This window comes from Phyllopteryx taeniolatus, chromosome 11, assembly GCF_024500385.1.
Source record: "Phyllopteryx taeniolatus isolate TA_2022b chromosome 11, UOR_Ptae_1.2, whole genome shotgun sequence".
Taxonomy (NCBI): Eukaryota; Metazoa; Chordata; class Actinopteri; order Syngnathiformes; family Syngnathidae; genus Phyllopteryx; species Phyllopteryx taeniolatus.
In genome coordinates this window covers 26,166,550-26,310,728 of record NC_084512.1, presented here as the reverse complement: position 1 = coordinate 26,310,728, position 144,179 = coordinate 26,166,550, and the positions used below count along the sequence as shown (strand labels likewise).

The following is a 144,179-nucleotide window of genomic DNA, read 5'->3' as shown; positions in this document are numbered from 1 at the left end:
AATGTGAGACGATGGGATACAATTTGAAAGAATGCGATACAACTCGATTCCCTCAAATTACCACGCGATGCGATTAATTCCAATTTCGATATGATTCAGGGAGAGACAATCCACGATAATTACGATACGGTGTGATATGACTACTATGCAAGACAATACAATCGCAATACGATACGATATTTTGCAAGACGATACGTTTCGCTCCAATTACGATATGGTACGATGCGATACTATGCGATACCTGACAATTCATTCCAACTACATTGCGATTTGTTACAAAACGATTACGATTCGATATATGACACAATTCACTCCAATTACGATCCGATGTGATGCGAAACGATTTGCTACAGTTACAATACGGCATGATACGATGCGATATATTATACGATTCACTCCAATTACGATATGACGTGATGTGACACGACCAGCGAGCTAGCTGAACAGACCATTTTTAGACTTTCGACACACCACAATTTGATCGCTTTGTTAAAAAGAAATATATTGCAAAATCAATGATATCATTTTCATTTTCCACTAACACAAAACAGTACATTCCCAGCCATTTTTGAAATTCCCGTCATTTGAGAGTCCAGGAGATGCCTTTTTTCTTTGTCTTTTTTTTTTTTTTTTTTTTTATTCTGGAGTAAACTGTACCCGCTAACAACTTTTCCCCTCCCTTTGCGCCCCAGTCCAGCGTCTCCAGACATCATTAAAAGGCGAGGCAGTAGCTGCGGGCTTCCCGTGAAACCCTCCTGCAAACTGTACACTTTATCCATAATTCAGCCCCCCTCTCCCGCCTGAATTATTCACGCAAATAGCGGGGCAAATAATGGAGTTCACAGAATCTTACTTACGCATCAAACTATTTAAATGTTGATTTGAATTTTTGTGGTGCTCTGATGCGGTCGCAGCGAGTGAGTGTGGGGGGAGGGGGGCTAAGTAAGTCAGTAAGCAGCATGTATGGGCACTTTTCGCCGGTATCACATTAGGGAGGTAAATGAATACATTTAAATTATATTTACACTCATGTACCAGTTAACAGAGATTCCTAATGCAATTAATTGACTTGCCAATCAGAAGCTGTCTAAAATTTTCACACAGTTACGTCCTGTCCAGTTTTTCTTGTAGGTTTTTTTTAAGGGGGGAATTATACAAAAATACAATCAGTAAAAGAAAACAAAGAAATAATAATAACAATAATCAAATGAAAGCATGAAAACCACCTTTTTATGTTTGGATCCCTTTTCTGAAATAATAATAAAAATAAAAATCTACAAATTAAATTTTGAAATGAAAACAAATCAGACAAATATAGGAATGAAAATCAGTAAAATAAATCATTTATATAAAACAGAAATAAAATCAACAAATAAAATTAATAGTATGTATATCTATTGTGAAATTCTTAAAATTATCAAAAATATCTGCAAATACAATAAAATAAAGAAATATCATGAATAAAATATAATTAAAAGCAAATAAAAGTAAAATATTAAAGATACATAGAAATAAAGTGAATGAAATAGATAATACAATCCTATATTTCTTTAATTATCAAATTAAATTACTAAATTAAATAAAAATGAATGAAATATAAAAAAATAAATTGATAAAAATGATAAAAAGATATGATGAATACATAATAATTACATTAAATTATTAAAACTGTGTGCCCTGCGTCTGACTGGCGACCGGTTCAGGGTGTAGTCCGCCTTTCGCCCAAAGTCAGCTGGGATAGGATCCGGCGCCCCGCGACCCTAACCAGGATAAGCGGTGTTGAAAATGGATGGATGGATATTAAAACTGGAATATCAATATAATATTAAAATAAAATTGATTAAAAACAATCAAATCAATAATACAATTAATGTTTTTAATTCTGAAATTAATGTAGAAATTAAACAAAGTACAATACAACAAATAAAAGGAGCTATTTATTTTTATTCTTTATTTTTATTGATTTTGCCTCGATTCAACCTTTGCGGATTACCTTGACCTGGATGAGCGAGAATCTACGCACACATAAAGAAAAAAACATATTTCATCAAGCTAATTCTTTTGTTTTGTTTTTTACATTGTTACAGCATGTTCAAAATGATTTCGGCAGGTATGCTATTGGGCTAACGACTTGTGGGTTGCACACTGCAACTCCGTGCGGGCACAACACCAAAATGATTTAAAAAAAAACAACAACAAAAAACAAATGCGAGTGGCACCCTTTAGGGTGGCGGTTAGTGGCACATTTAACCACTTCCTGCATGCTCACGCGAGGCCTCCCCTCACGTTTAAGAGCTACGGGAGGCTAAATGTAGCCGTGGCCCGAACTTGATAGCAAAACACTGAATTAACACACGTTGCTTACTTACCATATCGTGAATCATTTACTCCCCTCGGAGTGCGGGAAGGCCGTGCAAGTTTGATGGCGGGAAAAAGAATCAGAATTCCCGTGATGGCGGCGCACGGGTGGCTTATGCATAAGTCAAGCGTGCGCGCTACATGCTAGCACTATAACCTTGCTGGGGGGATTTGGATGCCGGGGTATGAGAGCGCATCACTCCGTTTTTCATACGCCGTTCGATGCCAGGACGCACGGGAGATCTGTGGCGAAGTACAAATACTTTGCTATTGTACTCGAGCAGATTTTTCAGGTAGCTATACTTGAGTATTTACTTGAGTGATCAAATTAATTGAAATGCCATGAATCCAATTCAGGCGTCGTTCACAAATTGCACTTTTCATCGATTTTTTTGTGGGGCAACCTATCTCCCATTATTCGTGAAAACCCTCCTTTAGTCACTTTTTTTTAATTGATCCCCTGTTTATTCACAGTTTTTAATGAATCATTTGTTTTCATGACAAGGGTTTTAGCTATACGCGGTCGGGCTCAGTCGCTATCCCCCATGAATGCTGGGCGTCCACTGTAATAGAGAATGTAAAGAAAACTGTAAACTGGCCTTATAAAGTCTAATTAAGCCGAAAGGCACACAAACACACACACACACACATTCTAAACACATACAGTACACAGTAATAACATGAAAAATGTACAACAACAAAACCAATATTTTCACATAGATGACAAGTATCAGTGTGAGCGTCTGGGCGTGAGTTGTGGCTTCCAGCAGCTCCTTGCGAGTGTTCTCATTTTGCATTTGTGTGTTTGACTGCATCGGCGGCTCCCCTTGCCAACATGCGAACGCTTAAGAACATAAGAATAATTACTGGTGAATGCGTTGTCTTAAAAGCATGTATTGTACAGTATATAACTGACAGTAAACATTCATTCTTACATTCCTACATTTCAGAGTCTGTACTTTTAAAGTAGTTGAATCAGTACTTCTACTTTTGTGAGTTTTTTTTTTTTTTTTTTTTTTTAGTCAAATATTTGTATATCTTTTTAAGTACAGAGTGGGAGTACTTTTGCCTCCTCTGGTCATACTCCTGCTTATTCCTTGTATTGCGCCATGCTCACGGCTTATGACTCTTCTTCTTGCAACACACACACACACACACACACACACACACACACGGACATACAGTGTGTGGGGTACACACGCGACGGAAAGTGTCTGGGTATCACGCGAATCCAACACTTTAGCTTCACGGCTAATCCCGGCTCAAATGGACAAATTCTGGAGTGAAACACTTTCTGCTTGGGCGCCACACTCATTAAAACACCAGTGGACTCGTTACAGCGCTCTGACAGCTTCAAAATGGACGCTACACTAAAGGGGGTTGAAATATTATCGTTTCGGATGTTCGGTTAGATGACAACAGCCGGAAAATGCAAACATTTAAATGTCCGTCTCAAAATTGTTTACATGATATGGTAAAAGTGTTCACCATCTTAAAAAGGGAAAACATGCTGAGGCTCGATACACTGCCAACATTGCAATAATGTCTGTCATATCGTACATATAAAACTTCTCCAGATTCACGTCACTCCAATTACAATACAATGCGATGCAATGTAATACGATACGATATGATATGGTTCACAGTCCATGAAATATTATACACTGTGATGTGATGCGACACTATGCGATACATGACAAGTCACTCCAATTACAATGTGAATCTACTCACTCCAAACGAAGTACGATGTGATATAACGGCATCCAATACATTGCAACGTGATTTGATACGATGAGATGTGATGCAATTTCCGACGATTCACTCTACTTACAATATGATTCGGTATGATGCGCTATGATCCGATACGTTGCGAAGCTATATGATGCGATATGATTCACTCCAACTACATCGGATATGATGCAACGTGATACGATGCATTGCGATACACAGTATTACAATACGATTCACTCCAATTCCGATATGATCTGAAGCGATGTGATATGATGTGACGCGAGCCGATTCAATTCACCCCAGTTACATAGGCTAGGATGCGGTACAATGTGATTCAATGCAATAAGTAGTCACTCCAATTACGATATGATGCGATTCATTACGATGTGAATCACTCCAATTGTAATACCATATGCAATGAAATGCGATTACGGTACAAAGTGACTTGTGAGGTGGAAAAAATCTTTAATAAATGAAACCTTTGGACACAAACAATTGGCACATTTGGAAGTAATAAAACAGAGGGTCTTTAATAATTAGATATTGAAGAAAATTAGATCTGCATGTATACTCCGAGGCTAATGAGGATTCCTCACCACTCGAGTTGTTTGGATTGGACGGGAAAGGATGTTGTGGTGGTCACGGGAGCAATGAGGAGGCGGAAGGAGCTCAAGATGGAGAGCAAGGAGGCGACAAGCAATTTGACACATCGGGACAGAATTCCAGCGGCGTCTGCCACCATCAACACGTTTATCCTCCTTGACTTGTCGCGGCAGGAGACGGGCCTCGTCCTCTGTCTGTCGGATCAAGGAAGACTCATACGGAGGATAAAGAAGCTGGAAGAAAACATCTAACTTCACCAGAGTTGACATGAATGGGCTCTTTTCTGCTACTGCGGAATTTTTTTTAAATCGCGTGTATTGCCACATTTGGCAGTTTCTAGGTATTTTTAGACAAGATAAACAAAGAAAAGATACATTTGTTGGTTTTTTTTGTTGATGAAATGTATATGTATATACAGTAAGCATATATAGGTCGTTGGGATTTTTACCATCTCAATTGCAATTTGTATGGAAAAGTACAATATACTGTATAAGTACAACTCCCGTTCCAACAACAAGCATGTATCTCCCTTTTTTTTTTTAGTTTGTTAAAAATCTGAAAAAAAAGAAGTTGTTTTTCAATTCATAAAAAGAAAAATCTTTGGAGATACATGTTGTTTCATTGGATAGCTGAATATTAGAAATGACAAGGGTTTTTATAATCTTTGGCTGACAAAAACATCTAAATCAATTTGGAGATATGTTTTTTTTCCCCCCCCCATCCCGTTTACATTTGTATTGTCATTGTACAATAAAAAAGCTCCAACTTCCATGAAGCAAAAAAAAAAAAAAAAGAAATATTTTTTGTTTTGTAAAAATGTGATCTATAATAGTCGGAGTAGGAGTAGTACATGTATATGGGCGAGTTCATACAAATGCATGCACAATTATACATTATTGAGTTTTCATCAGAGAGCAAATATATAGCCCCACGCAATATTGATATATTGTCAAATATAGGGCCAAAAAAGGGGATGTGGACCGAGTGTGTGTGTGTATGGGTGTATGGCGGGGGGGGGAGGGGGAGCATTTTATTGTTTAATGCTAGCGTAGCAGCGGTGCGGGGGTATCCCGTCGTGAACCCGCATTCTGCAGTGTTCCCAAATGCTTAGTGAGAGTCATACTTCATACACTACATGGATATTGTTCATGAAATACTTAGTGCGACGCCATTTTCATTTTCCACCGTAAAAACTGAAGGAATGTGAGTTTAATGACGGGAACTCAAGAGTGTCAGCCAAGCGTTATATGGACAAAGCCATCCAAAAAAAAAGGAACAAAATGGAGCACATTCATGTGGTGGGCTGAAGGTCTTGGAACAACAGCTGCAAGAAACAGCACACATTGTGTCATAAAAATATGGGGAAGAAGTGGGAAACATGCTTTAACGTTACTTTAATATTACAAACTACAGAGAAATCATGGAAAACTGGACAATTTGTTCCATTTGCAGCTCGTAATCTACCCCAAATGTCCTTACTGATGCAATACCAAGTAAAACAAGAATCTGGTATCGCCGATACTGAAACTGAATCGATGCCGTTGCGCCACACTGTGTGTTATTTAAATTAGCTCCTGGAGCCTATTTTCTATAATATGTATTATTATAGTAAAAAGAGATTCCGGTATCGGGAAGGCTGATATCAAAGTATGGGTATTTCTGTATCAATGCTCCTAATACTGTAATACACCTTTGCATTTGCCAACATGTGAGTTGTTATTCACACAAAAGCTCATAATCTACCATATATTTCCTTATGGATATGATATCACTGATACCAACATTGGTACCTACAGGCCAGAGGTTGGAGGCCAATTCGCTAACTTCCAGTGGTCCTCCTCCTCTTTTGGAAAAACATTGTCGTGAGTCTAACCTTTCACATATTGATTATCTGGTTAGTAAAAAAAAAAAAAAAAAAAAGAGCTAGCGGCATTAGGCCCTAATGATGAGCAATTTTAGGATCCGCGGGGACCCCAGCTGGTTGCGGCTCCAGACATATTGGCCTGTGATGAGCTAAAGTGAGTCCATTTGCACACAAACACATATGCATAATGGACAAATAATGGAATCTTCTAATCATTTGTTTGGCCCACGGAGGGAAATGACATGAACCCTGTGGCCTAACACTATTAGAATTTCAACTATGAAGCCCCCCTCCCCCCTTGTGCCCCCTCTTCATTTTTTTTTTTCCCCGTCTGGAGATGGATTATTGAGATTTGCCGCCGTGGCTTTTTGCTCTCTCGTCAGCTCGTCGCGACATTCCCTCAGTGTGACACGTGTCCGCCAATCACTTTGACGGACAGCTGACACAGAGAGCACAAAGGACGCCAGTTCGGGCTTGAGTGGCACCTCCGTGCGAGGAGAACTCGCCGACGTCATCTAACGCACTTCAGCCACGGACAAATATTGTGACCGCGGTATTTACAACCCAGGAAATAATATGGCAAAATGAAAAACAAACACCATTTGATCATATTTTGTGCATTTGACATTATTTTGTCTTGTAATATTTTAGAATGTTCCACCAGAGCATTAAACTGCTTCAATATTTCTTCTTCTTTCAGATTTGTACATTTTATGTTATTTTATAAAAAAAATATTTTTGTTACTGTAACAATTACATTATTATTATTATTATTATTATGTTTGTACACATTATAAACATGTTTGTTGAGTTTTTCGGGAAAAGTCAGAACAAATTCATAACACTCCCGTTTTGTTTCAGTGTGAAAAGAGGATTTGAGCATTTTGAGTTATGAGTGTGGTCACAGAACAAATTCCAGTTGCATCTCAAGGCACCACTGCACTCGACTGATACCTGTAGGTGGAGTCAGTTACATTTAAAACACAACGTGCATAATGGACTATTTATAGCATGATCAAACAAGTGCTGCACTCGCGCTTTTAAAGAATATTTATTTGCCGAAAGCAGTCATAAGTCAACACACTTGTGACGATGACGCGGCTGGATTTTGGCTTTGGAGTTTTGGGTAATCTCAGTGTTGTGGATGAGGCCCGCTGGGAGCCAATGAAAGTTGTAACAGGATCCCTCTGTGAGGGTGCTACCCGCCCTTCCTCCTCCTCCCCCTCCTCCTCCTCCTTCTGGGTGGGAGATTAACACCAGTGTTATATTTGACTCTGTTTGCCAGAAGTGCACCTCGCTGTCACACTCTCTAACAAGCCTCAAGGACACACACGCGCACGCACACACACACACACACACCTCATTACTTGTGTTTGTACGGCTCGTGGCAACGATTTCATTTTTGGTCAAGTAATCGAAAATATGAATTGTTGGCATAGTGAAATAAGGTAAAAATATGTGCTATTTTCATCTGATATTTTTGGCCAAATATACTTTTTCCTTTAAAAAAATATTTGTGCCATAATGTTTTCTTTGTTTCCAGTATATATATTTTACATTTTATGTTTTGCTGCTTGATTTTTTTGTATTTTTAAAATAATATTGTTGGGACCCCCCCCAAAAAATATGTGTCTGTTTTAAACATAAATTTAATTTTTTCCATATGTATTTTTTCCCCCTGATATTTTTGGATTTTTGTCCAAATTTTTATTTTGTTCGTAATATTTGTTTTGAGATTTTCTCCTTATATTTTTGTATTTTTGTCATATTTTCTGTTTTGTGTATTTTAGTAATACTTGTGTATTTTTCTACTCAATAGTTGTATTTGTTTTTCAATATTTTCTTATGTTTGGATTGTTTGCATATATTTTCCCTGATATTTTTGGGTTATGGTTAGGCTTTTTTTTTTTTTTTAAAGAAACATTGTTCGTAATTTTTATGTTTTCCTAGAATGTTGCTCATACAGTATTTTTCTATTTTGTTTATTTTTCTAATATTTGTGGATTTTTTTCCGAATTTTACTTTACTTTTTAAAATGTATTATGTTAATTGTTTTCTAATATTTTAAAATATATTGTCATCTATTTCAAAAAAAAAAAATCCTCCTATTTTCTTTCATATATGTTTTGTATTTTTCTCATTCAATTCTGTTGTCTTTTTCTAAAATCTATACAATTTGCCACCAAATACTTTTCCCCACCAAATATTTTATTTGATTATTTTTCATATTGCATAATTTTCCCCTGGTATTTTTGCACTTTCTTGTCTGCTATCCTCAGCGATGGGGAAACATGAGTTCTGAGTAGAAACACAGTTTGGCAAAAGAGGAATGAGAATGTCTGTGTGTGCGTGTGCGTGCGCGCGAGAGGGCGTGTGTGTTCCAGGTACTTTGCCGCAGTAGCTAGAGAGAAGCCAAAGCCGGCCGGCCTTGGCGCTAGGAAAGCGCCTGCGATATGTACACGCACACGGCGGCGAGTCAGGAGTCAAGCGTCTGGACGTGTTTCTCAGCTCATTAAAGCAAATCCCGATGACGGGAGTGCAGAATTTCAATTGGAAGTCCGGCTTTGATGCCGCTGTGGTCGCGACTGTTTGGCTTCCAGCGGGTACAACACCATTTGTCCCACATTCGGTGGCCTCTACTCTACAGTACGTTTACATAGTTGAAGCGTGACATTGTAGACGTGTTAATCCGCCAAAAGCCCTTTCCGCCCGCCCCTCGTCCCGGCCCAGGTTTGTCTGCTCCTTCAAGCGCCGCAGTCCCAACAGAAAGTGGAGGACACAAGTATTGGAGCACTTTGGGGAAACACTGCGGGGAATTCAAAACTGTCACTGAGCACTTGACCTGGTATGATACATTTCTAATTGTGGCGCTGAGAACAACAGCGGGCTAACGCCTTTTTTGGGTCATGACTAAGTTAAGTGCAAAAATGACGAGAAAAGGTGTATCCTTCAGATGAATAGTGCTCTAAATCCAATTCCAATGTTGACATTTAGGGAGCAGCTCCTTTTTTTTTTTTTTTTTTTTTTTAGCTTGGGGGGGCGGGGCCAGTGAATATACATGTTTGTATAAGTGAATATTATTTATGAGCTCCGTCAGAAATGTCACAGGACTGGTGTCGCAAAAGATATATTTCAAACCCAAACTGTGACTGCTTTTTTTTTTCTAACACACCTCATCTTTCATGAAATATTGACAGATTTGATGGATGTTTGTTGCACGCAACGTTTTGTGGCAACCATTGGGCGCAGCCATACGACCTGAAATCACTCTCCCGCAAAATGAAGCGAATGGAGTTCGCCCACTCGAGTTCCCAGTGTGTTTTTTCGCAGTCTGATTTCTTTTTTTGATCAAATGCTAGCTTTTTCTATTTCGAAATGTTTTATTTTATTTTTTTTTTACTTTTTTGTTGGTCTCTCGAATATTTTCGTATTTTCCGTATTTATAATTATCAAATGATTTCTATTCTTTTGTCAATTTGTTGTACAGTTTTCAATGGTTTTCATAATATTTTAGTTTCCCCCGCCCCCCTAATGTTGATATATTCAATACTTTAGAGATGTTTTTTTCCGAATCGAATAGGTTCATGGCTCCAGTTCAAGTTGATGGTCTCTTATTGATGACAGCACCTCGTCAATCCTGTGCTGGTCGCTAAACTGAGCTTGCATGAAGTTCAATGAGCGCCATCATTTTTTTCTTCGTCAAATTCCAGTCAGTACAAACTTAGACATTTGATATTTCTATATACAGTAGGCCAACTGTATTTTTGCACGTGCCGCTGCCTATGTCCAAATTGTGTGTGCTTTACCTCGGTTGCACTCTTTTGCAGCGGAAACATCAATAAAACATCAATCAAAGTTTATCTTGTAGATTTTGGATCAGGGGGAAAAAAAAAACACTGAAGACTCCTTCAGCGGCACGAAAGACGACAGCGGTCGATGTAAAAATCATCTGGTTTTCGCTCATATTTGTATCGCTTATGATGCGTCCCTTTGACTTCTGCGAAACGTCTTTGTTCGCCGCCTCCTCTCTCGCCCACTCGCGTCGCCTCTGAACTCGTTCTCCTTTTGCTGAAACCAGGCGTCGTCCAATGCACTCGCAACAGGGATTTACCTCCTGGATCCCACGAATCAAGCAGAGGATGGATGCCCATTGTGCCCCAATCAAAGCACTTCCTCTTGGGGTAATCCCTCCATCTGAGCAGGAAGAAAGGCCCGGTGAAGGGAAGACGGGGGATCAATTCTATGATGTGATTTATGGTCCCTTTCTGTCTTTGTTCATCTATGTATTCCAGTGTCCTGGTCTCGTGAGCTTCCCTTTTAGCGTCTTCGCCGGGTGATTGACGTGTCACAAAAGAGACGTAAATTAGCCGCGTTCGTCAGGTTAGCTCGACGTGAGCGTACGCCGTTACGGGTTGCGCAGATAAGCCGCAGATTTTGTCGCATCGCTTTCGCCTTTTGCCGACGTTTGACAGGCATTGTGTCGAGGCTTTTTTGCCGATTATCGTCAAGTTAACGTCGCTTGTGTTTGTCAACAGCGATCTCCAGATGGGAACTGGAATGCCAACGCTCTCATTGCTTGATAGCCAGGAACAAAACATCCACTTGCGTCTGTCTTTCAGCTGTCAGATTGAAAGTTAAGCCGACAATATGAGTCTTTTTTTTTTTTTTTTACCTCAACTTGGATCTTTTTCCATAGCGCGTTTTGTCGTACACGTGGGTCAAGGTATCGATATGGCAATGTGTCAATTGTCTTGCAAAATACTAGCATCTAACATTGAGATTTGTACTCAATATGTTCAAATGCATCAATGCGTCCAATACGTGGGTTTAAAGATGAGAGTAAATCCTTATAAGAGCTTTTCTTTGCATAAGCGCAAATACACTGGAAACACGACGTACTGTAGTCTGGTCCAAACTAAAACAAAGACAAATAGAAAAGTGTCATTCTTATACAGAAAATGAAGCAAAAAAATGAACATTTCCCCCCTACAAAAGCAAACATTTAATGTTACACTGAAAAAAAAAAACGAGTTGTGTTGGTACACCAATGAATCCAGGCCAGAAAAATTGTCCGACTGATCTCGGAGGGAATAACAAATATATTTTTCTTTATGTTTTGTATCACAGTATTGATAGTACGGTGACTACGTCATTTATCGCACAACACCTGTGTCGCGATACTAGTGATGCTGTACGACTGGCATGGACATAATGTAATCATATCACAGTATCGATAGTATGGTGATAATCGATTATCGCACAATCCCTGCATCGTGATACTGTCGATACGGTGCAACTGTAACAGACAATCTTGTCATAACACAGTATCGATAATATGGCGAATGTGTCGGTTATCACGCGACCGCCATATCGTGATAGTGGCAATACCATGCTTCTGTCCTGGACAAAATCTCGTGCTATCGCTGTGTCATGGTGAAGACGTGGTTTTAGGCTGTTTTTGTTTGCAATACAACAGCCGACTCCAAGTGCTAAGTCCACGAGCTAAATGCACCGAACACAAAGTGGCTCACCTTGGTATACATTGAAGGGTTTCACATTTCATACCCCACTCCCTGCATCCATGCATTATCTATAATCGTCGTAAGAGCTATTGATTGTTTGACGGTAACGTTCCTCAAGTTCACCTTGGGAGATCTCTGCTCGTTGAAACAACAAACTTGACTTCACTATCATCATCGTCGTGGAAATGCTCATAAGTGTCAAACTTTTTTTTCCCCTAACAAGACGGAAACTTTGTCCGACGTGACCGTGGCCGGCGCTTTAGTCGTAAAACCCAATTTTCCAGACAGACTGCGGCGCTCTTAATAAGTTGTGCTGTGTCTGGGCCAGCGCAGATGTTGCTGTTGTGTCTCTTGGATCTCTGAGTGGCTTTTGTGTTTTGTCTTTGCGGCAGCTGCTGCTTCTGGAGCGCTTAGCTCACGTCCGTTCAAGTGCCCGAGGGCCGCTGGACCTGTTGGCTAAAAGCCATGCCCCCAGGAAAGGCACGCTGGCCATTCACAGTGTCAAAATGCTATGCGGTTTTAACTGAAATGCTAACGTCTTGGCCTTAGCCAGCAAAGCTACTTACAGCCGGCGAGTGTCATGCTCTTGGTTGCTTTTTGATTCCCTGAAAAAAAATGAGCTGTCACTACTAGTAGTATGTACGTGTACATACTGTATGTAAATAATAGTATGCTGTTGTTACTTCGTTTACTAAATGCTACCGATAATCTGCTATGGCGAGTCATTAGCCCACTAAGCTAACAAAGTTAATTAGGCTTTGAAATGACTGCAACAGTATGTTTTCAAATGAAATGAAAACAATTTCTTTTTTTAAAAGGTCATTTTGGTGAGACAATTGTTTTGGGCGCTTATGCTTCAAGGTTAAAGGTTTCCAAAACCCCTTACTAAACCAGACAAATGTGTATGTATAGGCTAAGCTAATGTGGCTAGCTACATTTTTGCTTTTGAATGTTTGTTACGGTTAATATGTATTTTTTGTATAAAATTATTTTAAACTAACAGGGCTCGGTACAATGTCTTTTGTTTAACACAAGATGTCACCACAATCACTATATCAGATGTTTAGGCTTTTTTTTTTTTTTTACCTATATCCTATTTGTGTAAAGTATATATATGTATTTTTAACTTTTGTCACACCAGCCATAAAGAAAACCAAATTTGAGCAAGTTCGGCTTCAAACCATTATGTCATCAACCCGTAGTAACGCTCGTTAGCGCAGCATCAACAGGACGTCCGCCAAACTGTTTCTGGGTTTGGCTATGTGACTTTCCGAATATAGTGGATTGTCATCCTAAATATGTATATGTTTATATAACAAAAATAGTAACCTTATGCTAAGCTAACAAAGCCAGATAACGTTTATATCAACCTATTGCTATTTGCTTTAGTATGACTATCAAAGTAACTATGTATGTATTTTTGCAACTGAAGTGCTAACGTTATGCTACTTTTTACAGAAATTGGATCATAATATCCCAAATTTGACATCTCCGCAGTCTACTATTATCACACGGCATCTTGTGTTGGTGTTTCTGTTTTGAAATCTTTGATGTGGCGTTCTCGTCAGCATCTAATATCTCTTTTCCCCACAGATCCATTGATGTCGTGTAACCCAAACTCCTGGTAGTCTGCCTGCATCAATCGCCGACGGAACATGCAACCTTTACCGGACTTGTGAGCTCCTCGAGCGCAGGAAGTCAAAATAGACGAGTGGATTAAGTGGGAGGCGGCGTCCCCCGGAGACTCATTAGAAAAGGGGGGGGGGGGGGCGGGATATCAGAGGACCGATCCCAGCTGGACGGACTTCCCTGCACATGGGACCTCGTCGCCGACGTCCGCCGGGTCGAGTACCAAGCACCCAAAGGCCAGAACGACGCACCAAAAACACGTGTTAGCGCAAACACCGCAAGTTTATTACAGCAGTGGTCGGTTTTCCACTTGAAACTGTAAAAAACACGGCACATTGAACACAGCACACTCACAGAACAACAACAATGGAGGAGATGGAGGATCTCCTGGGTTTACCTTTGGCATGTCGTTGTTGTGAATTGAGGGCAGCGAGAAAATGGCACACTCCAACAAAGTGGAGACTGTGGAACACAACACGGAAGTGTTTATGCCTCAAATGCGACAATGTTGTGGCGATTTCATATTCCAGAAGAGAATGTGGGCAGCATGAAAAAGGAGTGCTGAAACAAACTGGAGACTGTGGAGTATAATTCAGCATCATAACCTAACTTTAGCATGTGTATTTACTTTTGTCATTTCTCGCTGTGTATCCTCAAATGTTTAAAAAGGAAAACGGATACTTTGAGTTTTCCCTCCTTCAAACGTCCAAAACAATTTCATCTGTTTTCAGGTTACATTTTTCACAAAAACTATTGACAAAAATATTATATGACAAAATATTGCTTTTTTGTTTCTGTCAAAACGGCCAAAATAAAAACACTTCTATGTTTTTAGGTTTCCACAAGCACAATCTAGTAAAAAGAGTGATTTTGTTTCTTTGCATTTTTACTGAAATGTAGTTTTACTATTCCAGTACTAAGCAAAAAAACAAAAAAAAAAGTGTATTTTGTGACCATTTTTTGGGGTCATTTGTAGCTAAATACAGTGTTGGGTGGATATTTGCTGCCTGTCTTCCTGAAGTTCTTGTTAATTCCTTTGGCCCCCACTCCCGCACCATGTCCTTGTGCCCGCACCCCCCAAACCGCCCCCTCTCCCGTGGGTAATCCTAAACAGGGGCATGAGAGGGTGTGAAATTAAATACATTACAGCATTGCAGATTAAAGTCCTCCGTAGGCAGTTGCTCATCCACATCAAACTCTTTTGCTCCTTAAAGGGGCGAACATTTGAGCCGGGCTTGAAAGGGAGGAAGAGGCCGGAACGCACGCGGCGGGCGAGGCGGGGGCGAGGCGGGGGCGTGGCGGTCACGTCACCTTCGGGCGCCGTAGGAAAATAACCAGCGTGTCGGACTGAACGTTTACAGTGGTTTGCAAAGCAGACGACGGTACGGTACCACTTTTCGCAAGTCGTAAAACTTAATGCGCCACAATTACTCACGTCGTCCGTCACGGCAGCACAATGAGGGCCACACGTGGATGACATTCAGATACGTGAAAAACCCCAATTTTTTGTTCCACTTTCCCTTTAAAGGTCTTCTTAAGATTAAATTACTCCACAGTCTCCACTTTGCTGCGGTAGCCCATTTTTAGCTGCCTTCAGTCCTGGATATAAAATGATGGCCTCCTTGTAACATTTGACTACAATAAACACACACTATCATTAGCGTACCCTGTTGCTGCGCCTAAATGTATTTGTTATACTCCACAGTCTCCACTTTGCTGCAGCTGCCAGTTTTTTCTCTCTCAGATAATAAATGGCTTGATCAACATTAACGTAAAGACATGGCTAGAAAATACAACAATAAACCCTGTTGCTGTGCAGAATTACACGCCACAGTATCCACTTTGACGTAGCGGCCTGTTTTTTTGTTTGTTTGTTTTTTTGCCCTGAGTCGACCGTATAATATATAATTATCACATTATTTTAACATTTGACGAATAGACTACTAGAAATGACAAAATTAAGTACAACTTAATGTTGTGTTCCCTGTTGGTGCGCCTTATTCCACAGTGTCCTCTTTGCTGCAGCTGCCCGGTTTCTTGCCCTTAGTGTCTTTTCAAATAAATATGGTCTTTTATGATCATTTTGAAACCTTACAAAAAGATGTTTAAATTGCGCATTTGACCAGAGTTGCGCGTTTGCATATTTTCTTTTCACAGTGACAGCGCCAACTACTGGCCTGGCATGCAAACTTTACAGCGTGTGAACCAACAGGGATGTGATTATTGTTGTCATTCTGTGAAACTTTAACAAAAGGAAACGGAAGAAACTTTACTGTTGTCCCTTGGAGGAGAGAGGAATGGATGAAATATGCGTGTATTCGGACGAAAGGGTCCTCGGGGGGGAGCGAGGCAGGGAAAAAAAAGTGTTTATAAGAGAAGAAAAGAGGAAGAATGCCACTTAACAGTTTGGAATGCTTGTATTCAAATGGGAGGTTGCAGCTGGAAAATCCTATTGTGCGGCTCGGGGAGCGACGGATACAGTCTATGAGATGAGCATCTATGCGGCCCAGACGCGTACACTCGGTCTCGCGGGGTGCGGGGGAAGCGGTAATAATTCCCCGGTGACGAGAGCGCACACTGGCTCCTTTATATCGGCCCCCCAACAACCCGCCTAATATCCAATTTAAGGGCTCAGGCCCCCGGCCAGCGCGGCCTTCCAGAACGCCAGCGTGAGATGGAATTAGGGCCAAGTTCTCTTTCTCTTGCCAAAAGTTTGAGGCTTACAGAAATATGAAACCGTTTTCCTCCTTCTCAGTCCCTTCACCCACTTTTGCCTTCAAAATCTCCAATGAATAAGTAACTCTTAATGAGATTAAAAGACCTTTTTTTCCCCCTTTTTTTTTTTTTTTTTGCTCTAAACAACCTCAAATGTTTGTGTTAGAGATTTGTAAAAGTGGAGAGGGACTAGGGGGAATTTAAGGTAGGGGGCAGTGAGGAGAGTCCATCATGCTTTGATGACTGGAGATATATTATGCTCCCCCCCCCGCCCAAAAAAAAAAAAGTAAAAGTTAGCAAGTGTATACATGCTTAAGAGGCGTGATATCCCCCCTCTGCTGATCTCCTTATCCTCTCCTTAGCCGCCCTAAGCAGCACACACACACTGTGTGTTGCCTCCAGCTGTATTTACTCATGACAAGCGCTTCGGTCAATGCGAAACTACTGTATGCTGATTTATTCTGTGACCACTCGAGGATTGTGCTGCTTTTTTTTTTTTCCCCCACACTTTGATCAACTCTCTGTCACATGCACACACACACACACGCGCGCAAACATAAACGCTGCACTCTTATTATACCAACTGGATGCTGCAGCGGTAGTATACTCCGCAGTCTCCACTTGGGTGTCGCAGCCAGGTTTCTTACTGCTCTCAGTCTGTATAGAGTATAAAATGTTTGCGTCATTGTAACATTTGAGGATACACACGCAGAAATTACTCGCACTAACATTAGCTTTGCCGTAGCGTTGGACACAGAACTATTGTACTCCGCAGTCTCCACTTTGCCGCAGCGCTCCGTTTTCTTGCTACCGTCGGTCTCCTAAATATTTGTGTCTCTGTAACTTTTGAGGGTACATGGCTAGTAATTACACATACTAGCCTTAGTTTTATTGTAGCTTTGGATGCACTCCACAGTCTCCTCTTTGCTGCAGTTGCCCGGCTTCTCGCCAAACACAGTCTCTTCTCGAATATATTATTTCCATTAGTTGTTATTACTCTCGTGTACATCAGGCCTCCCCTCCCTTGACAGCCTTGAGGGAAAGTTGACTTGTATTTGTAGGCTGTACAAATAAGATGGCCGTGAAGGGAGGGGGGGGGGCGTCAAAGTGTTGCAAAAGACGGGTGGCGGAGATGAGCAAAAAGGTCCCGAAGAAGAAGAAGAAGGAGAAGAGCGAGCGAGGGCCAGCGCGGTGCCACGGAAGGTTGCTGCTAATTCTTCCATATCTAAGCCTCTTTGCACAAACTCCCTTTGTCTTCCAAGTCGCAGTCATTAGAGCCTAATCCTATCAAGCAGGGGCTAATCTGAGGCCACGGGGTTCAGCCCCCCTCAGATCCGCCGGCCGGCCCCTGACACGCAAACGCACGCACACACATACAGATGCAAACAAGCCAGCAGACACTCCGATAACAGTTTGCCTTAAACAGCTGCAACACTTTGTCATCCACGGCATGGTGTGACCAACATGAAAAGCAAAGATGGGTGGAAAAGATGGACATTTTCTCAACTTTCCAGAGGAATTACATTTTTTTTTTCCATAAATCGGGGCATGTCAAGGCTCGCCAAAAAATGGATTGATTCATTGTAATAATAACAATAAACACAGTGATTCCTGACGATGATGTAATAAGATAAGTCGGTCGTGTCCCTCCCAAAAGTTTTGAAGACGTGTGAACCTCCGGCCATGTGTGTGCGTTTGTGTGTTGGGGATTTGATTGCAGCGCATCAATTCCCCGCACATTCCGGCACAGCCCGTTCTCCCTGGCCCATCATCATCACTCTCGTCTTTATTTCAGCGCAGACGACGGGCTCGAGATTAGTTATTGATCAGCCCACGTATAAATTATGCTCAAGTGAAAGCCAACAACACAGAGACTATGGATCGGCTATTGACCCGCTCCGATTTATCATCCCGTTTCCGCCGCGCCGCCGACGCCTCGCCGGCGGTGGGGCTGAAAGGATGCCAAAATAATGAGAGGAGAGCGACGTTTACGACCAACCCCGCGCATTCAGTTTCACCTTTCAGACATCAGAAAGTGCGAAAAACATACCGCATTGAACGCGTCATCCGGATTGAGAAACGCTAGCAAACGACGACAATACTGTAGAGCGGACCCGGGCCCTTCTTGTGTTTACGTCTACGTGACATTAGGGAGACCCCTTTTATCCGAGAGGAGACTGAGGGCAGCTGCTGCAAAGTGGAGACTGTGGAGCATAACACTTCAGTGTCCAGTGCTCAGCGACAGGGTGAGCGTACACGTGTGTTTAATTCATGTACTGTCTGGCTAATGTTCTAATGAAGCATATTTACATCATCCTGAATATGTTTTATGGCGCATATTTAATGTCTAATGTAGCGAGGGAAGAGGCGGAGTTTTCCAACGCTTCTCAGACAGTTCCCAAGTGTCCAAGAGCGTTCACAGATTTCTTCTCAAACAATTTTCTCCACTTTTAAATTGGTTAATAATGTGTAAGGATGACTGTCGGTGTGAGGACAGATTTGAGCAAAAAAATATGAACTTGACCAAATGTGGACAATACGAGCTTCGCACCAGGCAGTGACAATATGTATATCATATTGAACGTTCCACAGATCTCATGCACCAAATGTATGTCATATTTATATCTTTGCAGTACTTAATGTCGATACATATTTACCTCATTTTTAATCATGAGCCAGCACAAGTAACCAGCGTATATTCAGTTAAAAATATGTTATGTTTAATTTTAAGCCAGTAATTACATTTTTTTAGCTCATTGTTGCATTAAAACTGACCCAAATAATCCTTAGACGAGTGTGAATAATTAGTGACCGGACCCGATTTGTGACTAAATTTAAGCGTGGGGGGGGGGGGGCTGGACTACCTATTAAACATTCCCAAAAATATTTTTGACAAATAAATTTGACCTATACACAAAAAGTCGGATCTTCTATTATTGAAAGGTCAAATAGAACTAACTTTGCTACGGCTTGAAGGAAGTTGTCGAATACAAAAACATGGCTCATTTTGTTGAAAAACTAAACAATTGTTGACTTTCACGGGTTTTTTCCTGGCAAAAAAAAAAAATTGAAAGCAACAATAGTTAACAGCTGGGAGGAAAATACAGATCTATTGTGAAGATGTTCCAGGTGTTCTCATTGACAACTTGTGATTTTCTTTTCCTCAAGCAGACGCCCGGTGTTTGGCGTCTCAAGGCCGAAAAGAAGGCGGCGTAATTAAAGCCACGCAGGTGCGCCGCCATAACAAAGGACGTCGAGATGGAGGCTGTCACACGTTAGCCACGTTCGTCATAATTAACGGGAAGAAAAAGAAAAGTACAATCCCGGGATTCGTTGACAGTTGGCGTGACGTTTGTGAGCCGCCTCGACTCGGCTGTTCTGAGCCGCGTTCGCCTCCTCGATCCCTCACGCTTGGGAAGATTCCTCATTGGGATCGCGTCAGGAAGACGTCGCGTTACCTCCGACCTCTCGGGGAACTTGGCCACAGAGAGTCACAATATTAGGCACGCCTGCACAGTCTCAGCGGATTTGTCGCCGAAAAAAAACAATGGCGAAAAGTTTCGAAAACATGCTCAAATGGTCAAATAATAATCATAGTCAATCATAATAATCCAGTATGAAAATTTCAGGTGTGTATTTTAAAGTGAGAAAACAATTCCAAATCTGCACTAATATTTATTAGATTGTTTCAATCATAATGATACAAATAATTACATTTGTACAAGAAAGCAAGATACATTTTTGAACAATATTACAATTGAAAAGTGAAAAAGAATTCCCAGATCTGTTTCACTATTGATTTTTTATAATAACAACAATAACTGTAATAGTCCTCATAATTAATAATTCAGTCCAAGTAATCAAGAGGGATTTGGAAAAATTATCTCACAGAAAAAAACTGTATCTGCACCAATATTTAATGGCTCTCTTAATAATAATAATAATAATAATAATAATTTAAATTGAAAATGTTAGTTGAAAATAACCTTTCATCTGCACAGTATTTAATAGATGTCTAAATAATAATCATAATTATAATCATAATGTTTATTTTTTAAGTGAAAACAACCTTTATCTTCAGAAATATTTATTGGATTTCATAATAATAATAATGCATTATTTGTTCATTATTATTATTATTATTATTTTATTGCTTGTTAATTTTTTCATACATTTGTACATAAATAGTTTAGGCTTATTTTTATTTTTTATTAACAAACATATTAATGTGAACATCTTCATCTTTCATGTAGCTAAATAAAGCAAAAATATTAGGCACAATGCGCACTTAAGAAAAAGTCAAAACAAAGCCAGTTTATAGCCAGTAAATAAATACTGTTTAATCCTAGCAATCGTACAATCATTTTTTTTTTTTGGAAAAGCAGTTTCAACCAGACCGCCATTACATGTTTAGCCCCCGGGGGCCCGCACACCGCAGTTTGGGAAGCGTCGTTCTCTCGCAACCAGAAAAAAACAGCAGAGAGTTAAGCCATGAAAAAAGCAAAGCTGTGACATAGTACAGCTGTAAAAAGCTGATGAATACGCTGCTATATTTTTACATTTTCATATTAGCTAAACAGTCTTCCAAAAATAAGAATAATCTGGCATTCGCTTTAAAGAGCCGTCTGCTGCCGAGTCAAACAGAGGGGCTTTAAATATGAAATTATTACTCGGCTTTGGAAAATTACAAATCTTTCCCTTGACTGAAAATAGTGACTTGCTCAGCAATAAAACCTGAAGTTTTGTTGTTGTTAAAAGTTTAATATTAGGAGTATTATTAGTGGGAATTGCATCCAAACACGTAATACGATCGTCGAGTTGCTTGGCTAACGTTGCCAGCGGTATCACGATACAGCAATTGATGAATTGTGGAGTAACAATATCCGATTTCTTTCAACAATATCAATGGTATCGCGCAGTAAAATTTGATTTATTGCAAGGAAAGCATCTGTATATTATACATTACAACATCTACTGTATATGACTAAAGAAATCTTTTCGTGTTTGTTTAATTTTGAACGCGAACAATGCAAGACGATTCAGTCGAATTACAATACGGTTCACGGCAATTGCGATGAAATACTCATTGCCTAATGTTTAAGCACACCTACGCAAAAAACGTTTGAATACATAGTAAAACATGTTTTCGCATCGCACAGGCTGACGATATTTTTTTGCAATCTATGCATAAATAACACGATATTTTGCCAATGATACAGTCTTTGCACGATCATTTATGTATTAGGAGTAAATCATTTACGATATGTTACGACATCCATGCAACTAATCCAATTTGATTGCAACAGGGTACGATTCACTCCAATTGTGACGTGATACGATTTCTTATATACTGTGATACAACACATACCATTAATTCCAATTACGATACGACACATTACAAATCATTCCAATTCTGATGTGCTATGATGCGATCCAATACAATACCACAACGTCCGCGCCAATTTGGATACGATTCACTCCAATTACTACGCGATACGATGCAATAACGCATCGCGCGTTCCAGGTTCACGCAAGATTCACCCCAATTTGAATGCCATTCTGTACGATGCGATACGATTAAGTTGACTCCGATTACGATGCGATACGAGGCGTTCCGATTCACTCCGATTATGATGTGATGCAATACGCTCTGATTCACTCCAATTACGGAAACCTTTATGTGTATGTTTAATGCTAAAGCAGACCTAAGCAGTACCTAATAATAACTACACAATGTTTTTCAGTGGTCGTGTAGCTGCTATAATAATAATATGGATATTTGAAATTTGTGTTATCGATACTGTACCACAACAGAAAAACAGTACGACACAATGCGATATCGCTGTTCGGTTCCACCCGTTGTCTTGAATTGCGATACGATAGCATTGCCATATTTTGTGTATCATTGTATTATTATTATTGATATTTTGATGAAACTCACAAACAGCAAATATTTATAATACATGAAATCATTATTAAGCATTATTTTGTTCCGTGCTAATTTTGTGCTGTAATATTGTCACGATATGTTGCCAGTGAGGTCAAAGTCGTGGTGACGTGTGCATACGAGCAATATTTGACGCTCAATACGACATACTGCAAAATACTTGACTCCCAAACAAAGATCTTTTATTTTCTGAAGATGTCCTAACTGAACTCAAGCCATTGGCGGTTTTTTTGTTGGTGTTTTTTTTTTTTTTTTTTTTTTTTGCGTTTCAGAGTCCACCAGGCTTTCGCCACTCACACCCGCCACCGTGGAAAAAAAAAAGAATCTTCGCACCTCCCTCCTCTTCCTCCCCCTTCTTAACTCCCCCTCTCTCCTCATGCCCTTCCCCGCTCTCCTTTCTCACTTCTCTCCATCCGTCCCTCCGTCTCTCCTCCTCCGAGGTGCTGATCAATTCGCAGCCTCCCTGCGAGGTGAGACCACCCCTCACCCGTGCACCCCGTCTGTCCTCACCCTCAACACTTTTTGGGGAGGGGGCGGGGCAAGAGATGGTCTTCAGCGTGTGAGGCCATTAGCACACCTGAAACAAAAACTGCAGTGGCAAATGTTCAGCGGGAGGAGGTTAATTCAGCAGTCTGCTATGACCCGATTGGTCTTTGCCGCAATGTGAGAATGGATTTTATGACGGTGGGACCCCTCATACATCTTGGAGTGGTGCAGATCCGTCCTTGAGGCTGCCAATGAGACCGTACCAGTACATTCAACGTAGGTTTTCAGGTACTCACGATGCAATACGATTTATTCCACGTACGATACGATACTGTACAATGCAATGCGATACATTCAATCCAATTAGAACGCGATGCGATTCACTACAATTACCATCAGATACAGTACAAGGCAATATGGTCCCGTTCACTCCAATTACGATACAATTAACTCCGATTACGATATGACACGATGTGTTGCAATACGCTCTGATTCACTCCAATTATGCTGCGACGTCACGATTTGAAACTGTACGGTGCAATTTGCAGAAATTACAATACGTTACAAATAATTGAATCTAACTACGATACGATTCACTCCGATTACGATGTTCTGATTCACGCCAATCACATTACAATACGAATCACTCCAATTATCATGTGATAGGTTGCGACATGATACGATTCACCCCAAAATAGACACGATGCGATGCGAGTCGCTCCGATTCGATCCGATTTGTTACGACGTGCTGTAATACGATGTGATGTGACACCCTACGATTCATTCCAAAGATGATGCGATACGTTACGTAACGATGCCCTCGATACCACGTGGCGCGTGACATCGCGATTCACCCCAATCAAAATTCAACGAGACAATTCAGTCCAATGACGATACCGCACGCAAATTCCCTTGCGATACGTTTCACATCATTCGACACAAGGACGGTAAGATAGCGCACTGTATCGCCACATTTAGGACTGCACAAACAGTTTGCTTTTATTGTTGCCTGATCACTTTTATAACACCTCACGTATTTAACACTGAGGTAGGGAAAAAAAGTTAACACCGTGCCTACTTAAGTGAGTTACTTCCTCGTGTATACATCTAAAGTGTGTGAGCGTGTGGTGGCGCAAAGCAAATAGATGTGTGACGCACTGATGTCTTTATCTGCAACGACGCCACACCTCGCAGCGTCTTTGACGCCTCTCGTCTGCACTTCACAATTCACTTGGAATTCCAGGAATAAACGCGCGTTAACACATCTGCGCGGCAAACAGTGTGAATGCCGCACAAGATACTTCTTGTTTTGTTTTGTTTTTCGTGCCGAGTCAGCAAGTTGACTTCCTGACGCACACGCTTGACATTTGCAATGAAAAGAAAAAACACACACAAGTGGCTCTGTTAAGACTTTTTTTTTTTTTTTTTAAATTGTATTATAGATTAGAGCACAAACAAGTTTATTACACTAACCAGACACTTTATTAGGGACACCTGCTAATGTCTTATGACATCCAATAAAATCATTTATAAAAATGATAATGCCCAGTTTTGATCTTTGTTAGTACAGTAACACAAATACACACAAACACGTGTATAGAGATGCAATTGGTAGACATAACAGTATTTATTCCACTGTGCCTTATTTGCACTTATGAATTTAGTCTTGGCTTAGCATAGTTATGAAATGATTCATTTCTGCTTCTGTTGTTGCCATTGTTGATCCTAGAAACTTGGAGTTGTCAACTCATTTTGTAATATCTGCACCATACAATGACAATAGAAGATGTCGCTTCTCTCCTCGGCTTTATTAAAATGCGCTGTATATAAATGTAATGTATTATTATTTATTATTATTATTATTCTTTTATTGTTGTGGTTGAAGTTTGCTGTGCATGTACAACTTCAGTGTATCCCAAAGAGAGAGAGAGAGAGAGCTGTTCCTAATATTTTGGCCCTAAATAAGGTCTTAAGAGAAACTGAAAAGGATTTCATAAAGTGTATTTGAATTCATTAGAAATATATTGAAAGTGTAAAAAACTGCGGCGTGTAATGCTGACAACTGTTCTTAATAATTTGGCCCTAAATGAGTGTAGGTAGCTACAATATTACGACAAAGCACTGTCGTGTTACACTTATTTTACACTTAACATTGTTTTTATTAATCAAGTGTCACTTATTCCTTTTTTTCCCCTAAAAAAGATCATTGTACACATCTACTTTATCATACTTTTATCTCGATTATGCATTTATCGGTGCCCTATCTACCTGTTTAATATGTACAGCTTAATAGACTTTGCGGGGGTACCTAATATTGTGGCTGTGCAGATCGATATGTGATCACATGGCGGTCGGAAATCCTGTTTGCCATGTGGTTGCCATTCCCAGAATGTGCGCTAGGAGGCGCACGCGATTAAGTATTCATGTGTGTGAGAAGCGAAAGGAGACTGACGCGCAACGCTCCCAAAAGAAGCCAACATTCAAATGCGACTGACAACCAATAATCACATAATTATCAACACTTTAGGGCTGGCGAGCTCACAGTCGTCAAAACCAAAAGCATTATTTGCATTATGACCTTACAACTCCAAATTCACAGTGTCGAAATGCACCGTGCAAATATTGATCAATGTAAGTGCATTCAAAACCAAAAGCGACGTTGCAAAATGATACAACTTCACGTTGCACTGGAAAAACAAAATAGCAGTTACTGTGATTTGATTTTCATTCAACCTCTCAACAGAAAATGCTGATCGGAGAGGTAAATGTGTACATACAAATATTTTGTTTTTCTCCAGCTTCATTTTATTGACAATTTAGATCAAGTGTGACAACTTGTCAACACGTTTGACCTCACTTTGACTCCTGCAGGCGACCGCTTGCTCCTGGGATGTACAAAATGCATGCACGCGAAAATCAATTTAAAAAAAAATCATTTTAATTCAATGTTTAACGTAAAAACATAAACACACACAAAAAAAAAAAAAAAAAAAAAAAAAAACAATCACACCTTAAACGCAACATACTGAATCTTCTTTTTTTAATTATTATTATTGTTTATTCGTCAGTCAGCTTGATTTTCTTGCAGCCGTTGCTGTCCCGTGCTTGGCGTTTATAGACGCTAATTGAAGCCACCTAATGACTTTACAATGCCTTTGGCGTGACTTTACTGCATGGCCAGCTGCTCATAGGACACCTTTTTTTTTCTCTCTGTGTGTGTGTCCATCTACAGCCACATTAGTCAGTCACTCTTGTTACTATGCTTAAAAAAATAAAAGAAAAAATACAAATAAATATGGCTCATACTCACTAATTGTTTCAAACTAGTCGATGAACGCTGTGGCGTGCGAGTAAAAATCCCTGCCCCCTGCTCGGGAAGAGAAAAAAAAAACGGATTGAAAAAGCAGACAAACAAGAAGAAGAAGAAGAGGAGGAGGAAGAAGAGGAGGAAGAAGAGGGAGCCCTCTCGCACTTCTTCCCCGCGCCTCGTCGCCCGCAGCCCGGCCTGCTCACCGCCGGAATCCCCGCTGAATGTGACGGAGGACTTCCATGCAGCCACCAAAAAGCAGCAGCAGCAGCCCGCCCCCAACTTAATATTAGCATAATTACCATCATCATCAAGAAATACATGGAAGAAGTATTAGGATGACGTCATGCAGTGCACTAGTTTAAAGGCCATATCTTCTACAAAAATGACATGTATTGCACTTTACCTGCACATTTACCCCTTTATTTTGTACAGCATTGCTAATAAATGCACGAGAACTGTTAAACATGATGACGTCACTAGTTATGAAGCCATATCTCTATACAGAAACCACACGCATATACTGGGAATTTGATGACATCACTGTTTTAAAGTGCTATCCATCCATTTGTGCATTATGAATGGCATTTACTGTTCTACTTCAACTGCATATTTACTCCTTTTTATATCCTGGGAAATGTGACGACACGACTTGTCAAAGTCTGATCAAACTATATCAAGAAATCACCTTTATTGCATTTGAAGACAATATGAATGCACATAGGAGGCAATGTGATGACGTCACTAGTTGGTCTTATCGACCAAAATTCAGAAATCATATTTCTGTAAACGCTACAGAAATGCACAGGCTAGATTAAAATGATGACGTCACCAGTTGTCAAAGTACTTTACATATATAGATCACATTTTATATAATATTTGACTTGACTGTGCTTTGAAATCTTCGGATTCCCATCATTAGTTGAAGCCTCATCGCCATCCAGAAATCCCATGGATATTGCATTTAACACTTAACATGCATGCATGCATGTGCTGTACGAGGACATGTGATGACGTCACTTTTCAAGCCCCTCATCGAGTATCATAACATGCGGTTATGCGTCTTGTCTATGAGAATGAAGAAAATGCACATCGCAACTACTTACTGTTACATAAAAGTATTCCTGACGCATTTAAAGACTCGAAATTAAAACCGTGACAAAGATAATTCAAGTAACAAAGTATTGCGCTCATTCATGATGGCATATAATTGGGGGGGTTTTAAAAGTAACCCGCACGGGCCAATTGTCTTATTTTGTACTTTTTTTTGTTTTTCTTGAAACAAAAAGTGACCATAAACAAGCGCCACAAAGTTGAAATAAATTTCAAGTGTGGCCTGATGATGATGATGTGTTTGCTTTTGCACTTTTCCACCAATGTGGCCTCGGAGCAATCAATCAATCATTCCGCGGATCGATCGACTAAGGCAGCCAATCAGAGCGCCTCCCTCCAACAGCCCCCGCGTGAGGCCCGCCGCCATTGGGCAGACCGGACTGACCCATTCGGCTCAGCAGCAGGGGTGGACACGAGGGGGCCAGTCGGCAAACTACTCGCCAATTGTGATTTAACAGCAAACGAAGCCAACAAAACGCCATCGTCTCCTCTCTAAACTAATTCTTCTTTGTTACACGTCGCTCAAGCTGACACGCAAAACACGAAAGAAAACTTGGGCGCACGAGGAGCGAGCGGGCCCCCGAAACCGGCCGGACGGGACCGGCGAGGTGGCGAGAATGTCACGCACGCATCCGTTATACAACGCATGAATCGCCGCGATGCGGCCATGTTACGCGTGACTTGGCAGCGCCGAGTGACGGCGATGAATTCGGCGTACTTTACGACCACATACCTGGCGAGGTTCCGGTGGTTCGGGACCTAAATGAGCTCACGGCGGAGCACTAAAATGGCGAGGTTTTTTCAATGGACTCTGGTTTTCACCCCCCCTTGGGTTTCCGCGTCACTTACTGCGGTCCGACGCGACCTGTTTATGGCCAACGCTACTTCCGGGTTCGAGCACCCGCACGCACACACGCGCGCGTTCATCTCCATCCAAACACGACTCCACGCGGCTCCTTTAAGAAAAGCCCCGAGCCGGAATGATGAGCCCTCCTCCTCCTCCTCCCCCTCCCCCCCCTTCTCCTCCTCCTCCTCCTCCTCCTCCTTCTCCTCTTGAGCTCCTCCACACGTCTTTGCATAAGTGAATCAAGCCGCGGGAGAGCGGGCAGCCAGCAGCCGCCGAAGCCAGGGAGAGACGCTTCATTCCCGGCCGTGAGTGGGAGCGCCGAGCCGGTGTTCGACCCAGCGGACCGAAGCCTGCGGGAGGAACGCCGCCACCGCCGACGCCGCCGACGAGCAAGCAACGCCGGACACGCGGGAGCCGGAAAGAACGAGCCATGAGAACCACCGGGTGTCTTTTAAGGCTTTGAATTTATTTTTTTATTTTTCTAGGGTTGGGGGGTGGGGGGGGTGGGGGGGGACTCGGAGCGAGAAGGAGACCCGAGGATCGACTCTCCTCGGCCGGGTTCAACTTGGCCGGCACCGCGGTGACGGGCCGGAGGGGAAAACATCCCCAAAACAAAACAAAACAAAAACCCAAAGGATTTTTTTGTTGTTGCTGTTTTTTTTTTTTGTATTTTTTTTTTTTTTTTTTTTTTTTTTGCTTTTTAACATTTTTTTGTTGTTGAATGTAACCACCTCCCCACTCTATTTTTGTTTGGATTTGCTAATTTGCCGTGCAAGGCTGGCTTCCGAGCGGATTTAAGTGCGGGACTCGAATCACGAACTGCGGGCGGCGAGGAGGCTCATGGCGCAAAGGGTACGTACGAAAACACGCGTGCACATCGGAGAGGGGGGGGGGGAACCAAAACAACAACAACAAAAAAGTTACTTTTGCTGTCTTTTTGTTTGGCACCCACATTACGCACGGACGAGCTGGTTTTGCATTGCCCCCCCCCCCATTACCCCCGCCCCCACCTCCCCCACGCACACATCTACGCACACTTCTTTCGTGGACGTGTTTTTGCAGATGACTTGTGACAGCACTGCGTGGATTCTCTGGGTGACAAATCTCAAACATTTGTCTCGTGACTTTGGATCTCCACGCACCCCCACCCTCCAACACAAACACACACACACACACACACACACACACACCCTTCTTTAATAAAATGCCCTCACAAAAATAATAGTAATCATAAATAAATTCGTAGCGAGGCGACGACAAAATGATTTGATTTGTGATTTGATTGATACATTCTGTCCCAAAATCTGCCACGCTTTCGCTTGGAGTTTGCTGTTGTTGTTTTCCCAAATAACTCCATCAACACTGGAACACTTTTTTTTTTATTTTTTTAATAAATTTCTTGAACAAAGCAGCACTTTGTTAAAGGCAAACAGTGACATTGCCTTGCTAAAAAAGGCATTTTAGTGTTTTGATGGCACAGTTTTAAGCCTTTAAGATGAGGAAAAACTGTCCGGAATCTCACTTTATTACTGGCTGAACGATTGTGATAATTCCTCGAATCCCTTCTTTGAAGTTGCTGCATTAGAGTATTAAAAAAGTCGGAATTTAGAAATGAACCAGTCCAGTTTTGAATTGAATTACTTGACGCGTTAAGAACTTTCCCATTTGCTGCAATCGTTGGATTAATTTGCACGCTCGCTCCTGTTTTAAACGGAGCTTGAATAATGGTCGTATGAGTGCAATTGTTGTGTGTGTTTCGGTGCAGTACGACGACTTGCCCCACTACGGGATGGACGGGGTGGGCATCCCGACCACCATGTACGGAGACCCGCACGGCGCGCGCTCCATGCAGGCCGTGCACCTCAACCACGGGCCCCAGCTGCACTCGCACCAGTACCCGCACACGGCGCACACCAACACCATGCCCCCCAGCATGGGCTCGTCGGTCAACGACGCGCTCAAGAGGGACAAGGACGCCATATACGGGTACGAGCACCGGAGGCATTGGAGTGCGCGGTGGGGGTGGGGGGGTGGGGGGGGGCGGCGGGCTGGCGGGGGCGACCTCCGGGACTTCCAGCGGGGTGCTCGGCTCGCCTCGCCCGGGGACAGTGAGCGCTTGTCGGGCACGACTGTCTCCGCGGGTCGCTGAGGCCGAGCGGACCTCCGCGGACTTTCTTTTTTTTTTTTTTTTTTTTTTGTCTTTTCCTAACAGTTTATCATATTAGTTTGTTGTAATATCCCGCTTGTATGTGTTGTTATAAAAGTACATTGTACTGTAAAATGCGGGAGTGGTCTAATAATTGCACACTTTCAACCGAGCGGCAATAATTACAACCAATTGCTAATTTCATTAATTGTCGCTCACGAACATTTAAGTATGCATCACATTTTAGACAGGCGCTGCCTGTTAATAAAACATTTTTTTGTGGCTTTTTAGCATTTACATAATATATATATATATATATATATTTTTCTTCACATGAAATGATCGATGCGTGTGTGGCTCAGGCTGTTTGCATTGCTCAACGCCACCCTATGTATTCTATATAATAAACACACTGTACGTGCGCACAACGTGCGCAATTGTATTACACTTTCCAGCCTCTCCGCATGCATGCATGCGTCCACGCGGGGAAGCTCCCCACGGGCGGGTCGCTGCGCGCACACACACACACACACACACACACACACACACACAAAAATAATAAAAAAAATCCCCAAATCCAGCCTGCAGTGGTGTTGACCCCGTCGCTGACATTTGCTATTGTGCGGCCTGTATATAACTGCGCGTGCGCGTGCGTGTGTGTTGCCATGCAGGCACCCCCTGTTCCCGCTGCTTGCACTGATTTTCGAGAAATGTGAATTAGCCACGTGCACCCCCAGAGAGCCCGGCGTGGCGGGAGGGGACGTGTGCTCGTCGGAGTCCTTCAACGAGGACATCGCCGTCTTTGCCAAACAGGTCAGCGAGCAGCAAAACACAAATAGAGCTTGAGCAAGAAAGTGAACTGCATTTGAATTCACATTTTCTTGGGGTGCACTGACGTGATTTGGACAAAATGATCACATGACTGATTCCTTTTTTTTTTTTTTTTTTAGATTCGTGCAGAAAAACCTTTATTTTCGTCAAATCCAGAACTGGATAATCTGGTAAGTAAATATATGTGTGTGTTATGCACTTGATCTGAATAATATTGGTGGAAAGTGCTGGGAACTGCGCATGACGTCACTTTACGCGAATACACGCAAATGACTTAAATGGCTTGGTTTAAAAAAAAAAAAAAAATATATATATATTTGTTGTTATTTTGCAATTTCTGCAGATGATTCAAGCCATTCAAGTGTTACGGTTTCATCTGCTGGAGCTGGAAAAGGTAAAAAAAAAAAAAAAATCTCTTTTTTTTTCCATCATTTGCATAATTGTATTTTTTGCTCGTCTTTTATAATTAGCGTCCAAATCAATCACGGTACGGTTTTTGTTGTTGTTGTTTGTTTTAAGATTTTGTGCCTTCGTCCTTGGTGTGCATGTGTTGCCGGACCGGTCCCGACCCATTTCTGTTAAGTCTGCACACATTGCACAATATTTAAAAGAGAGCGAAAAAAACGTCGACAAGTGCACGAAATCCGAGCGTGACGAAATCTGGCTGTGGCGTTTTTCAAAATGTTGTTGTTATTATTATTATTATTGTTATTATTGTTATTTTTAACGCGTGTTGAGTGCGTCGTGGCCCGTGTGAGCCCTCGTGTCACTGCCAATTTTCGGGTATATCTCCATCCTAAGGGGGAGCAAGTGGGGATGAGGGGGGGGGGGGGGGGGGGGGGGGGGCGATACCATCGTCATGCACGGCCCTGGCCACCTCATTAGGTACACCTGCACCCAGGCACAAATATTATGCGTTCATTATGTTTTGTGGCTGGTGACAGCTGTCCCTAATATTTAGCAATGAGAGAAGGGGTCCAAATATCAGGGACACCTCTGAACCAGAACGTCTTTGTACAGTTTACGCGCTGCAAAGTTGGATTTATTAATTTTTTTTTAGCCCGCAGAAGACAGTGCAAGCATAATAGTCTCACTTGTAACAATTATTATTATTATTATTATTATTATTATTATGAAGTGTTAGAAAAAGTTACTTGGATATAATCTACTCTTCTTGTCGTGCTTTTTTTTTTTTTTTAATATAAATCTTTTGGTTTGCTACATGACAGAGGGTCAATATATTAGAAACACCCCTGAAAGTGCACACTTTGTAAATTATTATTATTTTAGCTCTTAATATGCAACGTAGGTTTACCTGTTGTTTTGAACAATGAATGGTAGTATTTGTATGAATTTTTAAAAAATGTGGCTGGAATATAATCTGCTGCCCTTGTTGTGCTGGAACGTGCTTTTATGATTAATTTCCCATGGCTAGTTTGACGCTGTATGTGGTTCTGGAACGCCGTTCCTAATAATTTGGTTTTATGAAATTTGATTCATTTGTAGCTCTTAAAAGACAGCCATATATCCATCCTATTTTTACCACTGATTGGTATTACTATTTCGAATTTTTCTAAAACTGTTGTTGGAATATAATCGTTTCTCCTTTTTTTTTTTTTCCCTGTGTTTGATGAGTTTTTATCAGGTAATTTCTCGCATCTCGGTATATGTTGTGTGGAGCAGAAGGGATGTCCCTAATATTTCGGTCAGCGACACTGAGGGCGAGAGAGGGTCACAATATCAGAAACCCCTTTGAAACGTAACATTTTTGTACAGTTTGTCAGGCTTCATTATTTGTAGTTCATGAGATGCAGTGCAGGTGTGCCTAATATTTTGACCAGGGGTTGGCATTCTTCTTCTTCTTCTTCTTCTTTTTCTTCTGTAGACAAAAACAATGTTGCTGGATTAGAATACACTCTCCTTGTGGTGTTACATTTGTTAGTTTTTGGGAGTAATTTTGTGGCTGTTTTTGTGGTTGTTTTGTTGCGCGAGGTCTGTTTCTAATAATTTGGTTGACACAATTTTTCGAAGTTTGTTTGATTTTTTTTTTTGGTTCTTTTTCTAGCTCATGAATTACAGTGCAGCTGCATCTAATAGTCTGACTAGTGATTGGTATTGTTTTTTTATGATTTTTTTAAAATATTTTTTAAATTGATGCTTGAATATAATCTGTCTCCTTTGTGATTTAGATTAACAATGACAGAATTTCTTTTCTTGCTTGTTTTTTATATTATTTTTTAATTTTTGCTTGTGAAATACAGTGCAGGTGTGCCCAATTTAAAATAAAAAAAAATATATATATTTTTTTAGATTGTTTCTTGACTATCATCTCGTCTGCTGGTTGTGTTGGGTTAATTATTATGAGTCATTTCTTGCCTCTTGTTTGATGGTTTGAGGACTGTTCGTAATATTTTGGTTAGCTGACTTTGTGACTATTGCAAGATTTTTTTTTTGGGGGGGGCTCATGAGATGCAGTGCAAGTGCGCGTCATCCTTTGACCAGTGCTTGGCATTATTTGGATGATTTTGACAAAAATGATGCTGGAATATCATCAGATCTTCATTCCTGCAAGTCCTTTACTGTGCACATCTCGCCGTTTGTTTGTTTCTCGCGCCCACGCAGGTGCACGAGCTGTGCGACAACTTCTGCCACCGCTACATCAGCTGCCTGAAGGGCAAGATGCCCATCGACCTGGTCATAGACGACCGCGAGGGCGGCTCCAAGTCGGACAGCGAGGAGATCACCCGCTCTTCTGTGGCCCTCGACCAGGTACACACACACACACACATTAACACGCAACCCCCCCCCCCCCCGCCCTAACTCCCCCTCCCTCCAATCATCCCTTCCATCGGAATGAGACATTTTCTGCATAAATGCTCTCATGGGCTCGTTAAGACTTGACCCTCTTTCCTGCGCATTTTCATTCACGGGGTCCGTTTTGCAGGCTCCGCCCCTCGCCCCTCGCCCCTCGCCCCGGTAGCGGGGCGCGAGGCCGAAGCGCTCCCCGGTGGAGCTTGCGCTCGGTCCCTCCGCTTTTTTTTCTTTCTTTCCCCGGTCCTCTTCCTCCTCCACTGTGTGCACGCTTCATTAGGCGTCTTGTCGGTGCTTCTCCTCAGACATGAGTGCACATTGCTTATCGAGAGACCACCGCCCCCCCACCACCGCTCTCCCACTACATCACAGCCCTCTTTATTTGGATTGTCAAGCAATAAGAGGCAAAATAGAGAAAAGGTACATCAAGCCGAGGTGGTAAAACCACTGGCACGCTGTACTTAAGTAGATGATAGCTTTATGATAATTGCAAAAGTACACCTTGTATAATCAGCTTTCCCCTTGAATTGAAATGCAATAAATCCTTTCCAGTCCCTCCAAATGGCGCCAACATTTTTTTGGGGTGCTTTTAAGACAGACAAATAGTACTGTATTGTATATAAATGAAAACATAAAGTAATACTGTACGCACTGTAGTATTTGTGAGCTGGACGTGTGTGGTTTAAGGGGCGTGGCCTAGTGAGTGACATCAGTTAGTCCGCGTGTGAGCGTCTGGGCGCGAGTTGTGGCCTACAGCAGCTCCTTGGGAGTGTTTTGGTTTTGTATTCCTTAATTGCGCCGTTTCATCTTACGCTGAACACACTACACAGCGGAAGGAGTAAAAAATGGCGGCGTCAAAGTAAAAAGTCGTCGGGAAAATAAATACTCAAAGCACGGCGCCTGAAACATCTACTTAGGTAGAGTAGTGACGTATTTGTACTTCATGTCCCCGCCATTGAGAATACAGTCAAGTGGGTGTTTCCTCTTTTTGCGGACTGGGCCTCCGTTACGTTGCCACCGCGGGGGGCGCCCGTGTGCGTGTTGCGTATATTCGCTCACGATCCGTTCGCCGGGTTTGAAATATCGCAGGATAGCGGTAAAATTCCGCATTTGCGCACGGGGCGACGGTGCAATGAAATTAAAGGCGCGTGCGACATAAAAAAGTCACCAGGCTAAATAATTTAAATCCGTGCGGCGTCCATATGGGTGAGTGGCTGGGAGAGAAGGCTTCAGGGAAGGAGGGGGGAGCAAAAGAGGGAGGGAGGGAGGAGGGCTCGTCTTGTGTGCGTGTGTGTGTGTGTGTGTGTGTGTGTGTGAGATTATGGAAATGAAGATCAGACGGCAAAGATAACACAGCGCCTTTTAATCCAGAACGAGAATGAAATAACACACTCTTAAGTGTCTCTTTGAGGGGCTTCGTGTATCCTCTCGAGGATTCCTTTTTTGTCCAAAGTGGTCCTTTTTTTTCTTTCTCTCCCCTCTATAGATGGAGCAGGTCAGCGCAGGCTGTGTTAACCCTCCTGTTGTTTTCTAGCGGGTCAAATTGACCCGTTGTAAAAGTACTATTTGTGTATGAAACTTCAACATGTACAATGCAACTTTTAAAAAGCCCATTTCACATATTTTCAACAATGTTTACTGAGAACCATCCCCTTTCTGACACTTTTGGATCATCAAACAGGCCCCGGGTCATATTGACCCAGGGATGTTTGTGCTGTTCCTGAGAAACAAACTTTACAGGAGAGTGAAAAACTCCTCGTTTTTTAAGGTACATCAAGACAACTATGTTGTCAACCCTCTTATGAAATTTGTTTCTTTAATGCCTCAAAAAATGTTCATGGGTCAATATGACCCACTGTGTCTAAATGGGACATATCTGCCTCCTTTTTAGCCCATTGTGCCACTGTGTCACTCAATATATTTAATAGCGCAGGCTAATTACAAAATGCAGCAGAATATGTTTTAATTAAAAATATATATTAACATTAAACATTAGCATGGGTCAATTTGACCCGTAATATAACAGAGGGGTCAAAGAGGACAATTGCGTTGTGCTCCAGGGGTTCACTGATGCAGTTCTTGAACACTCCTGCTATGTTTGTTTCTTTGGTTCAAATGTTCACGGGTCAAATTGACCCAACCCTAAAAAATGTATGCCCCTCTTCAGTCCTTTGTGTCAAAATAATAGGATCAATATATATACTATGAAAATTCAAAAATATTCCTCACGTAATGTAGAATATTAACAAGGGTCAATTTGACCCGTAACACAACCGTAATGAAATATCGCAAGATAGCGATGAAATTCCGCCTTTATGAAGACCGTTGTGTTGCGCTTCCGTTTTTTTGTTTCTTAGTACAATGTTAATTGGTCAAATTGACCCACTATATGTTTAGCCGTCAATAATGCCTGCCCTTTGGTTCAATATAATAGGAACAGGCTAACAGTTGAAATAGCATGTAAATAAAATAAAAAATATATGGAATATTTTATACTGTAAAATATTAGCAAGGGTCACATTTGACCCGTAACATAACAGAAGCAGGCGTGACATATGAATCATCTAAAGAATAAATGCACAATACACATGCATACTTGCAAAGTTAAGTTAGTTTTATTTATTTTTTTTACATTTTGTGGTCTATTTTTGTGTGACATCTTATCCGCACTGGTGACATCCTTAACGAATTGGCCTTGAATGTGTGTGCACGTTATCTCGCCCCCCCCCCCCCCGCCTCACGCACACACACAAACGCGCGCACACACACACACACATATATGTATTTTTAATATATGCCCCCGGGCATAAAGTTGAAGAGCAAGAGCGGCCTGCAAATTTGCACAAAAGCTGCAATGTTAACAAGAACGCACATTTATTCATAAAGCAATTTATTCCGGCACGAGGCGTGTAGCAGAGAAAAGAAAATGTCAGGGAGAGAGAGAGAGAGAGGAAAAAAGACTGAATGTATTCAACTGGACTTTTTTCAAATGTATTTTTTTATTTATTTTTTTTAAACAAGACTTGACAGTGTTTTGGAATTATGTGTCCGCCGTGCATGTGTCACGCCGCTAATATTCCGAATATTTAAGCCGTGTTGTTCTTAGCCTGCCCGAGCAGGCCGTCGTGCAGAGGTGAAAAAGTCAGACGAGGCTGGTGAATGCGACCCAGCCAGTTTAGTGTGTGCGTGCGTGCATGCGTGTGTGTGTGTGTGTTGTGGCCGACCTGATAAATGCAGCACCCCCTCAGGTGCTGCGTTGAGTGGAGCGACTGGTTAGCACCGGTTGGACCGAGTTAACCGTTTCCCCGCTGCTGTTCCTTCAGCTCCCCGGCGAGACTCCCGACACGTTCCCGTCCGCTCGCACGCTGGCGCCCGTCGCTGGCGATTCCTCTCTTGCAGCTTGAAAGTGATTCACTTGTAATGTTGGAGCATTGAAAAAGTGATTCTATTTTAATTTCATCTGCTTTAATATTAGATCAGTTTAGACGGGAAAGTGTGGTTGACGCAACTTCTTTTAAATTTAGTCTTCCAAAGCTACTATAAAAACATAATTTGTTTATGGCATTACATCTAACAAAAGCAATAATAATAATTTTTTTTTAATTGACTGCAGTTGTAGGAAGCCGGGGAAAGTTCAATTTTGTGTGTAGAAGTGCTTTAATAGGGCTTGGAATTCTTTTTTTTTTTTTGTATGATGACAAATTGGCTACATTTAAAATTGTTGGGAAGTGAGAAGTTCAACTTTGGAAATTGCTTTAAAAGTGTGTCAAATCATATATAGTTTATTTTTATGAATTTATACATGGAAATGATGCTTTTTCCTTTTAAATACATCTCCCAGTGCTACTAAAAAACATAGTTTTGCTTGTTTGCTTGATGAAAAACCATCATTCTAAAGTTGTGGTCATGTATAATTGACTACAGCTGTAAGGATCTGGGAAAAAAAGTTTAAATTTGCTTTTAAAAGTGATTTCAAAGTGTTTACATAATTTTTTTTATATATATATAAATTGGTCTTGGTCAAAATTGATGTGTCGCGCTCGAAATGATCAATACGTTCTTTGTCAAAGCATAAAATGTGTGTATCTCTTTAAATATTTCCTCCTGTTACATTAACTATCAAAATATACAAAAATAATGCACGTGTTAATATAAACATGTAATTAAGGTGCTGTTAAAAGTTGATAATTGACTTTAAAAGTACTTGAAAATTGTAAGAATGTCTCAATTTCGTATTTACTTTAAACTGTCATCCTTATCTCGTCAAAAAACATGTTTTAAATACTGTTAAGTCATCATTTGAATCCATACTGCAGATTCAACATTCACCTTAAAAGTGTATGAACCCTGACCTGACCTTAATTGCACATTCAGGGGCGTAGGGAGGGGTGGTCGATGGGGCTAACGAAGTGGGAGTGGGAGGCTAATACCGCTAAGGACTCTCTGCGTGTCTGGAGAGCCTCTCCACGACATCAAGTGGGGCTGCAAATAACTGAAACTTTCCTTGAAAAAGATTCAATTTTTATGACTTTTTTCATTTTTCCTTGTGACTTGTTGAAGTCGATACTTCACTGAAGAGCCAGGAGGTATTTTGATTACTGTCTAGTTTTTTTTTTTTTTTTTTTTGTGTGTGTGTTTGTTTTTGGAGAATTTAATCCGATTTAGCCCCACTTTTACGATGTGTTTTGAGTCCCAAGCGGGCCGTCCTGTTAGTTGTTAGCTTAGCGCACGGACTCGGCAAGACGTGCTGGCGTTAGCTTAGTGCAGGGATTCCCAAATTGTGGTGCGCGCCCCCCCTAGAGAGTTGGCATGGTTCTTTGGCCTGTAATTAGCAACAATAGACTGGGGATCCCTGAACTGCCAGATTTCTTTTGGGTACAAACTTAAAAAGGTTTACTGTTGTTGTTGTTTTTTGAGGGGGCTGAGGACTTTAATCCCATGTTATGATTCCCGGGAAAGCTGTACTCGAGTTAGCGTTCCAATTTGTTCTGCGAGAGCCCTCCAGGGCATGCGTTAGAAAAGTGTAATGTAGACATTTACATTTGGGTGCAGCAAGTGATCAATAAAGCGACGTCGTGTTATTATTATTATTATTATTATTGCGTATGGCACAGTAGCGATACGCCAGCATTTGTGCGCCAACTCTCTGGGCATGTTGAAGGAGGTGCGCTTGGGCAAAGGGTCGCGTCACATTCCCTCTTGATGGCGGGCACGGGTGAGCGTGTTTTTTTAAGCTATTTTATTTGGTATTTATTTTTCAGGGAGGCCAATTCAAAAGGGGTGCATTTGGGGAAAGGCTGTTTTTGTTTTTTTTCACCAATTGAAAGAGTTAAATATGATCTTTTTCTGAATAAAATTCAAATTTAAATTTAACTCTAGAAATGAAAAAATGTATACGATTTATCTAATAGTTTTGAATGAAAATAGTTTTAATTATATAAAAAAATAATATTTTTCAAAGATGTGATTTATTTTTCTAGACAGTTTTATTTATTTATTTATTGCGGTAATTAATAAACATCATTCAAAATTGTTAAAAAACTAGACATGCCTTGGATATGGTGTTCTTGATCAAATTTTAATCTGTAGAATCTAAAAATGTTATCACTTTTGGGAGTAGTGACAAAAGTAATATTAAAAAAAACAACAACTTTTAAACCAATTTGTGTTGTGTATACATATATATGTATATATATATATATTATAAGGTTGGATTAATATTTTTCAAGTACTTTCTTTTTTATGCTATTTATTTTGGTAATGAATTTGTTGTTTTAGTTTCGTCAGTCTTTATTGATATGCGTAGGGGTGGGGGAGATACATGGTGTGCAACTTTGGGGGTGCGTCCGGGAAAGGGCCCCTTTAGCACTCTCGGGCTATCTTTCGGCAACAATCGGCTATGCAGTTATGCAATGCGTCTTTCCAGGTCAGCAGTGTTGGTTTAGGTAACACTGCTGGTCAAAGGGTGACCCTGCCTCCCCCCCCTCCCCCCGAGTCGGGAGTGGAGGCGGGGGTGCGTCATCCGCCATTTTCCTAATCGGGTCGACCCTGGTATCGCTAATCTATTAGCTTGCACCCGCCGGCGTCACATGCGGGCTTCTTTTTGTGCGCCTCAAATGGCTCCTCTCAAAGCAAACTTCTGAGTCGCGGCGGAGTTGGGGGGGTGGGGGTTTGTCGGTAATGGCGGCTTTTGTGGCGGCATAAAGGGGTGGTTTGACCCCCTCCTATCCTCGCCCTCCCCCCGCCTTTCGGGGCGGAGGATTCAACAAGTGGCACAAAAGAGAGGCGACCATGTGACTTGTGTGCCCCTTAGCCTGCTGGAATAGCAAGTAGGCTCATTCAAAGGAGGGGGTCCTCATAGTCAACCAACCCCCCCCCCCCCCCCTCCCCCCCCCCCCCAAGCCTAAAAAAAATGTCAGTCCATTTTGTACCCCCAAAGTTATGACGGCTGACGCACAGCCATGTTTAAAGTCGGAGCAAACAATAACGTGGCTTGTGTGTACTTAGCTAAAGGAAAGACCCCCAGCCCCACCATCCCTGCACCCCACACCCCCCTTTTTAACTCCCCGCTGGCTGCCCACAATGGCCGCCGTGGCCAACGTGCTCGGCTAGGCTAAGCTAATGAGGAAACTGGGCAGCACAACAACATGTCATTCACAAATTAGGCCTTTCCATGAAGGAAGGCGGGGGGGGGGGGGGGGGGGGGATGGGTGTGAGGGGGGGGGGGGGCTCCCTAAGTGTAAACAAGCAAAAAGAGAAACTCATTAACAGAATTCGCACGCCACGTTTGCTTTGTCTTTGGCTTTTTTTTTTTCTTTCCCCGCAATACTTTCTCCAAAAGGAGCCGAAGAACATGCACAGGCAGTAATGCAATTTGTGTTTTTCCATTGTAATATGAATAATGTGACAAGACTCGCCTCCCAGGCAGATGCGCGCGTCTTAATCACACGCGCTCAAAGCGGAGTTTTACACTTGTATGAATCGATACTGAAAATAAACTTGAGAAAAGTGCTTTTGATGGCCACAGAGCAGCACGGTGCGCTAGCGGATGTCACGTCTGCTTCCTTCCACGTTCCAAAAATCGTGCCTCTCCTCCATTCCGCTCCTCTCACAGGCACAATGAATACATAGCGTCAATGACGCGAAAGTGCATGTTTTTGGAATGTGGGAGGGAAAGAACACGCAAACTCTCTGCAGGAAGGCCCGAGCCCAAATTCAAACCCAGAACCTCTCGATTCGGAGGCGGCCGCGCTAGCCGCGAGGTCACCGTGTACTTCCTTTCGGCGTGGAGGGAAAATAACTGCAGCAGCAAAGCATTCTGGGGGATGGAGTTGTGTGTGTGTCGTCTTCGATTCAAGTGTGCCGCTGTGGAAGAGTTAATGTGTGTGTGTGTAAGGCGCTGGTGGGGATTATGTATATTTACGCCTGCAGCTCTTAAGTATGCACATATGATTATTCCTGCAACCTGGCCAACTGTAAATAAGCGGAACGTCTCCAGAAAAAAAAAAAAAAAAAAAGATTTCAGCACCTCAACCTTAGCCGTTATTATTATTACTGCAAATCAATCGGCGAGGCGACGTTCCTTCTTGCATGAGCGCCTGCTTGCTTGCATGAGGAATCCCCCACCTCCTGCATGCGCGCGCGCACACACACACACACACACACACACACACACACAATGAGAGCGCACTGGATCGGAATGCCGAATCACAATTTCCAGCAAGAGGAATCTTTTCACGGAGAATTAGGGAAGAAAAACGATGATTTAAAAAAAAAAAAGTGGAAAAAAATGCTTAACTCAGGATGGGGGGGTGGTATGGGGCTTGTGTGCGTGCGTCGGTGAGCTTCCCTGGGCGGCAGATTTAAGAAGTTTAGCGAAAAGCGAGGCAGAACAGAAGCAGGGAAATTGAATTTACTTGACAATTAAGCGTTGGAATACAAGCTAGTGCGCACGCAGCAAACGGAGAGGGAGAGGCAAGGATGGAGGGATTTGGGGAATATGCAGAGGGAGGAGGAATGGCGGCTCATTAGGGGAACAGAATAAATCAAGTGTGTCGCTTTGTGTGCAGTCTGCCTGTCGCGGTCTTTCTTCTCCTTCTACGTCGGGCCTGTTCAAACTTTGGTATTCGCCAGCTTTTGGTGTACTGAACACAGTTAAAACAATCCAGTATGGGTTATATTTCAAGAAGAAAGCGTCTACATTCACCACTGGTGACAGTCAGTAGTTATCTATCATTAGTATTATGTAACATTTGACGTGTATTTATTTTGTTCCTTTCTGACTTATTTTTTCCTTTTTTGCTTTAATCCTCCTTCATAATGTACTTATGGAGGTAGTGTTTAATGATTTTTTTGAATTGATATATTTTGTTGATATTTCTATTTTCAAAATTATTATTATGTTTATTATTATTGGTCATGTTTAATTTTGAGATGGCATTTTTGGTTTAATAATAATAATAAATATGACGAAAAAGATTATTATTATAATTATAATATAATTTATTATTATTATTGATGCTAGTTTTGCATTTCTATTATTTTAAAATTTAAATTCATTTTAACACCTGTTTGGAACATCCCACAGGTGAACAGTCTAATTGGGAACAGGTGGGTGCCGTGATTGGGTAGAAAAAAAATTCACAAGCAAAGATGGGGCGAGGTTCACCTCTTTGTGAACAAGTGTGTGAGAAAATAGTTGAACAGTTTAAGGACAATGTTCCTCAACGTACAATTTCAAGGAATTTAGGGATTTTATCATCTGCGGTCCATAATATCATCAAAAGGTTCAGAGAAGCTGGAGAAATCACTGCATGTAAGTGGCAAGGCCGAAAACCAACATTGAGTGCCCGTGACTTTCGATCCCTCAGGCGGCACTGCATCAAAAACCGACATCAATGTGTAAAGGATATCACCACATGGGATCAGGAGCACTTCAGAAAACCAATGTCACTAAATACAGTTCTGCAGTACATCCGTAAGTGCAACTTGAAACGCTACTATGCAAAGCAAAAGCCATTTATCAACAACACCCAGAAACGCCGCCGGCTTTTCTGAGCCCGAGCTCATGTGAGATGGACTGACGCAAAGTGGGAAAGTGTTCTGTGGTCCGACGAGTCCACATTTCAAATTGTTTTTGGAAATTGTGGACGTCGTCTCCTCCGGGCCAAAGAAGAAAAGAACCATCCGGACTGTTATGGATGCAAAGTTCAAAAGCCAGCATCTGTGATGGTATGGGGCTGTGTTAGTGCCAATGGCATGGGTAACTTACACATCTGCGAAGGCACCATTAATGCTGAAAGGTACATACAGGTTTTGGAGAAACATATGCTGCCATCCAAGCAACATCTTTTTCATGGACGCCCCTGCTTATTTCAGCAAGACAATGCCAAACCACATTCGGCACGCGTTACAACAGCGTGGCTTCGTAGTAAAAGAGTGCGGGTACGAGACTGGCCTGCCTGCAGTCCAGACCTGTCTCCCATTGAAAATGTGTGGCACAATATGAAGCGTAAAATACGACAACGGAGACCCCGGACTGTTGAACAGCTGAAGCTGTACATCAAACAAGAATGGGAAAGAAGTCCACCTACAAAGCTTCAACAATTAGTGTCCTCAGTTCCCAAACGTTTATTGAATGTTGTTCAAAGAATAGGTGATGTAACATAGTGGTAAACAAGACCCTGTCCCAGCTTTTTTGAAACGTGTTGCCGCCATAGAATTCAAAGTTAATGATTATTTGCTAAAAACAATAACTTTTATCAGTTTGAACATTAAATATCTTGTCTTTGTAGTGTATTCAATTAAATATAGGTTGAACATGATTTGCAAATCATATTATTCTGTTTTTATTGATGTTTAACACAGCGTCCCAACTTCATTGGAATTGGGGTTGTATTTTATTTATATATATATATATATATATATATATATATATATATAATATACACACACAAAATGTGTGTGTGCGCAGATTTTTTCCTCCATTGAATAGAAGAAAGAAAAAAAGGCCGTTGTATGTATTTGCCAATGGGTGTGTGAGCGCATGCTGTGTGTGTATTGGCATGTGTGTGTGTGTGTGTGCGATCTCAGCATTAATTGCGCGTCAGATCAGCGCTTGTGTCTAAGGGCGGCCTGTGTGATTATAAATAAACTCCCCCCCCCCGTCCCCGCAGAGATGCCATCCGGCCCCCCGTTTCAACGCCCCCGCCCCCATTTCCCATGGGGCCTGGGCGGCCACCTCCCAGCAGGCATTGCGTTCTTTTGTTCAATTACAGCTACTGCACAACTTTGCCTCCCCACACTCCATCGTGTTCTAATTATATTTTCACATTTAAACACAAAGAACTTGCACGCATCAGGCTCTCACGTACGCGATTAGCACGTCCGCCTCACAGTTTTGAGGTTGGCGGTTCGAATCTCGGCGACTCCAACGTCCTCGCACCTTCCAGAAACATGCTTTTCGCTTCATTGACATTGTCCGGAGGTGTAAAGCCTCATTGATTGCGCCCTGTGATGATCTGGTATGTCCCGCCTCTCTTTTGTGTAGCTCCTCTCACCAGCACAATGAATACATGTTTAAGTCATGTCTAGCTCACCCGCCATAGAAAATTAATGGATCCAGTGTCAAACTGGAACCGTTGTGAAGTCTTTTTCAATGTGGAGAGGGCTTTATAAGGTGGAAATGAAGATGCCGAGGTGTATTTAAGGCACAAATAAAAGTCTAGCTATAAGCTTAAGGCAAATTTCGAATGTGGATAAGTGTTTATATGGTGGAAATAAAGATACAGCTGTATGGTTAAGGTAGAACTAAACATGGATTAGTGTTTGTAGGGTTGAAATTAAGGTGGAATATATGTTTAAGGCGGAAGTAAAGGTTGAGAGGTGTAATTAAGGTGGAAATAAAGGTATAACTTCACGGTTCAATGAAACGAAACGAAATGTTTTTTGCAGTGTCTTTGAGCTAGAGGTCAAACCACATTGTAGTGAGCAGCCAGGAGAGAAAATAGACGTGTATGTTCCCCATGTCCTGTGCAACAAATTCGACTTTCTACGTTTCTGATGCATATTTTTCCCATTTCATTTCACATTGTACGACCATTTTAGGGTCCCATGCGCTCTACTCATTCATTCAAACTCCTTTTCTGCACGCTGAGCATGCGTTCCGGATTACCTGGCATCCCAAAAGGCTTCCTCCGTGGCGTTTATCCTGGGTTTTAGGGGGACTTTCCTCGTCATGGACTGATTTTGGGGGAAAACAACAACGATATTGTGCATGTAAGCGTCCAGATGATCATCTCCCAGCCCGGCGACATAAAGCCAGGCCCCAATGTGTTGCATTTACAGCGTCTTGTGCATTTAGACGCAACACCATCTTGAATAATGTCCTTTTGTTCCCCGTTTTTAACACTTTCCAACTGTCTCCAGTTGTACACCATGAAAGGATCCAGATTGGAACCAGTTGTTGTGTGTTTTTTTTTCTTTTTTATCCCGGCCCCCCTTCCCAACTTTCCCGTCCTCAACCAGATCGTCCATCACTCGCTTTGTCACATCGGGCCCGAAAGCAAAAAAAAAAAAAAAAAAAAAACTCGGCTCGGATTTGACTCTCACAGGTGGTGTGTTGATGCATCCGTGTGTGCGTGCGCGCGTGTGTGTGTGTGTGAGGGATGCCGTGATAGATCCCTTTTGAAGTCCTTTCAGAAGCGGAATAAGAAGTAACATCTGGTTTGGTTGCAGTGCGAGGCGGCCACATCGGAGGAGGCTTTTGTGTGTGCGCATGTGTGTTGATATATTTCTGCAGTGTGTGTGTCTGAAAATAACTCGGTCAATGAGAGGTTCCCCCCCGAGTTCGGTCACACTTTGGCAGCGTATTCATCAAACTTTCGCTTGAGTTTTGTCACAAATAGTTCTGGTTCTGTTTGTGGAGGACTTCCTCGCTTCTGGTCTGCCTCTGAGGTGTACTTTTAGACCACAGAAACCTTTTTCCCTTTTAGGCTTTTTTTTTTTTTTTTTTTTTTTAAACTTTGGCCCAAAGACAATAAAAAGGTTCATGCAGGCCTGCAGAGACTGGAAAACATGATAACATCGGTTATAGAATTCGACGTATGGAAGTAATGCGACGCCACTGTACGCTTTAGTCAATGCGCACTTTCGTCACGCAGATTTTATGCAGTAGAGCAGTCGTCGTCTTTCGCATAGAACTCAGCAAAGTATGCGACTACCAAAAAAAATAATAAAACAATTTAAAATCAGGAAAAGCCTACTAGAACAGCTGAACTTCATTTGGGGTTAATCAGAGGCATGCTAACTGGTGGCAGGTGTGTGCTGACTCATTCAAGCTTGAATGTGATTGGTTTATTCTGAACACAGCCGCATCCCCTGTTATAAGAGGGTGTGCGCACTTGTGCAACCATATCTCGGTTTATTTTTACTCTCCCTCTCTATTTTTGGAATTAAGTCGTAAACGTTATAATGGTGAAAAAAGCTTTGAAACAATTCCTCTTGGTCTCAAGATGTGACAATTTCTGCGAACGACTGCTTTCAACACAACAGGGCTAAATTTCACAGCCCTGTCCCGGCGTGCCACTAAACCCTTTCACGCAGCTATCGTCCCACCGCGGATACTACCTCCGAAGTTGGACATTTCGTAGGTCTGTTTCTTTCACGCGGAATAAGAAACTGGAACAAAAGTCTGACGTTTCCGGGCTTTAATGGACGTGTGAAAGGGAAAAATTTACAAGCAACAACACTTTGCTAGTCATGTACGCTAACACTTGTTAGCGCACGTTTCATCCATCTTGACATTTAACGTTGTCTTTTTTCACACATTTTATGTGTTTCCAGAGCCATATTCCTCCACGCAGCTCTTATGTGGCACTGTATATATTTGAATGAATTTCTTTGCGGATGACATCACTTTCGCCGGTTGCTCGCTGTTGTGCTTGTTGTCATCTGCTAGCAGTTTGTCCCAAACGGAGACAGCCGTTGATCGCATGCTTCACAAAGCTGGGAACTCATGCAACATGTTGGCTTGCTGTTGGCTTTTTTTTTTTTTTCTCTCCCCACTTTTCTTTTTTTCTTCTTTTTCTCAACCCTCATTCCGTACGATGGTGTCATGCACGCTCGCTTGTGCCTGCACGCCCTTATATGAGTGCGCTACTTGCGCTGTGCGCAGAACAAAGAAGACATGACGGCACTCGAAGTCGAGCGGAAACCTCCGCCAAGGCTGAGTGACAATGACACATAGTGTTATATGTTGTTTTTATTTCAATATGCTTGTTATTTCTGGTACGAGGCGGACAGGCGCATACTCATACATATTTTACTGTGTTGTATGTGTAGTGCTGTGAATAATGAAGATCAATGTCGGTACTGGCCAAATAAGACTCCTGGAGAGCAGTCTGTTTTTTTTTTTTTTTTTAATTGAGTAAAATGAAAAGTAGTTGTAATCTAAATGAAAATAAATACACTACTTAATATACCAAAGGAAATGATGAAATAAATCAAGCAGTGACAAGCGGTTGACTGTTCCACTCCAGTCCTCTAGCTGGCAGTAATATTTATTTTTAAACCAATTGTTTTGCTGTTGATAAAAGTACAGAGAAAAACAAATCTTAAAAATGAAGAAATCTGATTGAAATAGAAATATTGTAAATATGAAATTAAAAAGTGACAATGTTGTGCTTTTGAGAACAGTGGAAATTAAGTGTTTAACACAAATGATTAAAAATGTTTGCAATAAAGACATAATATTATAACATAATTATTATAATGAACCATATAGTCAAATAAATACATGAAAGTAGAAAAATCTTCAAAATTATTGTATTATAAATTGAATGTTTTTTTTAAGATTTATAAATAAACAAATTGATTATGAATTGCAGTTGATGCTATTCCACTCCAGTCCTGTAGGTGGAGGTAATATTTGTTTATAAGCATTGTCTTGCTTTTGTTAATAGTTAATTAATAAACTGAACTTAATAATACAAAAATAGACAATTTCACAAAAATAAAGCAATAAAATAAATAAATGAAAAACTTGACACTTTACCATTCCAGTCTTGTAGGTGGTGGTAATAATTCTTAATATTATTTGTTCCAAATAGATGATCAAACTAATGATACAATAAAGTAATGCAAATACAAAGTAATCAATAAGTAATATACCTAATATTTTCATTTATTATGATAAAAATGAATGGAACAAATGTGCTGGGTACCCACCTTTTTTTTAACCGCATCCACACTGAATGTGTGAAACCTTAAAGTCGTCCCTTCTGTGTTTCTCTCCAGACGTCGTGGAACCGAGACCACGACGACACGGCGTCCACGCGCTCCGGGGGCACGCCGGGCCCGTCCAGCGGCGGCCACACGTCGCACAGCGGCGACAACAGCAGCGAGCAAGGTAAGAGCGGACGCTTCGTTGCGTATGGCGCTCTGCGCGTTACATCAGCCACATCAAAAGGTGGCAAGAGTTGACACTCCCAAAGCCTTCTGGACCCTCAATCCCTTCTTAAGGCGACAGGAGCCTGCTGAGTGATGACAGAAAACTCGGTCGTCCTCTGGTGCTTCTTACCCTACTGTATTGTATTCCATAGTCTCCGCTTTGCTGCAGTAGCCCGATTTATTGCTGCCCTCGGTCTCTTTTTGATGACACAATTGCAGAGCCTTTGGAACATTTGAGGATGAGGAAGTGATCAAATTATAAACTTGCTTGCAAACATGCCTTAAAGATGGAGGCTGCAGTATTACGCTCCATAGTCTCCACTTTGCTATTGTAGCCCAGTCCGTTGCTGCCCTCAGTCTCCTCTCCATTATATTATTGTAGAGCCTTTGTAACATTTGAGGATACACGGCTAGTGTGACAAAATATAAAAACTCACATGCAAACGTACGACTCCATAATCTCCAATTTGCTGCAGTAGCCGCCCTCAGTTTCCAGTCGTTTATAAAATTGTAAATTTGCAAGACACACAGCTTGAATTCATGGTAACGTTGTCATACAATGCTGTATTCTAATCCACAGTCTCCTGTTTGTTGAAGCGCTCCAGTTTCTTGCTGCCCTCAGTCTCCTCCCAACTACAAAATTGCCTTGTCGTTGTAACATTTGATGATTCACAAGAACAACATTAAACGCACGTGCTAACATGCCGAGCTCTGGACTCGGAGTGGTATTATACTCCAGAGTCTCCACTTAGCTACATCTGCCCTCTGTCTCTTCTTGAATATAAATGATCAGTATTTTCATAACGTTTTAAGATATATACAGCTAGAAATGACAACAATAAAAACACCTTAATGGTTGGTCAGCCTGTTGCTGTGCCTTAGCGTTGAACACTGTAGAATTATACTCCACATTCTCCACTTGGCTGCAGTGCTCCTGCTTCTCTTCTGCCCTCAGTCTATTCTCAAATGAAATTGCTGCGTCACTGCAGCATTTGAGGATACACAACTAGAAATAAAAAACACACTTGCTAACTTGCCTTAGCTTTGGACGCTGTAGCAATACACTCCGCAGTCTCCACTTTGCTGCAGCGCTCCATGATTTGCACCTCATCAAATTACCTTGACGGCAGTGCAGTTGAATGGCTAGCTCCTCACAGTGTCAATCACGACTGAGCTTTGTTATCTCTGACAAAGGCAAAGTCGTTAGGGTTGCTCGGGCGTACCTAATGAAATGCCCGGTGGATAGTGCCACAGTAGAGAGGGAAAAAGGAAAATTCATACATTATTAAAGGAGAGTTAGCAGGGTTAGCCAGTGGCAGGGCATAGACGCCGCTGCCACCATGGCTTCCGCTCCAATGAGTGGACATTTTGTGTGCGTGCGTGTGTGTGTGTGTGTGTCACCAACACATAGTGTGTCATTGTTGTCATTCCTGGTCGCAGACGTGTTTGGAGAAAGACCTCATTTCTCCCATTTGTGGAGTTTTGGGGGAAAAAGAATTGAGTCATTAACTTCTTTTCTACACTTTAAAAATGTGGGATGGGGAAAAAAAATACCGATACGGTGATGTATGGTATTGTTATCTGTCACGATATGATATTGAAAAACCTGTAAAAATATTGCTGTAATATTGTAGCGTGAGTGACTGTGCAATTCCCTAACGCTATCTGTAGAGTTTACTGCTGGTGTTTATTTATGTTATAATAGGAACGTTAAAATGGAACTTTGTTAAAATGGAACTTTGTGAAACCCTTGTAGAAATAGCGATACTGTAACGTTCGGTATCATTATCTGCCGTATTGATGCACCCAGATCGAATCTCAATATATCACGATACTGTTGATATCGTCAGAAAAAAAAATCGCCACATTTTATGGTGAGCTCCTTTGCAATTCCCACTCATCCATAGCCAAAGTTTACAGTGAATTATATTCATGTAATGATGGTGACAGTTGGAAAGCACAATTCCAGAGAGGAGTGTGTTTCATGTACTTTGTATCTACTGTATAGTAGTGTATATGAGGTATGTACTATGTTGTGTTTATAGTGTTCCAAGCCTTTCCTTCATGCTACATAATTATGACGTACAGAACTTCATAAGCTTGTCGTGGGCCGCTGTCCAAATATTTTTGGCCATCTGGTGTGTGTTCATTTGAAGCCTCGTTCAATTATGGAATTATGGTATATTCCTATACATCCGTCAGCTTTCCAGCTACTAATCATATACTCGGCTATATTTGCTGTGTTTTCATGCTAAATTCTGCACACTGTTGTGGTTCTTCGGCAAGTCGGCGTGAGGCGTTCAGGCTCCCTCGTGCTTTATGTGACTCTAAAAGCCATGGAACGTAATTTAAAATGAAAAAAAAACAAGTCTTTATTTTTTTATGCATTTTTTTTTTGATAAATATAAATTGTAACAGTATTAATAAAACAAACAGAAACTATTAACACATTAACATATTTACATATAATAAGACACAAAATTGATGAGCCCAATGAGTCTCTCCTTGTGAAGTATTTTTAATATTTTTGAATGTCCAAATAATTCATTTCAATACATACAAATGTTGCCCTTTATTTTTTTTTTGCATATATTCTTTTAAATGAATAGGAAATGATTGAAAAAATAATTACAAATAAAATGTCGATACCAGGGTAAGATTTTTGAATGTGCATGTATTTTGTCAAATTGATATCAAAATGAACAAAAATAACAACAATAATTAAAAATAATATGGAAACCAATTCTGGGGTCGTATTTTTAATTTGCGGCTATTTCGTAAAATGTCTCTCGATAAAATCTTAACAATGAGAAAATACACATCCAGTATTGACACAGGAGGCGCGTACCTAACATGCTATAATGTGATTATTACTTCCTTAATTGGATTATGGGCTGTTAATGTGTATTGTCTTCACAAGCTTCATGTTGCGTACAGTATGTTATTGGGACATGGGGTGGCGTGTATTACACGCACACGCGGGGACACGAGTAAGTACCGGGGGCCACGTTGGACTCGTTTCAGTATTTATGTGGGTTAAGAGCGCTGCCGCCGTTGCCGCCGCCGCCGCCGCGTCATATTTGCCTCTGTCAGTCACTCTGTAATCCCGCTAAGATGGTTATTTATCTGTTTGTGGCGTTCCCCCTCCTCACCCTAAAGTCTTTCATCTCCCACCTACTCGCCGATGTCTCGTTCACCGCCGCCGATTGTTTGGCTTCCCACTCGCTCCCCGAAACGTCGCCTTTTGTTTATCTTCGCCTCACAACTTTCTCCCGCCTCCTCCTCACGTTTTCTTCATATCTCCTCCTTCCTGTTGTTGTTGTTGTTTTCGCTCTTGCTTTCTTCTTTTTCTTCCACTCTTCCGCCTCTGATTGCGTTCCCCCTGACCTTTTCCCTCTCCCACCTTCCTCTCTCTCTCTTCCTTCGGGGTAAGATGTCGGCCGGCCGAGCGCTCCCAGCGTTTTTTCTTTTCTCCCTGAACGCCTCATTGGACACCGGTCGGAAACATCCTCCACCGCTCTGGTGCGAGGATACACAGCTAGGAATGACAGCAATAAACTTTCATGCAAACGTTTCTTAGCGCTGTCCGATTGTGCCCCACAGTGTCCGCTTTGCTGCAGTAGCCCGGTTTCCTGCTGCCCTCAGTCTCTCTCCTTGGTTATCCAGTTGGCAAGCCATTGTAACACTTGATACACGGCTAGAAGTGGCAAATGTAAACACACATGCAAATATGCGTTTTGCAGAATTGTCCTCCATAGTCTCTACTTTGATGCAGTAGCCCAGTTTCTTGCTGCCCTCAGTCTCCTATTGATTGCAATGTGGTAAAATTAGATATAGTATATGGATAGAGATGACAAAAAGTGAATAACTGTTAGCTTACCCTGCTGTATTATACTCCACAGCCTCTACTTTTCTGTAGTAGCTTGTTTTTTCCTGCCCTCAGTCTCTTTTTGAGTGTAAGATGGGAACATTAGCAGGTACCTGGCATTTCACATCCATGCAAAGTGCTGTATAAATAAAATTTTGATTGATTGAAAGATAAAGGTGACAAACAGTGAATACCCATTTTTTGTTTTGCTGCCCACAGTCTCCTGTCGATTTTGAAATCGTCACGTCATTGTAACATTTGAGGTTACACAGCCAGAAATGACAAAAATAAACACACATTATTGCATGGCTTTGCAATGGAAGCTGTAAGATTGTGATCCACAGTCTCTGCTTCGCTGTAGTACTTCGGTTTCTGGCTGCCCTCAGTCTCCTATTGATCGTAACATGGCAATATTGGAATATACTGATACTGTATCCATGATGAAATACTGTACATGCGTAGCGATGACAAAAATATAAATACACGTTAGCTTTCTGTGCAGTATTATACACCTCAGTCTCCCGTTTGCTGCAATAGCCAGGTTTCGTGCGGCCCCGAGTCTCCTCCTGATTATAAAATTAATATGGATTCAATTCATTTTTTCCCCTCAAAATTATGTGCACATTGTTTTGACAATTTATAATAAATAAACAAGTTACATATAAATAAATAATCACAGCATTTACTCAATACTTTGCTCATGCAACTTGGCAGAAATGATTTGTTTAAAAAATATTATAAATACACACACACACACACACACACACAATGATGTTGGCACACTGAGTGTTGCGTCTTGAAAAAATATTTTATTCCGTTTTGGAATAAGGCTGTAACATGACAAAATATACTGTCGCAAAAGTGCAGCGCTGTGAATACTTTCTGGATGTATTGCACTTTATTTATTTATGTATTTATTTTTTAACCAAGACCCACACCCTTGCAGATATTGGTGAGTTATTGGCCAGTTTGAGGGCCCCACAAATAAGCCATCCAAGGGGTGCTCGGCCCCAAACAAGACGTCTTAACTGCACTCGAGTCTCAGCCGCCACTCTTGCGTCTTTAGTGTCACGCACTCGAGCCTCGCACACTTGAGCGTAACACCGAGCCTCGCAGGGAGCTGTTTGCCTTGGCGCGGCCCCGCGCTCTCCTCTTTTACAAATGCTGCGGGTAATTGGCGATACATATCTAATACGGCCAGTCATCGCCTCGCTCCCTGGATGCTTCTGACAGGCGGAGGCGGGAGGAGGGAAGAAGGAAAGCCGTGTGGCGGTCCAAAAAGGAGAGCAAACACTCGGCGGTGTGTTATTCTGTTTCCCTCTCGCGCGCCAGGCAAGAAGGAGCACTTTATTCCCTCCGCGGGGCCGCGTACGTGATCTGATTTGAACCTTCTTAACATGTCATACGAGTGTAACCGGCAGTTAATATTAGTGTTGCCAAAACAAAAACAAAACAAAAATCCAAAAGAAAAAGCACAACGCACAAGCAGAGTTCATCATTTGATATACAAAGATTGAAATGCAGAAATGTTCCACTTCTAAGACACTCTGCTTCCAAAGTAATTCAATATCCTGACGGAAGAATACAATATACCGGTTTGTCTCATGATTAGAAATAATAGGTGAAATAATAAAGCAATTACAATGTATGGCGCCAAAAGCACTGGCAAATCGGAAAGTAGTCATTGGCATCAAGGAAGTAATGTTGGAGTGATCCATCTCAACTGAGCGATGGAAAAAAGCTGCATGTTGGGGAGTAGTTAAGTTTAGCCTGGGTTATTAGTGGGGAGTTACGGGGCGTTATGAACCTCAGAACTGTGAGGCGGATGCGCTAACCGCTCGCTCGCCGTGCTGCTCTAATAGAGTTATACTACAGTTTTTAAAAAAAATGAATAAACGCAGCATTTGTATTTATTAAAACAGATAAAGAAATAACTAATTTAGAAAATACATGTGTATATTAAAAAAAAAAAAATTTTTAGTAAGTAAAAAATCTGTCCCTTTTTGTTTTTAGGGTATTTATATATTTAAAAAAAATACAATGGTGCCTTGACTTATGAGTTTCATATCTCATATCATCTTTCCCCACTGAGATGAGTGGAACTGCCTTTAATCCATTCTCGCCCCCATAAAACACAGACAAAAATGTTTGTAGTGTTTTTTTAATAAGAAAAATAGCACTCTACAGTATTGCGCTTTATAAAAATATAAAGTCATATCATTAAATAGAATATAAAGAAACAGTTTGTGCATCAGAATTTCATGCTTAATTCCATGGACCTCTTACTGGTGTGCACGCCTTGGCTACCCAGGGGCGGTATAATACATGCATTCCTACACTAGATACACAAAGAAGATGGTCACAACTCATTGACTCGGTAAGCTGCAGTGATATTAGTCATCTTTCACAGAGGATAAAGATTGGAATAAATGCATGAGTATTCGTAGAATGTCTGTCTCCCTGTTTTGCAGCACAGTTTGTGATCAAATATCTGTTTGGTTCAAGGGTTATAACATCGCAACATTGATGCTAGTTTCGTTAGCCCGTCTATGGCATTTTGCATCGTCAGACAAAGTTATGTGCTGTTTGGTGAAATACATAACGTAATTCTCTGTTTCATGTTTAGTTTTACAGTCGACGCCAGGTGGGAGTAATAAACAGCTCCAAGCAAAGACTTTTTGGAAGAGTTGTTCACGACCTGCCAAACTCAACTCAAACAACCGCTAGTTGGGTCACTTTTAAGTCGAGGTGCCGCGGTACGGTACGTACACGATCAGTCAAACGTTTGGACACAGTTTCTCATTCAATATCACTACAAAGTGCGTTCAAACTTTTTACTGGTAGCGTATGTAAACAAAAACACAAAAATAAAAACCATTTACCCCCAAGAAGGAGCAGTTTATTCCCTCCGCCCTCTCTTTGGAGTTGCGGTAGCTTTGACTAGCGCCGATGGCTGCTAAACGAAGGGGCCCCGTTGGCGGCGGCTAGCTGGCAAACAGCTGGGCTTATAGAGAGGGACTAATTAACGCCACCATCACCGCCATCGCTGCTGCTGGCGAGGAGCGAAAAAAAAATAAAAAATAAGACTGCTCTTTGGAGACGCTCTGTTTTAATGACATGTGCCAAACAAATGTGCGTGTGTTTTTTTTCTTTTTTCTTTTCTGTACATTAATGTCGATGGAATCCAGCGAACGCCTAGAAAAGATGTCAGCGGGGGAAAAAACGGCACCAGTAGGCTTGTGGTCAACGCATAAACACCCGAGCTGGGAATGCGGCATGGGAGCCACAAAAAAAAAGGGGGGAAAAAAAGAGTGCTTCTCCTAATTGCTCACAGCGAGACGGCGGCGGTGCGTGTGTAAAAAGTCTCGTGAAAGCTGGGATTTTATATTAAGTCACATTAGCACGGTTGCGCTGACTCACGTCTTGGGTTGGCCACTTCAAAGCTGAGGAAAACACGCCGCATTGAACGCACCACGAATACCAACAGTACAGTGTTCTCCTTGACAGTTTTTGTTGTTGTTGTTGTTTTTTTTTTTACAGCATGCTTACTGTAATGCCCTCACACGTGGGAAAGGAGAGCCACAGTTGCCGACGCACTTCATAGAACATTTCGTGAAAGGTGATTTCCCCAATTTCTCGTATTTCCTTGTGAGCGGTAATTATTTAGCACAGCGTGGTCATCTCATTCCCTCCACCCAAACTACCCGGCTTTGGCCTCCCATCGATCCGGCCGGGCTGTTTCGGATCCATACCCTCTGACCTCCGCCAAGGTCGGTCGTGGCCGGATCGCGCTCGTCCAATGACTCGGCTCGACGTGGCCTCCTCTTCAAAGCGGCCAATTAACGGGCGCCGTTGTCCAGCAGACTGGAAGAGAGAACTGAGTGTCTCTCGCTTTCTCTCTCTCTCTCTCTCTCTCTCTCTCTCTCGTTCTCTTTCAAACTCCCCGTGGGCCTGGCTCGCTCGCTCGCTCTCTCCTCTCCTTTGGAATCAAAGCGTGTGGAATTAGCTCCAATTTAACAGGCCATCAGTGGAGAAAGAACACAGGGGTACCGTTTTGGCTACTCCGCACTCAAGCGTAGCGTAGCTTTGGCGGACTTCCATGCTTCCAATGCAAAGACTGCCGCACTTATGGCGGTAACAATAGTTTTTCTGACAAAAATAAGCAGATATAAAGTCTTAATTTGCTTTGGCCCGTGCCTCATTACTCCACCCAAGGAAGTTATGTCATCACAAAACATTTTGTCCCATAAGAAACAATGTACATTGAAGTAATATGTTCCAGGGTCAAACAAAAACTTGATTTACTCCACTGGCAATTTTTTTAAAGTCACATTTTGACATTAACTGTCATACAAGTGTAAAGTATTTGTTTATTACATGTAATATAGGAGTTTGATGAACCGCTCTATCGTTAGGGACAATACAATGGGTGGATTTATATAAAAATGATGACTAATAATCAAAATAATAAATAACATTCACATATAAATACAATGTACATAGGATATTTATCAATGCAAAAATAATCAAATATTAGGGTATTAGACTCCTGCTTTTATTTTTTATATCTGCATTTTTTTTTAATTCATTTGAATACATTTAGCCTTTTTTATGCATTTGTTTTCATATTTAAGGAAGGCAGCGTTTGTATTTATTAAAAAAAAGCAACAACATTAGAAAATCCATTTTTATTTTTTAAAACACTAATATATATTTTCAAAAGTTTGAAGCCGACGATTATGTTGCTCAACAAGCTCAAATCGGTAAGGGTGAAGCTTTTTCCCCCCTCCGAAGTAACCGTTTTGTTGAAGCCGCCGTAGTGCAGCCCTCCAGATCGACTTTCCCTGGCTTTGCGCTCACGCCTGCTCTAGGAGTTCGCTGTTTTCATCTGCGCTGGTATTAGCAGGCCTTTCGCTGCGTGGTTTGTCAAGAACATTTTGAGAAACATGCCATGGATACCGGGAATTGTACTACGCATTGGAGCAGTGTGACAAGCATAAAGCCTCTCAAACTGACACTGAAAAACATTTTGAATGTTATTGACAAAATGTAGACACACTTGTATGGACAGGAGGCATGTACGCTATGCGCTTGTGGATCCAAATTACGATTGTTTGGCTTTAGCGGAGTTCTAGCCAATACTCACAGAAATAAGATTTGTTTTTTTTGTGTGTGCAGTTATGTTAATAGTGTCTTTAAACGTGGGCAGATAAAGGCGCAAAGGTCATAAAAGTGTTCTCGTTGTTTGCGTAGGCATAAACACTTTTGAGGAAGCTGCAGGCAGCTAGTAGTAGTAGTAGTAGTAGTAGTAGTGTTGTTTGTATTTAGTGCATGGCAAACGCTGTTTATGAGCTCACCTGGGGAAGAAAAATACTTTACAACTTCTCTGTCAACGCTGTAAAACGATAAACACTATTCAATATTTTATATCGCGCGCGGAGCGATAAGACGAGTCGCTTACACGGGAATGTGGGAATGAGCAGACAGCGGACAATATGTGCAGAGGGTGAACCTAATGATTTGTTCCGTGCGCGTGGAGGGATGTGAAGCAGCTCAGTGATGACTTTTCACATGACGGCGCGGTTGTAAAAGTGAGGCGAAAAAGAGGAAACGCGGCTCAGGTTCTCACGTGGAGGCTTTGCCTTGCGGATGAGCGGCGAGGAGTCACGTGGAAGACTCAACGGAGACACTTCCTGTGTCCCTCGCACTCGAGCTTCCATCGACGAGGGCGAACTGCAAATTTGATGCACAATTAATTGTTGTACACGTACGTTCATCGGAAGCACTGGAATATGCCCACTTTCTATGTAGCCGGACTTTTCCTTCTGCATTCATTATGACTGAGTCACCAGTGTATTAGAAACAGCTGTCAGTAGGATGAAGTGCAGTTAATAATAATAACGCCCATTCTTACATTTGTACTCCTCTGACTGAGTGCATCAAAACTCATTTTTACTTTATATTAATTGTCAATCTTTATTTCATGTAGAATTATTTGTATGATTATTTTAAAATAGATAAATATATTTTAGATGTGTTATTTAGCCAATAAAAAGTCTGCCTTTATTTGAGCTGCAAGGTAATTATTTATTTTAATGAGTACAAATCCTCAATGTATTTGTTTTATTTGAATCCCAACCACTTTTTTGAAGAAATTGAAAAAGAAAATCACCTAAAAATGAAATTTAATAAATTTTTTGGAATTAAATATGATGACTGATTAGTATGTGTGTTTGTAATATATTTATTTAAATATATATATTCTAATCCAGAACTATGCAATATTTGTTTTGCATTAATTGAAATAAATAAATAAATGAATACATTTAAAATGAATTTTTAAAATAAATCTGCACATAATAAACAGAGGCATGATTAAAAAAAAATTGTCATTTTTAAAAATATAAATATGTCCATCCATCCATCCATTCTCTACCGCTTATCCGGGTCGGGTCGCGGGGGCAGTAGCTTCAGCAGGGACGCCCAGACTACCCTATCCCCAGCCACTTCATCCAGCTCTTCCGGGGGGATCCCGAGGCGTTCCCAGGCCAGCCGAAGGATGTAGTCTCTCCAGCGCGTCCTGGGTCGTCCCCGGGGTCTCCTCCCGGTGGGACATGCCCGGAACACCTCACCAGGGAGGCGTCCGGGAGGCATCCGAATCAGATGCCCCAGCCACCTCATCTGGCTCCTCTCAATGCGGAGGAGTAGCGGCTCTACTCTGAGATCCTCCCGGATGACCGAGCTTCTCACCCTATCTCTAAGGGAGAGCCCGGACACCCTGCGGAGGAAACTCATTTCGGCCGCTTGTATCCGGGATCTTGTTCTTTCGGTCACGACCCACAGCTCATGACCATAGGTGAGGGTAGGAACGAAGATCGACCGGTAAATTGAGAGCTTCGCCTTTCGGCTTAGCTCTTTCTTTACCACAACGGACCGATACAAAGTCCGCATCACTGCAGACGCTGCACCGATCCGCCTGTCGATCTCCCGTTCCATTCTTCCCTCACTCGTGAACAAGACCCCAAGATACTTGAATTCCTCCACTTGGGGCAGGATCTCATCCCCGACCTGGAGATGGCATGCCACCCTTTCCCGACTGAGGACCATGGTCTCAGATTTGGAGGTGCTGATTCTCATCCCAGCCGCTTCACACTCAGCTGCGAACTGCCCCAATGAGAGTTGGAGGTCACGGCTTGATGAAGCCAACAGAACCACATCATCTGCAAAAAGCAGAGATGCAATACTGAGGCCACCAAACCGGACCCCCTCTACGCCTCGGCTGCGCCTAGAAATTCTGTCCATAAAAGTTATGAACAGAATCGGCGACAAAGGGCAGCCTTGGCGGAGTCCAACCCTCACCGGGAACGAGTCCGACTTACTGCCGGATATGCGGACCAAACTCTGACTCCGGTCGTACAGGGACCGAACAGCCCGTATCAGGGGGTTCGGTACCCCATACTCCCGAAGCACTCTCCACAGGACTCCCCGAGGGACACGGTCGAACGCCTTCTCCAAGTCCACAAAACACATGTAGACTGGTTGGGCGAACTCCCATGCACCCTCGAGGACCCTGCCGAGGGTGTAGAGCTGGTCCACTGTTCCACGGCCAGGACGAAAACCACACTGCTCCTCCTGAATCTGAGATTTGACTTCCCGACGGACCCTCCTCTCCAGCACCCCTGAATAGACCTTACCAGGGAGGCTGAGCAGTGTGATCCCCCTGTAGTTGGAACACACCCTCCGGTCCCCCTTCTTAAAAAGGGGGACCACCACCCCAGTCTGCCAATCCAGAGGCACTGTCCCCGATGTCCACGCGATGTTGCAGAGGCGTGTCAACCAGGACAGCCCCACAACATCCAGAGCCTTTAGGAACTCCGGGCGAATCTCATCCACCCCCGGGGCCCTGCCACCGAGGAGCTTTTTAACTACCTCGGTGACCTCAAACCCAGAGATAGGAGAGCCCGCCTCAGAGAACCCACACTCTGCTTCCCCATGGGAAGGCGTGTCGGTGGAATTGAGGAAGTCTTCGAAGTATTCTCCCCACCGACTCACAACGTCCCGAGTCGAGGTCAGCAGCGCCCCATCCCCACTATACACAGTGTTGGTGGTGCACTGCTTTCCTCTCCTGAGACGTCGGATGGTGGACCAGAATTTCCTCGAAGCCGTCCGGAAGTCTTTCTCCATGGCCTCACCGAACTCCTCCCATGCCCGGGTTTTTGCTTCAGCGACCACCAGAGCTGCATTCCGCTTGGCCAGCCGGTACCCATCAGCTGCCTCAGGAGTCCCACAGGCCAAAAAGGCCCGATAGGACTCCTTCTTCAGCTTGACGGCATCCCTCACCGTTGGTGTCCACCAACGGGTTCGCGGATTGCCGCCACGACAGGCACCGACCACCTTACGGCCACAGCTCCGGTCGGCCGCCTCAGCAATGGAGGCGCGGAACATGGTCCACTCGGACTCGATGTCCCCCGCCTCCCCCGGAACATGAGCAAAGTTCTGTCGGAGGTGGGAGTTGAAACTCCTTCTGACAGGGGATTCTGCCAGACGTTCCCAGCAGACCCTCACAATACGTTTGGGCCTGCCACGTCGGACCGGCATCTTCCCCCACCATCGGAGCCAACTCACCACCAGGTGGTGATCAGTTGACAGCTCCGCCCCTCTCTTCACCCGAGTGTCCAAGACATGCGGCCGCAAGTCCGATGACACGACCACAAAGTCGATCATCGAACTGCGGCCTAGGGTGTCCTGGTGCCAAGTGCACGTGTGGACACCCTTATGCTTGAACATGGTGTTCGTTATGGACAATCCGTGACGAGCACAGAAGTCCAATAACAGAACACCGCTTGGGTTCTGATCGGGGGGGCCGTTCCTCCCAATCCCGCCCTTCCAGGTCTCACTGTCATTGCCCACGTGAGCATTGAAGTCCCCCAACAAAACAATGGAGTCCCCAGCGGGAGCGCTCTCCAGCACCCCCTCCAAGGACTCCAAAAAGGGTGGGTACTCTGAACTGCTGTTTGGTGCATAGGCACAAACAACAGTCAGGACCCGTCCCCCCACCCGAAGGCGGAGGGAGGCTACCCTCTCGTCCACCGGGGGTGAACCCCAACGTACAGGCGCCGAGCCGGGGGGCAATAAGTATACCCACACCTGCTCGGCGCCTCTCACCATGGGCAACTCCAGAGTGGAAGAGAGTCCAACCCCTCTCGAGAGGACTGGTACCAGAGCCCCAGGTGTGTGTGGAGGCGAGTCCGACTATATCGAGTCGGAACTTCTCGACCTCACACACCAGCTCGGGCTCCTTCCCTGCCAGAGAGGTGACATTCCACGTCCCTAGAGCCAGCTTCTGTAGCCGGGGATCGGATCGCCAAGGTCCCCGCCTTCGGCCACCGCCCAGCTCACACTGCACCCGACCCCTATGGCCCCTCCCACAGGTGGTGAGCCCATGGGAAGGGGGACCCACGTTACCCTTTCGGGCTGTGCCCGGCCGGGCCCCATGGGTGCAGGCCCGGCCACCAGGCGCTCGCCTTCGAGCCCCACCACCAGGCCTGGCTCCAGTGGGGGGCCCCGGTGGCCCGCGTCCGGGCAAGGGAAAACGAAGTCCATTGTTTGTCGTCATCATTAGGGGTCTTTGAGCCGTGCTTTGTCTGGTCCCTCACCTAGGACCTGTTTGTCATGGGTGACCCTGCCAGGGGCATAAAGCCCCAGACAACTTAGCTCCTAGGATCACTGGGACACACAAACCCCTCCACCACGACAAGGTGACGGCTCAAGGAGGGGAATATAAATATGTTTATACTTTTAAACTACAAACTCTGCCTATTTTTAATGATAGTTGTAATTTAACATTTTAAATGATTTATTTCATGAATCCATGTATTTGTACTTTCCTTCTTGTTATGAGCAAAACTCAATTTGTTTCCATCTCAAGTCTTGTGCGCTCATTATCTGTACCTAATGAAGTGGCCAGCGAGCGCCTATTTAATTCGCGAGCTGTTGCGTTTACGTGGAGGCGGTAAATAAAACGAGGATATACTTCACTGACTGCAGCCAGGCGACGCTAGAGAAAGGAGGGAGGGCGTTGGTGGTGCGTTTGGGGGCTTACTTGGTATAAAGCATATCTTTAGCTTCCATGTTGTAATTGTGGCCCCGCTAATGATGTACGCGCATTCTCGCTCGTTTGTTTCAGGAAGCGCTCTTCTTTAATTTGGGAGCGCCGAGCTTATATCTAATTGCTGGTGTTTTGCTCAAAGATACTATTTCCACGGGGCAGAGTTCAACGCGCAGCAAAGCCCATTGTGGAATGCGACGTTCTCAAGAAGCGTCGCGCGAGGACTCGATTCTTTTAGTTCATGTCGGTGGACGCGGCACCATAATTAGCGCGCTACGTTCGTCGGCCAAATGACTGCGTGTGAAGCTTTGGATTTTTTGCAAATATAGATTTATAACGCAGTTCAAATGTGGTATCATGTCCATATCCAAAGGTTAAAGCGCAGCTTCCACCCGTGGGAACATCGGAGCGCAGCATACCGTAGTTGGATGCTACATGGACTAAAGCAGTCGCTTTTCAAACGTTTTACATCAAGTACCGCCTCAAAAATGACTTGGTATTTCAATAATTCTGCAATTAAAATGTATTGCGCAGAAAAGTTAAACACAACGTAACTGTACTTCATAAATCTACTGTACTAGATTAAAAAAGGTTTAAGCCACTGTAACATTATGCACAGTTTGAACATTGAAGTGAGTCATTCTTATGTGTACCACTCGAGGGAGCCCATGGACCACCAGTGATACGTGTACCACACTTTGAGAATCACTGGACTACAATATTGGGCTAATACAAACAAATGTCATTTTTTTCCCTTCATTGTACCACTCTAAGGGTTCCCACTCTCCTGGGAAGACTTTCTACACATCCTCAGGTTGTGTTCTTCCACACCAAACTCATCCAACTCATCTCATCTTTGTCATCAACCTCATCTTTGTACCCGGAGAACAGAGATGGACTTTCCCCCAAACTGTTCCCATTGAAAGTATTTGTGAACAAAAAAACTTTAGGGCTGCACAATCCTATCTAAAAAGTTGTTCTTCGGAAATGTATCAGCTTTTTAGAGGTTCATGAAACATTTGGTAGTAGGGCTTACATCTGATTGGAACCTTTAAGGTCCAGGATCAAGAGGGACTTTTGTGGCATTTCTGCCTGAAGTTGCAAGGGCTTTTCTTTATCGTCGCAAGTCGATCCTGGAACTAAAAGGTTCAGTGATGTAGACCCCAAGGTTCCTGGACATCTCAAAAGTAGTTCACTTCGAGTCAGGTTTCTTTTGGCCCTGATCATTTACCTCAGGACTACATTTCGACAGTAATTCTTTGACCATTGTGTGTTTGGAGCGTGGGAACTAATGTCTGAAATGTAGTTTTGGGGTCATTGATCAGGGACCACAAGACGCTGCTTGTCGGTAGTACTTTTGAGAGGTCCAGGAGCCATTCTGGATAGGAACTGCATTTGATTGGATTCAAAGTTCCTTCAACTTTAGGTGGAAATTCAGCGATGGAGGAAATACAACAACCGCTTGAAATAAGTCCGAATGAATCCGACACCAAAAACAAAGAGAATGAAGCATTGTACATCATATTTAAGCACCAAAACGTTAAATCAAACCAGCGAATTTTGTCAAATGAAAAAGTCTGCTAGCTTGATGCTAATGGGATCGTTATCGAGGTACGTTATGCAGGTTTCGTATCGAAGTCCGACCTTTGTTATCGTGCCACAACCGCAGACTCCACCCAAAGCTTCCTCTCCAGTTGACCAATGAAATGGTCTCATTGAAAGGAAATGACCAATGAAATGATTGACTCGGTGCCTTGTCTCAATACTTTTGTCCGCTTTTGCAACGAATTCCTCTTGGCTCACACACACTTGCGCAGATGTTTATTTAAGCGTTTGATGAAAAGATTAGTGCCATCGTCATCCTACGCGCTTAAGCCAGCCAAGGGGGGTCCATGTTGAGGAAATCCAGGATTTCCTGACGTGCGGGGGTCTCGGCAGGCGAAATTGCGACACCTGCGTGACGCCGCTCCTAATGACCGGTCAGTCGTGTCCTGCTAATAGTGGGTGAAGAAACAGGAAGTGGTGGTGCCCGCCTGGCAACCTGGTTCTTTGTCGTCTGTTGTTTTTGTAGTTGTTTATTATTAGGCCCCGTCACAGTGGTCTGGCTTAGAGCTACAAACAGCAAAGTGCTAATTTTAGCCTGCAAAGAGGATGATGAGGATAAATAGCCTACTGCCTGCCACTGTGCCATATGCTCTTCTTAGCATTATACCGTATTGTCTCAGGGATACTTGTACCTCCTTCCTACCCTAACGCCACCCCACTCACTCTTATATCATTATATGGGACTATATAATAAGATATCATAGGCATACGGAACATTTCGACCGCAGGAACTTTACCTCAGAACTAGGACCCTTTGGAGGACAATTGTGTGTTTGGACTGCATGAACTCTTGTCTAATTTTTGTTCTGTGATCCTTTATTCGGGGCCAAAAGAAGACCCTGCTAGGGGTTACTACTTTTGACAGATCCAGGAGCCTTTGGGGTGCGATCTGGAGCAGGAACCAATAAAGGTTTTGGAGCTTTAGGAGGAAATGCCGCTAAAAAGGAAACATACTTCTCAGGTCACTGTATCTGTACTTTGGCCGCTAGAGCTACAGACCTCACCTCCAAAGGTTTCTGGACCTCTGAAATGTACTACACCCGTTGCAGCGTCCTCTTTTGGCATTGATAAGTTACCCTGGAACTAAACTTGCAGAATAGTTCCTGCTGTCCAAACTAGTCATTGGCCAGTCACTGTTTTCAAGATTTACTGTGGTTAGCGGTCAGTGAGCCAGACAGCTTTTCCCCTTGTCCCAAAAGTTTTCTTTTGGGAGTTTTTCAGGTACTTAGTGAGTTACTTTTTTCCCATCTTGGTAGAGGAAGGCTATGCAAGACGTGCTTATGATGTGTGGCTGTGAAATGGGGCAAATCTTGACATTTCCAAGAGCGCCACCCATCATTGTTCACATTTTAAACATATTTCCCTCTGGGACAATAAAGTTCATCCTCATCCTTTTATTTCTTTATTTATTTTGGACAAATTAAACTAAACTAGTCACTATATGACTATAACGTTGTCCTGAAATAAACGTTTGCAAACAGCTACAAGTGTTAGCATGTGTACAATTGGTGGATACTATAGACTCGCTACTGAGGCAGATAACGAGCTAAAAAGCTAACTAGCATGGGTGACACAAGTTCGTTTAGTGGCTATTAATTTTCTGAGCAATAAGTGCTTTTACTGTTGGAGTACATTTTGATTTTATTTACAAAAAAACATACAAAGTGCATTCAATCAAAATACCGTATGATGTTATTTACCCAAACATTTTGAAATGATGCATTTAGAGCTGTAATTGCAATACTTTGATATTGTGAAACTGCAGTATTTTTTGCTCACGGCTATCATATGATCAGAATTTGATACCGGCCCATGCCTAGCGAAAAACACACACAATGGTGTGTCAAAAGTCTCTAGTGCTGGCAGTTCTGCGGAGAACTTCTTGCGGTCAAAACGCCACCTAAAATTCCAGTTTAGTTTTTATTACATTTAGTGACTGGAACTAAAAGGTTTCCATCAGATCTGTTTAGCACTGTAAACTGTGAATGAGTCTACTTTTAACTCTGATAAATTACCCAAGGACTAAATTGAGACAATCGTATTCATGGTCCCAAAAGACAAGGGTCCTACCAGAGTTCCATGTTCAAGGGTTAAATTGCCACCTAAATTTACAGGGATTATTAGTTTTTGGTACTTAAAAGCTTCCAGTAAGATCAGTAAGCCCAAAGCTTCCCGGACCTCTTGAAAGTACTTGCCCCACGAGCAGGATCTTCTAAATGACCCTAGATAATGCCACAAAGTGCGAAACACAAAATGGTTCTCCAAAAGTTCCTTGCCGCTCTGGTGCAACTGCTTTCCATGTCGTGTGTAAACTAAAAAGTGGGTTCATCGCACGCTCAAAGTGGAATTTTCCGAATGTGGCGATAGTAGCGTAGCGGCGGTTCCCTTTCATCCGCTATCGCTTCCAGCTGCAAGGTAACATCCCCCCACCCCCCCCACCCCCTCCCTCCTCTGTAATCTCCCGCAATTTACTTGATATTCCCACTTGTAAATGTGAGCCTGCAGTGGAATAGAGATGAGCACTCTCTCTCGTACTCTCTCGCCCTCCCTCTCTCTGCATTATTCTCTCACATGCTCGCCCTCAAATTGAAATAATTCAATTTATGGACACAGTTCCAGACCTCCCCGGCTAAGACCATTATGCACGGACACCCACCACCCCCCCCCCCCCCCCCCCCCCCCCCACACACACACACACGGCCTCCTCCCTTCCTGCTGCCCCTCCCCTCTTTTTCCAACAAAAGAACAGGAGAATTTACCAGCGGGCTCTCCAAAACGACACCCACGCAAAGCCAATTTCATGCCAGCCCAGAAGACTCGCGAGAGGCGCCATTTTAACCCCACCCCTGTTTCCCCGCAGGATTGTTTTTATCATCCGATGTGGGTCGATACCGCTTTAAATTTATTCTTATGGATTATTTTATCACCTCGCTCTGCCACATAGCGAGGGTTCCCGCTATGATGTCGCCGGTTTGATCCCTTCAATAATCACCTGATGTTTTATACTCAAGTCAAACCTGACACTTAAAAGGTGGAAAGATGGGGCCTCCTCTCATGGGAATTTAGTCGGATTTTTGTGCAAAAAGGTCTCCAATGTGATTCCACCCCCCCCAACCCAAAAAAGAAAAAAGAAAAAATGGAGGCCTTAATTAGCCTTAAAAATAATGTTTAAGCCGTAAATCTGCCATTCAGCCATCTTAAAAATGCAGTTGTGTTAAATAGTGTTTTGGTCAATATAAATAGGCAGATTTATATAGTTTAGATGAATAAATGTAAAATCGTAAAGAAATAGTGATTGAATATTGAACCCATATCGCCCACGCCTAGTGGTTACATTTATTGCAGGAGAGCTTAAATATATATTTTATATAATTTTTTTTCCCAAACAATTCAGTATATTGAAAAAAATGCTAACGTATAACAATATAACTTTAATGTATTAAATATGTAATATTGTCATTATATTTAAAAAACAAATATGTTTTGAAACATTAGATAGAAGGCTTCATATATTTTAAAATATTATTTAAACACATTTTACAAATATATCTATTCATTTTTGTAATATTCTTTTATGTCACTATTCACGTGTAAAAATGAACATGTTTTAAAATATAAAATATCAGGCGTGGCTGTTTAGAATTATGGTCAAATGTGTAAGTTTTGTCATTTGTTTGAATATATTGTTTTCAGTGCAGCGACATTTGTATAGAAAAAAAGAAGTCCACTTCTGAAGCTCATACCTCGTGTAGCGCTTGACTTTTTCATACAATTTCCGACTAAATTGCCATTTTGAACGCGGTATCCCTGAACGCTCGGCGCTAATGGCGAGAGTGCTTGCGTACCAGCGGGGCCAAAGCTTGACCCGAGGCTGACCCACACCGAACATGCCTCCCCCCTACCCTCACCCTCCTCACCTTCCATTACCTCCCTCAAGGCCCCCCCCCCCTTGTGCTCCCTTTGACATGGATAGCAGCTATAGGGCTTTAAGTGGGAGATAAAGACCTGGCTGAGTTGTGTGTTTAGAGGAAAGCCAGGGCCCAGATAACAAATACCTGTAGGTAAACACACAGGAGGGGGCGGGGGCGGGGGAGGGGGCTTGTTTTGTTTGTGTGTTTGCAAAGCAACACAAGGCAGGCCACTTGTGGCTTTGCGCTACACACATTAGGATGGAACCTGATCGTCCGCTGTTGCTGCGAGTCAGTGAAACCCAAAGAGATAAGAGGTGCTCACCTGAGATGACCTCCTGACACACGCACGCACGCAGGTCGTACTCTTACAGGAAGTCACCCCGCCGCCTCCAGGAAGTGACTCCACGGGGCTATTCGGGAGGTCATATCACTCGGTCCACACGCAGGAAGTAGGTCTGTAAAAAGCCAGCTTGCGTCCTGTCCCTTGGTGAGGCTGCGTATACATAAGAGAACTTGATAGGAAATAGTACTGCCCCCCCCCCCGCCCCCCAACCCCCAAGAGTCTTCTTTTGGCCTCAGAACTAAATTTCGACAATATTGAGCCTCCAAAAGCACCTAGCTCCACAGTAAAGCTCCCACAGTTGAAATGTCATCTAAAGTTCCAGGAGATTTTTCATTCTCACATTTGGAGTTCTTGGAACTAAAAGACTCCAATCAGATCTGGCCAGAGACGCAAATTCCGCTGAAAAGTTCTAGGACTGTCCTACTACTGCCCCCCCTAATAGGGTCTTCTTTTGACCCTGATAAAGTACACCCAGAACTGAATTTAGTCAATAGTACACATGGTCCAAGCACACAAGTGTCCTCCTAAAGTTCCTATTTCCTGTGGGTCAGATTCCACCTTAAGTTCCTGGAACTTTTACTTCTTGGCACTAGAAGGCTTCGATCACATTGGGTCTGTGCTGCAAACTCCGCTATGGTACACAATGGTCCTCCAAAGGTTCCTAGTTCCATGGTAAAGCTCCTACATTTCAAACACCGCCTCGAGTTCCAGAAACCTTTGGTTCTTGTTACTTACTGGCTCCAATCAGATCTGTTTTGTGCAGAAGTACAAATGCCACGTACATTTCGTTTAACTTTTAATTCTTGGTAGTTGGAAAAGCCAGTCAGATCTCTTGTGCTCCGCCCCAAAGGGTACTGGACCGTTCAGAAGGGCTACCCACTCGCAGCGTCGTCTTTGGGCCCTGATAAATTACGTCAGCTCAGAACTCAATGGTACCGATGGTTGAAACGCACAGTGGTCCTCCAAAAGTTCCTCTTTGTGGCGCCGAAGGGCCGTTTGCCGCCCACACGGGGGTCATATCGCTCGGTCCACACGCAGGAAGTACGGCCGTAAAAACCCAGCTCACTTCCTGTTTCTCTTCGAGTCCTTATCTGGTACGCGTGGGGAGACTTGATAGGACTACAAATCCAACCCCCCGCCCCTGCCATCTTACGCCGCATCCTGCATCCGTCAAGGATGTGCTGACAGCGAGGAGGAAGTTGAAATGTTATATTTAATCCACACACAACAGCTGAAACGTAAATGACACAACGATGCAAAGCAGCTTAGCAGGTCCGACCCGTTTGTCAGTCCCACTTCCCACACTCGACTCCTTGCCAGTAACCAGAACAACTAGAAATCATTTAAAAGTCCCCAGCATAAACTGGCACGCGTACCCGTGGAATGTAAGAGTCATAATTAACGTGATGAGTCCTATCGCCATCCACTTTGCGCAATACACTTCGAACAATGAATTGCGCAAAACAATTGAAGCATGTCAACTTAACACCCTTCTAAAAAAAAAAAAAAGCTATAAAATCTTATTTGAACATGATGTAGCGTTCAACATATGTGAATGGGACCTTTTTAAGCCTCATAAACATCTGTACGCATTATATTTCTTCTACAATTGTATGTTTTTTTTCTCTCTCCCTGTATTGTATATTTAAGTGTATTGAGTTTTAGTGTTTATTATTCTGCACCCCAGGAAGATTAGCGTCGGCTTTTTTTCACGATCGCGACGTGTTTTCTACGAACGACCGCAACACAAACTTTTTTTTTTAATGTATTTTTTTTAACCATACATATACATTCTCTGTTCGAGTGTGAGGTGCCTAAACCTTTCACGACAAGCCGAAATGCACAGCCTAATCTTTATCTTCATATCTTTACAAAGGGAAGTCAAAAAACAAGTCGGCAAGCACGCACGTGGCACAGTGTGTGCCACGTGCGTGGCGTATAATGAGTTCGTTCATATCATCGCTGTCAACACTGTTGAAAATTACACCGTGGAAATAATCCATAGAGTATCGAAAAAAAAAAAAGGAAGGAGAAACCTCGGCTAAATCTGGCACGGTTTTCGAGACCCGCTGTTAAGATGTATTGATGAAATGGCTGCCTTCTCACATTTGAGCTCTCTCCCTCTCACAATTGTTTGGCTGCGTCTTCGATGGCTTTTGACACCTCCGAGCTTCTGAGCAAAGAGCGGTAGATAGAGAGCGAGGGGGGTCAAATGGGGGAAGGGGGGAAGGGGGCGCTAGGGGTGGGAGGCCACACAAAAGCCAAGAGCACTTAGCGGCACAATGGCACGGCGGACGGCCTTTTTCCAAAAGTCAGCTGACAAAGTCCTTGAATGCGGACGTGGGACAAAGACGGCGACCCTTCGGGCTCAACTAAAATAAAAGGGGAAAACCATACCGGTCTTCCCCCGATTTGGTTTAGTTAAGTAGGTGCTGGAAAAGACTAGAAAATGAATGACATGTCTCAAAGAGTCAAGGACACAGACTTCTACTCTGCCTGGAATTAAGCCCGGAAGTTTCGGGGGGGCATCTGTCGGCAGAGGTATCCGGGGAAAGTGATAAAACACGATTTGACCCCCTGCTCACTTATCAGATCGATAATAGCGCTGCGGGCTAATAATAGCACCTCCGCTAAGGTTATTCAAATTTCGAATTACTTTGGTACCTCAAGAATATTTGTCGCTGTGGATTAGTTGTATTTTTCTGTTATTTCTACTTCGTAAGGTGCTGTTATCACTTTTGGAGTTCCTTCATCATCAAACATTTTGATATGTGCCTTTGTAATTTAATTTTCTTTTCTTTTTTTGATTTCTTGTCGTTCTGGAACAGTAATCCACGCCTGCATCACATCTATTCTGAATTACTGGAATGCACTTTATTTTGGAGTCAGCCAGTCCTCCCTCAATCGTCTCCAGTTGTTTCCAAACGCTGCCACTCGCTGCTTAACTGGAACACGCAAGAGGGAGCACATAACTCCTCTTCTCGCTTCCCTCTGTGCACTTTGGAGTTCATTTTTAGATTTTGCTTTTTTGTTTTCAAATCTCAAAACAGTCTTGCACTGACTTACTTCTTCTGTGTGCTGCCCCATCCCTAAACTCCTCGGGTCATCTGACCACATGCTGCTTTCGGTACCGAACAAAGTCAAAGTTGAAGCTTGGGGGGGTGGGGGGTGGGGTAGCTCCTTTTCTACCTTGGATTTATTTCGTTTCTCTACTCTGTCACTGTGGAATGTCTTTTTTAATTTTGTGGATTATTTCTAGTCATTGTGTGTGTTTTTATTGTCCAGTATAGTGGTGAGCGGAGCGATCGCCTTTATCACATACGCTCGTGCGTGACGGACCTGCTGTGGACTTTTTTTCTTTTGACTCTACGGACTTTTCTTTTTTTTTTTTTTTTTTTTTTTGTAGTCCTCTGTGCATTATTTGAAGTTGCTCTCCTCATTTCCATTGCGCAAGATGGCTGTTATTACAAATAGCTGGCGACAGGAGTGATCACATTCGTTATACTTTGTATTACATTGGACATGCTCTGGACTTGTTTCGTTGATTGTGGATCATTTCAAGCCGTTCTGTTTATTTCGGTTGTGGACGGTGGCGGCTATCACGGTAAATACAAAGGCAAGAGCGGGGGGTTAAAAAAATAAAAATGAAAGAAATCAACACAGGAGCTACACAGGAAAAGTGCTCGACATGAAAGGGTGAACTCATCACCCGACAATTCCATCCTAGCTTGTACCGTCGGCCCTTTTCTCCCGAAAGTGGGAATAAAAGCCATTGACCGTGTGTAGTTTGTGTGTGTGTCATAGGTTTAATGTCGTGTCGCTGCCCGGCGCTCGGGGCCGTTTTGCGGCGTGTCAAGGCAGGCCCGTGGTGCTGACCCTTTACGGTGGGGAAAAACCGCACCGGGAGAGCAGTCACATTTACGCTGACATTTTTTGCCGTCACCTCTGGCGATGTCAACAGGAGCCCCCCCCCCCCCCCCCCCCCCCTCCCTTACACACAAACACACACACGCATAAAAAAACCACACTCACACACCCCTTACATTGTCATAGACATGAGAACAACCATATATTTGATGCTCTTTCAATCGAAGTAACGTTAACAGTCATTTCAAGTCATTATGATGTCACAATATACAGAAATAGGGTTGACCTACATTCAGCGATAACACGCACACGCACATCAGCTGACCTTTTGCTCGACGCATAAAAGCATTCCAGTGTCTCCTGTTCATTGTGTATTGTAGGTCTACTTTAAGAGCAGCACTTTGTGTATAAAGGGAGCACAGTTTGCAGGTTCTCTGTGCGAAAAAAAACGCTACGGAATCGGCACATTATCGTCCGTAGTTGCTCATTACGCCGACTACTAATCAAAGAGATGACTTTTATGAAGTTTAAGGGACCGTTTTAATTAGCAGTGCTGTCGTGGAACAATACCTCATATAGCGTCTGCAAAAGCTTTTGCGATGACAGGTCAAATCCCAAATTCCGTTGACATCGATCAGATTTCGTGTATTTCAGCAGATTGTCCTAAATCTCATAAAGGATGGCTATTTTGGCTCGCAACCGGGACTGAACCGTTTGATCGTAATTTGTGCGACAATGACGACGATCGGATTTCCTCCACTTCAACACGGGGCCCTAAATCACATAAAGGGAGGATCTTTTGCAATGCAACTTCAATCTTAACCGTTTGATTGGAACCTTTGCGCGACAATAACGTAGACATTAGCTTCCGGCGACATTACTTGAACATTTTTTCAGCGCAACGTCAAGCAGAACCGTCGGATTGGAATTTGGGTGGCGATATCGCTTTCTTCTGTAGAAGTCGTTCGGATTTTGCCCACTTATACAAAGGATGGTTAATTTGCTGTGTGACCCCAATTGGAATCAGAATCTGTTCGACAATAACGAACGAATAATCAGATTTTCGTCCACTTCAATGTAAATCACATAAAAGATGGGTGTTTTGCAATGCGATCTCAAGGGGTAAATAGTTTGGAATTTGTGCACCAATAACGTTATTTTTCATGGACATCGATCGAATTTTGTCCACTTCAACACAAATCGCAAAAAGGGGAGATATTTCGTAAGGTCAATCTGAACAGTTGAATTGGAAATCTGAAATTCGGCCGCAGTAACGCTTCGTCGGTCGATGTCTCTCAATTGTTTTGCTAACTTTATTATCACATCATTTTATAGGGAAAATAATTTGGAATGTGTTCACGGACGAGAATGACAAACTAGCACTGGACTCTTTCATCAAATGTACACGCTGTAGTGTTGTTGTCATGAAAACTACAGCAAATTATACTTAATTATACTCAACAACAACAACAACGTACCTTGCTGTATATGTGACTCAGCAGCGAAATGAAGTTGAACCGATTGCACTTTTTTTTTGTTTTTTTTTGCCATGACAACGCCACTCAATTCTTTTTGTTTGTTTTTACGTTCCGCTAAGTGAAATGTACCCCGGCGGAGGGATGCGAGCCGACCGCATTGCGATCCCAAAATAGTGGCGTGGCTCTCTGGCGCGGGCAGGAAGGGAAAGTCTAGACGAGACGCGCCGCGAAGTGCCGCGCCGCCGTCTTGTTTTGTCCACAGCGCATGTCATTATGCGCCCGATGGTGCGCCGTCGGGGGGGGGGGGGGATTTCTCTCGCCTCTCCTCCGTCCTCGGTCTGAAAAAAAAAAAAACCCCAAAAAAACTTTCGGACACAGAGAGTGTTTTGTGTCAAGTGTGTGTTGTTTGGAATAGTTTTAGTAGCCATTTTTGGAACTTCGCTCCGTGCAACATCCCAGGGAAGAAAAAAAAAAAAGGAGAGATGCTTTTGAAAGCGTACCCCGGTTTTGGAACCTCCCAGGAATTCCGGCATGTTCAGAATATTTGGGAGATGGGAGGTGTCCTGGAGGGCCCCCCTGCACGCCGCCCCTCACGCCCCCGCTTTAGAGCTTTTGAATGGCCGGAATACAATAAGCGGCACTTTTTTCAAGCTCACCGCTCGCCCCCTTCTGCTTTTCCTCGGGAGCCCTGCATAACCCAGTGAGGATTGTTCGGAATGCAGTGTGTGTCTATGAAAATGTTTTTTTGTTTCTTTCTGGTCACATTGTTTTTATAAACGCGACCTCGAATCACCGTCCGCTTCAGTTCGTGGTCCTAAATCCGGTAAAGGATGGATTTTGCTCAACGCCTAAAACCTTTGATTGGAATTAAGGCAACAATAACGCCTTCTTACGTATACATTATCTTCCATCATTGTTCATTGGATTTCAGCCACATCAACATGTGGTCCTAAATCACCTAAAGGATGAGTGTTTTGCAACATGACCTTCGCAACCATTTGATTGTAATCTCTTACAAAAATAACGTGACGCTCTGTCAAGGTTATCGTCCATCGAGGCCACTTCAACACGTGGTCCTAAATCACATAAAGAATAGATCGTTTCCAATGCGAGCTTAAGAGTTTTATTGGAAATGATCTTCCCTAACAATGTCTTCCATTGACGTCGATTGTATTGAGTCCACTTCAACATGTGATCCTAAATCACATAAAGGATGGTTATTTTGCAATGAAACCTCAGGCTACACTGATTGATCGGAAGGTATTTTTCAGAGATCTTATCTCCCATCAGCGTCAATCAGATTTCTCCCACTTCAACCTGGTCCTAAATCACACCAAGGATAAGAATCCTTGATGTGATTTATTGTTCATGCAACGTCAATCTCCACAGTTTTATTGAAAATAATCTTTGGTAGCCGTTACCTTCCATCAAGGCCAATCTGATGTCACCCACGTCAACATGTGGTCGGTCCTAAATCACATAAAGGATATGTACCGTATTTTGCAGTGTTTAATAGGAAACGATTTTCTATAGCCATTATGTTCTATCGACGTTGACAGGATTTCGGCCATTTCAACACGGGGGCTCCAAATCCGATCTTTCCCAGATTTGATTCCATGTCGTTGCCAAGAAAAAGTCATATGTGAATGTCATGTGCGTGTCAAAAAAAAACCAAAAAAAAAATCCAAGCTGGTTCTAATTTTCCCCACTGTGTGAATGTTGCCTCTGTGAGCACCACCTGGATTTCAGCTGGTTTTCTCACCTGCTACACAAGAGCCCAGCGCGGAACACGATAGCGAGGCCCCGAGGCCTGGGTCTCGCCCGGCCCGGCCTTCCCCTGCGTTACGTGAGATGCTCTGGTCGTGAAAGTCCAAAAAGAACCCGGGCCCACGGGAGGCGGTCACTTGACCGAGCAGAGCACTTCTTCTCCCTCTCAATCCACCTCACGCTCCATCAAATCTCACACAAACATCTCCCAAAAAAAAGCGTTTAGCCATCTGTAAATGATCCCTGTACTCATGACAGCTGGCACAAAGCTAATATTCATCACCCTTTGTGCTCTTGGCAAAGTGGGGGGGGGGGCTAACAAATGGACATGTTAGAAATCTTAAATGTCATAATTCTCCCACGTGGTGCCGGGAGTGACACGCCGCAGTTTCGAACATGACCGACTGGCAGAAATTGGCGGACGTTCACTTTTTCAGGCAGCGGAAAAACGTCCGACACCTCCGACGCGGCGCAGCGCGAGCGACGGCTCGTAATCAGATCATAGCAGATTAGCCTAGATAGCGCTCGATAATGTCAGCGTTTGCCTTGAGACGTAAGACAAAAGAGATGAAGCGTCATTAGCCATCTTGATAGCGCTGTTTTGTTGAGCCCTCCCCGTATGGAAATTGGACATGAAAGACTAATCCATGCTTCGTTTGCGTTTAAAATTTGGTAAAATAAGGTGTGTGTGGGTATGACATAAAAAAAAAAAATAGTAGGCTTTGGTTTATATTTGCAACAAAAGAAATGCTAGAAATGAGACGTTTCTGCCTATTCTTTAGCCCCATGTGTCACTGCTAGGTAAACATATTCATTATACCAATGTATGGGGGTCCTAAATCTGGTAAAGGTTGGTAATTTTGCAATGTGCCCTCAATCGGAAACGTTTGATCAAACTTTGTCGGCAATAACGCTATCTTTTTTTTGTAGATGTTTTTGTCCATCAATGTCAGCTGGATTTCACCCACTCAAACTTGTGGTCCTAAATCCGGAAAAAGATGGCGAGCTTTTTCAATGCAACGTAAATCTGAATTGTTGGATCGGAATTTGTGCGGCAATAACGCTATCTTTTGTCGATGTTGTCGTCCATCAACGACGATTAGATTTGGCCCACTTCAATACGTGATCCTAAATCCGGTAAAGGATGGATATTTTGCGACCTCAATCCAATCAGCTTGATCGGAAATGCCCTATTACAATTTTCTTTTACGTCTTAAAAATATTTTGGGGGATTTTTTTTCATCAACCTGACCCAAGGCTTCTTTGAGTCTGTGTCAAAAGGGAATAAAAATCCCAATAAATATTGTCGGCAAGTCTTTTACCCGCGGCTCGATTGCAAATTTGCAAAAGTATATGTGTTGATCGCACTTACTGAAAAAAATGACTTGAGAAACGGGACAATTTGACCAGCAAAATGACCGAATTTTTTTCCCCCCCTCTTCTTTTGCTGAATGCATTCAAATATCCTCTCTCCTTTCTTCAGCAAAAAGTAACGCGGGATGACGTGGGAATTCAAAACGAAGAATACAAACAACCTGCACCGAATGAGCATGGAAGGGGCTAATGCTAACAAGGCTAGTGGAAACGCATGGCCAAACACTGCCAAGGCTAACCTACTTTTTACGTCATTATCTGTTTGCTCCCAGAATGTGTGTGTGTGTGTGCTCGCGCGCGCGTGTGTGTGTGTGTGTGTGTGTGTGCGTGTGTGTGTGTGAGTGTACTCGCCGTGTGAGGCGACTGATAAAATATTCTTTCCCTTGGTTGGCCCCGGGGCATTTCAATTGCCCCTGGCTCCTTCCAGTCACTGGCCTGCTCCTTAATTGCCACACACACACACACACACACACACACACACACACACACACACACACACACACACACGCACACACAAACGCGCTTGCACACAGAGCCGCCGTGCTTGGAAACACACATGCATAAAGAAAAGGCCGCATACACACGCGTACACAGACCGATGCACATCCATGCATGCATGCATGTTACACACACGCACACGCACGCACACGCACACTCAAATACGCACCCACCATGCAGCCTCGCACCCCCACGGCCATGCAGCACCCTTCATTGATTCGCCCCTTCTTCAACCTCGTCTTCGTCCTCGTCCTCGTCGTCTTCTTCTTGCTGGTCGGTGTCGTGTCTTGAGTATTTTTGGGGCGTTTTGGTGCGAGCGGGGCCATCTTGGATGTGGTCACTTGAAGCTTAATGATGTCATGAGATGGCAGTCGGGTTACTGTTAAGACATAACCTGCTTAGGTTTTCCACTTGTGATGCGCTTGGATCGTTTTACAAACCCAAACCGGGTCTTAAAACTCTCATTTAAAACCCTGGTCCTGGCTTGAAACCCTCATTTCAAATCCCAACCGTGATTTGAAACCATAACGCTGGCTAGAACCCTACCTTCAAATGTTAACCGTGGCTGGAAACCCTAATTTGAACCCATAACACTGGTCTGAAAGCTAAACCCTCGCTGGGAACCCTACTTTCGAATTCAATCCTGGTTTGAAATCCTTACTCTGATTTGAAACCCTATCTTGAAATCCTGAACCTGGCTGGAAGGCCTACTTTCAAACCCTAATCCTGCCCTAAAACTCTCATTTGAAACCCTAACCCTGGTTTAAAACCCCATCTTGCAACCCTAACCCTGGTTAGAGACATTACTTGCAAATCTTAACCTTGGCTGGAAACCATCATTTGAAACCCTAACCCTGGCTTGAATTCCTAACATTAAAACCCAAGTGTGCCTTTAAAATACTACACTGCAACTCTAATCTTGACTGGAAGCCCTACTTTCAAACCCTGGACCTGACTTGAACGCCAACTTTCAAACCCTAAACTTGCCTTAAAACCCTATCCTTGGCTTGAAAGGCTAATTTGAAACCCTAACCCTGGCCGGAAGCCCAACTTTGAAAGTCGTATTTGGCACATTTTGATGCCAAGATGGTGAGCTCTGTTTTGTTTGTTGAGATGGCAAATGCTTGCGTGACGTCAGAGAACGAAAACGAAAACAAGGCAAGCGTCTTCTTTTAGCGCTGTAGTTTGCCATACTTCTCATGGTTTTCCTCATCCTTCCTTCCCTCCCTCCGTTTCCTCCCTCCCTCACTCGCTCGCCATTTGCTTCTGTTTTCCCAACTCGCACGGGACGAGCCCCTGGGTTTGTTATTGTAGGCTTTGCTGAACATGAGCTGGTCTTTACAGCGGATTCAGAGCATTTGCTTCCAATGAAAATCTGCTCTTGGATTACAAACGCCTCGGCTGCGCGGACGGACCCGCCCGTACACGCACGCACGCACGCACACGCACACACACACACACACACACACACACACACACACAAAAACTCACACACATTACTCGCACTGTTTGAACTTCAGGGGTGCTCAGCCCCCAAACCCAAAATTTATTTTCCAAGAAACACTGATAATGGAACACTTTGCATGTATATATATATATATATATATATATATATATTTTTTTTTTTTTTTTCTTTTTAACCCTTTAAAGCCTCCGTACTTTATAACAAACTAGCCTGCACAAGGTAGTTTTACAACAAACAGACTGTAATGAGCATATGTATGAGCGACATGACTACAGACCAGCTGTTGCATTCTGCAAAATGTAGTTTCAGTGTACAGTTTATGTTCTGGAATAAAGGTTTGAATCTAGTGTACTGTATATTTGATGGTTCCTGAGCCTTTGGGGAATAGTAGTGTCTTTATATCCGAGAACTGAGTTTAGACAGTAGTTCAATTGAGTCCAAACGCACGATGGTCCACCAAAGAGCCCCTCGTTGTGGAGTAATGTTCAGCCCTGGTTCCTGTAGCTCACGAAATAACCCGCCTCTCGGGGTTTGTAGACCCTGATAACTTACCCTGGAACTAAATTCAGGCAATAACAGACAATGGCCCTCCAAAAGTTCCTAGTTCTGGAGTAAAGCTCCTGATCCCTAACGTTCCAGGAACCGTTAGTTCTTGGTACCTGCAGTTCCCAGAACTAAAAGGCTCCAGTCGGTTATGTTTAGATGTCCAGAACCCACCCGAAAGGTTCCTGGAGTGCTCCTAAGTACTACCTCTTTGGCAAGGTCTTCTTCTGGCCCTGATAAATTACCCCAGAACAAAATTTTAAACAAGAGTTCCAAACAGGCAGTGGTCATCTTTTAGTTTCTGAAACTCAATTTAGACTTCCAGCAGTCCAAACACACAATTGATTCCTTGAAAATTCCAAGTTCTGGGGTACAGTTCCTGCTGCCTAAAGTTTCAGTAAGTTCTTGGTACTGTACTTGCTGTTCCTGGAGGTGCATAGCCTTCCCCAAAGTACTACCTCCTTTAAATACACTGACTTTAGACGGAAGTACACGTTAGGCAATGTTTGCAGACAGGCAATGGTTATCCAAGGGTTCCTAGATTTGAGGTAAAGTTCCTGCCATAAAGCTCCATGAACCTTTAGTTATTGGTACTTGTAGTCCCTGGAACGAAATGTAGACACTTCTAACTAGATTTAGACTTCCCGCAGTCCAAACACAAAATATCTTTCCAAATGTTACCGGTTCTTGTGGCCGATGTGCCTCCTCGGTACAAGTTGGACAAGTTGTGTGTAATAGAACTAAATTTAGACAGTAAATGAAGTCATCCAAACACATGATTCCGTTAAAATTCTTAGTTCCGGTGTACAGTTCCTGCTGTCGACTTGTCAGGAAGTTCTTGATACTTAGTAGTTGCTAAATTTAAACATTTATTCCGATATGTTCGGAGGTGCATAAAGGTTCCTGGACCTTTTAAAAGTAGTACAACCCCGACCGGAGACTTCTATAAACCTGGAAAATTTCCCTGGAACAAAATTTCGACAATAGTTCACAAAGGTCTTCCAAAAGTTCCTTGTCCATGTAGTCCGAACACACCGTTTGGCTAAAAGCGTTGCATCCGCACGCTCCGCAGTGGTGCCGCCATCTTCCTGCACATATGTGCATTATTAATGTTCGCACCTGTGTTTCTGGAACCTCTTTTTATCGCTGCAACTTCATTAAAAAGCTCTCCATATGTGCGCATATGCATCTCGGCGTTGCGGGAGCTGGCAGTACGGATCTGGGCGCTCTCGCTATCCTAATGGCGTGTATAATTCAGGTCCCCCGCAGGCGCGCTTTCAGGAATTCTTTTGCCCGAGGTAATGGGGAGCAAAGGCCCCGGGTTTTAGGCCGCTGATTATTCCGCTGATGGCGGCGGGCGTGGAAAAAAAAGTCATCTCCAGCCGGATTAGCGCCAACATCCCCATTAATTATCAATGTGCTCGGGGTTTAGCGAGGTGTCACTCACGCGCCGCTGGATGCCGAGCGTGCTTTCGAAGTGCTTTGCGCTTAATCAATAAATAACCGCAGCCAATTCTCGCCGCGCTTTTTATTTGTATTTTTCTTTTCTCCGCACTCGCAGCTCAGCTCTGTCGCTTGTTTACCGCTCCCCGTGTTTCTTTGATGAATGTCATCTGCCTTCTTTTTTTGAATACCGATAGCAACAATTAGGCTCATATGGAGCGCCTACAGTAATTGGTGAGATGTGCGTGTGTACATATAGGTACCGTACATGCGTGCATGCAAAGGAAAAAAAAAAAGCCTTTGAAAGCCCCCGCCCTTCTTAAGCTGTCTTCCCCCTCAGGTGAGGTGAACCGGCCTTAATATAGCACCTTATCGAAGCCCTACAGGTTGCTGTAAGCATCCGTGACGCCATTGTTATGAAAAGCAGCTAGCTTTGTTGGCGCCGTTTTTTTTGCACTACCTTTCATTTGGCAGCCTCCCCTTTTGTACCGCCGTGTTACTCTATTCCAGTGCAAGTCAAATGGTGGAATAACTATTAACCCCCCCCCCAAATGCAGAATAATAAAGACTAAATCTCTCTGTCAGTTTCAATTCTGCGCGGGCCAGGATGGCTGAGTGGGGAAATGCGACCTTACAAGTCCTTTGTGCTGGGATGCGAGCTGTGTTTTGACTGTGGGGGTTATGAAAGGCAAGGATATTTATAAAAGTATTAAAAATGAATGCGTTTATGATGCGCTATTCACTTTGGGCTATTGTTGCGTTAGCTTACAAAGCCCCCCCCCCCCCCCCCCCCAACACCAACCGCCTGGGAATTCCTCACTATTTTATCCCCCTTTGAGGTGCTTGACGTCAACAAATGGCGCGTTTAATCTCTCGCCTTCTTTTATTTATTTATTTTTTATTTATTTATTTATTTTTTTTTGCAGGCGACGGCCTGGACAACAGTGTGGCCTCGCCGAGCACGGGCGACGACGATGACCCGGATAAGGAGAAGAAGCGCAACAAGAAGAGGGGCATCTTCCCCAAGGTGGCCACCAACATCATGCGGGCGTGGCTCTTCCAGCATCTAACGGTGAGTTCGGATAGAGAAAACGGAATTTCTTTTCCAAAATACTCCACCGTTACATTCATTCAGTCAGCATGTATTAATCCCCTCCCAGAGACTTCGGTTTCTTTGTATTCCTTAAATATTAAAAAAAGAATAATGATAACAAAAAAATAACGCCATCTGCTGGAATTATGAAGTAATAGCATTGAATCAGTCGGCATGTATTACTCCTGTCTGTGACCTGGGTTTGTAAAGACATGCAGAATAAAACGCTGGGATTTTTAAAGAACTCAAGTCTGCATTGATTACTCCTCTCTCTGAGACGGGGGTTTCTCTTCTCTCTGGTCAGATAAAATGCTGGCATTTTAGAATCATTCCATTTACGCAGTCAGCATGTATTACTCCCTTCTCTGGGACTTGAGTTTATCCTTTCTCGGGATATAATAAACATTTACCACTGAGATTCCATTCGCTCAGTCGGCACATATTACTCCTCTCTCTATGACTTGGGTTTCTTAAGTCCTGTACCGTCACGTGCTGGCTTACCGAAAATAGGACGGTGGCCACATTGATTTGAAGATGCCATTTTTCCTGAATTGCTGAATGATTACTTTCAAATGGCACTCGCTAGTAATATATAATACACTTTGGTCCTCGGTCGCTCTCGGCGTCACGTCTCATGTGAAAACATCTCCACGCGACCGCAGCCACTTTGGTTTTTAGCACATCAAACAACACATCGATGCTCGCCAGATCACAGCCGCTCTCATTCTTCTTCTTCTACTATCACGCTGCACCGCTCTCTCACAGACACACGCTTGTGTTGGCATCCGCTCCGAGCGAGGCACGCCCCCCGGCTCGCGGATCACGGAGACACTTTGATGGAGCGCTTATTAAAAACAAATATGTCATTCTTTCAAAGAAACGTGAAATGGTGAGAGGGAGCTTGTGATTTGACTCGATGCGCCGATAGCCTCAGCGGCGGCGGACCGCTAGATCACACCGGGGCACTTCCTCGCTTAGTGAAGGCTTGATGGAGTTCGTCTTTACACTTGAACTCATGCAACCCGAAATGTCGCGCCAACACTGCGGGCTGGCTTCGCTCCATCAGCATATGAGGCTGGTTTGAAAGTCCGGAAGCAAATGCCCAAGAGATCTGTAATTACAGTACAGAGAACCCCCGTTTATCGCGGCCGGTACGTTCAAGACGGAATAGCTGAAAATCTGCGACGTAAAGAACATTTATTTTTAGTTTATCCCCTGCGACTCTCTTTAAACGCGTTTAGACTTATTTAAAAAACGTTTTAAAGGCATTGTAAATGTATTTGACCACAAAAAAACCAAAAAAAAAAACAAGCATAAAATGCCTGCTGGGGTCTGCGTGTGAGTGTCTGGGCGTGAGCTGTGGCTGGCAGCAGCTCCTGCGTGCTGAGCTTATATTTACGTTTTACTGTTCTCCTGTGACTGTGGCTCCCTGTCGTAATTTGTGATATTTTTCAACTGCTTTTTGTTATCTAAACATTCCAATCTTGTTACCGTTATTCCATTCAGTTCTCTCTCGACCAATCAGTGAGTGGACGGCACAAGTCAAGCTATATTTCTTAGTGTCCTGCTTAATGGACGCAAGACTATCATGCAGTAATCTGCAGCAGCCTGGTTTTATTGCGCGCATCATTTTTACCGTATCGCCATCATTTTAATCGCACTCCTCTCCGGTTAATGCCACACTTAGCGAGCTGCCTCACTGTCTCAGCTGCCGCTTTTTGTCTTACACCAATTGCACACAAACAACACCCCCCCCCCCCCCCCATTATCTTTCAAGTGTATTTAATAATTGAGCGCACATGCAGGGGAAGATGTTGATACAGCAAAACTAGACAAGAGCAGCGCGCCCGCCGCTCACGTTCGGGCCCTCAGGGGAGGCGCCATCGTGCCTGAGTGGAAGGGAAGGTGGGTGGTGCGATCAAGCTGCCAGGAGATGTAGTAGGAGGCACTCATCCAGCATCCAGCTGCGTTTCTGCATCTTATCTGAGGTTTTGGCGTATTTCATCTTGTTGTCTTAGGCGCGATTCTAGCAGGAAAAGTTAGTATTCGAAATCTGTGGTCTTTGGATATCATCAATAATTTAGACAAGCGTTCAGGGTGGAAGTCTTCATCTGCAAGCCACATTTCCACCCAATTATTTGGTTCATTACGCTACGTGATGTTTGCTGAATCAGGCTTGCGTTTTCTTGATTTGCCCAAAAAGGCCAATTTACGCGACACACATGGCGTGCATTCCTCTCGCCTCAATATTTTCGTCGTTGTATTCTACAATACGGACGTGACAGATGTCTGTCGGCCAATCGGTGGACAGCAGCGTGTTTAGCTCGGCGAAAGGCTGGTTTCTATTGTGGTTACAATAGAAACTGCAAAAACATCGTAGAATTTTGTGTGCTTTGTTATTTAAAGGCGAGTTTCCATCAAGCGGTGCAGTTTTCAATTTTAGGTACTCAATCAATGCATCCAGCAACACCGATAAACGTGACACTGCAAGGCTAACGTTATCTGTAAATAGGGATAAAACTGTGTACAGTCCCGATGATTTATCATATTATACGACATGAAAGTGACAATTCTTTGTCCAGTATGCCGTATGCTCGCAAACCAGATCATACTACTTTGACCTGGGGAAAAAAAACAACAGAAATGACCCCCCAAAAAAAAAAAAAAAAGGCATCGCAATCTTGGTTGAGCATTTCAAACCGGAGAAGGTGAATTGAACTGTGGACCACTTGGTGGAAATGTGGCGAAAAGTCAAGTAGAATTGCCCGTACAGCCATGGCGGTAAGTGTCAGAGCTGCACTGATGGCCTCTGAGGAGGAAACATGGTACTGCCTCTTCAAAGCATCCCATCATGCATTTGGAATCTACACCCCGCTGCCCCAACCCCCCTTTTTGCTTTCATCCAAATGGTATTTTCTTGTTTAATTTAACAAGAAATGAGTAGTAAATGAAAGCTCGGGCCTCCGATCCCCCGACGCGCCCCGTGCCCCGCTCCCCTCTCCCCTCTGAAAAGGCAATTTGTGAAATTATGTGATGGAGTAATTAGATGGAATTCACAAGCACGCCTCTACCGCCCCGCCCCCCCCCCCCCCCCCCCCCCCACTGTTATTCCCGTTCATGGCTGCCAGCTTCAAACAAGGAGGGGCGATGGTGTTAGCGTGTTAGCTGGCAGACCGGGACGCGATCGCGTACACATTATCGCTAACACTCCCGTTACTGGCTGAGCTCCCTGCCCGTTTGTACACGCGGTCGTTGTCACGAGAGGCAGCCGCGATCGCAGCTCGTAAAAGAAGCCAACCCCGCGTGCCCCCGCCCCCCTCCACACCGCCACCACCACCTTTTTCTCCATTTTAAAACGTATAAAAAGCACCAAGAGAGCGTATTAAAAAATCCGACTGGAAGGCATAATCCACCGTTAATACAATTAGAGGCTAATTTAACCGCTTGCGTACGTACGCACATGTACCCCCCCTTACCAGCGCAAAGCGCACACACAGACACACACATAGTGAGGTTTTGAATAGAAACAGGTGTGAAAATGGTTCATTCAGGCACTGGCAGAGGAGCCAATGAAGTTTTCTGAATCTCAGTTGTAGCTATCGAATGAAAATGGGAGTCTCGAATTTGCCCCGTGTGCAGTCAACACTGCCAGCGAGGCAAAAATTGCGATACTGCTCAAACAGTATCACGATATTGCGAGACAATCGATAAATATTACAAGAAAAACCTGACACGATAAAGTACGACAGCCGTGCAACTGAGAATAAATACAGGACATTTTTGCAGACTAGTCGGATTTACAGCATGTTCATATGTCAAAAATTCGCCTGTAGTGTGACATCAGACAATATCCATATTCAATCAATATAACATTCAAAGTTTATCAATAGTTTATGGCAAGCGAAAATCATTATCGCTACTTTCGATAATCACAAAGTGTAGAGAACTGCATAGCCCAGCACTATTATTTCAACAATTACAATCAACGTTATCGCTCTATGGCTACCACATTATTTTAAATAATTGGGGGGGGGGGGGGAACAGTTGCACGAGTCATTGAAATAAATCAAGTGTTAACTCGCAAAAACAAAAAAAATCAAGTGTAAGATTTTCAAGTTGTATCAGTAAGTGTATCGCAACACGAATTAGTGTTTTTTTCACCAGATTGAATTTTTAGAGTATTTTTATGAGCCAAACTCTTATTTCTTAAAATGGCTGAATGTCTTGATCACAAAGCACAAAGCTGGCACATTTAGGAAGCGACGAGGCCTCGTGAATGTCTTCGCAACTCGAGAATTTAGCATCAGTCGTCGTGCGAGCAGATCGGGATCGCGGCCGAGCCGGCCGTAATCTCTCCCCGATCGCGACACATATGACAAGCGCTCCTCCGGGCGCTGCGCGAGGCCAAAGTCGGCCTCTGATGGCGTCGCTCTGAGACCGTTTGTTGCTGGAGGCTGAACATGTCATCGCCGTGGTCACCTGGGGCACGATCATCCGGGCGCCCTCTGAAGAGCTTCGCTTTGGACGTTTTTGTTCTTTATTACGAGGGCTGACCTCATGGACAAAAAGTCCTCTTCATCAGTCGACCCTTTCATTGTTCCTCCTCTATCTTAATGCTTCATCTTACCAATCAATTTGGAATGTTGCCTTCCGCAACGCTGGGAATTCCCAAGTTTTCAAGCTACAAATGTGAGATGACTGGAAAAAATTGGGAAAATAAACGGAACAACAATGGCAACTCACTCAAAACCTACAGTTATATTTAGCATCTTTTTTTAAAATTTACGTTAAACATCCCTATTTATGCATGGAAAATGGTTTGTAAGTATAATAGATCGATATAATTACATGAGATTGTATTTCCCGATTGAATGAATGAATGGACCATTAAAAAATAAATAAATAAAAATTCCACATTCCATTTTTATTTTTTTTTATTTTGGCACACACACACAACAAACATATTGTGTGAGGTCATTTGGTAAAATATAAAAAAGTCTTCAATGTATTTTTTCTGAAAATAAAGGCTTTTATTATTCTTAAAAAAAAAAAAGACACTTAATCCTTTAAATTCAGTATTTAAGGTTCTTAAAAATGCCACAAGGTATCTAATTGAGTGTTGTTTAGGTAGACTGAGATAGATTCTACTTGGCACTCACTGCTTCTATGCTGTTTAGAACTCCCGAAAGTATTCACATTTTCACGACAATACACACTCACAAAAATTGGAGAGTTTTCGGGTATGTTGAAGCCCCTAAAAGTCGAAATGAGTAGAATTCAAGCTGCAAGCGATCCTCAAACGTTGGCAAAAAGCTTCGGAAAGTCGCTTTGCTTCTGTGTTTAGGATACGTGCTTCCAATTTGGCATGTTCAGGAGCCCTAAAATTCATCAATTTACCCCAGGATGCAGTCATGTGACAAAATTGGTGGATTTTCAGTCATGGCGTAGCCAACTTGAAAACCGGAGACCCGGTTAGGGTTAGGGTCATATTGCATTCCTCGGCATTGTTGTTGAACTGGCGTTCGGCTTGAGATGAAAAACGAGTTTGTTTGTTTTTTTTAATCACAAAGAAACTCACACTTGGCAAAAGTGGGCCAATGTTTGGCACGTTGAGGCTCCCAAAAAACGTTATAAAACACGCTAAGACTTTGTGGAAAGTCTTCCTGCATGCAGTGGACTGGCCTCGTGTCCCGGTGATGCTTGCCCCGTGATTTTTGGTCGTCTCGTCAGAGCAAAGGAGGGGGAACGAGACTGCACAACATCAGCTGACCGTCCGTCTTCGGCTCCCGTCACAAAACAAAGACGCGATGCCCATCTCGTCGCGTGCTGCGCCGTCATCTCTCCTCCTCCTCACGTGATTGTGATCTGAATTCATTCTCGGTGGCCGTCGGAATCAGAGGCGCCGGCGCGTTGACGCTTTTCAAAGAGAGGACAGACGGCGGCGCGCATGTGCCAGCGGCCTGGCGTGACGGCTGTGACGTCAGAGAACAATTTGCTGTTCTTTGCCCGCTCTGTGATACTTTATCTAGGGGTTCTTGATTGCCTCTGGGCTGTGTTACACTGTGTGTGTGTGTGTGTGTGTGTGTGTATTGTGGTCTCATTGCTGTGGTGGGGAGGCACATGAAAGGAGAGAATTTAATGTAGGGCTGGGCGATTCAAATATTTTTTTTTATCAATTAAATCGAGCTTATTGCTCAGGACAATTCCCCAAAATTATTATTATTATTATTTACATTTTTTTCCCTATTTGCGGCTTCGTAGTTTAAAGCGGTGGTTGTCGAACTCCGCAAGCTATCCTCCCTACCTCAGCTTTGGGCTAATTAAAAGCTCTGATATGATTGCGACTTACCATCACATTATTTGGACATAACTTAAAGCATAAGTAAAGTTCCTTCTTTTTTTTTTTTATTTATTTTTTTTAACAGGAATAAAGTTGTATTTTCGTAATTCACAAATTGGAATCTGACTTTTGTTTGTTTTACCTCGTTTAACTTTGAGTTGAATGTCAAACAATTACGACTTTATCTTGGGGAAATCCACCTCTATTCTCGTAAAATCACATTTTATCCCAGCAAAATAAAAAGTGACTTTTTTTTCTTGAAAAAAAAAAGAAAATTTTATTATCATAACATTATACCCGTGTTTCTCTTTCATTTAAAAAAAAAAAAAAAAAAGTAACATAACTTTTTTTTTTTTTTTTTTTTTTTTTTCCAAATAGGCAACTTTTGAATTCATATTGCATTCCTCGGCGTCGGATTTTGAGGAAAGGTTTCTCCCCTGTAAGTTTCCTGGATGCGAACATTTTAGAATCCCTGGTTTAAGGCGCGTTCTTACTGCTTGCACAAACAAAAGTTTACAAAAGCACGCTCACTGTTGCCAAGTTAGCCACTTTTTTCTGATCCCTCTAGTGACTATTTGTCCAAACAAACAAAAAACAACATGAGCGCAATCATTTTCAAATGCCAAATATGGGGGAGGCGGAGCTTGTTTTTGAATAATGTCATTGTCATTTGTGGCAACAACAACAAAAAAAAATAAAATAAAATAAACAATCAGTAATTTGAATTTTGTAAAAAAGAAAATCTGATATTTTATTTTCGGTTTTGGTGGCATCGGACGAGGGAGGCAGCTGAATCAACCTCCGACGAACACACACACATACACGCGCACACACATACATGTATGTGTGCTCATTTTGTGCCCCCAACCCCCACATTGGCCCACACCTTGTAATGAAAACATCATCAATTATCCCTCTTGACAGGCCCTAGAGACTGAAGGCAGACAAGGGGGGCATCTTTTTTGTTGACTGACCCTTGCGCACGCACACACACACACACACACATGCGCTCACACACACTTGCTTTTGTTTGTGTATTAAAAAAACGATGGCATGATGAGCCATCGTTGGCGAAAAGTGACCCATGGGAGTGTGGATGCAAGTGGGAGCGATTGGGTGTGTTGCATGGGGTCTTGGTGGTCTTGGGGTACTGGGGTGGGGGTGGTAGTATATGACCAGGGCAGAGGGGTAGCCGGCGGTCCCGACACAGATTACATGAAAGGCCATCTGTTCTCTGATTGATGGACAGAATGATGGATGGACCTTTTTTTCTTTTTTCTTTTTTTCTTTTTTTTTTTTTTTTTACAGGGGCAAGGAAGCATATTTGGTAACCCGAGTGGGAGGTCAGAATGGAACCTCGCTTTGAGGCACAATGTGTGACCTCTCCCACACAAAGCCAAGCAATAACCAATAAAGCTTGTTTATGAAATATGACATCACGTCGCGGTCGTTTGTAGCGATTGAAAAAAGAAAAACTTAGGTCGGTAGTAGGGTTTAGCGTTTCGATAGATGATAATAGGTGGGGAGTTGAATGGAAGGAAGGATAGATTGATGGGAGGATAGAGACGGATGGATGGATGGATGGATGGCTGGATGGATGGGGAGTTGCACAGAGGGGTGAATGAGTGGGTGGGTAGCTTGCTGGTTAGATGGGTGGTTGTTGGATTGCTATTTGGACAGACAGAATCATAAAGAATAGACAGATGGTAGGTGAGATGGATGGGGAGCACTTTAGCAACAATAAATACAAAATATACAATAGATGTGGTTGATATATATTTTACATTTCGGTGCGGCTAACAGTTAGCATAGCAACATGGCCGCCCTATTGATATATACATTACAATTAATGCACCCACTTGCATGATAACAAGGTGTGTGTGTGTGTGTGTGTGTGGGTGTGTGTGTGTGTGTGTGCGAACTCACCATCAGTGACGTGATTGATGGTTTCGTGCTCACGCGCCCTTTAACATTCTTTCTCGCTTTCATTATCAACTGTGTGTTATCAACACGCCCGTGTGTGCGTGCGCACGTGCGTGCGTGTGCGCGTGCCGTCGGGGCTAATAACTAAGACTAATAACTCTAAAATGATAAATCATTCTTGGTTGAGTGCTACCAGCAGACACACACACACACAAGGGTGACATCAGCGCATGGGTGGGATGCGGACTTCCGCACCATCGCCGTGGTATTTATTCGAGTGTGAGTGGCAAGTGCAAGTGTGTGAAAAATACGGTCAGAATTTCGCCGTTGAGCTGGCATGGATGGAAACATCCGGGGTGGCGTTCCACTTCGACCTCCGCCAAGGCTCAACAATCCTAATTGGATGTAGCAGCCCCTGCTAATTGGTCATTAAGATTCATGCATTATTCATTGAGAAATTCTGAAACACATCCATTAAAAAAAAAAAAAATAAAAATGCTACTTTGAGTACCCTAAATTTTGCTATAATTGCCTAAGTTCTGTTTTAAACACCTTGCAACATTGCCCTTGAAAAAGAAATAGCTCAAAAAGGATTTGACACAGAGACTCTCCATAACTTCCACTAACAACTCAGGCTAAACTTGGCTCCGCCCCGACATAATAACGCTTGTCTCACAGTCGCATTGCTTCAACGTACTTCCTCGACACGAATGTACTACTTTCGTATTAGACAGTGCTTTGGCGCCATCTAGTGGCATCTTCAGGTGTTTATGAAAGAGCACAAAAACACGAATAGGTTAGTTTATTTTTCGCAAATAGCTGGGTCTTTGGTTGCATGGGGAAAGAAACGCAAACAGGTAAGTTTGTGACGAGCGAACCACGGCAATGCGGAAGCGGTATGGTTTTGTCAACTTGGAAGTACATGACTTGATCCGCCCCCTTAACCGGGACTTTTTGCAAGTACAAATCAGCACTTTTACATTAAAACTCCTTAAATAAAGTTCAGCCGCTTTAAAGAAAGTTTAGCATACCCTTGGCGTTTGTGTGCACATGCGTGTGCGTGTGTGTGTGTGTGGCATGGTTGTGTTCAGCCAGCAATATATTAACTCTGCTTCAGTGTGAAATCACATTAGCGCTAGCTGTTAGCCGTTATCCATTAAGGCTGTTTTGGTGATCCGGGATTGTCGGATCTCTTTTCTGGCTGGAGTCAGCAGCTCCATACCTTGTACTTATATGGCCACTGCCCCACATATTCTACGTGTGTGTGTGAGTGACTGTGTCGTGCCCTAGTCACTTGAGTTATTTATTTGTGCGTGCGCGTGTTTTCGCTCGGTGATGTTAGCTGCCGTTTTAAGACGCTGATAATCTGCGAGCTCATTCATCAGTGGGTTTGTGTTGCCAGATTGTGTATCCCTCTCGTCACACCACTTCCCCTTGACGCAATCTTATGCAAACAAATATTCCCAACACACGGTTACGGTTTTTCTTATATTCATGCATCTCCAACATCATCAATTTTTCTATCAAAAATCAAGAAATTAAAAAGTGACTAAAAGTAACTAAGTGATTATTTTGTTGTTGTTTTCTTCAATTAACAGAAAAAAGTCAGATTTTTCATGTGTCGATATTATACTCGGGTCATAAATACAAAATGGAAAAATATTCCCCAGGACAGAATTTCCTTCAAAAAATAAATCATCAATCACGTTTTCTTCTTTGGATTTTCGATTGCCAATTGAAAATGGAAAGTAGGAATGATCAAGATTCAACGCATCCCACCGCTCTGCTGGTAAATCCCGCTTCTCTGTTAGGTCAGTGGAACCACTTGTCAAATTCCACTTTGCTGGCAATTTTGAAGCCATTTTCCCCGTAGGACGTCCTGGAAATGCAAATGATGCACTTCATGGTCAAACTGTCACCTTCATAAAACGTTGTTGGACTGCACAAGCATTCTTAACTCTCATACAAATGTGACAATATGTTAACCGCTACTTTTAGCAACACTCAGCCTTAGCATTGATGACAAAGCCGTGATGCGACCTCACGTGTCTCACTCTTTAGCAAGTGTACAAAGAACTGTAAAAAGGTCAAATAAACAAAACAGTCCATCTTAGCTTGGATTTGCAAAAAACAAAAACACAAGGATCTTTCAATCCATCCGTTTTCTATAGGGCTCGTCCTCAATAGGCTCACGGGTGAGTTGGAGTCTATTCATCACGATGAGCTTCATAACAAACACTGTCATGCTGTTTTGGCCAGCAAGGTGGTCAAGATGCCTTTGAGTGACTTCAACATGTATTCATTGTGCTTGTGAGAGGAGCGACACGCAAGAAAAGCGGGATACACCCTGCGCAGGTCCGTCCGTCAATCGCAAGATAAATCTAGAGAAACAAACATTCCCCCACAATTTAAAGTCTTCATTGAAGCTAACAAGCATGTTTTTTGGAATGCGGGAGGACGCCGGCGTACTTAGCTACACAAGCACAGGGAGAATATGCCAACAACACACTGGAAGGCCTGAGCCCAGTTTCGGAGCCTGCACCTAAGAAGTGAGGCGGAGGTGCTAAACGCTAGTCCAGCACGAGCCGTGTGACGCTACCGCTGAAGTCGCTGTCGGGTCACGTGGGTGCGTGTACGTGTGCGTGCACTGTTGCGAGCCGATTCCTATATCCAGTCAAGCAGCTGGTGAATGCCCACCAGCAGCTAGCCGTGATGCTGGAATTCAGACCTAAAAAAAGAAAGAAACATGACATTTTCCTCACTTTCCCCCATCTGGATGCTATTTTCCGTTTTCTTTTCTTTTTTTTAACTAACTCGAGTTGTCTTATTTCCCGACTCTTCTTGTAAATACCTTGCACACTTCACCTCCGTCCTGCAATCGGGAGGTGAAGCAATTGATGCTCACTTGTTTGTTACGACGGATTAGCTCATTGATTTGTCGTAGTGGTGCACTGATGAGGAAGAGGAGGAGGAGGCCGAGCTGCGCACTTAACGGCAACTTAACAAGAGGATGAGGAGGAGGCAAATGGAAGGACAATAAAAGAGGGGGGGAAGGGTATTGGGGTGTTGGAGCATGAGAAAGCTTGGCAAAAAGCTAAATATAGAGCAGATGGATGGAAGAGGGCAGGGACAGGTGAGAAGATCTCGTGTGTGTTGATGTACTCAAAATGAGACGTCACAGAGCTTCTTCGTCCTCCGGAGCATCAGGGAGCAATTGTGAAATTACCTCACCTACTTTTCAGCATTTACCAGCCCTCCCCAAAGCTGACTTTCTAATTAAAACGTCAGGGGCAAAAGGGTAATTATGCTAATAACGTAATAATATCGGCAAGGTTATTAGTGTGCGCCCAAATTGCTTCCTCCGAGGGATCGGCTTTCGGCGGCAGTCGCATTTTCATTCGAAGTCTGGCCCGAAATAAGCCACGACATCGGGAAAGTCGCAAACGTGCTCAGTGAGCGCTCGGACAAATGAACATCCCGAACCAAGTGTCTGCGCTTCGAATGTCCTTAAAAAGGCATTTACTCATCACTCATCATAATATCATATCTAAACATAGTTTAAGGCCGAAACAATGACGGCTTATGTAAGAGTCCAGACCTCCGCCAAGACCAGTCAAATTCTCGTCATCCTGATAACTAAACCAAGAAACAGCCAAGGATTTCCCTCCATATTAATTGAACCTAATTCCGGGCCGCTGTGACATCTTGAAAATTGGTGTGATCAGACCAACGTTGCATGAGTTGCGTTTTCTAACCAAGCACGTCTGATTTCATGGGGGGGGGGGGGAAAAAAAATAAAAATCTTCATTTAGATTTAAACCGTGTTTGGCGGGCTTTTCAGAGATGTCTCGTAAAAGAAAAAAAAAAATCAAATATTTTTCAAGGCAGGTGGCGTGTTTTAAGAAAAAGATAATGTTAAGGAACAATTAAAAAAATATGAAAATATGAAATTTTTTTTGGAATGAGTGAGTGAGTGAGGGGTTGCAGCCGACGCCAACCTGCTTGGCTTTTTGAATGTATTTAATTTTTTTTTCAAAGCTTAGCGACGGCTGCTGTTCTATGGAGCATCTCACTGTTACCCTCTGTGGTGGCACACCCCCGCCTACCGGCACCCCGCCTTCACGGTGGTCAGCCTCCAGCTGTGGCTGCCGTTCACCGATGCTTTTTGGAGTGCCTCCCCTCGCTCAAATAGGCAGTAATTACGGGCTTAAAGAGGTTTAGTGGTCCAGCAAACTACATAATCACCCCTTGAATTAGCCCCGGCTCATCAGGCGCAGTCCAACGAGCAGCCCGCCGGCGAGCCATAAAGGGGCGGCAGGTGTCGCGAAACGTTCGGGCCACCTCCGACAATTCCTCCCCCCCCTGAGCAGGAATGGCCACGGCTCACGAAGCACGCCCTCGTTCTTAGCACCAACCGAAATGGAGCTTTGTCAAGACTTGACTGTCAGCGATCATGTGCGTACGTGCCGGAATCGTCCCTGTCTTCTGAAGCACCAGAGGTGGCCAAAAGACTCACACTCCGTACTTAAGTAGAAGTACAGATACTTGTTATTAAAGTCCACTACCTTAATGCTAACACATAATGAGAAACGCCATAGACGGGTAACACATAGCATCTTGGTGGATATTTGAATGCAAATATATATATATATATATATATATATATATATTATTTGTCCTCTGCGAAAAATGACTAATATTACTGCAGTTTACTGAGTCACCATAGTTGTGAAACTCTTCTTTATTTGTGTATGCATGACTGTATTATACTGCCCCTTGGTGGCCATGTCGTGCACACCAGAAGGAGTCACACTGACTTAATCACGATGCACGAACTGTTTCATTCTTGACATTCCATTTAATTATGTTATATCTATGTTTTTTTGTGAAGTACAATATTTTTTTCCTGAGTAAAAACACTACAAAAAATGTGATTTCTTTATTTATTTATTTTAAGGGGAGCTGGAAGGGATTAACGGCTTTTCCGTTCAATCCCATGCGAAAAGATGACTTGAGGTGCGAGTGATTTATGTTACGAGCTTGGCTATGGAATGAATTAAACTCGTATTTTAAGGCACCACTGTACTGAGTTATCCTCCTTAAGTAAAAGTAAAAAAAAAACAAAAAAAAAACAATGGAGAGTCTAAATTGTACAGCATTGAGGGAATTCCCTTAACCAACAAAAGCTGTTTTTTTTTTCTTTTTTGCCTGGAAAGCTGCTCATTAATGCATGAAAACATCTGTTTTTTCCCCTCTCCCTTTATCTCCACGAGATAGCGAGAGACACTAGATGACAAAATGCCAATTGCTGAATTATTCATGTTACAAGCTCGGAGACGTTTAAGCGCATTTTTTGGGGTGTTATTATTTTGGAGTGTCTTTTGTTCTTCTGCTCTGGAGCAGGCCCGAATCAGAGGAAATTAGGTTAGACGGGCTTTGTTTTCTTGTTTTGTTTGCTCTCTTTTCTTTCTCTTTAATCCCGTCTTTTTCTCGCCTGGTTTTGTCCGGCCAGTGTGCCCCGTTTCCCTAACGAAGTCAAAGGGATGTCGGCGGACACGTGCGGCTCGTCTTGTATAGAGTGGTTGGAATTTTTTATTCCGTTTTTATTTTTTTACATTTAATTTATGAGACTTTTTCCCTTTGTTGAAAAAGTCGTCGGAATTTTTCGCGGCCCGACGGCGCTTGCTACAGGAAGTATATTCAAAATGCGCTTACCAAGAGTTGCCGCTAGAGGAGCGCAATGCGTCCAATATGATATCACACTTCAAGGTTACGTTAATATATTACGATAACGCTGTCTTGAAACGAGCGCTTGCGACGAGCTATGAAAGTTAGCGTGTCTGCAGTTGGTGAAATAAATTCTGTAGACTTGCTACTGAAGCAGATAACTGGCTAACTAGCATGGCTAACATCAGCTCGTTTCTACTTTATGACAGATTTCACAAAGCGCAGAAAAAAAGAGAAGTCGCTTCTCATTTTCTGAGAAATCCGTACTTTTACTGTTGTACTACATTTAAAAAAAAAAAAAAAAAAAACATTTGCCCGAACATTTCAAAATGACATTTTTGGACTATAATTGAAACTGTCGTAAAGATAACCTTTGTTTGCTAGCAAACACTTCTGATTTGATTTTGTAGAAATGCGTAACGAAAATGGTTTTGGGAAAAATCATCGAAGAGGAAACGTAGTTGGAGTAAAAGTGAAAGTTGACAGAAATATAAATGACGACGCAAACTACATACATAAGTAGAGTTATAAAATAGTTTTACTCCATTACCTTACAAGACTGCAACTCGACGTCGACTGAACAGGAAGCGAATTTGTAGAGTGCGCGCGGCTTATGTTGGAAAGTCTGCACTTGCTCAGAGTTTTGGCATAACAATGTGCTCACCTCCCCAAATATTTAAGGCAACCTCATACTGGTCTGGCAGCACTCGCAGTAAACAGTGTGTTCCTGAATGTGTGTGTGTGTGTGTGTGTGTATCTAACCCTCGGGCCAAAAAAAAAGGCCCCCCAGATTAGCCGTCTGGGAGCGGGCCCGCTGCTCGGCTTGTCGCTCACCTGCCAAGTCAACAAGCAGGAATCAACGTCCCGCTTGTGGATTGTTTACAAAAGTCTTTCCGAGGCGGCCATTAGCGGCATGCTAGCTCTTGTCAGCGTAAGACCGTTTTGATCCTCCGGGGGGCAGCCCGGTGTAAAAGGGGTCACGGCCCAGGCAACGTGACAGTCACACTCGTAGCTGCGCGCTAAGGAAGTTAGCATTGGCATAGGTGGGGAAAAGTACGCACACTCTGTACTTATGGGGAAGCAAATATGACTGTGGAAAAAACAAAAAAACAAAAAAAAAACCTCTGGTAAAAAATAAAAGTACTGATGTAACTCCTCTACCGAAGTAAAACAAATAAAGTACAAAAATGTACATTTGACAGTCTAATAAGTCTGAAAAGTACCAATGTGACAATGACAATTATAAACAACACCTGCTGTAATAGTTTGGCACAATGAGAAAACGTTTTGTGCTCACAAAATAAAATACATAAAATAGCCAATGATACGAAGTAGTGCTTTGTAATATAATACAAATTTATTTCAGATTCATTCAAAATAATACAAAGTAAAACATTTTAAAAAATACAATTTAGTACAATACATAATATTATAAAAATCTATGTCAAATTCATTAAAAAAAATCAAACAAATTATTTTTCAAACATAACAAATACATTTAAAAAACATACACAGCAAAGGCACAATAGTATAAAGCAATATTGCAACAATACATGCACATATTAAAAATAGTAAATAGAATGTTTGCTATATATCGAGTATTTTTCATTCGAAATGTCTTAATTCAATCCGTAATATGAATTTTTCAGATAAAAAAAAAACTTTTCTTTTTCTTTTTGTTTTTATGTACCTCGAGTATTTGTGTCGTGTATTGAGGCAGTACTCAACAATTTGTCATTTGGAATTGTCACATCCGTTTCGGCATGCTTAAGTTTGATTTTCTACAAAATTCTGCGTAAAGCAATGAAACAAAAAGTAAAACAAAACAAGTGTTAGCTCGTTAAGATCGCCTTGCAATCAAACAAACGAGGAAAGTTGTTTACTGCGGTTGTTGTTTGCCGTGGCTGGCATCAGGGCGCCTTGTGGCAAAGCCGAACATCTGCTGATAAAGCATCTCCACGCCACCACTCTGCCAGTGCAGCGTCACGGCCTCTACTTTTTATTTAATTTTTTTGGGAGCCGTATCACATGACTCTGACGGCGTACAATTCCCCCCCACCCCCACCAACCCCCTTTGCGCTCTGCTTTTTAAAAAGCTAATGCGGCGTGTCGAGCCAGCGTCTAGGCTCGGGGAGCTTTAAGTAGAAAAGATGCGGCGCGATATCGCCACAACGCTAATAAGCGAGGAGGCAAGACGAGGATGGAGTACGGCGAATAAAAAGCCGTTGCGTGTACGCCGTTTTAGACATCGCGGGTGGTTGTGAAGTTGACTGGAGTTGGCGACGTCAGCGCTTATGTTTCTTGTCAAAGTGTATTTTTGGTGCTCCTCGGGGGGGGGGGGGGGTTGTTTGTGCTGACAGTGCGAGATGAAGACGTTTGTGAACTAATCCTCCTCGTCACTGTAAACTAGAGCATCACCGCAGCAAAAAAAGTCTTTCCAACATGTGGCAGTTACCTCCCTGCAGGGAGTAATGTGTTTTTATCGCAGCATTACGGAAGTATGAAACTTTATTTGTGTCGTGATTAGTCATTATTCCAGTAAAACTTTCACATTATGATAGAATATTTTGCCCCATTAGTATGTTAATGCAGTAGAATTGCTCCAATTCTTTTGTCCTGGGGTAGGGAGAAGTGTCTCTGAAACAATGAAGGCAAAATTAAGTCCTGTAATAAAAGTGAAAGAAATTGTGAAGTATATTTTTGCGTTTGTTGTACGTTGGTTTTTAGTTAGCAGGACACTTGTTGGTTTTCGACAGTGGGGAGAGGTGTCTCCATTTTGACTCAAATGGAAAAAAACAAAAAAACAAACAGTCAATTCCAGTGAAATAGTGATGACATGTGTATTGCGTTTATGTCGAGCAGGTCAGAATCAATCTTTATCTAATAATGCAACAGAAACAAACAATTCAATGAAATAAATCCTACTCACTAGATATACTGATTGTTAAATGTATTATGTGCAGTTTGCTACAGTTTTTCTCTGACCAACCAATCGGAGGCCGGAAAAATGCTGCGGTTGTTGTTGAAGCTGGCCTTGTGAGGACAAAGTTGAAATCTGATTGGTTAAAGAAATAGTCCCATTGCTAATATAGTTGAAGTTGCATCCAGCAGCACGACTGATTCTGACGGCCCTGGGCAGATTACTGTAGATGAACATAGCAACGAATAGAGGCTGAAATATGATTGGATAAAAGAAAACAAATCTGACGTACACATACAGGAAGCAGTGCATCCAAAAGGAAGGCTACGAAAGGAAGAGAATAGACTTTTAGGACTAAATACAGTTTTCTGGAATGAGAATTGAAAAAGTGCAGCTCAATGCTTCTGATGATGTCCGTGCTTTTTCTGGAGAATCTTAATGACTAAACTCAAACAAATACATGAGCTGTGTATCGGCGAAGGCCTTGGCGGAGGTCTGCGCCTTACCCCATTGTGGTTTGGTTTGGCAAAGGAGCACTTACTTATATTAACACGCAAAATAGCACAGAGTGGGACTGATAAGATGAGGGAAAACATAACCCTCCCTCGCGTCCCTCCCCTCTGTCCTGGCAGCCACATGCTCGCAGAGACCAGGCTGCGAGTTCTCATGAAAGCGGTTGTATATTTGGAGAAGACATATCATTAAGATAGAGCAGAGGGAGCGAGGAGGAGGAAGAGGAGGAGGGGAGGATGCGCAGAAACTTTCCATCTGCTCTTTTCAAGAACACGTTCTCGCTCTCGCTCTCTCGGCACGCCGAGTCCAAGCCAAAGGCCATTAGGAGACACAGTATCACAAACCATATTAAAACTTCACAGTTGTGACAGATTGGACTTCATTTGGCACGCTACAAAAGCAAGAAGGGAAGATAAGAACACATTGTGTTCTTCAATGTGCTGTATGTGTGTTGTTTTGTTCAAAAGATGCTTTTACTTTTGGCTGTTTGCTTTGCACTCATTCATTCTGCAGCTCTTTTTGCAGGATAGGAAGCACGTTTGCTAACTTAAGATGATAAAAATGCGTTTTTCGTCACAAAGGTAGATCTGTTCAATGTCGCCAGATTATTTTGGCAAACAAAAATACAAAAATTACAGTAAAGGTATTTAGGCCATTGGTTTAGCAAGGTGATGATATACTTTGTTATGCATTTAATGGCTAGAAATTGTTTTGTTTTCCTTTTTTTTAAGGTTATATACGAATTCATAAAAGTCCACGACTTTTAAGAATTGTAAAAAATCAGGTGTAGAAGAAGCGGGTCGTGTAACCACGCAAACAGGCCGCATTTGTTCTGCACTGTAGCCCGTGGCGTGGACCCTCCCCCTTTATCGGGCCTCCCCCCTATATCACGAGTGAGACTCTCCTGCATTGACCTCAGCCTCCTTTTGTTTTGCTGACTGGAAAACGTATCAAACGCTCACATGACGAGCTCCGACACGCTAGCGGCACGTCGTTTGTACGCCGGATCGACGCGAAGCAAAAGCCTGAACAATGGCGTTTTATGACGAGCGGTGCCTCGAATCAGCCGTCCCTGCGCAGCTTTGCGCTTGCATCTGTCCGATTTTGACAAATTCCGATTTTCCGGGATAGAACATTTTGTATGAGGCATAGCGAGTTACCGCACAGAACATAATAGGTAAAGGGTAGGAAGTGTAACTCCCTCGTGCTCTAGCCAGAATTTTCATATAAACACAGTGCAGCGCAGCCTCAGGCTAGCAGACATCATGGCTAGTGACACGTTTTTGGCCGTACATCGAACTTGCGTAACTCATTTCAATATCATAATTATTCAGACTGAACACGAAACCTGTCTGCACGGTTTGCTTCCCAAAAAGAAGACAAACTATTGATGTTGCACTTTGCGAAGGATAAAAAAAGAAAAAGAAAAGATTTGAGCTGTTTTCTATGTTTAGGGTTTTGTTCCCTGACTTAACCCTAAGTAAACCAAACAGTGAATTTAGAAAACCAAGGTACTTACTTTGGCGTACCATTTCACACCATATTTTTATTGTACTACATATGTTGGAAAGAAATCTTTTATAAAATATTTGGAAAAACTACCTTTTTATTCCAAATGTTAGCGGATTAGCGGGAGATGCTAGCGTTGTCGTCTACTTCTCGACACAGTGCACAGACAGTTGGCCTTAACGCACCGCAGAAGATCCAAACCAACATCCTTTTGTTTACAAAAAAATGCGCAATGTATTGACTGTCCGAGTTTATCAAGCCAATGGGGATAGGGACAAAAACAGGAAGTAGAAATCTAGCAAAATAAAAGCAGTAACAGTGCTAACAATGGTCGAATCTGGTGTCCAAGTGACGATTTTGATTTAGATTTTTTGTGAGCGTTTTTGTCCAACCATCCGTTTTCCGTAGCACTCGTTGAGGTCGTGGCTGAGCAGCTTTAGGCAAGTCTGGTCGCCAGCCAATCACAGGGCACGTATTAACAAACAGAGATTCACACTAACATTAAATAATGCAGTGATGGATGAAAAAATCAAATATTCATCACTGTGCGCTTCATAATGTTAGCTCGTTTGGGGTTTTGCCTCACACGATGCAGTTGAGGAGACTTGAAAATGTATTCATTGTGCTTGTGAGAGGAGCGACACAGAGGAGAGGCCAGATACGCCCCGGACCGATCGCCAGCCAATTGCAGTGCGGAGATAGTCAAACCAGCATGCGCACCTGTGGACAATTTGTTTTTTTTCATCTTTAACATGCTACCTGAGCATTTTTGTTACATAGTGCATAAGTATCCTTATATATTATAGTTTCCTTTAATTTCTTGATATTGTGATGTATCGTAGATGGTTTTCTCCCAATGAATTGATATTCACGTAATCAGCGCATTGTGGTATTATTGTTTTGTTTTTTTTGCAAACTATTGTGAGTTATTCTAAGTGTAGCTTGTTTGAATAGACACACAAACAGGGTGGACAGCAGTTTGGCCAGAGGCGACAATGCAGTTATAACTTACTGCATGGAATTAGCGTCCTTGTGTTCCTTCTCCTTCCTCCTCCTCCTCCTTTTTCTTCTCCTTCGCCACAGCCCATCACATGGACAAGGGGAATGCTGGGAGGGGAGAAAAAAAAAAAAAAACGAGCGAGGCTCCTCTCTGCTATTTCTGCCACCCTTCAAACAAAACACAGTCCTGTTCATTATGCTGCATGAAAGACTAAAAAAAAAAAAGAAAGAAACAGGCTGGCGCCACACCAATTTTGCACGTCCGATTGTTGTGTTCTTTGTGCATGAGCTCATGCTGTATCCAAACTGTTGTTGCTCAGTCAATCTCAATTGCATGTTTTCAGCGCATTATATGATCACGTGTATTAAAAGAACACTTAAACAGACCTGTAGCTGGGAATATACACTTTCTGTTGGGATGATGAAATACAAGAAGACCAAACATCTAAACGAGTGATTTCATCTATTCAATAATGTCGTGAATTTGGGTGGATCCATGCGCACTCACATTTTAGCCTTGGCAGAGGTCTCCTTCATGGGAAGTTGATTGAGGCAAAAATACAAAACGACTGAACATGTAAACAAGTATGATTTGACAGACTTAATAATGTTCCAACTTTTTGGCCTCGGCAGAGATCTCCGTCCAGTCGCACTCCAAAGCCAAACCCGAGCGCGTGTACACTCATTTACATACGCTCATCATGAGCGTGAATGTCATATTAATTTGATTCTTTTGATAATTTATTTTAACCGTAGGGTAGCATAATTATACAACGTACATCTTCAATGATTTTTCTTAAGAAGAAGACGGAAAAAAAAAAAACCGAGAAAAATAAGTTTGAATTTATTATGGATTTTCTCTAATCAAGAATGATACATAAAGTACGGGCTCAAAGATATGCATACGTTCGCCTCGATCTTTTAATAGGTGCAAGAAAAAAGGTTCTAGAATGTCTTTGAACCTGACATTCTAAGCCGTAGTTGATTTGAACATTTTTCTGAATATTTGGATTGGCCGAAGAATTGTAGATTTACACAACATAACATCTTCAACTCGTGATCGAACGTATTAACAACATTCACGTGACTCTAATAAGCCCCTCCCCTGAGCGGAAGTGGACTAAACCGCGCTGATTTTCTCTTTCCCGTAGCATCCGTACCCGTCAGAGGAACAGAAGAAGCAGCTGGCACAAGACACGGGCCTCACCATCCTACAAGTCAACAACTGGTAAGAGAAGCTCGCCATCACGCGTGTGCGACGCCATCCTTCCCTTAGGCCACGCCGGCTGCCGCTGGTCGGAATTAATGCCGCCGTTCCGACATTACCCCCCCCCCCCCCCCCCCACCCCCTTCCCGTTCCCCAACGCAGAAGCACTCCGCTTACGGAATCACGCTGCTGCGGATCAATCTAAACAGATATGGCCTGAAGTCATTTTCCAGAAAGCAGCGTTAATTAAGAGTCGAGCAACCGACGGAAAACATCCCCAAAAAAAATCATCATGTGTGCAGAAAGTTAGCAGCGGTGATTACCACGCGGATCAGGCTAGTTTTTAACATGGGCTTATTTTCACATTTTTTAAATCAATTTTGTTTGTTTTTTTGCAAGGAACTGATGAATATTTGATTGGGCCCCACTGAATTTCACGTTTGGAGTGCAATTTTGCGTTTTGTTATTTTTAACCTGGGTCATCATTTTTCCAAATAATACAACAGAGACAAAAACTTATGACAATTTCAAAAATAAACCGATAGGGCGTGGGCTGAAGCTATTTTAGCTGATTGTTAACCAATTGATCATCCCGATTCAGCGCCTTGTATCCAATCCGATGTCTTGTCAAGTGATTCCGATCTTTGGTTATGCTATTTCACTCTGGCTTTTTTTTTTGTCTTCATGCTGCCATATCCAAATTGTGCGACCTGGGAGCAAACAAATCTGGATTATGGGTGATAATTCTTTGAATAATTTCTGTTGTCATATTTTCAAGCAATTTTGATCTGAGAAAGTCGGATTCCATGCTGTCTACACTGCCATGTCCGTATTGTGCCACCAAAAAAAATGGAATTCTGTCACTCAACCTTGATGACCTTTCTTTGAAGATTTGCAGTGTTTCCGCTAAAGAATGTAACATCATCATTCATTAAGATTTTTCACTAGCTGCTTAGCTTAGCTCGCAGCGGCATATTTACAGGGATTCTTTTTGAATAGGGTACCAAGTTTGACTCAAAACAAGTTAAAAAAACAAAACAAAAACAAAAAAAACCTAGCTTCTTCTTCTTAAGTTTCTACTGAGCTGGATTCACAATTCAGTTTTAAACCATTGTTTTTACGATACACCTATAATTTCAAGAGATTCTGCTCTGTAAATATTTCATTTCATGTTTTGTTTAGTTTTTTCCCCCAAAGGCTAGAAAGAGGTTCTTCTGTCCTTATTATAAATTGTTGAGCGGACATGTTTCTTTGAAGATTTGCAGTGTTTCTGCTTAACAATTCACCGCATTCTTCATTAAGATTCTTTGCTAGCTGGTTAGCTTAGCTCGGCACAACTTATTTTTAATTGGCTTCCAAGTTTGACTGAAAACAAGTCTTTTAACCTGAGTTAGCATTGGGAAAAGGTGGAAAGCGGACCTTCTGTTTTTGCGAAAAGTTTCTCTTCGTCTGGATTTACACTGCTCCAATTCCGAGCAAATTCTTCAAATATTTTTCTTTCGACACGTATTTTCAAGTGATTCCGATTCCGAGTTTGTTTGACTCCTTGCGTTTTTTTTCTTCCCTCTTTCCACCTTAACTCTAAATTGTTGACCGTTGATGATGTTTCTTTGACCATTTGCGGTGTTTCTGCTTAAAAATTCACCGTAATATTCATTAAGACTCTTCACTTGCTGGTTAGCTTAGCTTGAAGCGGCTTTTTTTTTTAAATTTTTAATTGGGTGCAGAGTTTGACTCCAAACTAGGCTTTTAACCGGAGGTAGCATCAGGGGGAAAAGGTAGAAAGAGGGTCGTCTTCACGTGGTCTTATCAGAGAGATGCACATCAGCACACACACGACGTTATTAGCCGCGGCTAATTAAAGGGCCGGCGCGGTCCGGCTAAGCTTGCCCCCCCCGTTTGATCTGTAAAAATGAATCCTGGAAAAAGAGAGCGGGAGAGCCAAATTGAGACGAAAAGAAAAAAGAGGAGAGGATCAGGAGGGAGGAGAGCAGATTAATCCGTCTAATGATGTTAACATGATGCCCGCCATTGTTCAACGGGAAGAGCTCCAGAGACAGGCGGCAGATTAGCATGCCAGGCAGTCTATGGAGAATTCATCACACACACACACACACACACACATGCACACGCATACAAAGGGTTGGAATAAGGACCTCAGGGAAGCCCATGTGGAGCCTATCACATCAGTTGACCTCGCCGAAATCCATCGGGGATCAATTCTTTTAGCACAGATAAAAGCTTGCGCGTGTGTGTGTGTGTGTGTGTGTGTGTGTGTGTGTCGTCTCAGTCGCCGTTTGTAGGCATCAAACATGGCTGAAAACTCACCAATTTTGCCAAGTGCTTGTGCCCATTTTAGAGGTCCTGAACACGACTGCCACAAAATTCACTCAGTAGCGCCCCCTAGGAAAATCAGATCCTGACACCAGTTTTACGGGGTAAAATGACATTTGGTGGACATGTCTGCCATAACAGGATGCACAAAAAAGTCTCAAGGACCCATGTCCTAAATTGAACAGCAAGTCAGCTATTTTGGTTTAAAGCAGTATATTTGGGTGAATGCCAGGGCTTGTAGTTTGGTGAGCTCGGGGAATTCGCCCAAATGAGCACCAATCGGAAGCAAGTATCCTAGACACCTGGGTGTGATGCTAAACTACCAAGATTCCATCAAATGTGGGCAGAGTTTAGTGTCAGACTTTGGTCGTCATTTTAAGGATTTGGAACGCTTGAAAACAAATTTCAACGATTGACATGAAATTGGGTGGACATGTCTATCATAAAAATACGCCGGAAAATGTCTCGAGGAACGATGCCTGAAATTGCACAGGATGTTGGCCATTTTGGTGTGGAGCAGCCATCTTTGGCGAATTTCGTCCCATTGAGCCCCAATTGGAAGCCGTAATCGTAGACAGATGGGCGATGCTAAATTGCCTCGATTCCTTGCCTACGCCATCAAATGTGGGCAGAGTTTAATTTGGATTGTTTTCAAAGTTGGAAAATTCCCCAAACACCAGTTGGATCTCCATCCATCCATTTTCTGAGCCGCATCTCCTCACAAGGGTCGCAGGAGTGCTGGAGCCTATCCCAGCTATCTTCGGGCAGGAGGCGGGGTACACCCTAAACTGGTTGCCAGCCAATCGCAGGGCACACATAAACAAACAACCATCCGCACTCACATTCACACCTACGGGCAATTTAGTCTTCAATTAATCTACCATGCATGTTTTTGGGATGTGGGAGGAAGCCAGAGTGCCCGGAGAAAACCCACGCAGGCACGGGGAGAACATGCAAACTCCACACAGGGCCGGGGGATTGAACCCCGGTCCTCAGAACTGTGAGGCAGACGCTCTAACCAGTTGTCTACCGTGCCGCCCCAGTTGGATCTATCAACATGAAATTTCGTAACAGGATGCACAAAAAAGTCTCAGGTTCCCCTACCTGAAAACGAAGGGGAAGTTGTCCATTTTGGTGCAAAGCCACCATTTTGATTCAATAATGGTTTTTTTTCCTATAGGGAATTAATTTGATTGTCACCAAAACTGCACCAGGTATACTAGTTTTTATTTTACAGTATATCATCTAAGGACTAGACACTCACGCTGAAGCTGTCTGTGTGTGTGTGTGTGTGTGTGTGTGTGTGTGTGTGTGTGTGTGTGCAGTGTGTACATCGTGGGAGGGTAATCTCTGTTCGCATGTGGGTAACCGGGGGTGGTTAATCTGGGAGGTATTAGCTGTTAAAGCCAACATGCTCGGATCCTGCTGCCCCCTCATATTGTGCATTTGAGATTGTGTGTGTGTGTTGTTGTTGTTGTGTGTTTATGTTTTGCATGCACTGTGGCAGGGACGCACACACAACAACAACAACAACAACAAAGAGAGAGCGAGAGGTTACATGAGGGGAGAGACAGAGAGAGCGCAGCCATTTCGCTGGCATGTTGTTGTGTTGTCGCGCTGCCCTGGAAGCTCTGTTGCCATTGGTTGTCGCCATAGTAACCCCCCGGTGATGTTACCTCCTGACCCGTTGATTTGGTGGAGTCAATTTGCCTGGCTGCCACTCACACATACACACACACACACACACACACGCACGCACACGCACGAACACACACTGAAAGCCATGTACAGTAAAACAGACACACTGACTGGAAAAGAATTCTACAATCATAGATTTCTTTCTGTACATTCTTAGACAACTGCAAGCCTCGCAAGAATAACGATGTTAAATTTGTTCCATGACCACGCTTGTATCTCAAACCATATTTCCCCATTGAAATGCTATTATTGCTTTCCAGCCCCCCCCCAAAAAATATTTTTTTTAATAAGAAAAAAAACACTCAATAATATTGTACTGTATGTACAGATACAGTAATTGCATAATTGAATTGATTGTAAAGAAACTAAACAGTTTTTGCCCCATTGTTTGCGTCAATTCAATGGACGTTGTGCTCCTCTTTCTGGTGTGTGCAAATACAGACACAACAATATACTGTACATGGAGCACGTCTGAGCTCCTCAGTAAGCCACAGTAATATTACGTCTGCGCAGAGGATAAAGAATCTATGCCTGTGAGTATTGTTTTATTGTCTGTCCATGGGGTTATCAGACTATTCGTTAGCCAGTCTATGGCATTTCCCGTTACGTGTTAGTGTTAAGCTAGCGTAAGTTTTTGTATTAAATACATGTGTAATTGTCTTTGTTTTATGTGTAGTGTGGAAGTAAACTTCAAGTGGGGGAGGCATTTAACCTCTTGACGTCTCTTTTTTGAAGAATTGTTCATCTGCTAAACTGCTGCGTGTTGTGAAGTGAGTTGAGTTTGGCTCACTGCCACCGTACAGCACTAGATGCAAAAACTGACATCATTGTCAACATCAGTGGCCTGGCACAATACTGTGGATATATAAAGAGAGATATTAAAGATTAAAGATATGAAATCATCTCTAAGGTTTGTTCAGATCGATCTCCTCGATATTATTGAAGTCCTTTTAACTCTAACAATGACACGTACTGGCCGTCCGTGTCCCTCACGAGCACTCCGGCACCGCGTGGATGTGTTAACACACGTCGCCGTGTATTATTGATGAGCCAGCAGCAGTAGTGGAGCTCGGCGGATTAAATAAAAAATGCTAAAGGCCGGCGAGGGGCGCGGATCACTCATGAATTATTGGCAGCGCGACGCCACACCAGGGAGGTTCCCCCTTTGAACGGTGGGGAGGGAGGAACAGCTTACACCACCGCCACCATGTCCTTAAGGGGACCCGCAGTCATGCGATCCGTCCGTGTCGAGCCCTCGGTTAGCCTTTAGTTTCTCGATGACTGCAGTTTAAAGCATATTTTTGAGATTATAAATAAAAATTCCCATAGGAAATAATAGAAATGGAAATACAATGGATCCTCCACTATTTACGGGGTAAAGCGACTGAGCCCTGCCGCGAAGAGCGAAAATCTGCAAATAACTGACTCTCCTTATAAACACTGTACTGCCACAAGATGGTGACAAAGCCCTGACTCATATGAAAGTAGCAATTGGTGTCTCATTAAGTATGTTGAAGTCATGCTTTTAGACTGCGATACAGTACAGTGGACCCCCACTATCCACAAGGGATAGGGACCGGGTTGGACCGTAATTAGCAAAAAATCAAGGATATGTGATAACCATAATAATTTCATTGTAAAGAAAAATAAAAAAGATGTTCACATTTTTTTTTTTATTTTGTTGAATCTGCAAAAAAAGGGGAATCCGTGGGTGCCGAGTATGCGGGGATCTACTGTACTAAGATCTTTGTATGTCTCTCAGCTGAGCGCGCCATAATTTCTGCTAACAATCCAGGCTAAACTTAGCTCCTCCCTGGCATACAAAAATCTTTGACTAGTCAAGATGGATCACTTCAACATACCCACTTGACACCAATTACTACTTTCCTGTTTGTCAGGGATTTCGCGTCATCTTGTGTTACAAAAAAACCCCACAAATAGTGACATTTGTGACTAGTGAACCACAAATAGGCAGGCGTTCCCTTTAAATGGTATAGTAGATGTAGCTATACTACAAAGAAACATCAAAGTCCCTTAAGATATTGGATGACAAACGCAGGTTAGCGCCACCTGCTGCTGGGCCTTTCCAACTCTGTTGGTTGCAGCCCCACGTGCGCCTTGGACCGAGGTGTTTCTTGGCACGGGATGTGCCAATTCTGTTCTTGCTAATACAATTCCGACACGTTTTAATGAGCGAAGCAATACATATACAAAGGTAACGTGCATTGTCTTAATTACACACACATTTTCTTTCCACTTACGTGAGTAGTTCCTGTGTCAGGTCTGGAAATGGGCTGTCATTGTTATGAACTCCTTGTGGTTTGTTGTTCATTTGGTGTCATTAGGCACTTGTCGTGAGGACACACACACACACACACACACACACATTTACCAGGAAGTGATGTTTGTATTGTAACACACACACGCACACAACCAGATGAGATTTTCCCTAAATTGCGCTAACATGCTCTGCGGATGTAAAAATCAATGCGAGGGTCATCAGGTTTCTCCTTCCTGCGCGCAATTTAATCACGGCCCTTTAAAAGGCGGCGTTTGAGCCATTGTTTGGTCAATAAGGCCGCTTTTAGCAACGTCTTAAAAGCCGGCAAAAAGCGAGCAGAGGCTACTTAAGGCGGGAGGGGCCCTTCACGGTGTTTCTGGAAGGACCAACACGGGAGGGAATCATACTGTTTGAACTTCTTGAGTGCACAACAGCATTAAGCGACAATGCTACAAACGCGTCTTTGCCTCACATTTTCCATGTGGATCCGGAAAACAGATCTTGCAGTTGCAGTTCTAGGAATTGTTTTGAACAGATATCCTTTTATTTCTCCGCGAATAATGCCTTAATCGGACATGTGGTCCAAATTAATACTGTTGAGCCTCGGAGGAAATGTACTTAAATTTTATGATAAAAAGCACAATGCGATTTGGTGCTGATCCTGATGCAAATTGTTGAGCTTTGGTGGTAGTATGTGCTCAAGTATGACAGTTTAAAAATGGGGTGAAAAAAAACAAGGCTTTAAGGGGTCCTGGTTAATATATTTATTATTAAATTTGTATCATTATTTTTATGTTTTTTTTCCCCCCCACCGCATGCAAATCTTCCAGAAATTTTCATCACAAAAGTAAAAAAAATAAAAATAAAAAAATAAAAACCTAATAAAAAAATTGCAGCTCGACACCACTTTCACAAGAAGCGTGTCACAATACTTTTTGGCCATTCCGTGTACTTTTCTTCCTATGAAGAAATGTTGATGGTAAACAAGTTGTATCAGATGAAAGTCATAAGAGAGAAATGGAACTGGTTTTATTACCTTTCTGGGATCTTAAAGGCAAAAAAAATAGGCAACCGGAACTTCTGGGTTATCAGGATTTGACATCAGCTCTCGGGGAATCCCTCTGCCCAGCGATAACGACTGCGGTAAACTGTGAAAGGGACACGTTTCTCAAGACCGGTGCGAGTACAACCGGTCCGATGAGTCCAGTAATCGGGTTCATTTTTACGTCTGCGTTGGAATTAGAGGATGTCTATTTTCAGTTAGGCCGGTTGCGCATACTCACTCACATGCAATGTTGTGGACCATCAAAAGGTCCATGTTATAAAAGTAGGATGTCAATGGATGTGCCACACAAAGATAGAAAGACAAGAAAAAAACATACACACATACAAATTAGACGGTGTCTATTTTTGTCTTCCTACGTTTGTGTGGCACAGACCCCCATACACACACATAGACTCTGGGGTTGTGCCAGAATAAAATAGGAAGACAAGAAAACAGAGTAAAATGTTTCATGTGTGTGCGGACTAGCCAAAATGTCCACAGCGAAAGTAATGACGCCCACATGATAAACGTTGACTTTGTGCGTGGTGCCACACAAAAACTAGGAAGACAAGGACGCACTCAAACATTAGTTGGTTTGTTTTCTTGTCTTTTCTGTCCAAATGTCAACACAATAAACGATAGAGAAAGGGATGTGCGCGCACACACAGACACACACACACACACACCAGGCTACTATTAAGTCACATGTAGCATCCCTAAAGAACTTTTGTCATCGCCATCCAGTGTCCTAGAACCTTTAGCCATTTTATTACACTTTATCTATTACCATGAATTTGTGTAGTGCCTTCGTGTGTGTGTGTGTTATGAATTCTTCTGCTCACTGCTCATAAATCACCTCCATCTTCTTCGCCCGCCGGCTCACGGCCCGGCCCATGAAGTGAGGAATATCAATTCATAGACGCGTATTAATACCGATACTGTCTTTTTTTTTTTTGCGCTATTAATAACTGCGCTGTTTAGCAGGGCCCCTGTGAATACTGTTTCCACGTTAATCTGCGGATTTATGAGCAATTTCACTGTCGCAGATCATCACGCTTGTCGTAGGCGAGGTGGAAGGTGTTTTACCTGCAAACCTATAAACACACACACACACACACATACACACACAAAATGCACACATTTAACAAGCAGAGTTGTCGCGAGGTGAGGCGGGGGTCACTTGGCTGGGTCCATGCCAGGCTGTTATTAGTCAGGAGGCCTCGCTGGCTGTGTTCAGACATGTGAACACCATCTTTCCCTAACACGAACACACACACGCACTAATGCGCACGCACACACACACACACACTGTTGGATACAGCCCCTCCTAACAGGAGGCGGAGGATTAGCATGTGCATGCAGCGCAGGGAAACATAAGAAAAGTGTGAAATTTAAAAGAGGCTTTAAAGTGAGAGCTGCTGTGGGGGTCACCTAAACGAACGCTAAACTGGTTTTACAGAGCAGGCAGACAAGTTGGGCAACCGCACACACATGCACGCACGCACATGCACACACACGCACATGCACAGATGCATGTTTACGTAAAACTGTGTCCATGACAACCATCTGCTCGGGTAATAAACACAACTCTGCAAGGTCTAACGCAATCCCTTGGAAGCAATTTTTCCCCCCCCGAGTATGAAATATGGAAATGAGGACATAATTGAAATAATCCGTTCCAGGATCGAACTGTGGTCTTTGTGAAGTCGTTGTATAACTGTGACGTAATGCATGTAAACATTTGTGCTTTTAAAACATCAGAATAACACGAAAACGAGCAGTCTTGACTTCATTCTTAAATGACCAAGGTGTGACGAGAAGCAGATTTGCGTCAATGATTTGCCTCACACGTCTTTTTAATAATAATACATTTTAAAAGAAATCATATTATTTTATTATAATTGCATTTTTCACTATATTAAAATCTGAATTATTAATCCGTGCTTGTCCCTCCCAGATACAACAGATTATTTAAAAAAATATTTGGTTTTAATATATTTTTTCCAATGAAAAGTTTTTATTTTTTTTATAAGTAATATGGCATATTATGTAATAAATGTTATACACAAAATTCAGCTGACATGTTTAAGAATGGCCACAACAACAAAAAAACACAAGGTCCGGCCAGTTTGGAATATTCCGGAAAACAAACAGAAAGCTGGACAGATGAGTGTTACGCCCTGAAAATGTCAGCATGTCTTCGCAAGACACGCACACACGCACACACACTTACACACACGAACACACTCTGCTTGATTGAAGTTAGGAAAGTGCCCAGTGTCAGTTGCCACGGTTACACCAATAACAAATGAACAACATTATGTCCTTCACATACTGTAAATAGATGCATCATCAACATGTTAGTTGCAACTCTTTCTTTTCTGTTGGTCTTTTTTAGGGGCTTTTTTTTTTGTGGGGGGGGGGCATCTGTCCAAAGCACACGCACGCACAAGTCCACATAGGAGCCACAAAGCGGGGGAGGCAAATGAAGAGAAAAGCAGGTGTAGCCTCAGGTGGCGTTGGGGCAAGTTGTGGGGCGGCTGTAGGGCGGACAGCTCAGTGTTTAAGAGAACATTAGGCATGTCGACGCAAGCTAAAGAACGTGTTTTTTTTTTTTTTGGCTTTTTTTTTAAAAACATTTGGTTTTTTTCTTCCCGGTGTGTGTATTTTTAGCACTTTGTTGCTTCTAATCATGAAGATACATTATGGAAGTGACTCATCTAATGTACAAATTGCGTCTGTTATGTTCTTAATGAATATGTCAAACAAACAAATGAAATGCGCGTGCGTGCGAGTGTCATCCAGTTTATTTATTATCGGCCAATTGCAATCATGGTGCTATTGGTATCCTGAACAAAATAACGTGATATTGTCAGTTTTGGGATACTATGAATATTATTGGGTAAGTATGGTGAGACGATCCTATCGTTGCCAGAACATTGTGGTTTTGTCCAAGGCAAACTATTATGATACTATCAGTATCGCTGAAAAATATCGGGACGCTGTCTCTATCAATACCTTATCGCAAATGGTGAAAATCTAATATACACGTTCACTTGTAATTGTAATTGCTATATTGAAAAAATATAATAATAAATAAATAAAGCAAATCTGCTATTGGTATCGATGGCAATGTATCTCAATACTATGGGTATCGTTAGCCAATTATCTCAAGTATCCATCCGTTTTAGTGCAAAGTACCGTGATACTATCAGTATCACAATATTGTGATGCTATTAGTATAGTTAGCAAAGTATTGTGACACTATCAAGTATCTTTAGCAAAGTTTCATGTTGTTGTCTGCTGCAGGCCAAATATTGTGATACTATTGGTACGAAGGATAGCAATACCATCTGTATCATTGTCAAAGTATCGTGATACTATTAGTATCCGTGGCAAAGTACCACACAGCTATTGATATTGTGATACTTTCAGTATCACAGGCAAAGTATAGCGATTCTATCAGCATTGTTGGCAAAGTATCACGATACTGGCGATACTGTCAGTTTCGTGCTCAAGTATCGTGATACTATCGTTGGCAAAATATTGCGACGCGATCCGGTACATTTGTCAAAATACCGTGATACGATTGCGTATCGTAATATCGGTATCATATTTCCATGCATCTGTTTTGTTGCTGATGAAGAAAAGAGAGTCAACTTTTTGTTTACCTTGTTCTGTGCGTGTTTTAACAGCCTGATAGTGAATTTTATCACGCGCAAGTGTAAACTAAACGCTTGTGTCTTGCTGTCAATTCATATTTGTCCCTGTTAAAGTGTGACTAATGAGCTGTTTTCTTACTCTTTGTGTGTGTGTGTGTTTTAGCTAGTTGCTAATAAATCCTGTCATGTTCAATTGCTATTATGCTAATAAATCTTCTTTTTCCCAGTAAAAGTTTAACCAGTTCACTGTTAGTTTGTGTGTATCGTGCGTGTGTGTGTGTGTGTGTTTTAACTCTTTGCTACTAAATCCTGTAATGTTCAATTGCTATTATGCTAATAAATCTTCTTTTTCGCAGTAAAAGTTAAACCAGTTTACTGTTAGTTTGTGTGTACAATGTGTGTGTGAGCAGGAAGCACATGTGGGCGAGGCGTTAATTGCGGTTTGAAGCGCAAACAATGGATGTCATCGGCGCACTGACAAGCCGACGATAAGCGCCCAAGCAGAGTCCTCCTCGTCTCCTTTTTTTCTCTTTTTCTTTTATTTATTTATTCATTTATTTATTTTTTTTAGCACTCTTAAATCACCTTGATTGGCAGCCGGCGGTAGCGTGTGCGTGGCGGCGGCCAGTTATTTCCGGCTCTCCCAGATTTTGAATATGCATCGTGGACCTCTGTTGCCGTGCACCCAAATTAGCCAAATAAGTCCTGCTTATTGTGTGTGTAGTTGTGTGTAAGGTTTTACTAATGTTTGCTAGTTGGCAAAATGTGTCTGTGTGTGTGTTTGTGTGTGAGTTTGTATGGTGAATTTAAATATGCGCGCTTGCCGCGTAACCTTTTGTATCTCCAATCTGCATCTTTCCACCAGCTCGTTATTAAATTACCTCCCGATCGGTCACAGCGCCGAGGCAGCTGATGAAAAAGACAATTTCTTGCTTTTAATTGGCCATTTCACATGTGCCGCGCATACACCTGTGCGCGGCGCACGGCGGCGTGTGTGAAGTACATCCTCCGCGTGTGTGTTGTCGTGAGAATAGGACATTAGCTCGGCAGTCGCAATCGGTTCCACTCTCTTTGTGGACCAGACATGAGCAATCGTCGCAAATGACGAAAAAATGAAACAGTTTTTGCCACGTTTTGCTTCAATTCACTGGACATTGTGCTGCTCCTTCTGGTGTACGCGCCCGGGGGCAGTATAATACGGACATACGGATACACATGAAGCCGCAGTAATATTAGTCGTTCTTCAAAGAGGATAAAGAATATACGCCTGTGAGTATTGCTATATTACGTCCACGTGTTTTGCCGCCGTTTGTGTTCAAATGTCTTGCTTAAATGATTGTAACGCCTCAACACCAATGCTATTTGTTAGCCCGTCTATAAAAAGTTTTAGAAGGAATAAAATGTGCATAGTGTACAGTACTACTGTGCGTTACTGTATGTTACTGATTTTAAATGTTGTTTAAGAATACAGAAAGTGTTTATCGTACGGTAGCGGTTAATATGTTAATAAAAGTCTGGAGACGGTCGTACCGCTTCAAAATATGTATAAATAATCCAGCAAAAAAAAAAATGTGGTCACTACTACACTACGGATTAGCCTAACCCCTGCAATAAACGAATGATTACTGTAAACATTACTAACTTCATGAGTTTTTTTTCTTGTTTTCTCGCAGTGTGGTGCCCTGCTACGGCACCAAGAAAGCCAAAGAAAAAGGCAAAAAAAGCTTAGTGGAGTTACGCTGATGTCATCAAAACACAGCTCCAGGGCGTATCCCCCCCCCCCGAAAATGTTGGTCCCCCTCCAAGTCGTACAGACTTTGAAGGCCTGGAAATGTTGAGGTCTCTCTGTGTTCTGGAGGCGCATCAACAAAGACCGCATGGCGTCCTCAGTTGTGGCGCAACACATGGACGGCATGTGTGTGCGTGTGTGCGAGCCCCCGCTGCGACTCCAAACTGCAGGCGCTTGGGTCCCACGGTGCGGCTACGGGGCTCCATTTTTATTTGGGGTCACCCCGAATGTGTCGCCCCGTTTTGGGCACGGCTATTGTGGCCGCGGCTGACTAGTGAGCCTCATCGTGTTGCCTCGGGGGAGGCCGTAAACACCGACCGGGCATGTGCGGTGCCCGGGGCTAGGGGTCGTGCCAAGGTGAAGAGGAGCTCGGCGTTAATTCCTCGTCTTCTCGGTCCTTCTCGGCTTGTTAACGCTGTCGGTGAGAGCGTCTGCTGTTTTTTTTTTTTCCCTCTCTCTTACTCCTCTGTCGTCGTCTTTCCATTCTGCTGCTATTATGAGAGGTATTTTCTCCTTTGTTCCAGGCCCCGTGGTGCATCTGGCCTCAGATACGGGCACGTCGGGGACAGGAAGCTGGCGGGAGAAAGGGGGGGGGGGGGGGGGTTGGATGTCCAGTACGAGTCGGAACTGGACCGCCGCTTTCCACCAGAGAAGGGAGGCATGATAAGAAGTGATAAAACAGGCCGAGGAAGCAAATACATGAAGGGGAGGAAAGGAGCCGTAACAGTGAAGTCTAAAATGAGAAGCTTTTCCTATGGAGTTTTGGGTGTACAGTAATAAGAGTGCACACTAAAAAAAATATTTTTTTTTTAAATCTACATATCGCATGACACTGTATTCTGGGTAAAGTACAAAGTGTCATGATGCTTTGGTATTGGTCCCAAAGTACCGCGATGCTTTCAGAATTGTATGCAAGTTATCGCGATAGCTTTAAAATGATTGGAAAACTTGTATACTCGATATCCGAATGGTTGACAAACTCTCATAATGGCATTGGTGTTGTATGTAAAGCAAAAAATTGTGATAGCCGTATCGTTGGTAAACTGTTGTGATTGCGATACTGTCTGTACCTCAGGCAAACTGCTGTGATACGATCTGTAATGCTGCTAAAATAACATGTTATCAATATCATATAGTAGATAAATATTGTCATATTATCAGAATCTTAGACAAAGTATCATGATGCTATCAGTCGCTGGCTAGGTATTGTGATACTTTCATTTATATAATAGCGTGCTGTATCATTGGTAAAGTATCACATGGGTATCGTTGCCCATATTGTAATATCGGTATTGTTGGCACAGTATTGTGATGCTAATAGCATCGGTTGCAAAGTATCGTGATGCTATCAGTATTGTTGGCAATGTTTCATGATACTATTGGTACTGGTGGCAAATAATTGCGATGCTCGCTGAATCGTACGCAAAGTATAACGTTTTTCAGAATTGTTGTCAAAATATTGTGATGATATTGCTATCATAGAAAAATGATTATGATGTTCGTTATTGTTGACCAAGCATAATGATACTGTGGTATCATTGGTAAATTATCTGTATTGTTGGTAAATTATTGCAATACTGTCAGAATCATGAGCAAAATATTTTGATATCAGTATCAATAATCACGATACTTTCAAAATAGTTTGCAAAATACGCTACCCATGTCACTGGCCAAGTATCGTGATCCTATTGGTATCATTGGTAAAGTACTTAGGCAAATTATCGTGATACTTGTTGTTATCACAATAGTGTTATTGTGAGCAAAGTTTCGCAATACTTTTTGGAATCGTTGGCAAAATATTGTGACGATATCATCATCAGTGGTAAAGTATCACGATACTATCGGTATCGTAGGAAAAGTATTGCGATACTTGCACAAGTGAGAAAAACATGGCGAAATACATGCAGTTTTCACAGTGCTCTCTTAAACGAAGCAGTACTTTTGTCCTTTTTTTTTTTTTTTTTTTTTACGTACGGTAGTAATGGTGCACTCTAAAGTGACTCAGTTTTTCTCCATAGTTCTGTATGTGGTCTTTGCGATCTACCAGGAACAAACACGTGGCTTTCGAAGAAGTGCGCCTTGTCAAACGCTCCTCCGTCTTGCATCAGCAAATTTGTGTATGTGTTGCAGGAGAGAATATAAAAATGAGGCTTTCAAATATATATAGGGGGAAAGTGTGTGTGGGGGTGTGGGGGGGGGGGGGGGTCAACAGTTAGCCAACGCTGGCCCACGGTTGACCTTCTATAAAAGGCCCGCAGAGGAGAGGAGTGAGAGGAATGCTTCTCGACGCTCCCATATCTCCCCCAGTGAAACAGGCCCCTGCCAGGGAGGGATGGTGGAGGGGGGGGAGGAAGGGGAAGGGTGGAGGGGGGAGTGTTGGTGATAAAACTCCAGACGTTCCCTCATTTGATGGTGCTCTGCCATGTCAGTGCATTCTCGCATTCCTCCCTCGCTGTCCTCACACCCCGAAAACAGACACAGAATTCACCACATTTTATTTGAACAAAGTTGCAAAAGCCCCCCACGCCCCCCCCCCCCCCCCCCCCCCCCCCCTCCATCCACTTGAGGCCAGTTTCACTTAAGAACATGAAATTTGGGAGATATATATTTTTCATAAGTAAACCCGCAAAAAAGTCTCCAGAGCCCATGTCTGAAAAGACACAGGATATCAGCCATTTTGGTTCCAAGCAGCCATTTTGGATCATGGCGTATTTTGAAAATTCAGCCCCGGAAGCCAGTTTAGCGTAACTACATGAAATTTGGTGCGTTCGTCTATCACCTTTATACCCACAAAAAAGTCTCAAGAAGCAATGTGTGAAAAGACAACAGAATGGTGCCACTTTGGCATGAAACAGTCATTTTGGATCATATTCAAGGGTCCTAAAAAGACAAACTATTGGAATATTTTGAAAATTCAGGCCCGGAAGACACTTTAGCGTAACTACATGGAATTTGGTGGGTATGTCTGTCATGAGTAGACCGGCAAAAAAGTCACCACAAGCCATGTCCAAAAAGACACAGAAAAGTCTGCCATTTTGGTTTGAAATGGTCATTTTAGGGTCATTTTGGCCATTTGCAGGGGTCCTTAAAACACAAACTTGTCCTAGATATTTTACCAATTGCTACCAAATTACATCGTGTCGCCCATATACTAGACAAATTGGCGACACTAAATTGCCGTAATGTTTTTTCGTCATTGCGTGCGGGTGGAACGTGGCAGCCAAGTGTGATGACTCGCCATAAAACACAAAACTCCAATAACTCAAGTCAACAACTCAAAGCGCAGATTTGTCCAAAGTTTTTATTCTTTATTTGGGGAAATGACGCTTAATGCTTCACTCCGCATCTCGTGTTAGTTTTTTTTTTTTTTTTTTCCTGTTAATTTGCCAGCACTTTGTATCCAAAGGGGGACACGTCCCTCCAGTAATGAGGGGTCAAATGCGTCCCTTTTGTTTTGCTTCTCTCCTCCTGCTGCTCGCCTTTAAATGCTCCCTTTTCTTCGGGACTTTTGTTTCCTTTACTTTTGGCGAACGCGCCCCTTTTAAGACGTGAAATGCAAGAGTCCGGCGGGGGCAACAGCAGGAACACATAAATCAAGTCCCCAAATCCCCGAGAGGCCTAGCTCTCCTCGGGGTCATCGCACTGGTCAAAGGGTCGATTCACCAGGGGTTAGGTCACAGCGGGTCAGCATGTGTGTGTGTGTGTGTGTGCGTACGCGCGTTTGTGAGAGAGGGGCTGAGAATGAACAAGAAGCAGATTCAAAAATGAATGTTTTTACTATTTTGAATTCAAATATTTTTATGATTTTATGTCAGTCACATGGTTAAAGGGTAGGTCCTCGTCATAGATTTAAAAAAAAAAAAATTAAAACATGAATTTTCCGCATGTTGTCTTTTTTTAGATTTTTTTTAATTACGTAAAAATACTAATTATTCAAAAATTATGACAATTGTAACACATGCAGTCGTACATATTGTTATACTTTAATATCATTTAAAGTATTCTGTATGAATAAAATGAAAAAACTAGTTTTTGTTTTTTAATATGATAAGGATTTAAAATTATGAAAAAGTTGCAGAAGTTCCAAAGCTTTTATGTAGTTAAATGTTTACTATGAAGGAGCAATAAAAAAAATTGTAATGATTTTAATAAGTATACAAATATGTTACTTAATTATTATATAATTGTCTTTCATATTTACTCATCGCTTGATCATTATTATGAATGACCGTTTTCACTGATTGGCTGGGAGAAAGCACATGGTCCTCGTGAGCGGCCCAATGGGAATGCCCAAATATGGTCGTCCTTGCATTTTAAAGGACTCTGGATTGACCCCACTCCTGCTTTGATTCCCCCGTTCCTAAAGTCGTCTTTGTCGTTTTTTGCCTCTTCCTGCACATGCTTCTCATTGGTTAGGAGTTAGAGCGCCACCTGTTGCTTTGGCATGAGCTTGCCAGCTTATTATCCTTATTTTGAAGCATTCTATAGTGTTCAAAGTTGCGCGATGGGTCCCACTAAACCTCGCTTTTGGGATCCCAACTTTGACTGTGTTTCTCACTTTCATAGCAATGTGTGTTTTCATCTTGTATTACAAGCTTTTCAAGGTCGCCTCACCAGCTCTTTTCATCGTGTTTCGCTCTTGTTTTTCCATCCTCTTCCTCCCCTTCCTCTTCCTCTGCCTCCTCCAGGTTCATCAACGCCAGGAGGAGAATAGTGCAGCCCATGATCGACCAGTCGAACCGCGCAGGCAAGTCTTTTCATGTAGTTTTGGGGGGTTGTTTGGCTTTTTGGCTCCAGACCTCCTTCCACACTCCCCCTGCCAGCCTGTCCCCATTTGTTGCCGTTTTAGAGAGCGGTTATCCTCCCTTTACACGGCTTAGTTTGGACTGCTGTAAACTTTATTACCTGTAATAGGGGTGAGAGGTCAGGGGGGTATTAGGGGCCGCAGTAAAGTTCAAAGGCATCCAGAGGGGCCGAGATCTTGCTTCTGCTCCAGTTGACCCACTGACGGCCTCAGTGGGAGCTAAGTGGATTTCTATGAGGGTGTCACAATGGAGGCGAGCGCTCTCGGGTTTCACTTATGCGCAGAGCGTTTGTGCGGACCCCCCGATTTATGACGTGCACGCTTTGTGTTCTCCTGCCAGGTGTTTACATTAAAACAGCAACAACGTCCAAGCGTAACAACATGACAGAAATAGTCTTCGAAAAGAAACGCGTGCCGCAAATCAAAACCAAAGCAAAAAAAGAATCTTTTTCAGTGATTTACTTGGAATGCCAAGAAGAAAAAGCACACACACACACACACACACACACACACACACAAAACAGTCACAAAAGACAAACCTGGGGTTAAACAAGGAGAAAAGACTTCGGAGAAAAAAAAAAAAGATAAAATAACAGCAACACCAGTTGGAACTTATGAATACTCAAAGATAAAAACCTGCAAGAATCAATTACAAAAGACAACAACAAAAGCTGTTGGAACCTGGTTGGGGAACACGAGAATAGACAGCGAATGAAACGACAGCAAAAAAACAATAACAAAAGACAACAGCAACACCTGTTGGAACCAGGTAAAGAACTTTGGAATGTACACTGAAAATAGAAAAAGAGAAAAATTCAATCGAAAAAATCAACAAGACTCAATAAGAAAATACAGCAGCAACACCTGTTGAAGCCCGGTTTCAAAACCGAAGATCAACAGAGAAAGAAAAGAGAGCACAACAAAAACAATCGTTGGAACCTGGTTGGAGAACCTGAGAATAGGCGGGGGGGGAAAGAACAAAAGACAACAACAAAACCACGTTAGAAACGGGTTGCCAAATGTGGAGATAAACATTGAGAAAGGTGAGCAAAAAGGGGACAAGACGGAGAAAGAAAAGAGTGCAGAAGACAACAACAAGTTCAGTACTAGCAACATGGTTGAGAGAAGCTAGAGAGCGATTAACAAAGCATAGAGAAAGCAAAAACCATGTTTACTGCAGGACAGACGGCAAAAAAAAAAAGAACAACAAAACGACCAAAGGCAACAAAAACAACCACTGCTGGGACCTGGTTGGGAAACCTAAAGAAAAGCGCATGCAAAAAGCAATCAATAATGAATCCATTTGAACCTGGTTGGAGGTTTTGGTGATAGACAAAGAGAGAAAAGAGAGTAAAACACAACAACAAAAAACGCACCCCTGAAGTAACCCCAAATTTTCCTTCCATTATTTCCAATGAGGAGAATCAATGTATGGATTTCTCCTACAGCGATTGCTCATGTCTGCTTCCATCCTGCAGACTGGAACTAATTCAGACTCGCTGCTAATGCACACACTGTCCATAAAGTCTTTATCATGAACTACTGCGTGTATACAGTGTGTGTGTGTGTGTGTGTGTGTGTGTGTGTGTGTGTGTGTATATATATATATATATATATATATATATTTATTTTTTTTATTTATTTTGTAAATGTAAAAACTTGTATTGTGTAATGTGTGTGCTGGTCAAACCTCATTAAAGCCCACCAGGAGCTTAGCGGTGTAAAAAGTCCGTTACAAGACAACGGGCGCTCCTGCTCCCGCTCGTGCGTGCAGCGGTCGACAGATGATCCTGCTTCGGCCACTGAGCCTTAATTAAAATCGCTAATTGACCACTCTGCCCCCCCCCCCTTTCTATCTCCTCCATACGCACACACAGTAAGTCAAGGAGCTCCCTATAATCCAGATGGCCAACCGATGGGGGGCTTCGTCATGGACGGCCAGCAGCACATGGGAATCAGACCACCTGGTGAGGCCTTTTCTTTGTCAACTTTCTGTCGCCGTGCTCGTCTTTCACCTGCTTTCGTGCATCGTGTACAAAATGTGGCTTGCATCTCCAAGATGGTGCTAGCTGCGTCAGCTGTGTAAAAAGCATGACATTGTAGCATGATGTCATAGCGTGGTATGCGGCAATCTTCGAGATGGCGCTAGCTGTGACAACAGCATAAATAGTGCGGCATCGTAGCATGTGCGGACTTCATAGCACACGACAGCCTAGTGTGACATTTAGCGTGACATCGTAGCATAACATCATACCGTGCCATCGAGCACGGTATTGTAATGCGACATCGTAGCGTGACGTCACAGTGTTACGTAGTGTAGCGTTGTAGCGTGACATCGTGACTACCTGGTAAGTGCCACATCGTCATGTTCCATCCTAGCTAGACGTACAATGACGTTCTAGTGTGACATTGTAGCGTGACCTCTTAGCATGGCGTCATAGCATGACGCCGTAGCGTGATGTTGCAGCGTGACGTTGTAGTGTGACATCATGGCATAACATTGTAGCATAACATCGTATCTTAACTTCGGAACGTAACATTGTCGCATAATATTGTAGCGTAACATCATAAGCGTAACATCGTACCGTAGCGCTACGTCGTGGTGTCGTGACATGCTGTGGCCAAGTAAGATGGCAATCTCCGTGATGTGCTAGCTGCATTAGCTATGAATGTAGCGTGACATCATAGCACGGCGACAGTTTTCGTTTTTTGTCGCAGTGCGTCACATTGACACGTTTGAATGTTGTGTTCCGCAGGACCAATGGGCGGCATGGGCATGAACATGGGCATGGAAGGTCAGTGGCACTACATGTAGCCCCGCCCCCACCCCGGGGCCGACCAATCGCAACACCAAGGCGAACGTAAGTGTACATTCTTATACTGATGTACGTCCTTGTACATTTATTGCAGGTGAGGTGTTTTGAGGGTAATTTCTGATATTTAGGGTCCTTCAAGAGATTATTTGATATTCATTTCTGAGATTTGATTTGATTTACTTGCCGATGCTACTTCTTGGCTATATTTAAGGTACTTGACAACACTAATGTACGTCCTTGTACCTTACACAAGAGGTGATTGAAAGATTTCTCAGATTGAGGTCCATAATTTTACTTTTTGATGGCACTTTTTGGGCATATTTAAAATACTTTAAGGTTTCTTGCACACTGGATGTGATTTGAGGATTTATTTCTGACATTTATGCTCCTGCAAGAGGAGATTTGAGGAGTGTTTGATATTCCTTTCTGAGATTTAGGGTCCTCCATTGACTTGTCAGTGCTACCTTTCGGCCATATTTCCTATACGTTAAGGTTTCTTGCACACTGGACATGATTGGAGGAGTATTTCTGAGATTTATATTCTTCCAGGAGGTGATTTAAGGGACATTTCTGAAATGTTGGGTCCTTAAATTACTTATTTATTGTACTGTAAGATACTGATGTACATTGTTGTAAATTGATGTAGATAGAGTATATCTTTTCAACATGTGATTGAAGGATTATTTCTGAAATTTAGGCTCCTTGGTTTGCTTATAATAGGTACTTGTGTACGTTCAGGTACGTTTATTAAAATATAAAGTCTATCTAGTTGAAAGTATATCTCTTTTCAAAAATTCAAGTTCCATAAGTGTCACGCATGCATCCCTCTAGCTGACATTCCCTCACTTTGTGGTTCCTCTCAGTAGGTCATTTTTTTTCTTTTTTCTTCTCTGAAATCTCTTATTTCCTCTCTCGCTCCATCCCTCCCTCGCTCGTCCCAGGGCCAATTCGCCTCCCACATCATTCCGGAACGTACCGTACGGTATACGCCGAGCGATCGCTCGGGCCGTCTGGTGTTTAGAAAGCGCGCACGTGAGCGTCAGTGAAATATAAACACGTATGGAATGTTTGCGTGTGTGCGCGCGTGGATGTATACGTGCATACGTGCGTGTGTGGTAATAGGATTACTGCTGGCACGGGGTGGGGGACGCAAACTAGTGCAAAAAAAAAAAAAAAATGGAGGAGGAGGAGGAGGTAGCCAGCAGGCTATGAAGCTTAGCGGGGCCTAATTGACTAGATCCAAATTAAATATGCCATCAGCGGAGGTGTGACCAATGGATTTGACTTATTCAGTTTACCAAAATGGACGCCATTAACCCCTATGCGGCGTGTGGCACTATTTAAAAAAAAAAAAAAAAAAAAAAAACAATGATCCCATCGTGAAGAGGTGTAGTTACGGAAACACTGTATATATTTGTGTGTGTTGGGCGTGTCCAAGTAGCCTCTCCTCCTCCTCCTCCTCCTCCTCCTCCTCTTCCTCCTCTCCTTCCTCCTCCCCGGTAGCAGCTGCTCGCCTTCCCAGCAGACCCTCGCTTTAAACAGCCGCAATTTGCCTGCTCAATCCCGTAATTGGGCCACCAGAGGAATCCTGGCCGAGCGAAGACGACCAAGAAACACGGAGGGAGGGAGAGTAAATGACGAAGAGGAGGAGGAGGAGGGAAGGATGGAGCGGACCAAAGGGACGAAGGAAAAGGGGGATCTTACAGCTTCATCAGCTTGTGTTGGCGGCGTCTTTTCTAGGTCAATTAAACGATGAAAGTCTTTTGTGAGCAATTAAATTAATAGCGTATGATGATGGGGGGGCCGGGAGGGGTGGAAAAGGTTCATTATGTCTCAGAACTATTTTTTTTTTTTTTTTCATTCTTCTCGGTCTTGATTGCGACATTAAAGCCAATTAGTGACGTTCCAGTTGGATCCCCCGGATCCTTGCGAAACAATACACCTGTCAGCGCGCATGAAGTCGGCCAAGCCGAGCAGAAGCGAGGACCCCCGCCGCCCCACGCTCTTCGAACGCCGCCGAGGTGACTCCCGTGTCACCTTTGACCCCGTTTGCCGTGGACGACGGACACAAATTTGGCTCGCTTATTGTGCAAAATTTGCCAAAAATGGATTACGGCAGACTCGGGCAAACTTTTCCGTCACAGAGTCGGCGTGCCCCCAACCCTCCAAAAAGTCCAAATAAAGCTTTATAGTCAATAAAGCCCTTTATATGATTTGATATTATGATTTATGATGTAATAATTATTTTTTTCTCCAACAGTGTTGGGAAAAGTTTAACTTTAAAAACATTTTTTTACAGTATATATTTGTTTTCATTTTTTAACCACTGCTTCGATTATTCATGTATTTTATTTATTATTTTTTTCCTTATCCATAAACTATCAACTAGTATTACATATTTTTGACCATTTTATTGAATGTATTTACAATACGTTAAATTGTTTTGAATGTATTTCTAAAACATGTTAAATACTTTTTTTAAATTATTTTTCAATGTTTTTAAATGTATTAGTATTTTATGGTGACTGTCTTTCAAAATGCTTTTTGTAACAGTTGAGTTTAATATTTGTATACGTTTAAACATTTTCTTTCATTTTAAATTCCAACAGTTTAAAATTATTGTATTGCTAATTATTATTTACATCCAAAATGAATTTGAATGAATTAGTGTTCAGATTTACTTCCTAATGTCTTTTCTGACACTGGAGTTTTTTGTCAATTCATATTTATTTATTGATTTATTTATGATTCTTTTTTTCAATTCCAACACATTTCCTCTTCGCCAAACGTGAACGTCCGCCAAACCCCCGAATCGCCGTCTCGCCGTCTCAGCCGGAGCCGCTTTTGTCCCGCAATTCGCGGCTCCGATCGTTAAGCGCAAATTTGTTAACCCCGCCGCGTCGGCCGAGGGGGTCGAGACGCGAACCCCGCCTCCCCGCCGTTTTAACGCTCCTTTTTTGGCCGGATGAACTTTTACCGTTAACGAAGACGGCGGCCCCTCCGTATTGTACGCGGGAATTCTCGTCGCCGTCGATCCGGCCCCTGCGGAATCCCACGCGGGAAGCCTTAAAGCTCGCCGTATCGATTTGCTTATTAGTGGGGAAACCTTATTAGCAATTTGTGCTACTTCAAGCTCTTTATTGGGACTCGACATCCATTGACGCAACACGCATCGACTCTTGTAGTTCTTGTTAAACGCAGCAGCCCGCCCCGTGTGCAAAATATGGATTTTTCTTTTATTGCCACATTTACATGCTCTTGCTTTGGCGCTGGAGGAGAATTTTTAGAACAGGAAAACAGTCTCAAATGTGATTTTCCCAAGGGAAGGCCTTAATTATCCTTAAAGATGTCCCATCATCCTTAAATATGACTTTCAAAGATATTAAAAATGCCACAAATATAATAAATGTTGGCATATTTTGACCACTAGCCAAAGCTTCAACATCACCCTTTAACGTTAAAACCATTATCGGGGAAAAATACAACAGAAAAAACATTGATTTTTTTTTTTTTTTTTTTTCCCACTAAAAAATGCATTTTTAACCAAAAATACAGCTTTTTTTTCACACCTTTCTTGAGAGAGAAATTATATTTTTTCCGAAATTTCTTTAAAAAAAAAAAAAAATACATGTTTCTTAAACAATAAAATTACAACTTTCTTCACAATAAAATACAACTTTTTTCATGAAAAATAAATAAGAATGTGATTAAAATAAGCAAAAATATCTCTTGAGATTACTACCTTTTTCTCCAAAAAGTAATACTTACAGCAATTAAAATACATCATCATTGTTGGTTTTTTTCTAAAAAGATATCACTTTATTTTTGTAAATATAATACTTTTTTTTCGAATGATTGTTTTCAATTGAAGCTATATTCTCGAAAAATAGGATACACCAAAAAATCCAACAGTTTTCACCCCCCCCCCAAAAAAAACTGATTTAATTTTCATAGGACTTTGACTTTTTTTCCTCTAAAAATGCAATTTTACTTTTGAAAAAAATCCTTTTTTTTCTTTAAAAAAAAAAAAAAGAAAACAGCAAAAAAACTTTTCTTCTAAAGTTACCTTGTGTATGAAATGCGCTATATAAATAAATTTGCTTTGCTTTAAACAAAAAAAATTCTCACATGTCGAAAAGTACTACTGAAGTCTTGTAAAATGTCACCTTAATTCAGAATTTTTATTTTTTTTTTACTTGCTCTTGAAAGCTACAACTTTTTTTTTTTTTTTTTTTTTTTGCAACTCCAGCAGGAGGTCACCTGGTCTCCAGATTAATTAAATAAATGAAAAAGCTAATAAAAGCTGCTGCCCCCACAACCAGACCTGATAAGCGGAAGATAATGGAAAGATTCCTGGCGGGATAGAAATCTTGAAAATATGCCCAAAACAAATAAGAAAAAAACATTTTTATGAGATTATTCTCCCCCACTCTCCCCCCAAAAATGATATAATCTAGCGCCATTCTCACAAGATTACGACGTATTTATCGAGAAAAACTGTCTTTAAAAAAAAAAAGGACAATATCTCTCGAACATACTCCCCCCCCCAAAAAAAAAAACTAAAAGTGTATTGTCATAATCTTTGGACTTTTCGCTTGAAACAATGCTCCCTTATTTTCTCCTGCTGTAATCCATATTTCTTGATTTCTCCAAACTAGCGTGGTCTCACTCCGTTTTTGTCATGTCAAAGTGTCAAGTGCAGAAATGAAAATGCAGAATGAAAACGAAATGAATGAAATGACAAGCAACAATTTTACAGATGAAACCAGGTCCAAATCCAAAGTTTAGTTCCAGTTCTGACATATAGGGGGCAGCCCATCATTGCACTCGGCGCTTTTGGTTTCGCTTGGGCGCCAGTAGCCAGTTGTGTTCTTTTTCATCTTTTGTGTCATATTGATGGCTTTGACGGATGTTTGGACTTAGACCGCTATTGCAATAAACGCTTTCGATGACCGTGTTGCCAAATGACAAAAGCGGAGTTAGCCCACTCTGGTTCTCAGCGGCTCATTTGGAACGCCGTTTCACCATCCGAACGTCCTTTCGCACGCTTTGACGTCATCGACGATCTGCTTTGCATTAGCATTAGCACCGATGAGCGTTCTTAACCGTCTTTGGTGCGCGCGTGTGTTTTCAGGAGCGCAGGGCGCAGCAGAGGCGTACGTACGGATTTCAGGGGACGGGATTCCAACGGCGACCGTCTTGCTTCCTGCGCACTTCCGAGACCCCTTCCACTTGTTTATTATGACCCGGACGAAAAGCCCCCAAATCCAGACAGACCGGCCGCCACTTTCACCAGTTCGTTCGCCGCCGCTTTTCGGTCCCAGTTCCCAGGACTCTTTTGAGACTTCCTGTGGCGCTCCCGTAAAAACTGTTTCGGGGACGACCGCCACCGCCGCGATGACGACGACGACGACGACGACGACGAGAGCGAGGACAAGCCAATGTCTGTAAACCTGACACGACACTTAAGAAACCAAAACAGAAGGTGCCCAGTTAAAAACAGGAACAAAAAAAAAAACCAACAAAAAAAAAGCGAGAAAAATCCAGAAAAATACGGCCAAGGGAAAGGACGTGAAAAGTTAAAAAAAAAAAAAAAAAAAAGTATATGGAGCCCGTTGTTTGGGAAGCAAGCAGAGAGAGGAAATACGTAAACTGTAAATGATGCTGGACTCTCACAAGAACTGCAAAGTCAACTATTGTAAATGCTATTGTATTGTTCTGCATATTATGTTGTTTCTAATAGATTTTTTTAAAAAAGCTCTCCTCTTTTTTTCCCCCCTTCCTCTCTATACACACTACATATACACATGGATAGCTATATATAATATATACACATCAGTAGAAAAAGCGGTCATCTTATGAGAGAAAATTGAACTAAAAAAATGACAAAATGCTGCCTTTTTTTATCTGGAAAAATAATCTGATCTCAAAAAGTTTTTTTCCTCAAAAATGCAAATATTCTTCAAAAAGAATTCACAAAAAAATGGGGTTTTTTGTTCCTTGAAAAATCTAACTTTACCATGACTTTTTCCGTGAAAAAAAATGTTACTGCTTTTAGTCCAGAAAAATAGAAATGAAAAATTTGGAAATAAATATTTTCATTAAAAAAGTATCACTACATTCTTGAAAAAGGGGACTTTTTGCTTGAAAAATAATTTACTTTATTCCTAATAGCAAAAACTTTTTTTTCCTAGCAAGTTTTTGTAATACCATCGATTTTTCCTGGGGGCGGGGGTTACTTTTTTTCCTCCAAAAAATACAAATCTCAAAAATTGTTTTAAAGAAAAATGTACAACTTTATTCTAAAAAAATAACTTATTTCCACGGACAAAAAAGACCTTATTAGACAAAAATTCCAACTTTTTTTCTTTAAATTGTGACCTTGGAAAATACAATTTATTTCCGGGGGGGAGGGTCACGCAAACAAAAGGGACTTATTTTTCCCTTTTCCATTTACATTTTTTTTTCTCCTAAAAGAAATGAAATTAACAGAAAAGTTGTGTGCGTGTGTTCTCAAGTTCATGCTAAAAAAAAATTATAATAATTGACTCCTTTGAAGACGCTTTTTTTGTTTGTTTTTTTACTTTGAATTTTGTACATTTGTGTTGTAAATATATTCTCTGTGCTCTTCGAGCCGTATCCTAAATATATTCTTTAAATCCCACACAAATAAACAGGTGTGTTTACATGCTCTTAAAGGAACCTGCACGGCCACACGCTGGTCGTTTTTCACCCCGTGCCGAACTTCATAGCCACTTTCGAATACTTTGATATCCTGCTGCATTAAAAGTGATTTTGCTGCTTTTGAACCGGTATATATTTTGTTCGAAGTCCAAAGAGCACATCGGCGGCTTACGGCAACGTTGCGAGCCCACCTGGAGGCTTCGCGAGGCGGCCCGGCTGCAGCAGAGGAGACGCTGAAGGGAAAAGGCCGTGTTGGAGCGCCCCCTATCGGGAGGCCGCGGAACTGTCCGAGCGCCGAGCAGAAATTCACACTCCATCAGCCAAATACAACACGCCAATAGTATGAAAATTGCTATTATTTTATATGTCCTACATAAGCGATGCTTTTCTTTAATTAATTAAAGTACCATTTAGAGCAAATAAGCGGTCAAATGATCAAATAAACGAACTAAGATGCATAAAAAGTCATTTTAATCCCCTTGAAAGGTAACATTTACTGTACATTTTTGTTGCATTTTTATATTATTAAATGGAAGTTAATATAACAATTATCTTGAGAGCATCGTATTTTAATCAAACTATTTTGATATGATCAGTACTAATTGTCTAAAATGAACGGAAAATGAAGCGTTTTTATTGGTCTCGTGCCTTATTTTATGATAAGCATTTCTCTTGGACACGCATATTGATCCAAAAAGTCCTTTCAATAATATCGAAACACGTGATATTAAACACAAGAATGTGTCTTGAAACAAACAACGAAAAAAAAGATGCAAAATAAAGGCCTGCCGACGTCACTCATTCCTGACCTACATTTCCAAAGTGGGATTGATTGAATTTGTTTTTAACTGTCACGATATGCAATCTAGTTTTAGTTTTTCATTGGACACACTTTTATTTCACGTGCACGTGAATGCGACGCACTGTGCAATCGCGGTCACTTCATTAGGTACACCTGCTTCACCTCATGAGAGACAATTTAAAAAAAAAAAAAAAAAAAAACCTCGCCATCAGTTATGAATAACTTAACATAATAACCATGGTGACATATTTAACACACGATGCGCACAATCATGTTCAACTTTTATTGAAAATGATTTTTCTTGTCCCAACAATCTTATATAACAATTTCACAACAAAACAAAAAAAATGGATTGTGAACATTGTAATTAAAATAAAAAGGAATCTTTTCTCAGGAAATGCCTGATTTTTTTTCTAACCCAAAAAATAAGTAATTAAAAAGCACATTCGTTTTCTAAAAATATAACTTTTATTTTTTTTAATGCACTGTTATTCTCCCGCAAAAATTACAACGATCCTCCAAAAGAAAGACATTTTTGTCTGTTACTTTTTTCGTGTAAGGCTTTTTTTGTTGTTGTTGCTCTACACTGAAAAAAAAGTTATTTGATTTCACTTAATTGGAATAATAGTTCGCACAATTGTTAAACACGTACACAAATAGATGATTTATTTTATTACTTTGTATAATTTACAACTATTGTACACATTTCTAAGCTACTTTTTCTTGAAAAGGTTTGACTTCAACTTCATCATCATGAAATATGTGACTTTTATCTTTTTAAAAAATACAATTATAACAAGGTTAGTTATCCCCCCCCCAAAAAAATAAGAATAAATAAATTATTTTTAAAAATGCAGGATTATATAAAAAAAAAACTTTTTTTCAAGAAACAAAACCACGAAAGAATTATGACTCTTCTTTTCTTTAAAAATGACTTTTTAATCATAGTATTGATTTTGTTTTTGGTTTTTTTTTTTTTCTTTTAAAATGACAAAAGACAACTATTTTGCAAAAAAACAAAATATTGGAAAAATACAACTTTCTTCTAAATAAAAATGCAATAAAATACTAAAAAATATTTAAAAAATATTTTGAATGCAATATTATTCCAGAAAACAAATACACTGTGTTGAAAAAAAATATAACTTTATTATCATATTATTATTTTTATTTTCTTGAAAAATGACTCTTTCTGGCAAAAAAATCCAAAACTGCAATGTTATTCTAAAAACAACAATAACTGTCCTTTTCATTCATACACATAAAGTTATCTTTATGAACAAATAAGAACTAAAAAAATATTTTTCATTATTTTCCTTTACAATATTCCACTTCTGTTCCCCCAAATAGACAATTATTCTTAAAAAAAATCAATACATTGGGAAAGAATATATAATGTGCAATAATAATAATAAAATAATAATAATGATCTTGAATTCCAATATGACTATTACTGATATTCTTGAACAATAAAGACTTTCTAGATTAAACAAAAAAAATCTTTAAATAGTAATCCCTTTCCCCCCTGTAAAAACAAAACAAATTATTTTCTTAAAAAAAACTTTATTCTTTATTTTTTTTTTAACCAAAATGCTTTCCTAAAAATGTTTCAAATTCCTTTTTATAAGAAAGAAATAAAATTATTCTTGAAAAAAAAAGGGACTTTATTCCTGAGTCAAAAATATACAACATGAATACAAAGGAATGAAAAATGATTCTTGGGAAGTAATACATCATTCTTGGAAAAACAAATTCAAAAGTATGACTATTTTCATGTGAGTATAATTCTTATTTTTTTTGCACATTTCAAAGCTTCGTTCCGAATAAATGTTGAGTGGCTGTTATTAGACCGCTCAGGTGCAGCATTGTAAAAATGATCAATATCGTGTATGCAGAAATGCGTATTGATTGGCTGTTGCTCATTTGGATCGATGGCTTCCAATGTGAAAATCGCTGCGAGGGGAGCAGACGCCCGCGTGAGCAAAATCGGGCTTTTCCCCAAAGCTGCAGCAAAATTTCCGTGGCGTCGACAAAGGTCAGGCGGCCGGCAGCTGGCTTTGAAACAAAAGGAGGAGTCCCAAAAGTGAAAAGAGGCTGCACGGGGTCCATTTTGGATGTCATCTGTCTCCTTGGCGACGGACGGGGTCGCCCCCTCCCCTCGGGCCCTCCGAAGCCCCTCGGGCCCGAGGGTGGGGGGGGGGGGGGTGGGGGGGGATTGTTTGCGAGGAGGCCGCCTGGTGGGGCGCGGCGTCATTTATCACTGTCACCACATAATGATGGGGCCTCGCGGCTCCTTATTGATGTTTGTAATTGCATTATCTCATAAGGCGGTGATCAATGGAGGCGGCGGCAGCGCCCGGGGGTGGGGTGGGGGGGGGGGGGGGGGCTGGGGGGGGTCACGTACGACGGGCCTCCTCCACGTGCGCTCATTATCTGCAGCGCTCGATGGACGTCCTCTCATTTGTTTAACCTCTGCGCTCAAATGCACGCAAAGTCAAAGCGAGAGGGCGACGGCGCACGATAGTTTCTGAAGATCGGAAGAGTTTTTTGTCCTCCAACCGAGCAAATGTGTCGTTGGCGTCGGTGCACAATGTTGGGTTTCATCATGTCGTGCGCTGTAAAGAGAGCGTTTGGCAACGTGGGGAGACATTTTGATTGTATTTTCATGTGTTATATACATTTTAATTTCGAATATTTTTATGACGGCACGGTGCCGACTGGTTAGCACATCTGCCTCGCAGTTCTGAGGACCGGGGTTCAATCCCCGGCCTCGCCGGTGTGTAGTTTGCATGTTTCCCCCCGTGCCTGCGTGGGTTTTCTCCGGGCACTCCGGTTTCCTCCCACATCCCGAAAACATGCACGTTAATTGAAAACTCTAAATTGCCCGTAGGTGTGAATGTGCGGGCCAATGGTTGTTTGTTTGTATGTGCCCTGCGATAAGGCTGGCGACCGGTTCAGGGTCCACCCCGCCTCCTGCCCGATGATAGCTGGGATGGGCTCCAGCTCGCCCGCGACCCGCGTGAGGAGAAGCGGCTCAGAAAATGGATGGATGGATGGAGGTTTACAAATTGGGGTTTGAAATCGAGGTTAGCGTATCAAATTAGGGTTTAAAATCTAGGTTAAGGGTTCAAATTTGGGTTTCAAATTAGGGTTTTAAATCTAGGTTAGGGTTTCAAACTAGGGTTTCAAATCTAGGTTAGGGTATAAAATCTAAATTAGGTTTACAAATTAGGGTTTTAAATGTAGGTTAAGGTTTCAAATGAGGGTTGAAAATCTAGGTTAGGGTTTAACATATGTTTCTAATCTATGTTAGCGTTTCAAATGAGAGTTTTAATGTAGTTTGGGGTTTCAAATTATTGTTTCAAAACTAGGTTAGTGTTTCAAAGTAGGGTTTTAAATCTAGGCAAGGGTTTCAAATTAGGTTTTCAAATCTGGGTTAGGGTTTCAAATAAAGATTCCAAGCAGCGGTTACAGTTTCAAGCAATATGGGTTTCAATACGGCGATCGGGTTTCAAGCTTAGGTTCCCCTTTCAAAAGAGGGCCTTTCGAAATCGACAGGCTCCCGCCGACTGGATTCAACTGGTTCCGACGGTTTGCTAAAACGTCCGTGAGCCAAAACAGACACGCGTCCCGTTCCCGTTGACGGCCAATCACCAATTAAGGCATGCGGCTGCGACAAATGTGATTGGATGAGCGACAACATCCTGCCGCGGAAGTTTGATTGAACCGGTGTTTTATTATTATGACGTAAAAGTGCAACTTTAGCACATGCGAAGGACTCGACCAGTCGGAACTTGTCTCTTTCTGAGCTTTTTCGACTAAATTCTCACCAGAAAACCTATCAAAGTTAACCTTGTCAACGTCCCCCCCCCCCCCCCCCGTTAAATGAATTCACCATGTATTTCCGTATTTCCGTATGTGCGGCGTGGCGTTATTTGCGGAGCGCGGGCGGTTCGTAAGGATCAATGTCGTCGGTCGGCGAGACTGAGGAAGAGGGGCGCGGGTGTTTTCCATGAGGGGAGCCGCATCGTGGAATAACACACTGTGATAAAGATGTTTCCCCTGCGACATAAAACAGCAGGGAGCACCGACGGCCACGTTCTCTTCCAAGCGCCTGCGAGCTTCGTTCGACGCTCGCCCAGTTAAATCATGATGTCATCTGCTGCTGGTTCATCATTTGTCTTCATCGATTTATTCAGCGGGGAGTCGACGGACGGACCGATTGGGGGGGGGGGGGGCGGGGGCTTCATTGTCCATCGAGACAATTGAAGGCTTCTTTTGGTTGCAGATAGGGTCTCAAAAAAGGTTTAGGGTTTCAAGTCAAGGTTTAGGGTTTGAAGGAAGAGATTTCGACCTGGCTCAGGATTTCAAGCCAAGGTCAGGGTTTCAAACAAAAATTCGGGTTTCAAGACAAGAGTTCAGGTTTCGAGTCTGGGTTAGGGTTTTAAATTTGGCTGTGAACCAAGGTGAGGGTTTCAAACAAAAGTTGGGGTTTCAAATCAGGTGTAGAGTTTTGAACAAAGTTGCGTGGTTCTAATTAAAGTTTCAAAGCAGGGTTAGGGTTTCAAACTGGGGTGTCAATTCTGGGTTAGGTTTTCAATTTAGGGTTGACAGGTCATTGTTTCAAACAAGACTTAGGGTTTCAATCCAGTTTTACAAATTAGGATTTTTAAATTCAGGTTTGAAGCAAGGGTTAGGGTTTCGAATAAAGATTTCAATCCAGGGTTAGGTTTTCAGTTTAGAGTTTTCAATTCGGGTTTGAATCCACGGTTGGTTCGGGCTTCTACTGAGGGTTTCAAATGACGGTTGGGATGTCAAATTCAGGTTTGAAGCTAAGATTAGGGTCTGAACTCAATGGTGAGGTTTTAGGTTGCGTGTTGTTCTTCAAACCGAGGGGGGGGGGGCTTCAAATTCGGCGTTCAAGCCCAGCTGGGCTCTCAAACGAAGGTTGACGTTTCAAAAGAGTTTCGAATAGAAATACATGAGAAATGGAAAGATATCAAAATGAACTGGAAAAGTGTTTTTGGGTGTCCTCGTAGCGTACTTAAGGACTCTTGAGGGCCGGCTGAGGTTTATTTGTGCAGGAACCTCCTGTCAGCCTTCTCGTATTTTATATTCCTTTATGTCCGCGCTTTCTTTATCCGTCTTGTAAAAAGATCTTCCCCTTGGTCTCCTCCTCGGCGACCCCGAGCCGGGCTTCATCTCGCCGTTCGTCCTTGGGGTCCCGAGCGCCGTTAACGGCGACGCTGAGTTGCGGCCCGGCCGTTAAAAGTGCGCCGCGGCCGCTGTCGACGTTTATGTGCACCAATCAGAGGCAATGTGTTGATGTTATATGGGATTATGGACGAGGAGGCCGTGTAAAACATACAGCGACGCGGCGGGAGGCAGCAGGGAGGGCTTTACGGGCCATTGAGCTTTGGAGAAAAATGAAGTGTTCGCCTGCAAGAGCAAACGCGCACAGCAGACAGTTTGACGTTCGGGATGCGCGCACGCCAGTGGACAAGGGATTTATTGGAGGATTTATTTGGAGTTGGGGATTTACTCGTGACGTATTTCCGTCTTTGGGCTTTTCACGGCTTGTACCAATAGGTCAATGTCTCGAGTCTGTCCAAAGTTAGAAAATCTATCTTTTTGTGCATATTGGCCAGGTCTGTACCGGAAAGATCAGTTGGTGATTATATGGAATTTCTAACAATATTTGCACATTCAATTATGAAAAAAAAATGACCATCAAACAAAGCAAATTTGGAGAAATTAAATAAATAAAAATGAATTTTTATCTAATGAAATCTGTACTTAATGTATGTAAAAAAAAATTAAAAAAAAAAAAAGTTTTTTTTGCATTACACCAAACATTATATAACAATGAAATGGAGTAATTAATTAAATATACTGGAATAGAAAAGTAAAGTTATATATTGTAAAACAATAAATACATGAACAAATCCCACTAGGTATACTGTATAATACAACTATAATTATGGATTGATTTTAAATGGTAAATATTACACAATAAAACAACATTGTAATCTACATTATATAAATGATAATACGTGTACATGTACTGTACATGTAAATAAAAAATAAATAAACATGCTATTCCTTAAAATGCATCAATTACTTTCTGCGCAGAACTGTAACATAATGTGTAATAAAATACATCTATGATTCAGTCAATCAATCTATGACATTTATGAGGGACCGATTTTAAATGGGAAAGTATTAATCCAAAAATATACAAATTATAAAATATGCGAAGAAAGGAAGAAATAAATACAAATATTTTTCTTTCCATGTTTAATTGAATTTGTAATTGTGTAAATTTTTTCTCATGAATTTTGATAATGTTGCTTTTGAAAAACATTTGATTCTACTCTTTGTATTGTATTTGTAAATCAAGAAATAAATACATAAAACATTTTTTATTTGTTTCTGGTTGTACATCAGCATCAATATCAGCATTACTATGCTAAAAATAAAATACAAAAAAAATATGTAAAATGATAATACAAATAAATAATAGATAAAGTATATTCTTTTTATTTTACACATTTTATTAATTAAAACATACTACACTGTGTGTGTGTGTGTGTGTGTGTGTGTGTGTGTGTGTGTTTATTTTCATTTTTTTATTTGACTTGATTTCCGTGTTGGTTTGCAATCCTTTTTTTTTTTTTCACTTTATTATCTTATGTTGAGTCAAACACTCCGAATGAAAATGAGTCCCGTACTGCTGCTTCAGTCGTCGCCCGACCAAAAGTGTCGGTCGGCCTTGTCACTCGAGAGCTGGCAAGACGGAGGACAAGCTAAACATTGTTCATCGCGCCCGTATGGTCCGGATAGAAAGTTGGCAGCTCAGATTTTGCGGCCGCTCAGCGGGAAGACGGATCGCGCAGACTGCGGTGCGAGTCTCTCGCTCTCCGAAAAATGTCAAATCCGCAGCAAATGGAACCGCACTTCCTCTTTAAATTGCCCGCTGAATTTCCTTGAGATAATCACACTCTTTCATGTTGGAGTTGTGCAACCGGAGGTTGAGACCCCCCCTCCCAAAAAAAAAAGAAAAAAGACTCACAAACTCTTAACAACTTGGTCCTTTACAGAAGAGTGTTTAGCAAATGCTTTTTGTCCCGTAAAGGCCACTGTAGTCGTAGCCAAGGGGGGCTGACCTAAGACCAAAGTCGATTAATTGATGACATCATTGATGGTTTTTTGGTTTTGGTTTGTTTTTTCAGCACAGCGCAGAGGTCACCGACCTTTTTGGCAACATTTCGACGGACCACCACTCTCTCCTTTATTCTCGCCTACTCTCTTTGTGCCAAAGCGCTTCTTCCTTGACCATCCCGCTATTGCTTTTATGGTTTCATAAATGTAACGCAGTACAATACGTACCGGTAGGTGGAGCCTCAAAACGCTTTTGTAGCAGTCTGCTACCAGTTTGTCATTTGTCAGGCTGCTCGAAAAGCATTTTGAGACAAATTAAATTTGGTAACTAACTAAAGTTTCACAAGAGCACTGAGCACCGTGTTAGCCACGCCCATTGATCCAGTCCCCTTCACGGCAGCGACAAACTAGAAACTTTCCTGGACCTTGGGTGTTTTGACAGGCCCGACCAAGGTGTGATTTTCCTCAGACTTCTTCTGACTTTTTTTTTTTTTCTTGGAGCGCTCGAAGCGAGATAAAAACGTTGCTGAAAATCGCTGACAGGGCGAATGACGGCATCAAAGCGGCTTGAGTCATTGCAGGGTTTGATATCGGCGCGTCGGGGGGCTGGCGAGCCAGGGAAAATACACCGCAGTTTGTTTGCTAAAAGCATGAAATATATCTGGGAAATTTCAAGCGTAGGGAACAGCGCGCACATCCATCACGGCTTGTTGCTTCTCCCTGATGACTGCTTGCGCTTATCGCCTGCTCCACATTTAATCAAACGCCAAATTCCTCAGCAACAGTTTATGTTGTTGACTTTTATCAGACCCTTTTAGGGCTTTTTGTTTTTAGGAGATTACCATTCAAAGACGGGTTTGATGGGCAGTGTGAAAGGGGCTAAAGATCCACGAAAGTCGATTTGACGTCAGCGTGAAAGGGGATTACGACCCACGACAGTTGAATTGAAGGCAATTTGATTTCTAACTGGTTGTAGAAAACGTTTTAGTCGTTCGCCCACATTTGTGTTGTTGTCCCCTTTCACACAGTCCAGTGGCACGTGAAAAAGGTGCCTTTGGCAGGCAGTGTGAAAGGGGCTAAAGATCCACGAAAGTCGATTTGACGTCAGCGTGAAAGGGGATTACGACCCACGACAGTTGAATTGAAGGCAATTTGATTTCTAACTGGTTGTAGAAAACGTTTTAGTCGTTCGCCCACATTTGTGTTGTTGTCCCCTTTCACACAGTCCAGTGGCACGTGAAAAAGGTGCCTTTGGCAGGCAGTGTGAAAGGGGCTAAAGATCCACGAAAGTCGATTTGACGTCAGCGTGAAAGGGGATTACGACCCACGACAGTTGAATTGAAGGCAATTTGATTTCTAACTGGTTGTAGAAAACGTTTTAGTCGTTCGCCCACATTTGTGTTGTTGTCCCCTTTCACACAGTCCAGTGGCACGTGAAAAAGGTGCCTTTGGCAGGCAGTGTGAAAGGGGCTAAAGATCCACGAAAGTCGATTTGACGTCAGCGTGAAAGGGCATTACGACCCACGACAGTTGAATTGAAGGCAATTTGATTTCTAACTGGTTGTAGAAAACGTTTTAGTCGTTCGCCCACATTTGTGTTGTTGTCCCCTTTCACACAGTCCAGTGGCACGTGAAAAAGGTGCCTTTGGCAGGCAGTGTGAAAGGGGCTAAAGATCCACGAAAGTCGATTTGACGTCAGCGTGAAAGGGGATTACGACCCACGACAGTTGAATTGAAGGCAATTTGATTTCTAACTGGTTGTAGAAAACGTTTTAGTCGTTCGCCCACATTTGTGTTGTTGTCCCCTTTCACACAGTCCAGTGGCACGTGAAAAAGGTGCCTTTGGCAGGCAGTGTGAAAGGGGCTAAAGACCCACGAAAGTTGAATGGAAGGAATTTGGACTTCTTATTGGTTGTTAGTCATCACTCACGATTCCGTGTCAGTCCCTTTCACACAGTGCAGCGACACGGGGAAAAAGACGGGCAGTGTGAAACGGACTAAAAAAACACACAAACGTTTAAGTCGAAGGCAACCGGATTTGTTATTTGCGAAAGTTCAGTTGCATTTGGTTCAAATTTGGCTGTCTTTTCCCACCATTTCTTGTCTGTGTGAAAAGTACCTACAGTACATCTATCTATCTGCAAATTACTCCGCTTTGGAAGCATTATCAAAGATGGGATGGCGGCTGTGTGAAAGGGAAGAGTGGAAAGCCGGGACCAGGACGTGAAGTCCAACAACCGATACTAGTGCTGATATCGTCGCACTTCTAATGATCAAATTGTGCCAACGATGATGATGGCCGGGTTCTGTATGAAAGGCACAGACAAATAAATCCTCTCCCATTAAGTCTGCAATGGCTTAAAAATAACTTTTTCAGCTCAGGTTGGCCAGCGAAAGATGACGTTCAGTCGTCAAGCACACTTTTATAGATATGTTACATAACATTAATAAGACACATTTCCTTCAGTTTCCATTTGCTCACACTGTAACTGTGTGGTCCCTCATCCAATTCCTTTTGTCTCAAAAGCAAAGTGGATCCCTTTTCTCATGCCCCCCCCCCCCCCCCCCCCCTCCACCGCCCTCACGTCCCTCAAAACACTGTGAGCCACAGAACTAAATCCTCCCAAGGTGCTTCCAGACAGAACGGCGTATGTCATGTCACCACCGGAGCCCGACGAGAGCTCGGGAGGACAGCTGGATCCGAGTAGACTTGGAGGAGGTTCCGCGGCGAGGGGATTTACTTTGGCGTATTTCATGTGAGGAGACGTCGGGGCCTGTGCCGGCGTCTGTTTTGCACTCGAGAGATGGGGCGTCTCGCGGGGCCCACGTGTGGACAATGGTGCTTGGACTGTCACTGTGCTGATGAACACCAAGTTACGGAAGGAACTTAATAGCCTCACTTTGAGTCTTCAATGTATTGATGTCATCTTATTTTTGTCTTCCTCGGGTGTGTTAAGTGTTACCATAAGCTGCTAACGCTAAGCTTCTCCAGTATTTAAGTGGCAAATCACATCGTAAACTGGTTTGAACTGGCCTCACGTCTAAATTGCTCACAAATATTGGTGGTGTTCCACAAGTGTCCGTCATAGGACCACTGCTTTTGATTGATAATTGCGAGCCCTGTGCGATAACATCTATGTAGATGATAGTCATTTGCTGATCAGGCATATCAAATCTGGTATTCAAAATGTAGGTAGCTGGATTGACAGGTTTATTCATTTTGTTTAATCCTAATCTGATTTAGATGAAGTCTTGACCCTGGTTAAAAGTCTTTTATAGTTGAAGTCAGATACGTCGCTTTTGCAGCATTGTCCTAAATAAACAACGCTGAACTAGCCAACTAACAAAAAGAAAAAAACCTCACGCCTCTGAGGTAAAATAACTAACCACATCAAACGTCATCTAACCGACCAAAACATACAGTTTTGTTTTGTGAGTTTAAAGAGAGCTAAAAGTCAAAAAGTCAAAGGGTTTTTGGCTCCCTAAAAGAGAAAGCCTTCTGTTGATTGCACCTGCAGCTGGTGTAACCGTGCCACGCAGTCTTTTTCTCATCTGATGTTTAAACGACCGTAGGTGTCCGTTTATCGTGACCGTACACCAACGAGAGGAACACGCTTTGAATTCACGAGCGAGCGGCCTCCTAAGCCGATCAGATGGCGTGCGGCAGACGATAGAACGCTCAAAGTGACACTCGACACTTGGAGTTGCAACAAAAGAGGAGAAGAAGAAGAAGAAGAAGAAGAAGAAGAAGAAAAAAAAAAAAGGACTTGAGAGCATTCCTGGCTGCCGCGTTGGAAAACGTGTTTCCTGTTTGCTGCCACGAGTCAAGACAGGATTTGGAAAACCACAATAAAAGTTTTTATTCGGGGCTGAAAGCTTTTTCCCACCGGAGTCTGACCAGCTCCGATGTCACGCCGGATTTGCATGCTTGCAACTTTTGCAATGTGTTTGCGGGGATCACCTGTAAAGTCCCTTAAATTCAACATTGTGCTTTCTTTCCCCGCACAATTCTAAACTATTCCACGGTGCCTTAAAGGGGACACATCATGTCGAAGTTGACGTTCCAAGAGTGCCTGGCCACCCATCAAGTGTGAAATTCAACCAACGACTCAACATTTATTGTACTCATTATACCGTCTGCGAGCAAGCCTGTCGGCATTTCCTGGGCTAATTCCCAAAATAACCACTCTCGTGCCGATTTTCTACGCCCATGATCTGATCAGGTAGGCCGGCCGAAGTTCGAGAGCCTCTTTCAAGCAACTATACTTCTTGATTCTATTGTATTTTGATCCAATGACACAGATGTGTCTTGAAAACACCTGGGAACTGATACAAAATGTTTAAAAAATAAAATAAAATAAAAACTTTGAATGTTGATTTCACAATCCGGTAAATGCTTTCGTCAAAATACCATAATGATTTAAAAAAAAAAAAAAAAAAAAAAAAGGCTGAAATTAGCCTGTTTTGGGCGAGCGGCCCTGTCTAATGCTGGGCCAATTGTGAGACCAGCTTTTGTTACCATGACAACCAGGGGCTAATCTAGAAGCTTCAACTTGGGGGAAATGGGGCCCAGAGTGAGTGCCCGTAAAGAAAATGAAACATTTTTCACTCAGGGAGGCAGCACTTCATCCTCAGTTCATGTCCAGATCCAGCATGTGGTGCATGCAGCGGACACATCAGAAAATACAAATAGACAAAAAGATAGCGTCAACAATTTTAACGAGTAGTCAAGTATGTCCCGCTTATCAGAAGTCAACTTTTAATCTGTGCATTCAACCAAAGTCAACGCAGCTATGCTTACCTTTTGGTTTTGACATCCATCCATCCATTTTCTGTACCGCTTATCCTCACTATTTTGAAATTTTTAGGAATTCAACCATTATATATCCAGGTAAATCAATTGAGAACAGATTCTCATTTGCAATCCTGACCTGGCATGATAATGTTTCACGCCTTGTAGTTCGGCCGTGGCTTTAAAAGGGGGCAGATCTTCACCCAGCCTAGCTCCCACGTCATGGACGGAGAAACACGGTGTGCTGTCAAGATAATGTCAATTAGCTATATGACGATGTCGTAATTTCAATAGTTTGCTGAAACTCTAGACACATTTTCAGAAATGGACACGACGGAATTTTTTTAATTTTGAATTTACCTGCGGAGTGGACACGTGGCCAAACACAAACAAGCCTGCACACCGCCACTGAATCGACAACTTCACCGAGCGATCGTGTTTGTGCCGCTAATCACTAGCGGAATCGGAACATCCGACCAAAACTCGATGCAGCTCTGCTTACCTTTTGCAGTGTTTCACACAGTGTAGTCACGGCCGTTGCTTGAAAATATCAGATTTGCCCCTAGCGTAGCTGGCAAATTGTGGGCGGAGAAACTATTATGCAAATTAGCCGGCATGTGACGTCACAATTCAGCAAAATTCATAACTTTCCGCTCACAGACACGTTTTCAGAAATAGGAAGACAACAACAAAAATTACCAGGTTGTTTAATTTCACACTCGACGCTTGTCAGGCACTCCAGACACTATTTGGATGCAAGTTATTAAAAAATCCATTTTCCATATTTCCTAATACGCAAACTAGTCCACAGTGCAATTGGAGGCCCGACTCAAAAACAAAAAGTCACGGAATCCACTTGAAAGCTCTTCACTTGAAATAAAAGTCATATCTGGCATCTTTTCCCCTGAGTTATTGTTCGGTTTCACCTCCCACGCCGAGCGACGGGCTTTTCCACTAAATCACGTGATGGCCGAAGCGCATCGAGAGCTCCAAACTACGAGAAGTGTCAATAGCCATCTCAGATGTCTTCCACGGAGCTAGCATGCGCGGCATGCCGACCACTCGGGTAGAAATGAAGATGAATGGCGACGTCGCCGCAGCGCTCTGGTCACCCGAACACATGTGGCGGATATTGGCGAGGGGGGGGCAGGAGAAAAAGGAGGAAGAAAAAAAAAAAAAAGTACAAAAAAAAAAAAAAAAAAAAGCAGAGGAGGTCACGGAGAGGCTACGAGCACATGGAAAAACATTTAGAAACAGGAAAAAAAAAAAAAAAAAAAAAAAGAATTTATAGTTTATAGCTTGCTGCTTTGTGGAGAGTTACACAGTTACGCGATCAAAATATTTTTGGGACATCCAAATTTGAAGATAATCTAAAATCATAATGTTACAAGAACAAAGTTGTAAAAATTGTTAATTTAGTGTATAGCTACGTGCATTAAAATCAAATCACGT

General features: G+C 42.5%; 1 protein-coding gene across 1 annotated transcript; it reads left to right on the top strand.

The window, feature by feature from the left end:
- Window positions 1-28,630: 28,630 nt before the first annotated feature.
- meis1b (Meis homeobox 1 b) lies at window positions 28,631-130,097 on the top strand. Its single transcript, XM_061791135.1, has 13 exons — window positions 28,631-28,974; window positions 29,888-30,108; window positions 30,940-31,081; window positions 31,219-31,269; window positions 31,443-31,493; window positions 33,722-33,868; window positions 48,206-48,317; window positions 81,555-81,700; window positions 102,804-102,880; window positions 120,357-120,415; window positions 122,350-122,439; window positions 123,229-123,333; window positions 128,423-130,097. Exons 1-12 carry the CDS (start codon window positions 28,963-28,965, stop codon window positions 123,285-123,287), a joined length of 1,167 nt encoding a protein of 388 aa, XP_061647119.1. The 5' UTR covers window positions 28,631-28,962; the 3' UTR covers window positions 123,288-123,333; window positions 128,423-130,097.
- Window positions 130,098-144,179: the final 14,082 nt, after the last annotated feature.

Bases quoted from the DNA above. Each gene is read 5' to 3' on its own strand.
- meis1b (XM_061791135.1), top strand. The intron at 31,494-33,721 runs GTAAAAAAAAAA...GCGCCCACGCAG, and splicing joins ATCTGCTGGAGCTGGAAAAG to GTGCACGAGCTGTGCGACAA. The intron at 33,869-48,205 runs GTACACACACAC...GTTTCTCTCCAG, and splicing joins CTTCTGTGGCCCTCGACCAG to ACGTCGTGGAACCGAGACCA.